The 123,921-nt window shown below is 33.6% G+C and overlaps 3 protein-coding genes across 4 annotated transcripts; 1 reads left to right on the forward strand and 2 right to left on the reverse strand.

The window, feature by feature from the left end:
- Positions 1 to 749: 749 nt before the first annotated feature.
- On the reverse strand, positions 750 to 36,752 carry NUDT1 (Nudix (Nucleoside diphosphate linked moiety X)-type motif 1; the record flags this gene model as incomplete). The annotated part of the gene is made up of 5 exons (XM_035730832.2): positions 31,222 to 36,752; positions 30,157 to 30,297; positions 20,159 to 20,395; positions 4,047 to 4,436; positions 750 to 908 (listed from the first exon to the last, which is right to left on the reverse strand). The coding sequence occupies exons 2-5, from the start codon at positions 30,295 to 30,297 to the stop codon at positions 750 to 752; spliced, it is 927 nt and encodes a 308-aa protein (XP_035585505.1). The 5' UTR covers positions 31,222 to 36,752.
- An 11,219-nt stretch (positions 36,753 to 47,971) lies between these two features.
- Positions 47,972 to 51,617, forward strand: MS3_00006552 (uncharacterized protein). Its single transcript, XM_051214714.1, has 7 exons — positions 47,972 to 48,160; positions 48,252 to 48,473; positions 49,968 to 50,028; positions 50,061 to 50,086; positions 50,127 to 50,198; positions 50,238 to 50,498; positions 50,548 to 51,617. The coding sequence occupies exons 3-6, from the start codon at positions 49,987 to 49,989 to the stop codon at positions 50,398 to 50,400; spliced, it is 303 nt and encodes a 100-aa protein (XP_051067900.1). The 5' UTR covers positions 47,972 to 48,160; positions 48,252 to 48,473; positions 49,968 to 49,986; the 3' UTR covers positions 50,401 to 50,498; positions 50,548 to 51,617.
- A 1,517-nt stretch (positions 51,618 to 53,134) lies between these two features.
- On the reverse strand, positions 53,135 to 119,837 carry MS3_00010795 (uncharacterized protein). Of its 2 annotated transcripts, none has more exons than XM_051219195.1 (8): positions 119,306 to 119,837; positions 92,951 to 93,030; positions 67,948 to 68,685; positions 66,007 to 66,351; positions 60,113 to 60,279; positions 58,579 to 59,240; positions 55,901 to 56,139; positions 53,135 to 54,012 (listed from the first exon to the last, which is right to left on the reverse strand). In XM_051219195.1, exons 1-8 carry the CDS (start codon positions 119,703 to 119,705, stop codon positions 53,602 to 53,604), a joined length of 3,042 nt encoding a protein of 1,013 aa, XP_051067902.1. In that variant the 5' UTR covers positions 119,706 to 119,837; the 3' UTR covers positions 53,135 to 53,601. The 2 variants fall into 2 exon arrangements, with proteins under 2 accessions (XP_051067902.1, XP_051067901.1); XM_051219196.1 differs by lacking the exon at positions 119,306 to 119,837 and adding an exon at positions 100,937 to 101,128.
- Positions 119,838 to 123,921: the final 4,084 nt, after the last annotated feature.

Here is a 123,921-nt window from a genome sequence, read left to right on the forward strand (position 1 = left end):
CACTAAACACTTTAGTTTAATACCACTTCATTTTCTTACTTAATTTCTTTCTTTAGAACTAAATTTCAATTCTTTCGGTAATCGATTTATGGAGCAGATATGGTGTAGTAACTTGAATCAATCTGCGTTGGTGTAAGACTCCATCAGGTTTATGGTTGATTAAATGTATGTCTAATAAATTCTAGTCAATTATTTTCGTATCATACGTTTATAATCAATTGATTGGAAGACGTGCCGAAGATGATATCAGTTAGTAATGTTATGTCTAAGCACAATCGAGTTGAAAGTAAAACATGTACCAATAAAATTTGATGCAGTTTTATTGATATTTTGATCAGGAGCCTATGCTTCACTAAGGACGATAGTCTTAAGAGCTCTATACAACACAAGTTTATTTTACTAAATGGATTTAAAATCAATTCGACCATAAATATACATCACTGTAAGTTTGATAATCAGAAAAACTGATTGATAAATTTACAATGAAAATTTGACAAGAAATATATCTGATTTCGCACACACAAAAGGTAAAATTAATCAATCAATGATAATATTGTTTTTCACAATCAATCAATTTAACAATCCATTTTTTTCTCACTAATACTACTATTACTACCACAAACATTGCAAATAACACTATACTATTACTATGACTACTACAGCTATTTATTTCAATGAAGTCAGGCAAAAAAAAAGAATAATATATTTTTTTAAAATTTATTCTAATTTAAAATATCAAATTGTTTTAATTAGATGGGATAATGTAAAATTTTCTGAAGTATCAAAGGAGATACAACAAATTCATTATCATATAATGATGAACTCATCCATAATCTTAAATTATTATCATTCTTGTCTAAATCCAATCGATCAATAATTCGTTGAACACTGGATAATTTACAATCGTTCTGAAGAAAAAACAAACAAACAAAGAGAAAAGATTTCATAGGAAAATCAAAAAAAAGAAAAAAACTTTCAATATAACAACATGAAAAAAGTAGAAAAATAAACCAGTGAAACAAAGAAATAGACGAAACACATTCAAATCTATAAACATAAAAAATGAATTTGATTTAAAATGATAAAACAATTCTTTGCTCATTTTTGTTCATGTTAATATATTACTGTATCTAATGTTTAGAGATGTTGTATATCTGAATTACATTTTTATTTTTCAAAAGTTGTCAATGTACAAGTTTTTTGTTGCCAATTTTCAATAAAGATCAGAAAAAAATAATTTAGATAAATGTCAAATTTTTAGGTGGATTTAATTTTGAGCAAATATAAAAAAGAATGAATAATAATTGGAAAGAATTGCTAAGGAAAGAGTTGGATGGGGAATTTTGGTGGTTGACATATACTCACTCCTACATGAGGGATAATAGGAGTAAGTAAGTAAATTCAACTTATTGATTATTTGTGTCTCAAAGATTAAAAAAAAGTGGCGATAATTGATAATTTAACATAGAAAGATAATAGTACATTTGAATGAAATACTTTCATATGAACTAGTATATCATTATATAATTGTGTACATATATTATATAAACACATCAATATTTTCTAGTTAAAGAAATGTATTGATTATGAAAATGGTTATTCCTTGAAGTTCATAAACCGCTGAAAGGGTTGCAATACGACTAAACGTATGACGTTTTTCGCACCCAAAAAGCGAGTTTATATTACGTTACCATTCAGAGGTGACACAGTTAGTCTCATGTTGAAACAGAGACTTAAATTAGCTATAAACCGGACATTTTATGCAGCCCAACTTATCATTATCGAAAAGACAAGGTCTATGTTTCACCAAAAGCCCAAACAGCACGAAGGCGATTGTGACACTTAACCTACCCTGGTAATACTGATTTATTATCCAGAGTGGTAATCACATTTGTTTTTGTGTACTTTATTATTTTTCCTTTGTTATGACTTACCCTAAACCTGTCTAGTTGACCTTTTAATTTTCATATACAAAATGTTCTTAACAAGTATATGTGTGATCAAATTGTTCGAAATGTATTGCGCAAATATATCACATAATTCTGATAAATTTCGTCTTCTCATTGCATTATCGAAAAATTATTATGAAAATAAATTTTGATTAAATTGATAGATTTTCTATTATCTAATAGAATAATTTCATACAGTCAGTTATATTAACTACATTGTTGAGTTTCATATTATGAAGAAACAATTGTTCAGTACTTTTGAATTTTCAATAATTCTCTAACTAATTACACTAAAAATTCTAATAACAAAATCTACAATCATTCACATATAAATCAATGTTCGTGAGACAAAACAAACTTAGACAGACAATTACATTTTATCAATTAAAAGTTTAATATCATTTGTCAATGTTTACTGAATGACAAATGACCTCATGATTTTTAAAATAAAAGAACATAATCACAATTATGCTGAATTACAGTTGTAACAAATGATCATTTATATGTAAAGATATACATTCACGAAGACATATTGATTATTTCAATAGAGTAGTGTTATTCAATGATAGAAATTGCTATGGTCAAACTTATAGTACCTGAAATCTAGAGTCTTTTAAAAATTACGAATATGGATCTAGCAATATTCATATGAAAATCTATAATGTTAGTCATTACAAAGATAAAAAGGAATGACTATCGACTACTCAGAACGAATAAAATTAGAAGATGCCAACTATGCAAATTACAATTAATAACTCAATGGTTGAAACAAAATTCCTAAAGTTGTTTTGATTTACTTTAACAAAAAAGTCAAATGACTAATCAGAATGTTATTTTCATTTTTGTTCCATACGTAAATCGACTTCGACCTTTAACAGAAAACATCATTCAACTTAAATCTAGTTAAGAGAGCAAAGCTAATAAATTCAAGTAAAAAATGTAATATTCATGATAAATAGCACTGTGACAAAACAAACGAAACTTATCCTGACTATGAATTATGGTTGAGACAAATACAAAGAATTGATATACACGTAATTATTCACGGAACATATGAAATCCCCTCGGAATGGTACAAAATTATATGGAACTCCTCAGCAGTGTGAATCAACCCCTCAATGGTGGTTTAACATTGATCAGTTCACGATCTCAATTACAACTCAACAAACTCTACAACCGTATACACACAATTATACATGATTCAGAGGGAATAGATCAAATTTTATATTTTTGTCAAAAATTGAAAAAATCACTTTATTTTAGCGTTAATTAGTATTCTCATCAATTACTGATATTTATATAATAATGCTAATAAGTCTAATGCTAATAATAATAATAATAATAATAATAATAATAACTGAAAAAGTTACAAGTAAAATCCTATAAGGATTGTCTAATAAACACTAATTACATTGAATAAATACTTAAACAAACATAATTGGTTTGTGGAAATAAAACTTAATGAGAGGAAGTTAAATGATGAAAATATCTTTCCTTAATTTGAATTAGTAATAATAGTACAGAATATTTTTTATTCTCTTATTTGCAGATTGATAATAATCAGTTTACAATAATTTATAAAAATTTTGTTTCCATGTTTTCAATGGTGGTCTAACATCAATCGGTCCATGATCTCAATCAAAAACGTTGTAATCTCCACAACCTCATACTGAAAATAAGAATGTTTTAATTAAGTGAAATTAGACAGTGGCTAATAGTGAAATCCAAAACTTTTTCTCCTATTTAGATCTCGTCAGCGGGGTGTACTTGCATCCGTGTTGATATTCACACTGAGACTCGAATCCAGTACCTTTCCCTTAAAAAAATCGAATATATTTCTAACTAACGGTATTTAGATAAGACAGAAATAAATTAAGGTGAACGATCTTGTTTTATAGTGATAGGTGAGCTGGTGATACTACTGTTCGACTGTTTGAACAAAAATAGATAAAACGGAGTTTGAGCTGTTAAGTTCATTGTCAGAATTCGAGTCGCTGAATCAAAAAGTTATCTTTAAAAAATCCTTAATAACATAGCTACCGAATAATACTTTTAGTCATAATAAAATACCAAGGTAGGTGACCAAACACAACTTACATCTTTATCAGCAGACAATAACTCATTTTCATCAGTAGTAAATGATTCCAAATGATAAGCTGGTATTTCATATAAGTCAATAGAGATCCCATTAGTTTCCGTTGAACGATCAATTAAATTTTGACTATTTGTAATCGATAGATTAGAAAGTCGAAGATAATGAAACCAAGCTAGAATAAGATTTCCTTGAAGTATATCAGGAACCCATAACAAATCATCAGGCCACATATGTTCCCATGGTAAAGATGATGCATTTATTGTATTATCTTTATTCATTATAAGTGGAAACCAAGCTGGATGCATTTCTTCTGTATAACAAGGCCATTTAACCGTATGACCATTAAATGTAGGTGTCCATGTTCGGCAGATAAACACATGTACTTCCATACACTAGAAAATAATTTATTTAAAAATTGTTAAATTATAAATAAATTCATAAAAGAAATCATTTGATATCTCGTGAGTAGACTTCTTAAAATCATTTTATTCTGTGTAGCATTGTAAAATATCAAGGATGGTATATCAGTCGTTATGATAACAATCACCTCAAAGATGACATATTTAAGACACAAACAGACAGTAAATAGTTCAGAGTGAATACCATGATCAAATACAGTGAAAGTTAGACTAATTCTAATAAATAAACATTGAAAACTTCTATTACAAAAAAACCCAATAATGAAACATCTTTGATCAGTTATCAAAACTCAGATCAATAAATAATCATTCGTGTATTAAGTATTGTAGTGAAGGAGAACACGGGTGAGGACAACCAAACTGTATTTAGGACAAATTACAGAATTACTTGGTAAAATAGAAAAACCATATAGTAAATCGTTAATTTGCAAAATATTATTCTATCATATCAAACCGGATTGTTGCTTTTGCAAACATCAATCCATTGTCTCGCATTTCATTGTTCATGCGATTTCTTACAAATTCCATTGTTTTCTCGCTCTTCTTTTCCTGATCTTCTCCATCTTCTGCTGCCAGACGTTACGTTCTTTTGACTCACGTTATATACTACTTATATCAATATAAGTAGCACGCACCACACTCGTCCCCCCTTTAAACAAGTTGCTGTCGTAGTCTTTCTGATCTCCGTACCGCTGTGTTCTTTGGTGCTTTTCGTGATTCACACCCATGATGATCTTGAAACCATCTCTGTAGTTGACTAGCATTTACGCGCTTCTGCTTGTCTTCTCTCCGGATCGTGTAGACAGAGCCGCGTCTCTCCGTGATAACATACGATCCTTCCCATTTTGGGGCCAGCTTCCCCGACCCTGCTATGTTACTTTTTCGTTCTCTACACTTTACTAGGTCCCCCACTGCAAAGGGTTTCCACGTTCTCCTTTGTTGTTCTGCCTTCTTTGTGTCTGATATTTGTTTCTTTTCCACGTTCCTTATTGCCTCTCTCCTCTCTTTTCTTAACCTTGTTGTCGTCCACTTCTGTTGTTGTGGCCAGGTCTTATTATGCATTGGAAGTCGTGGTTGTCTGCCATACATGAGCAAGAAAGGTGACTTCTTGGTTGTTCCTTGTGTGGAGGAACGATGTGCCAGCAAAATCAATGGTAACTCTTTCTCCCAATTTCCTCCTTTTGATGCTAACCATTCCTTTAACGTTCGATTGTTTCTCTCTGTAAGCCCGTTTGTCTGAGGATGATACGGTGTAGTTCGTATTCTCTTGATACCAAACTGCTTTAAACGGGCTTTAAACTCGTCACTTTCAAAACAGGGACCCTGGTCAGTTAATATCATCTTCGGTATTCCGTGACACGCTACAATATGCCGGATTACCACCTCGGTCACTGTCCTTGCCCGCTGGTCTGCAATGGGTACGGCATCTACCCAACGTGTAGCATGTTCCGTCATCACTAACAGGTACTGGTAACCGCTCGCCGTCTGTGGAAACGGTCCCATCACATCCACCGACCATAGATCACCGACTGCGGTTACTGGGATTGACTGTAATGGCGGTTGTCTGTATCGATCGCTTTTCATTAGCTGACACTGCTGGCAGGTTAACACGTATTCAGCCACATCGTCTCTCATGCTCGGCCAGTATGCACTTTGTCGTAGTAAGTCCGTCGTTCTTGCGATGCCTGTATGTGCTACCTGGTGACACTCGTGTATCACTTTACGCCGCCAGTCTTTCGGGATCACCGCCACCCAATTCTCATCATCGTCCTGCCAGGTCAGCACTCCATATGAGTTCACTCTCAGTCGTTCCTTTTGCCGAAGCAGCGTTATTACCTTCTTGTCCATTGTTCGTTTATCTACGTCTGCTCCCTCTTTTATCACTCTGATTACCTCTCGAAGGTTAGGGTCAGCTTTCTGCTGCCGGACGAGTTCTAATGGGTCTCCCTCTAAACTATTCACCGCGTATGCCGTTAGTGGCAGGTCGGCTTCCATGTCTGGTCTTGACAAGCAATCCGCCATTACGTTTTCTTTTCCTGGAACATGGCTGATACCGAAATCGTATTCTTGCAGGCGTATCATCCATCGCGCCAACTTCCCTCGGGGGTCTCTTGCTGTTTTCAACCACTGCAGGGGTTTATGGTCGGTCTCAATGTGAAATCGTCTACCTAAGAGGTATGGTCTCCATTTTTCCACTGCCCACACGATCGCTAAACACTCCTTTTCGATGGTTGAATACTTCTGTTCAGCGGGTGTGAGGACGCGACTCGCGTATTCCACCACTATCAGCCTGACTCAACACAGCACCTATACCATGATCACTCGCGTCTGTGGCCACTGTAAACAGTCTTCCCGGTTCAGGCAGTCTGAGCGTCATCTGGCGATCGTCTAGCATGTTTTTGATTCGGTTGAACGTTTGTTCGGCAGTCTCAGTCCACGTAAACTTGGTGCTGCTCAATAACTTATATAAGAGTGCCGCTATTTCGTTGAAATTCTTGACAAACCGACTGTAGAACGCCGCTCTTCCCAGGAACTGTCTCAACTTCCTTTTCGAATTAGGTACTGCAATATTTTTTATGGTAAGAATTCTCTCCGGCAATGGTTTTATTTCTCCATTTCCCACTTTATGTCCCAACAATGTGACGCTACTTTTCGCTATCTGCGACTTGTCCTTATTAATCCGAAGTCCAAATTCGTCAATTCGCTTTAAGACCGCTTCCACATGCTTGATGTGATCTGCTTCTGTTTGACTGTACACAACTACATCGTCGCCATATACCTCGACATTATCTAGATTCTTGAGCAGTAGTGTCATTAATCTTCTGAACGTGAACGGTGCACCCGCCAACCCGGACGGCATTCGTTTAAATTGATACTGTTTATCACGTACAGTAAACGCTGTCTTGCTTCGATCACTCTGTTTTATAGGCAGTTGCCAATAACCTGACCGTAAATCCAGCACTGTAAACACCGTGGCATTCTGTAGCCGATCTAATGTTTCCACCACTGTTGGCATTGCACAAGGCTTCAAGTCTGTTATATTATTCAATTCTCTGAAGTCGACACAAAATCTATACTTTCCATTTGGTTTCTTTACCAAGAGTACCGGCGAGCTATATGGGCTGTCCGCTTCCTCAATTATACCTTCTTTTAACATTTCCTGGACCTGACGATTTACCTCGGCCTCTAAATGCACCGGGACACGACGTGTTGCAAATATATTTACTCGACTGTTCTTTATCGGTATTTCGTGCTTTACTGTCACAAAATCCATACGGCTCCCCATCTCCCGTGAATAGTTTCGCATACTTTTTGCATAACTCGTGAATGTTTGGTTTCTTTGACGAGACATCCGCTGCAACTCTTATTTCAGCCACTTCGCTACTTTCGTGTATTGTCAATGAACCATATTTCGTGACCACCTTACCGCTTCTTAAGTCAACTATCGCTTTTACTTCTCTTAGGAAATCTGCTCCTAATATCGGTCTCGATAAGCTTGTGGTTACGACGAACGGAAAATTTATCTCAGCATCCCCCAATTTTACGATACTGTTAGATACGCCAAACACCTCTAACATATGGCCCCCTATCGTGTGGACAGCTAATGTACACGGCTTGATTCTCTTACATTGCTCTTTGCCTATTAACGATACTGCTGCACCTGTATCGATCAGACAAACTAAATCTCGCTCATTTATGTTCACTCTCGTATATACTGCCCCTCTGTCTACTAACGCAACAATCCCCAGATTCCTAGGATAGAAAGAACACTCGTTGTAACGTCTAACATATCTGCGTCTTCGTCTTGTTGGACAGTTTATCTTCCAATGTCCTGTCCCTCCACAAGCGTAACATTTATCGTTCCTTTTATTGTTCACTCGTATTGCTGCAATCTCACGCTCCAGCTCCTCAATCTTCTTCTCGACATTACTCATCTCCTGCTTTTCGCACCCGACCGGAGCTACTGTTCGCGTCATCAGCTGACGAGTCACCTTCGCCAGTTCACTGATATCCATCGGTTGCGCTGCGTTCACCAGTTTCAGTTGTTGGTAGACGGTGGCAGGCACACTCTCGATAAACTGTGACGCCAACAACTGTACCTCCGACTCCTCATCCAGACTCAGCAGCGCACGGCGTAACAACCTGGTAAGCTCCACAGCCAGCACCAGTGGATCACCATCGACCGGCAACCTCGCCAGCCGCAACTTCTGCAGCGCGTCCTCCCTGTCCACTGGGCTGTCAAACTCCGCCGCCAACCGCTCCGTGACTGTCTCCCATGTCGTCTTCCCGCCAGCACCGTCCAAGCTGTTATACAGAGCCTTCGCCCTGCCTCTCAGAAGCGTCCCCAGCACCACCAGCTTCGCCTTCGGCTCCTTCACTCCCACCAGCTCCGCCACGGCCTCAAACTCCTTCAGGAAGCTCAGCACATCTCCGTCCTCAAACTCCTTCGGCCATGGAATCTTCATCCTTAGTGGAGGCAGCGACACCAAATGTAGTGAAGGAGAACACGGGTGAGGACAACCAAACTGTATTTAGGACAAATTACAGAATTACTTGGTAAAATAGAAAAACCATATAGTAAATCGTTAATTTGCAAAATATTATTCTATCATATCAAACCGGATTGTTGCTTTTGCAAACATCAATCCATTGTCTCGCATTTCATTGTTCATGCGATTTCTTACAAATTCCATTGTTTTCTCGCTCTTCTTTTCCTGATCTTCTCCATCTTCTGCTGCCAGACGTTACGTTCTTTTGACTCACGTTATATACTACTTATATCAATATAAGTAGCACGCACCACAGTATCACTACAGTCATCGGAGAATATAACAAGCCACTGGTCGAATTTCAGTCGGATGAAATCAACCACCACTAGATAATTTTCAATCACTATTCAATTTTCCATATTTTAAATTATCTAACATGAATTGCAACAACCACTAACGATATACACATAGTAATATGAAATTCAAGTTATTGGTGTTCTATAAATTAAAAAGATCAAGTTATAAATAAAATCAAAAAAATTCATTTATTAATAAATTTGTGAAAAATGTTCATCAAAAAAAGTAGAACATTCATTAATTTGGATTTCGAAGTTCTATCACTGATTGATCTTAGTTACAGAATGATCGTAATAATCCAGGAAGCACTAGAATAGTTGCTTAACTAAGATAAATCAGTTTTGAAAAAATATGAAATTCAACAATCTCCACAAATCTTTTGATTACAGTATGAATGTCTAGTAATAAGTGGTCAGGAGCATATACAATATGACTTCAAAACACATTCGAAATATTGTTTATTTTTAATACTGTAGTCAAACATTTTGCGGTTAATGATCTCGTTATTAAATTTTTTACTTCGATTTAACCAGATAATTACGTATGTTAACTAATCTATACAAGTATATGTGACATATCTACAGTGCGGGATTTATCGGTTAGATTACTTAACATCTAGCATAAAGATGTTGAAGGTTCATCCTTTTGTACCAGCTTAAGCAGTCACTAACTTTCATATAAAACGAAATCAGCCTTAAACTTCAGTATGTTAATCTGTACTTGGTAAATAGATTACATTTTAAAAATATCCAATACAACTGTAGATATACAAATAGATAGAAGGAAATTTCCTTTGAATTATAACTAGGTTTAAATTTGACTTGAATGTTCTTTTAAGAGATGTATATCCGTCTTTATGGCTTATTTTATCTTTATAAATAAAAATAGAAAGAATGAGTTTTGTGGAGATTTTAGTAAATTTCACAGGTTGAAATCATGAGTCAGTTGAAGCTAGACCACCATTGAAAACCTGGAAGCACTGGACGGCCGTTTCGTCCTAGTATGGGACTCCTCAGCAGTGCGCATCCACGAACCCCCCTTCTGCGGTATTCGAACCCAGGACCTACTGGCTTCGCGCGCGAGCACTTAACCATTAGACCACTCATGATTTCAACCTGTGAAAAATAGAAAGACTGAGATAAAAATAAAGTTATCACTGTGAAATCACTAGATTATTGGCCGAATATGTCAGAGACTACACTACAAAACACATCTGTCAGTTATTCTATATTAATTTTATTGTTGTGTGTTGCATTCAGCTGTCATACGAAGGAATGGACATTAGTTAGAAATTTATTAATTCAGGTGTTTGAGTTCCCATGCAAAACAGTGGACGAGAATGACTGATTACTGATATCTAATATATACATTAAGAGAAGTATGATTCATTTATAAAGTGATAATTAAGTTTTAGAAAATCTTTGATTCAGAAGCTAGGTGATATTTCATTTTCATTCAGTTGTGATCTATGATTTCTTTCGACTTTTACTAACATTCATAATTGAGCGCATATATATAACACGCTAGTTTGTAATTAATGCTACGTTTGACGAAATTACGATATCATCTAAAACCGGCAGACAAAACAAAAGTCAGTAAAACAACAACTGGACAAGCTAAGCAATTCCATTGAGCTCCAGCTCTGACAACTAGAGGGAAAAGATCATATCCAGTCGAGGGAAATGTTACAAAAGCAGTGAGAAGCATGAACGAACAAGCACTCAACTCATACATACATATACAGTACAAAAATGTTCTTGATAAACTTCACAAAATAGCTTACTAAAAGAGCAAAACAACCAATGACATTTAAGGTGCTTCCGAGTGAGAAATATAAACTGAATGTGAATGTGGTCATTTGCGGATTTTGGCATGAAAATGAGAAGTTCGAATTTCTATGTTGAAAATGCGAAAGTGATACGTTTACGAAGTGATTTCTACGGATCTAGCATCCACATCAAACAAAGAAAACTCTACGGATAAATTATCCACCCTATAGAGAGCGATTTCACGTATGTGGAATGCGAATAGTGCTTGATTTCAACTGAGGCTTACAAATTGTAAGTTGAAATAATGGATTGATAATGAAGTAATTTCTTATTTGAACACTAAACAGTATCTATTAGCATCCCCAGCACTTTAGTAAATGTAACCAAATATATTTTTGTCAAATACCTGAAATTTTTTCATCATATAAAATGAAAGCGCTTCACCACCAAAAAACAAATAAATGCATTGAACAGTAGGTTTATGTGCACACTAATTCCTTTAAAACTACTGATGATAATTATTTCGATAAATTTATTTTGAAAATAAACAAAGATCATGACAACAATAACAATGTCTTCAAACTATTACACATATTAATGCAGTGTATGTTAGAGGAGATTAAAACAATAAAGTAGAATATCGTTAAGGCCATTGTGCAAACAAATACATATATCTATCTATCTTATAATATTTTAACCTCAATTCAGGATTTCAATTTACTTTAGAACTAGTAGAACAATATATAAATGCCGATCGACTGGAAGGGGAAATTATATGTGGACACACTGTGCAGACACAAAGATATACTATTTGAAAAAAAGGATTTTTATAAATACTTATATATTCATAACATCATAAATGGGTATTTGATCCTATTTAAAACTAGACATAGTTGAATGTAACCCCATTCCAGTGTTGGTCTCCACATAGAGGTTCAAAACCTATATGTACTACAAACAAATAAATAATACGATTAAGTGGTTATTTTATTTTTCAAGAAATGTATTACTTAAATAAATATGACAGTGGGCATAAAGGATGAGTAGGTTCGCAAATACGTAGTAGTTTTTCACTGCATAAAGAAAAAAGAAAATATATAGTTATCATTTCAATTTAGTTGTGCGTCATTAGCATCAAGAAAACACTTCATTCAGGATTACTAGTTATGAACACTGATGGGACCATTTTATATAGAAAAACGTAGATCTATGACCTCAGTAAAACCGCGATACTAACTGTTTATTGAATAAAAAGTGGCACTGAGATCTCAAGGCCATATCATTATCGTTTAAGGACAGATTTAATGGTCATTCAATAAGCACGATCACTTAAATATTCTATCACATTGTGTAGAACAAGATTTGCAGAAAATCAATTAATTTTATCCTGATAATAATAATAATAATAATACAAAACAATTTTAATCATGGATTAACATAATCCGGACAACCATTAAAGAGCCCTAACTCATTGGACAAGTGTTTTGTCTTACTTGGAAATCGCAGTGAGATTATACTACACTGACAAATCAATCAGATCTCAGATAGATTTCAGGATTATTGTGTATGTTAGAAACAAGAATGATAAATTTACATACCCTTACTACTAATTTTACTGATATGATAATTCAACATTTACAAGATGTCAGAATGGTTAGCAAGATTACTAAATGTGATTTCGGACATAAAATTTTATGATAGAAAAGGCACAAAATCAGAAGATGAATTTAAAAAAAGTAAGGAATGTCAAAACAGAAGCAGTAAGTAGTATCTTTTTTAATCAAACTGGTAGATTTTCGGTATACTATGCGCTGGGAAAAAATGTTCTATAATTACAAAATATCTGCAACCCAAGGACTACTTTTTGGACAGATAATTGGAAAGTAGATATAGGTCCTCCAAAGTAAAAATCATAATATTTGGGACATTAGTTCATCACTCTAAACCCACTCTTGAACTTTGAAATTTTCTTCTATATACTCGATTAAGTGATGACTTTCTTGATTGGCAAACAGATATCTAGAAAATGAAGACAAGATTATTTGTAAAAATTCACCAGACTAATATGAAGTTTTTGTAATTTGATTCAGTCTTAATCTACGTAATAATTGTACTGAAAGCGAATAAATGACCTAGTTTGTGTACAACTGTTATCCCTTTTACACAAACCTTCCCATAAATATGAACACAATACGAACTCTCATTACTTTATAACAAAAGTCTAGTCAAAGTGACTTCAAAATGTTAGATGAATATATATATATATATATATATATATATATATATATATATATTTTTTCTTCCATTAATCACAAAATGTAAGAAAACACAAAACTGAACAACACATACATACGCAATAAACAAAACCATACCCCTCTAAAGATTATCTGATAATCCCATTTATTAGAGAAAAGTAAGTTCGTCTGGCAACAATCTAATTATTCCTTTTTTTTCTACACAACTAAACTTTTTTTCAATAAACTAATAGAACAGTGAATATGGATCACTTAGTCATCTCTTCAAATCTTATTTAGTTCTAGTTTCCAAGGTTGGAGCGGAGATAATGATTTAACTCTGTGATTCATCTTAACAATTAATGTAATATAGATGTACTAAATTATAGAGAAACATGTGATGTATGCGAAATTCATTGAAACCTTATGAAATTAATTGCAATCATTATGAAAATGTGTTTTTTTTATAATAGAATTCACATAAAATAGAATTTGATTGAGGTTATTCAGAACGTTTTCAATTTCAAATAAATATGTTGTATATAGCACTTTGGGCCATTTTTTCTGTTCAGTTAGTTAGTGAATGGTGTATTTTGAAGTTGGATTTCACAGCTTCGGTAGTTATACACAACTATCTTAAAGATTTGTTCGGCATAGTACAGTTCAACGTGACGGAAGAAAAACACAAAAATTGTAAAAATAAGAGCTTAAAATGAAATTTCTAGTGAAAACTACACTCAGATAAGTATCACTGAATCAATAAATAGATGATAAAATAGACTATAGTGCTAAATGCACTACACTTATTGAACAATGAAAACTTTGCCGTAATTTTGACAGTCACTATGCAACTATGGAAATACTTAATCCACCCATATTTAATTGATTGTATTATAAAAAGAACATACATTACATACGGATGTGATTTAATTCATACAAATTAACTGTGTTATCAGTGGTGTCTTTAAACACTGAAACTATGAAAAATCATAAAGGTTTTGCAACTTAAGGATTATCGTACACAACTTAATACTCATGATTAAGCGGATTGCTAACTCTTCTACCGGGAAATGCATCACAACTGAATACACAAACATTGTTATCCATTCTATTTAGTTGTGCCTATTTACTAATACTATTGTGAAGATATTTCTATACATACCTGGAGCAGATTGTGTTACATCTCTGAATGATATATATTTAACAGTTTCATTTCTTTTGTACAAAAATTAATCAAAGAAAAATTTATACGAAGTAATCATTTGTGGAAATATAAAAATACAGTTCTTTTTGAAAAAAAGAAAGTTGAAAGTATCTCTTTACTAATCAACATACAAATCAGTTCATTAGTACTGGTCTAGTTATATACATTGATAAATGTTTACATAATAATCTCAACAAGCTAAGAAATTTGAAATTATGATGAACTATAATATCTGATGTCAAATATATGAGAAAAACCACCGAGAAAAAATGAGCTTCACTTAAATAAAACCCTAGTGGTTTAGAGACTGACCATCAGTTTTTTTGCATTGACATAAGTTAAAATTAAGGCTAAATAAATTTCGATATTACTTCATAAAACATTTCCATCCTATACTTTGGCACAAAATTTCGATTGAAATCACATTTCATTTTCTGTTAGGTGTAATGTTACTATTCGGTTGTCTAACTATAAAAGGAGGAGGGTTGTGATTCGATCTTGTCACTAAATGGCTATAATTTACATACATATATTACTAAAAAGCTACATCTATTTAGTTATAAATATATTGACCATAAAATTCCACTGTTCCTACAAAAAACAACTTCACACAGATAGTTAATTTCAGACTATTGTATTTCAATATTAAACATATTAAACAGTACACTTACTAAAATCATAATTAACACACAGAATCAATCATTTTAGACTACAATATAACACAACTAATTAAAATTTATATAATTAAAACAGACAATAAATCATAATTATAATGTATTAATAGGGAAGAAAAAAAGAAGGAAAATGAGATAGTAAAAATAATAATGCAAATATAGGTAAATGACATACACAAAATGTGGATGACGATGATAAATGAAAAAAAACCGGTGGAAAACACGGATTCTTTCCAATTATTGATTGAATTGGAAAATATATTTATATACGGTAAAAAAAATAATCATATGACTCACTTGTTTATAAGGTGAAGGATCGTATGATAATAATAAACAAATAAATAAATGACTATATACTCTATGAATATACAAGTATATTTTTTTATAAATTTGAAGAAAATAAATGTAACCAGTATGATCAATAGGTACAACAAATACTTTGTGACGACGGACCACCGGTGAACTCGAGGAAGCTGTAAGAGGCTCAGAATGAGCCGAAGACGTTCCATCCAATCACCTTTCGGAAGAATATTTTAGAATTCTTACGTGTAGCTTCCCGATTGGATAATGCTAATAACCCCCTTTATGCGGATTGGAGGACTGTTATGATGATTTCGTCCTCACTAAAAACTATAAATACCCGACAATTTTGTACTATGATTGACAATTTTGGGAATAATATTCCTTTCATTAACCTTCTTATTGCGACTTGGAAGGGTTTTGGTGTTCTAGTGCTCGGTTATACGCGGTATATCAAGAAATAAACTTTCAAGATATAGCATACTTCTTTATTATTTAAAGTGAATAAAGTGGTTACTTCATCAGTAGAAGTAAATGGATATGATTGGTTATTGTGAAAATCCCGTTTTCTAAATTGGATAACTTCGAATGGATGGCTCGCTCATGAACAAGTAAAACACCAATATGAAATTCGGAAATCAATTCTATGGGATTATGCAATCCTATTGATCAATATGAATAGTTTTTAAATGCTCATAATGAACACAAATATGTTATGACATAATTAATTAATTATTTATTTATTTTAACACAGATATTGGTACAAGGAGGCACCAAATACATATGCGCCACACAAATCTCATTCGATATGTGTGAGGGCTGTGATACTGCCCGGGTGCCCAAACCGAAGCTATGACATAATTAAGTCTATATTTCATGGCAAATCGAGTAGATAAATTTATCGAACCATTAGAGAAAAAAGAAAGCAGGAGAACAATGCAAAACACTACCAGGATTATTAAACATGATCAAACATAATATTAAGGTATTCGAATAGAGAGTTCATATGATAACGTAACGAAAAACCTAGATCCTATAAATCAAAAAAGCTTGAAAAATATCCAGCTACATAAGTGGAGGTTATCGTGCTCAGTTGTATATTGTTGTAGGAAGAAATGGGTGCGCGGTTTGATAGTGAATAGGACAATGTACAGTACCTGAAATATTAATTCATATCCAAATAACAAGTCTTGTATAAGAGGAGAAGTAATTCAAGAAAGTCACTTTAAAGGACCACTAGATATGAACAAATAGAATTAATTTATGAAGAGTTAACTGCAAATAAAAATCTCGAATTAGTTCCGCTTACAATGTCAATTTTAGGAATAAAATAAAGGGATGTTTGATGATGTGGATAAAAAACGGTAGACCAAATCTAATATGTGAATGATAGTATTAAAGATCCAACTTCAATTCACCGACGGATAGTAGAGAAATACTAATAGCTAATGTTTGGTGTTCAAATAAGAAATTATTTCATCATTAATCCATTATTTCAACTTACAATTTGTAAGCCTCAGTTGAAATCAAGCACTATTCGCATTCCACATACGTGAAATCGCTCTCTATAGGGTGGATAATTTATCCGTAGAGTTTTCTTTGTTTGATGTGGATGCTAGATCCGTAGAAATCACTTCGTAAACGTATCACTTTCGCATTTTCAACATAGAAATTCGAACTTCTCATTTTCATGCCAAAATCCGCAAATGACCACATTCACATTCAGTTTATATTTCTCACTCGGAAGCACCTTAAATGTCATTGGTTGTTTTGCTCTTTTAGTAAGCTATTTTGTGAAGTTTATCAAGAACATTTTTGTACTGTATATGTATGTATGAGTTGAGTGCTTGTTCGTTCATGCTTCTCACTGCTTTTGTAACATTTCCCTCGACTGGATATGATCTTTTCCCTCTAGTTGTCAGAGCTGGAGCTCAATGGAATTGCTTAGCTTGTCCAGTTGTTGTTTTACTGACTTTTGTTTTGTCTGCCGGTTTTAGATGATATCGTAATTTCGTCAAACGTAGCATTGCTTTTCTAACCACCGTCATGAAGACAAGCTTAAAAGCGAAGCCAGCTATTTGTATTTCTCTACGATCTGTTGATCATTTTTAATTGGATCTTTTACTTCGAGAAATTTTGTATTTAAATTGAAAAGACGAAACCTATTTGTTGATTAGTATATTTGAATGAAATATTCTACTGAACGATTTGATCACATTAAAACACTTCAACTTGAGAACAACCAAATGCCAAATCGAATGTTGACAACCATTTTGAATTAGCTAGTGCGTGTAATATACCCTTACGTGACAATGAGAAAGAGTCATCTTTTGTGATTTTATTAAACTTTCAAAATTCGGTGTACGATCATATTATTAGGAGTTCCTTTGGACTAGACACATACAAAGCAAAGGGGTCAGATATAGGGTTTAGCAGTTCCAGTGTCGATCCAATGGAATACAGATCCGATGGGATGCGGATCGGTTTTATGCTTGATGAAAGTTCAACTGGCAGTAAACTCTCAACCATACGTACAGAACCAACCGATAAATAACTCTCAAACTAAAAATAGACTATAGTTTACTGTTACACACGTTACACTGCTCTCTCTCCTTGTCTTTCTTAAAACACCTTAAAATTTCAATAACAAGAGGTGAAATAAGAAATCTAACTGTCAAATATGAGTCTCATACGAAATTGAAAGACTAATCGCATAGAGCAAATATTATATAAACTAATACATGCAATGAAGGATAAACAGCTAGCTAAACTGTACGTTCAGTCGGCGGAAAAGTATTGTCCGGGCGAACCATTCTCTTTGTGTTAACCATAATCATGCAGCACCTAATAAACTTTGCAAACCAACGACATACTTCCGTGCTGGACTCTCTTTTTTCTAGAGGAGGACCATGAGGATTAGTACACTCATACATCGAAGTTCTATCGAGCAAATATGTAAACAGCCGTTTTGCTTGTATAAGAGCGCTATTCAGATATTCGAAACACCCAGCTGGTTAAGAAAAGAAATTCATCATCTTAAATAAAATGTTTATGAAGATTCTTCACCATTTACCCAGAGTTTTTAAGAATTATCAAATGCAACTCCCATGAATCATTTCCAAACAGTTTGAGAAATTTGTGTTAGATCAATTTATCTGAGGCATGAATTTATAACTACTTTAGAAAAAATTTATGAAACATACTGCAGAAATCTTACAAAATGCTAGTGAAGAAACTGACCTCAAGGAACAATTGTGAGTAATCACAAACTTTCAGTACTTAAGTTGTTAAGTTACCTTGTCGGGTAGACTATTCCAGAAGTTCTCGAATATTAGGTCTTTGATCTAAAGGTATTCGCACTCTATCCTGAAAGTTTTGCATTAGTCGCACAAGGTGGTGTAAAAAGAACTTATCTGTAGGTCTGTTAAATATATTGTTGGTTTAATTGAGTGACCGCGACGATTTTCCAACAACTTTAAGAACAGGACTTTTGTTGAAAACAGCAGTGACGTCCTCGTAATAAGACAAAACAGATGTTCAATGTTCTCTGGTTTCTATTGGTTCCCCACTTGATTCCAATCCGTTACTAAGGCCGACTTCAACGTAAACAATAATTTAGATCCGCCTAGGTCTTTTATAAACCTCTAATTTAGATTATCCCTAACTAATTTTATCTTAATACACCACAAAACTCCTAGTTGACGATCTGTCACTTTGGCTGATATTTTCAGTTAATGTGGACGAAATCCGATATTACGAATATATGTGTGATATTCAAGTTTTCGAAGGTATTATGTTAGGTCTGTTGTACCGTTCTTTCAATGTTTAAGAATGTTAAAGTCAAAGGCTTGATAAACTATTAATAAAATCAAAAATGTATTGGTCCTTTACGCATAAAATACAACGCCAGATGGATAGATTTTTACACTTTGTTTTTATCACTAATTGACATTTCACAAATACTGTGTTGTTTGTAATTTATGGTGATATAAGTAATCTCCTATCATGAATAGTCCTCATTCGTGGTTACTGTAAAATCGTTATCTTTTATTTCTACTAAACCGTGCAAGAATTATATTACGTTGATTTGAGGATATTTTTATCGTAAACCCATATAGTATGATATACCGATTCAAATTTAGCAGATAACAATGTATTTACTATCGATAAAATATGAGCAAAAGCTATCTGCGAATATTATCCTCAGTAATAAATGTGATTTAATTAAATACCTTGATATTCTTGCTAATGTTTATTAATTTAGTAAGTATATTTCTGTCTAAACAATAAAGCAATGGTGTCAACCGTTGTTTAGCCACCAGAAGTAATAAACTAGTTAATGCTTATCAAACTGACGTTAATTTTCCCATCGTTATGTAAGACGACTCAGTAATACGTCTCCAGAAGCCTATATGACATTGGACGAAGAACCTTCAAGTTTTACAGCTAATACAGTGACTTTAAACAATTGAGCTGGGTTTTAGTGGTTTACGTTTCGCACGCTAGTCGATTTTTAACGTAATTCAAACCTCATCCAATATCATCAACAGTGAAGTTACTATTTCCTCCTCAACTCGATCAAAAAATGAAAATGCATGATGCTTAATTCAATCAATAAACGAATAAATCATGTAATTTACGAGAATATTTCAAAATAACATACATACCTCCAGTGTCTCAGCGAAAGTAAACCATAGACGACCAACTTCGTCAACGGAAGACTCATCAAGCGTTAAACCAGACTCCTCATTCAGTTCTCGAAGTGCAGCAGCTTTTGGGTTCGCATCACTTAATTCGACTTTACCACCAAATCCGTTCCATCGTCCTTGTCCGAAACCACTCTGTTTTAAACCCAAAAGTAACCATGATTTATTGCAATCTGTGATCGATTCCTGTACTTTAATCTAGAAGGACAATTTTTAAAATGAAAATAATTCGTCGTTTACTTTTTTTGAAAAACTTTATCAAGCTCCTATCTTATTGTTTCGTTTCAAACTACTAAGCATTAATCAACAAACTGTAAAGAAATTTCGGTGGTTACTACAAACTTATGTAATCAAATAAGTATGGGTCCGGATTGATTCTTGTCAATTTATACAGAGAAAGATCTTTAAATTCGAAAGCAAGATATGGTATCAGTCCATAAAGTTACTGACTGTTGTTCAGAGCCATAGTGGTAGGTGAAGACTATCTGACTGAAGTCCATATGATTATTTAAAGACATTGGATGACACGACTCAGGATCGGTTGCAATGACACAAATGCATTATGACCAAGAAGTAACTCCATCTAGTTAGTAATTATTTATTCAATCACAAGTGCCAATAATTTGTTTCACATAGACTACTTTTAACAGTTTAGAACTGACTTCTTTCTTAAACTGGAGTTAGTATTTATTTCATACTCTCCCATAAATTTTGTGGTTAGAAAAAAGGGTGTAAAACCTTTCTTGTCAAACGGCTACAGGAATGCAGATACCATATCGAATTCGTTGCACATACAACATGCGAAAATATTTTTAAGAAACCGGCATTCACCAATTAGCAAGCAAAATAACAATTAATTACCCAATCATCAGTCTTAATGATGTCACCTAACCAATGAGATAAATATGTAAGTGTACAGTTTTCCACTAACGAGTTGTAGTCAATAAGCACTTTGTTTTTTGTCGTGCCTAACACTGACTGTCGACTTGTGTCCAAGAGTTCACTTATCTCAGTTCATAAACCAAAACGCCTATTTGCAAGTGTAATTTGGTCCATAAAGCGAACACTACATGTACAATTATTTAGGTTGCGAAACTTATCTTGCTTACAAGATGAATAGAATTCAGCCAATGTTATTTGTTTGAAGAATCAATTAAGGTCTCTGCTTGCTCTCAACTTTATCAATTCCATTTGAAGATAATGATTAGCGCCCCCTAGTTACAAAAAAACTGCAGCATTTATCACATTAGACTGTTGTCCAAATGCTTTGAAACCTTCAGATCGTCACAAAACAATTACTAGAAAGAATAATACTTAACGAGTGAGAATTAACGTAAACCGCCATCCCATGCATACGATGAAACACACCCCAACGGTCTTAATACCAAGCTCAATGTTTACCTAGAATAATATCAAATTATCTCACATCCGGCTGCTTTCACATACGCTTCTAATTGGTCTTGGAGGTCACAAGCGGTCCGCAGACAGTGGTTTAACAACTTCTGATCTAGGTTTACCTATGATGATAGCCCAATCAAATCTGACAACGCAAAACCAATACTATATAATTCAATATATATTGTTAAAACCAGAGTAAAAAAGGCATTGTGGGACATTTATTATTCATAAAGGAGAATGATAACAATTGAGTAGTAATTTACTTGACAGTTTGAAGAAAGGTTCTTTTCAGCTAGGAATTAAATGCATCAAAGATTTTAAAAAAGGTTTAAAGAGGAGACAAAATAAAATAGTTTGGTATTTCATTGATGTGGAGTCTGTGAACTAATTCAATTATTCACAAATGTGACATATCTATCAAAATATTTCCTTCATATTTATTATTTCATTTAAGTTGGTACAGAATGGTCGAAAAAATATTCTGCATCAAATACCATAACATTATCCGAAATGAAAGTAATAAATGCATTGAGGAGAGCAGAATAACCCAGAAAAAAACAACAACTTCAGACAGTTTTTCGCCTGTTTATACGTAAAATTCATCAGAAAAAGGAAAATAACATTCTGTATTTGAAACATATATGCACAAAAACAAGAGAATCTAACATGAAATTTCAATGAAAATGACAGTTTCTTTTCCCAATCAGTAAAAAAGGATTTTTAAGTCGGATAACTGAAATAACCGATTGGTAAATAATTGGAAAAAATAGATTAACTGCCTTTATATGTCAGCTTCATTTTTATTATTATTGGCATACATGTTATAGTTGTTCTTATACACATCATCAGATAGATAAAACACAGTAAACAGAATAAAACATGAAATAACAAAAAATAAGTATTATTTAAAATAAAGCTAGAAAGTATAAGGGAATATCAACGAACTATTAAGTAACTTGGTTAAACTAATAATGCTGAGATTACTTATGGTTTGTTTCGAAATAAATACTGCAAAGTTTCAGGGAGAAGTATTAATTTCAAACTCAACCGGTCCGGAGGTTTCGGGATGGATATCCATCAACATTGTAGGATGATGGGTATGCTAAACCAGAGATTGAAACAAAGTGAAAATTTACATGATTGACTTCCGACTTGTTAATACCAGGCTCGCCGTAGAACCTAAGTATCGCGTTATTAATTGATAAATATATAGGATTGCGTATATCATGTAATGTCGAACTACAAGGAAAAAACGCCATCACTGCTTTCAGTTCTTAATATAAACCTACCTTTATACTAATCAAGTGCCTGGAATTCACTTATTTAAACAATCCTTATTTTTTCTGATATTCATTAGCCAATTTTAACATTTTAATACCCCAACGAACTCAAGGATGACGACGTCACTCATCAAGCCAATAGTTTATATAAGTGGATATTTTAAGTAGATGTACCAAAGTAAACGGGTGAGTAGAGCACTTTGAGGAACTCGTGAATAGCCAGCTCCATTAAATCCACCGGACATCGAAGCAACACCTACAGACCTTCCTATAGCTGTCACTCCACCAACGATCGAAAAAATCAGCATGGCCATCAGACAATTCAAGAGTGGGAAAGCAGCAGGATCTGATAACATGACATCTGAGCACTGAAATAAAAAATAAAAGTAATTTCAAACGTGCTCCACATTCTATTCAGGAAGATTTGGGAGGAAGAACAAGTGCCGACAGACAGGAGAGAAGGATATCTCATTAAGATACCAAAGAAAGGAGATCTGGGCAAGTGTGAAAACTATAGAGGCATCACACTACTATCAATACCAGGAAAATGTTCGTGTTGTTGAACCGGATGAAAGATTCTGTAGGCGCCCAGCTTCCAGATCAACAGGCCAGATTCTATAAGGATCGGTCGTGTACAGATCAAATCGCGACAGTACGCATCATCACTGAACAATCAATTGAACGGAACTTATCACTATACATAAACTTCCTTGAAATTGAGAAAGCATTTGACAGCGTGGATAGGAAAAACTTTTTTGACACCATAGTGTAACTGAGAAAATCGTCAAAAACATACGGAATTCATACGACGGATTACATTGCAAAGCGGTGCACGGAGGACAGCTAACAGACGCATTTCAAGTAAGGACTGGAGTCAGACAAGGCTACCTACTCTACCCTTTTCTTTTTCTTCCGGTGGTTGACTGGATTATGAAGACCTCCAAATCTGAGGGAAGCACGGAATACAATGTACAGCTTCGATACAACTAGACGATTCGGACTTCGTAGATGACCTAGACCTTCCATCCCATACACAATAACAAATGCAGGTCAAAACAACCAGTGTAGTAGCAGCCTCTGCATCAGTACGCCTCAACATTCACAATGGAAAAAACAAGATCCTCAAATACAGCAGAGATCACTAATCCAATCACACTTGATCGAGAAGCTCTGGAAGATGTGAAAACTTTCACCTACATGAGCAGCTTCATCGATGAACAAGGAGGATCGAATGCTGACATGAAGGCGAGGATTGACAAAGCAAGGGCAGAATTCCTACAATTGAAGAACATATGCAACTCGAAACAAACTCAAACCAAGTCAGAATCTCCAATGCGAACGTCAACACAGTTCTACTATACGGAGCTGAAACTTGCAGAACTACCACAACCATCATCAAGAAGGTACAAGTATTTATAAATGGTTGTCTACGTGAGATACTCAATGTCCGTCGGCCGGATACCATCAGCAACAGCCTACAGTGGGAGAGAACAAACCAGCTTCCAGACCAAGAGGAAATTAAGAAAAGACGCTGCAAGTGGATAAGACATATATTGAGGAAATAACCAAACTACATCATGAGGCAATCTCTAACGTGGAATTCCGAAGGGAAACGGAAAAGAGAAAGACCAAAGAACACAGTGAGACACCAACTGGAGGCAGACATTAAGAGAATGGATAGCAACTGGAAACATCTGGAAACTATTGACCACAACAGAGTTGGATGGAGAATGATGGTGGGCGGACTATACTCCTCCATGAGGGTTAACAGGTGAAAGTAAGTAGGTAAATAAGAAGGTGAATACAACACTGGTAATAGTACTCTCTGAAGGTCAAGTTCACACATTAGATTTAATTAAGTTTGAAAAGTAACTTGGTTAACATTTATACAACTTTAATAAACAACAATTTTCAGGAGACTCTTAATACTTCACAAATATTCAAATCACCTACAAACGTCAGGAAAACAATAACTGAACAAGTAGAAACATATGACTGTCATGGAGAACCAACGAGACAAATTATGTAAATGTTTATTACACATTCGAAAATTTGTTGTTTTACACTACTCATAACACATTTACATGATAGACACCATCTTATCTTAACACAGTGCACGCAATGTCGAGTCACCTAGACTAGTGGCCACATCGCAACTTCGTCGATAGCATTCGATCTGCACTAAGAAGGACCTGGTAAAAATGACACTGATCACCACCCAGTGATCAATCAATTGTGAATACATCTCAGTCCTACAGGAGGTCAGTCGCAGCCCAGATAGCCCAGTAGTAACGTCTTTGAATGTGAAGCTGGATCACACGGGATGGAATTCGTCAGGGAGCACCAGTTCCCTCAAGATTACAGGTATACCTTGCTGACGAGTGCCAAATAGTAAGAAACCCAGATCCAGAGTTTCCTGGTGACCACCACCAACCACCATCTTATCCTAACACAATTAAGAAAAGAAGCTGGAAGTGGATAGGACATATGTTGTGGAAATAACCAAACTATATCATGGGGCAAGCGCTAACTTGGAATCCTGAAGTGAAACGATAAAGAGAAAGACCAAATAACATATTGAGACACGAACTGGAGGCAGACATTAAAAGAATGGACAGTATTGCCCACGACAGAGTTGGATGGAGAATGATGGTGAGCGGTCTATGCTCCTCCACGAGGGGCGACAGGCGTAAGCAAATAAGTAAGATGACATGATAATAACAACTCACGGTGAACTACAATTCGTAATTTCTTAAGATATGTTCTAAAACAGGTTCGTAGAAAATAAACCCCACAATTTTTCTATTCACTGATTTACTACTAAAAAGAAGTGAGTAGGTAGTAATATATATATATATATCGATGTCCGGTGGATTTAATGGAGCTGGCTATTCATGGGTTTCTCAAAGTTTTCTGCCCATCTTTTCATCTGTTCATGTATCTCAGCGATTGGCTTACCTTCTTTCTCCTTGAGCGGTCTCTGGTTTACTATAATACCCTGCCAGTTTCTTTGTTGTGTCATATATCTGTTCTATGTTTCCTTCTCTTGCAACGTTTTCCGCTGTCATTGCCAGGTCTTCCGCGTATTTCTGCTTGTCGGCTTTAATGCTCTTCTTCATTTGCTTGTTTGCTTTTGTTTATTCAGCCTGTATTGTGACTTTCGCTGTTGTTAACTGCCATCCTCTTGTTGTTCCTTTCCTGAATCTTGTCTACGGGTTTTGATAGAGATCCATTGCTCAGTTTTAAACTTGCTCAATTGACATTTTTATTCTTACTTAACTAGACTATGTAATTTTGCTTTGTTTTTTATTTTATATCCGTTAACTTACAAATCGATCGTCATATTTAAAGAAAATATTGCAATACATAATCAGGTTGGTCCACCATAATTTGTTTGGCATTGATTTCATTCTAAATTGTAAAACATAAATTGTTCTAGAACCAACGAGGAACTGATTGAGGGTAAGTACTTTTTCGCCCAACTTATGTGAGATCATATGATTTATATTAACACTGGATGGACGGAATAATGAATAATGTACGGTGTGCATGACCGACATTCACTTAGAATAATTACAAGTTGATTTAAATAGAGGCTAGTGTGATACACTCCACGACATTAACCGGTTTATATACACTTCATAGATAAACATTGTGTTATTTTTAAGCACAACAAGGATTATTAATATTACGATGACTTGAATGTTATGCAGGTTATAGTCCATTCGCATTACTACACGGTAGGTTATGAGAATATCAATTAACTCGCAAAATAAAATGCTAAAATGTACCCCCCCATGCACAATAATATGCTAGTTGCGCACCTGGTTGTTATTGCAACCAGTGATTCATATCAATAATTGTAGAAACCGATAAGAATATTCTTTTCCCATCTGTTATTATATTTATTTATTTATTTAAACACAAATATTGGTACAAAGTGGCACCGAATACATATACGTCACACAGGCCACTTGATTTTTGTGTAGGCTGTGATACTACTTGGGTGCCCAGACCGAAACAGGTGGTTTTCTTAGGGGGCCACACTCGGAGAATCGAACCTAAAAGTTTAATCCGCAAGACAGTGGAGCAACATCAGGAGATGCAGACCCACGGTAGCCGGTGACCAACAATTAGTTAATACCCCATTTGTCCCCACAGGATCCTGAAGCTCATGTGCATCACTAGTTTGGAATTAGGGTTTTCCAACTGACCTAGGTGGATCCTCCATATCTGCCAACCCGGTTAAAGCTTCGGAAACTCACTGTTCGTCCTCTCAATTTCGTAAACAGCACTCGTGCCGCGGAACGGCAGTGAGTAGGACTTCCCTGGCAATGGTTGTATGCACGTGGCCATGTGAGAGCATTTCGAGAGGAAGAGCTGACTCTCTCTACTATCGACCGTAGAGAGCATTTAGGAGCTTTTCCATTTGTGCCGTGTTATATGTACATAGTATCAAATATTTAACCAATAGTAGCTTGTTTAATGCTGATAAGAGGATGCAACATCGAAGGAAGGTAAATTTCACACCCACTAAAAAAAGAAATGCTTATACTGCGAGAAACATTGTTAAAAACATCGAAAATTCCCTCTGTTTACCCATCCACGAACATCGTTTTAAAGTTTAGCAACGCAATATATTTATTTTATTTACTTGAACACATAAATATTGGTACAAGAGGGCACCAAATATATATGCGCCACACAAAATAATGAGAATGGGGCGGGAGAAGAAAAAAAGAGGTAAAGAGCGTAAAAGAAAAAAAAGAACAATAACGACCAGATTAGTGTAAGGTAGTGTAATAATAATAATAATAATAATAACAATAATAATAATGGGAGGAATGGAAAGGTACAAGCAGAAGAAATCTTTCAGTTAAGGAAGATACAACCACTTTTCATGAAGAAAGTAAAAGAAAGTTACAGAAGGATTGCCACTGGTTTCTATTCGGAGCCATGTCTGATACCACCTCAAGCCACTGTGTTGCACCACCTCTAGAACTCCAACCCCGGAATCGCGAAGGACCAACAGAAACCAGCCCTCTGCAGCTTTCTTTTATACCACAACACCATGTCATACATTGAGCACCTCTCCGCTTTTTTCAACCAGTCCCAGCATCGGCAAATAATGCATAACATGGATTTTCTGGGACGACATTCGTAGAACATGTCCAAGCCACCGAAGGCAATGTTTCAAGATGGTGACACCAATTGGATTATCGTCTCTGTGCCCGAACACACGATGCCAAACCTCTGCATTAATAACATGGTGTTGCCACTGGATGTCAGCAATCCTTCGGAGACATGATGATCAAACACAGAGAGTCGTCTAACATCCTCAACCCGGAGAGGCCAGGTTCCACAAGCATAGAGCAGAACTGTTCTCACCGACGCGTTGTAGATCCGACCTTTCACAGCCAGACTGACATCAAGAAGGCGCCAAAGATGACCTAGATCGACATAAACCGCTCTACCTTTCACTATACGTGCATTGATCTCATCACTCATGCCAATAACAGCACTTATGTAGCTACCTAGATACACGAACTTCTCGACTACTTCTATCTGCTCACCATCCAGGGTGAGTACAGGATTAGAACCCTGTTATATCCGAGCGAAGATTAAATCACGAGTAACTCCTGAGACATATTAATTGACTAATATTATCTACATATTCTTATGGTGTAACTATTCAATAATTAGATTATGTCTATTTATATTCCTCTTATTATAAGCTTTATTTTGACCTATAATTTATTATTGTACGAATTACGGTTCTTAAGCTATGTTCAGTTTATTGACTATTGCCTCCCACGTTCACAGCCACACATGGCCAAATATTGTACAAATGTTATTTTCTATTTTATGGTACGTTGTGGTCTGTCTGGTTGATATATAAACCGAGTATGTCTGAAATAAATGATTCATATATGCAGAAGCTGGTATTGTGTTCCGGACTCAAGTGGACGGGCTAGACGGACATAGGACTAATAAGGACGCTAGACTGCTCATACCGATCGAGCGTCATTGGTTTGACACAATGCGAAGATTGTATAAGTCGTGTTTTGATTGGTGGATAAATCACGTGACAAAAGCTGGACTTAAAGTCATAACAATAACGATGTTGTAAAATTACAAAAATTCAGATTCATCCATTACAAAAAAGTACGTTGATGGAGAGTTAACCTCTCAACCAGAAATGTAATGGTTAGTCAATTATAATGCAAATTTAATTAAACTGTCAAGTGAAACAGTCGGATATGTGAACAATAACAAAATGCAATCAAAGTCATCAAAACATTGATTTGGTAGCATGAAGATGAATTACATCGATAGGCCTTGTCTATATATATTTTGTCTACTTGTAGAGAAATATATAATTTATGTTACGCAAAAACTGTACTTGAAGAAGCTGGCAATAAGTTAGATTAAAATGATAAATAATACCTGAGTTCTCAATACCCAGTTTATTTCTCGTGGATGACCATCGTCGGCCGTTAAATAAAAATTAACAGAACGGATAATTTGTTTAGTACATTTGCTAGTCAGTTTAAACTTTAGAAACAAAGTGCTCACAAATGCTCAGACATGATCACTGTCAATCATTAATCAGGCCATACGTAAACATGTATTTGGAGGTGAGAATTGATTAATCTGTGAGACAACTGTAGTTTTATCCCACTGACTACGAAATCACTTTTCAACGAAAACAAGAATCATAAACAGCTTCAAAATGTACAATTTGCAATGCGTAGTAGTACTCAAATTTTATTAGGACACATTTAGCAATGATTATCATTAGGACGATCCATAGGGTACGGCCTATCGACTTGCCAGACAAACATTTAAATAATAATCGTCTTCCAAGCGAGACTTAAATACAACAAGCAACTCTCCAAACGACATATTCAAAGCGAAAATTAGGAGCGATGAACTAATTGTATTTCTAAACAAAAATTGAAGGAAAGACGAATAAAGCAAAGAAATATTGTATCTGAACGATAAGGCTAAAATGTTTTAAATGTGCAGGAATGTACGGGATGTTCTTAATTTTGATTAATACGACAAGAATTGTATACTTAGGGGTCCACGCACAGCTAATGACAGTACACCGAGGATAACTCCAACCATATAAGTGGAATGAACGAACTTGTACATTTTACCATATAGGGAGTAAAATTTGAGCCAATTCAAATCATAAAGCGAAACATGTTGAAAAGCAGATCAACAAAAGTAAAAGTAAAGACAAGAGTAGAATCGTAAAACATCTGGATCGCTTACTTCAGATCCCGAATCGTCAATGACCAATGGAGAACCTGTGTTCAATTCTCTGGGTGTATATATGACTAACATGAGCGTATATAATTTCCGGTTGACCCATTGAGGGGAGAACGGACTATGTTCGCCTTTTGAAACGGACATCTACAAATAAATGTCATAAAAAATTGTAGCACGGAGCTAGCAAAACAATAGCGATTTAAAGCTACTTTCCTTATGGGGAATAGTCCAAGGTAAGGAATAACAATACACATCTAAACGCTATCATCCTTCAAATGACAAATGCCGTTCTGAAGATTACTGATATCTAACTTGCTTTAAGTGGTCTTTTCAGAGCTAACGTGTTTATTATCGATCCAGGTCCTATTAGGTAATTAATCTGGTAGATTTATTCATTTTACACTATAAATAATGTTCGGTAGGAAAACTGCATAGAATGCATAAAATAAATGTTTGACTGACAAGTTATACTAAAATATTAAGAACCCACACAACTGTTGGCATTGAAGTAATCAGTACATCATTAACTAATCATGTAGAAATGATGAAGTGTTCTAAGTAAGGAAAATTCGTTAATACTAAGGATGAATGTACATGTGAAGGTAAACGTAGAGATGACTCAGATAGTTATCGATAAACACGATATTTGAAAATAAAGTTTAACACACATTCCTAGTACGGATGACAATGACCAGAAGGAAACAATATGATCTTACTAACTAGTAACAATATTACGATTGGCATAAATTCACATAAACATTTACCAGGAAATTCCATATGTCGTGGGAAAATATGTTAGCTATTTAGTCTCTTTACTATTGCTTCCCATTCAGATGAATGACATTGTTTATTATTTAGGCATTAGTGATAGCAAGTCTTGGATTTCGGCGCGAAATTCATTTATCCCTACGACTAAATAGCATTTCGGCATAATAGCTTGGGTTAGTTCGTAATGCCAAAGCGACCAAAAAAGGCGAAATAAAGGATTCTCCCCTTCATGTCGCTCTGTTTTCAAAGTCGCTGAATTGTCTACTTTTCGCCTAAATACATGGTAAATAGTCTACTCACATAAATACACGCCGAACTGTCTACTTTTCGCTTTAGTACACACCGATTTATCTAATTTTGCTTCAACTTTTGACACACATTTGGTCTAACCCCAAACGTCTGTGCTCGCCATTATTTTTATATAACACACCACACGACAAGTGCAATCGACGTTAAAAGTGGTACGTGTTCAAAGAAATTTATTGAAAAGATAAAAACGTTATATTGTATAAGTAGTTGACAGATGCCAGGGCACCGATCGTTATGCATTGTAATTGCCAAGTCATATTGTAATTTGAAAAGATCTACAAAAGAAAGGACAGGTTATGTATTATTAATGTTTAGTAAAAACGAAGTCAAACATGAAAAATATTCCACTGTTTATGCATTTTCGTAACGCCTGTACGACTATTGAGAATCACAAAAATCTTGTGAATCCTGAAATTTAAGCACAATCATAAGCTGTTTCTTTCTTGGTGTCTACTATGACGTATTGTTACCTCTAAAGAGGTAAGGAAATGGTTAATGGTCATACCTCAGCACAAATTAAACAAAAGACATTCACATAACTGTAAGTAGCAATAGGAACAGTAACTAAATAATTGACTAGACCAGGTTTTCCATGTACTAATATCACATTATCCGACTGAAATGAAGTTATTTTAGTATTCTTAAGCATAATTGCTTGTTTGCGTGAAACAACACAACCGGTTATTCGTGTACTACCCAAGCAACCAATAAAAGGGGAATAAAGCGAACAAAAGCGTAAATAAAGAGGAAGTGTCGATTTTTCCTCCTTACATCGTGTATTTGGTGGGAATTTGTAGACAAATATACGGCCTGCTATTAAACGTAACTCAATTTCGTAAACGTGACAGTCGGCTTAGCGACAATTATTATGTCCACCATCTTGGTATGCAATGGTGCCCGGATTTCTTCGTTCTGTGCTTTTTCCGTTATTTGTTTTGTGTAGCTACAGAATTTAGTGTTTCAGTGTGCTAAAATGTAGAAGTTAATGTAATACTCTAAATGTTGGAGCAAAATTTTTCCTGATTTTGCTTTGTTTTCTGGGTTTTTGCTGCTGCTACTGAAGTCAATGTATTTCTTCAGTCAAGCTGGCTAGTCTTATGTTTTAAAATGGTAATCGGTTTTGTTTTGAACAGAGCAAGAACAAACATTGATGCAGAATAGTATGAATTCATAATATCTCGAGGTTTCTCGTCAGCTGCTTACAACCAAAAATGTGATAGAATTTTTACATTGAGATAGTGTGAAACAATTGACATAAATGAGTGTAAATAACTGGATTACAATAATAACTATATATATATATATATATATATATATATATATATATATGCTAGAACAGGTCAGAGGTTAAAAAAGGGAATTAATTTAGGGTGGGTGGTGTAATAGTTTAGTGAAGTTCATAAATTGTGTGATAATTTTAGCGATTTCCACCAGGTGGTGGAAATATGTGAATAAAATTTTGGTTTAAGAATTAGGTAATAGGGGAGGAGTATAAACATTTTAAAACAAATGAATGAATAAAATAACCCAAATAGCCAAAACACAAAAAACAGATTACCAGGGTAATGATAAGTTTATTAAAGTATCTTTGAATGCATAAGTCCGATTTAAGTTTTTTGATCGCAATGGCTTCAGCAAAACGGAGAGTGGTCGTACTTCTTTGTCTATTGATAATTTTAAAAGCATGCAGAATGTCGACAGTATGCCCAGTGTCAAGTAGATGCCGAGCTATTGCACTGTTGAAAGCCTTAGTCCCTCGCAGCCTCAAGTTCTTCGAAACATGCTCAGAAATGCGAATATGTACTCTTCTCTCAGTTCTTCCAATGTATGTGACATGGCACGTACATGTGAAGTGGTAAGTGCAGTTGGAGCTACTGAGGAAAGAGGACTTGTCGATTTTAGTTGGTTTCAGTGAGCAGTTCGTTTCCCATAACGTCGTCAGTTTGGCTGCCGTGTAGGCTACTTTCAAAGCGGAATTTATTCCGTGATTGATAATTCCGGTGACTTCATCTCCTTTGAAGCGCAAGTATAGGAAACAGGTTTTCTTTTCCACTGTAACATGCTTAATCGGAGGGTTGGTATTAGCATATTTGTGGATGAATTTCTCCGGATATGCAATTTCACGTAGGCAATTTCTTCTTCAAGGTACTCCTTTGAGCAGATTTTGCGTGCGCGGTCAAAAAGGTTTCGTACAACACCCTTTTTATAACTCATAGGACAGAAGTTGTTATAATTGAAATAAACTTCACCCCAGGTATTTTTACGATGGATGTGTCTCTGTTTTGACTTGTTTTCTAGATATCCAAAGCCGAAGTTCGTTTTTCGAGCTAAAATAATTGTTGCTGCCGCCTGTGACTAACTGTCCGCATGTTCGTTTCTAACTGTCCTTTATGATGTTATCGGCAAAATGAAAGGAAACAATCTCCGGTTCTTAATTTTCTTCAGTATTATGAACAACAGTATCCCATCAACGAGTCAAACTAATACTGAGTGCCCAACAGTAGAGAATATCAGTAGTTTTCGAAAGGAATCAGACTTCCGACAACCATAGATGAAGTCACAGATGCTACCAATCTATTGCAGAGGGTTTGCTATATAAAATATGCCACGTAGCAGTAATAAAAGGGTTGTACTCATTACGTAGTGCGTTAAAGCAAGTGTGTGTATGTTTGCTGTTTTGGCCATAAAATGAAGCCAAAGGGTCATGATCAGGGAGTAAAAAGGTAATTAACTGTTAAGCTCACTTTTTTATAGATCATACTTCACCACTCACAAATTTGTGTCTTTTTACGGTATAATGTCAACCGGTACCTAATATGTTCACCTTTACGATGAAAAGTACCTGCAAATTTTCACCTTCATATTCGAATTATTTTTGGACAACCGTCTTCCAGTTTGAGCGCTTCGTACGCGCTGGGGGACTAGATTCCTACATTATTCGTAGTTCCAGCATAACTTTCTCACGCAGTAAGTTCAAAGTAGACACTAGTCTTTCTAAATAAGCCTGTTAAGCTAATATCCGTATTCTCTATTTCAGTTAATCGATGAAGACATGCACCACGTGCATCTGCTGTATACTGTCATTTTGCTCAAATTCTAACTGTTATATCTTCTTAAAAATAAAATCCCTATATGCAGCAAATACAGACTTATTTGTTTTGATGGAGATAGGGGGGTTCATGGGATTTTTAGCAGGATTGTAGTAATATTCTCACTAAAGAGCTAAGCGGGTGCGTAGACCAATGTAAGGCACTATACAGGGTGCCTTTGAGTTAATAGTGTTCCATTAGTGTAGGTGTTTTATTATTACTATTACTAGCTTATCATATGGCATTTGAATAAGAAGCTATGAGATTAGACGCAGGAACGGTTAGGATGTGTAACGCGTGCCCATCCATCAGCTGCCGTGACAACTCATGGTGGCTAGAATAAGTTGTGAGAGGACCCGAGTCTGTAGGTTTACCAAGAAAATGACGAAGATATGTACCAAATCACTTAAATTTACTACACATGAACTAGGTGCTGAGAAGCTCGTGTATCACAAGTTTCTTGCAACGATTAAGTAGATAAAACAAAGTAGCATTAGATTTGAAAATTTATTCAAGAACTTTCATCAAGAATCGAATATCAAACAAAGGTTTGAACGAAGTTCCCGTTTAAAAGTTGCATTGGTAATGTTAAGCTGCAGTTTTTGTTTTTTTCCAAACGAAAGGGTAAAAGAAGTAACTCAATAAGTACTGGAAGTGGTTGTGAGACTAAAATGGACATCCAGCATCCTTTTGATAATTTGCTGTTAGTTGGGTCTCTCGTAAACAGTTCCATAGGGCCATAGTTTTAAGGGCGAAACAGTTTTTAGGATCAGTGAAGGCTCACTCCTGTTGCGTTGGAATAAATAAATAACCAAATTGTATGTTTTTTAGCAGAATTTGTGCAGTTGTGATTTACCTTGAGTTCATGAATATTAGATCAGGTCATCTACTATTACTTGTGCAAAGCATAACATGGGCTTAATACCGTATCGCAATGCTTTTATTATTTTGCTTCAATTTAAGTATTCCCATGCATCTGCGTCTAGTTTAACAGGAAGACATACAAGCAGAGTTAGTGTCTGATAAACTAAAAGTCCCAGTTGTCAAAAACACTCTTAACATTTGTCCACAGCCAGTTGACACAGAACACTCAACTTCTAAAACTGTATACTGCTGTTTTGCGGGAAAATAAAAGCTCAGACGCTTAGCTATCCTGCTACCGATGTTATTGCTGGGGAAACTTTAATGACAGTGATCATGAAATATGATCAGTGATAGATGTACAGTCTAGAAATAAACACTAAACATACTTATCGCTATCTTATAATGTATGACAGCAACAGCATAAAAAGCACGTTTTTTCTTATTTTTATTCAGACTGATTTGAATCAGTACGCTCATTAGAAACAGGCAGCGCTACTTACTACACTGATCTGTTTAGTTACAGGCTTAACCCTGTGCATAGTTTAAAGCACATTGTAGAGGACGTTATAGAACATGGTAGTTTAGAGTCGTTCTCTGCCTTTCCTTTTGAATCATACATGAGGAAAATTAGGCGTTCAGTACACTGCGGATTTGCTGCGGCCAAACAAGCCGCACAGCGACATGCCGAAGAAGTTTACTTTCACAGTGTATTGGATCAAGATATGGCTGACAATGTCACTGAGCCTGAGGTAACTCATGATTCTTTCAAGAAAATCGTCAGTTACAGGAACTCAAAGCTATCAACCACAAGGCCGGACAATGTAGTTATCGCCAATGGTCGGCCAGGGTTCGTCACACAAATAGCTGATGGAGGCCGAATTAGGTTCCGGGCATTCCATAACCCTTCCGATCTATGTACCGACCCTTTTCCCTCCAGTAATATTAGTATGCTCAAGTGTTTTACCTTAAGCCACGAATGAACGTGGATAACACTGACAGATATACTTTGTAAGTGCATGTGTATGCGGACACAACACTATGAGGTTGGTGGTGATGATACGTCAGGTATCGATGAACTACTATATGAGTATTGATGAGGTAGGTACAACATGAAATGACAAATTCTATGATTACTTGAACGCAAAAATGACCGTCATTACACTGGGCGATACATTAGACTTACATGGTTACGTTGCGGATAAAATCACCCAATTTACGTACGTAGCACACTTGAAAATGCCGCTTCCTTTATTTACATTTTCATGAACCTCTACAAAATAACGTACGGTTTAATAAAAATGGAAGACAATCATCGTTAACACAAGTAAGAGGATGCAGACACATGGATTTTCCCTAGATGCTTATATCCTTACTTCGTTGGTCGTCTACTTAAATGTACCGAAATGCTAGGCGGCCATCACAAATAGCTTGATGATGTCACAGGTATTCAGTGTTTGACAACGCTTCTACCAGTAACACCTTCTAATATATTTCGTTCCCACCAAGAGAAATCAAAAGACAGAGTCGAGGAGATCGGAAGAGTATATTTGGCGATGACCAATATATCGGAATTCTCTGATCTAATCTGGCTAGCGATTGCGGTTGATGTTGAGCACGGCGTTACCACACGTGATCTGGTGCGGATGCCTGACCGAGCGCCTTCAGCTAGATGAGTCCACTAAAACATATGGTCAGCATCCAATGTCGAAAACTTAATGCTATTTATTTTGGGGATTTATTTACCGCTACAGATCACTCCCCCTAGTGGGGCAGTGACGACCCTAAGACGTGGCCAGCCAGAAGTTTAAACCCAACGAGTTTGTCGTTGGTAAACACTCTTCTGATAGCTTACTAAATTTAGCAGCGTCTGGTCGTCTTTCCTTACTATATGGGACGGAGGTACAACATAGTAAAAAAAGAAAATGTACAATGAAAATTTCGGATCCTCATAAACGTCATCGTTCTTTTCCAGCCGTCCTGGAAAAGAAAAAGAAAATGTAAGTGCATGTCGAAATACACTCGTATGTGCGTAAAAACACAATGTCGGCGGAAAAAATGGAAAATAAACTCATGAACACGTAATAGCATTAAAAAATTGTTTTTTTGTTTTGTTTTTTTTAAATAGAAATAAAAATATATAAGCATATTAAAATTGTTTTTTTTTAAAAATAATATAAAATGTCGAGAAGTGCCTTACGTGCAATAGTCGTTTAAATGTTCTGGAAATCTCACCCTTCTTCCAGAACGCGTCGTTTTAAGTTTATTTTCGGATACTGTCGAAGTATCATCGTGTGTGTTGGTTGTCGGATGAGGTATTGTAAGTGTCGGAGTCGTGTCGTTCGATTGTACCGAAGGAAAATCGACGTGGATAGGATTTCCTTCTAAATACGCTGCTTTTAAGCGATCGATGCTGATGCTATCGTTTGTTCCGTTCTTATCGACTATATAGTACTTAGATTCACGTTGAAGAACTTTGAAGGGTCCTTCGTATGCTGATTCGAATGGTCGTCGATGCGAGTCTCGACGAATGAAAACGTGTGTACTATATCGTAAGTCAGGTTGAACGAAAACATCAGTTGATTGAGGTCGAGTGAAAGCAGGTTTAACTGAACGCATTGCGTTTGTAAGCCTGTTCGTGTAGGAGGTTAGATCCATGTTCATTGAAGAGGATGAAGGATCCACGAATTCTCCTGGAAGTCGAAGTGTCGTTCCATAAACGAGTTGAGACGCAGTGTATCCAATGTCAGCTTTCACTGCATTGCGGATACCTAGTAAGACGAGTGGAAGAGCGTCGGTCCACTGTGAAACGTTTGCAGCTGATAGCGAAGCTTTCAGTTGTCGGTGAAAACGTTCTACCAACCCGTTTGCTTGTGGATGGTAGGCGGTCGTTCGGAAGCGAGTGATTCCTAAAAGTGTGGTCAGACGACGGAAAAGATCAGATTCAAACTGACGTCCGCGGTCTGTAGTGATGGTTGAAGGGCAACCGAAGTTTGCTACCCATCGTTCGACGAAGGTGCGGGCCACTGTTTCAGCAGTGATGTCCTTAATAGGTACTGCTTCTGGCCATCGAGTGAAACGGTCAACGCAGGTTAAGAGATAAGAGTATCCATTTGAATCTGGTAAAGGTCCTACCGAATCCAGATGAACATGGTCGAAACGGGCATCGGGAGTTTTAAACGAGCCTAATGGACATTTATTGTGTCTGATAACCTTAGATTTTTGGCAGCTTACACAGGAGCGTGCCCACTCCCTCACGTCTTTATTCATTCCAGGCCAGCAAAACCTTTCTGCTATAAGCTTGATGGTTGCACGAACACCTGGATGCGAAAGTTTGTGCAATGTGTTGAAGACATTGCGTCGATAATGTTTCGGCACGATTGGGCGATCCCTACCTGTAGATGTGTCACAAAGTAAGGTTTCTTTACCTGTTCCCATCTGTTTGATGCGTAGTTTAAGGGTTGTGGACGATAACTCGTGCTGAAGATCACTGTCTTCTTTTTAAAGCTCGGCGAGTTTAAGAAGGTCGATTCCTTGGAAACTGTTCAAGGAAGTTATACGAGATAAAGCGTCTGCAACTACATTGTTTGCTCCAGAGATGTGTTGAATATCTGAAGTAAACTGCGAAATGTAGTCCAGTTGTCGAGACTCACGAGGAGAGTACTTGTCAGAAGGAGAGCTTAACGAGAAAGTGAGCGGTTTATGGTCCGTGAAAAGAGTGAATTCACGACCTTCGATGTAGTGTTGGAAATGCCGTACAGCACAATACATAGCTAGGAGGTCCCTACCGAATGTGCTGTACCTCGATTCGGTGTCTAGCAACCTTCTAGAGAAAAATGCCAAGGGTTGCCAGGAGTTGTTAACCCATTGTTGTAAGACTCCTCCGATTGCTGAGTCGGATGCGTCTACTGCGATGCTAATGGGTGCTCGGGTGTCCTGATGTGCGAGCATTGTTGCTTTAGCGATCAGTTCCTTAACTGTGGAGAATGCTTTTCGTGCGGTGTCGTCCAAATTAATGGATTTCGCATTTCCACGAAGTTGGTCGGTCAGAGGTTTCATAAGTAATGCGCATTTGGGTATGAAACGTCTATAGAAACTTACCAGGCCGTTGAACGTGCGTAATTGCTTGACGGTGGTCGGTTCTGGGTAATCCAGAATGGCCGCCACTTTGGTCCTAAGAGGTCGAATGCCTTGAGCATCGATAGTGTGTCCCAGAAAGTCTAACGAGTCGGTTCCGAATTGGCATTTCTGAACGTTTACAGTAATGCCATGTTTTTGAAGTCGTTCGAAAACAAGATCCAGATGCTTGAGATGTGTTTCTCTGTCCGGACTTGCGATTAGACAGTCATCAACATACGCGTGTACGAAGTTGAGACCTCGAAAACGTCGTCTATGAATCTTTGGAATGTTTGAGCAGCATTCCTTAGACCGAAAGGCATTCGCAAAAATTCATAGAGTCCGAAAGGAGTTATGATAGCTGTTTTCGGTATGTCGTCAGTAGCCATAGGGATTTGGTTATACGCTTTAACCAAGTCGATTTTCGAAAAGACAGTTGTACCTTTCAAGGTAGCTGTCAAATCGTGAATGTGAGGCAACGGGTAACGATCGGGAATGGTTTTCGCGTTCAATCGCCGATAGTCACCAGTTGGACGCCAATCGTTGCTGTCCTTTTTAGGGACCATGTGCAACGGAGATGCATATGGGCTACTTGACGGTCGTATGATTCCTAAGTCCATCATGTGATCGAATTCGTTTTTCGCTAACCTTAGCTTTTCAGGAGCTAGTCGTCGTGCTTTAGAGAATACAGGTGGTCCTGTAGTCGTGATGTGATGTGTAACGTTGCTGGTTACACACGGTAGTTTCGGTTGAGTTTGTTGTATCCCAGGGTACTTATCGAGTAGTGGTTGATAGAGTGGGTCTATCATATGTTTAACTGTGACTGGGGATACTCTACAACCAGTAAAAGAAGTTACGCAAACGGACAAATTAGTGTTCCCGTCTACTAGCCTCCGTTTGCGCGTATCGATGATCAGATTGTGGTGTTGTAGAAGGTCCATACCAATGATTGGCATAGAAACATCTGCAACAACGAAAATCCAGTGAATGGGTTTGCGTAAACCCACGTTAAGGTAAACGTACCTTTTGCCATACGTAGCGATCGGTTTTCCGTTTGCCGCCTGTAAGTTTAGGGTCGATTCGTGAAGCCGGTCGTTAGGATTTGCTGGGAGAACGCTAACTTCTGCGCCAGTGTCGACGAGGTAGCGAACTCTCGTTGTCACATCTGTGACGAATAACAGACGGCTTTGTTCGCCGGCTACGGTTGCCGTTAACGCGTGCCGGCCTGGAAGTTTCCCGAATTGTTTTTCGAATCAGTCGGTTTCGTGTTGGGAAAATTGCAGGGTTTTCTGCAATTTCTGGAAAGCTTTCCATACTGGTTATGATACCAGCACCAGTCGGGGTTATCTGTCTCTCGTGGTCTAGGGACAGATCGCTTACGAGAAATGCTTCTACGTGGTGTGCGCGATCTCTTACGGTCGGTACGAAGACTAAGATAACGCGTGAGTGTGTGACATAAGTCGGTTATATCATTCTGAGTCGTGTGAGGCTTTTCTTTGACTGAAAATACCTCGGTAGTAGGTTTCGTAATTTCTAGAATGCGGTCGGCAGATGCAGCTAGCTCGTCTAAGCCGTTGTTCTGGAACGAGACCAGAACTGCTTGCACCTGTTGGGGAAGTTTTGACAAGAAGAGTTGTTTGAATAGACCTTCGTCGAAAGTTCTTAGGCCTATAACCTCTCTCATCCGTTGCAACATGTCCGTCGCAGAACCGTGTTGCAGGTCGATGTTATTGAAGAGTTGATCTAACCTTTGTCGATCGGTTAGATCTCCTCGTTTAAGAATCGAGCGTTTTAAGATTTCGTAAGGATCGGAAACATCACTAGTAAACATACTAGGTGTTACGTACCTGTTGAATTCGCGCGGTAGTGCCTTGACTACTGCGAGGAATTGTGCACGTGTGTCGATCACGCCGTGCTCGGAGAAGTCGGCTTCTGCGTAGCAAAACCAGGCTTCGATGTTGTCGGGCCAGAAAGGCATCAGTTGAAACGAAGGTGGGGACAAAGTCTTGAGCTTGAGTACTTTAGGTGTCTGTTCAGTCATGATGAAGTATGAAGTACGATAATGAACGAGGGGAAATATATATATATCCAAGAAAAAACACGAAAAAAAATCACAATGTTTAAAAAAAGTAAAAAATAAGGCAATGATATATAAAAATCCCAAAAAGGAACAGACTCACAGTTGCAATTAGGTGTACCAGATCACGTCGGGTTCACCAATGATGATGTCACAGGTATTCAGTGTTTGACAACGCTTCTACCAGTAACACCTTCTAATATATTTCGTTCCCACCAAGAGAAATCAAAAGACAGAGTCGAGGAGATCGGAAGAGTATATTTGGCGATGACCAATATATCGGAATTCTCTGATCTAATCTGGCTAGCGATTGCGGTTGATGTTGAGCACGGCGTTACCACACGTGATCTGGTGCGGATGCCTGACCGAGCGCCTTCAGCTAGATGAGTCCACTAAAACATATGGTCAGCATCCAATGTCGAAAACTTAATGCTATTTATTTTGGGGATTTATTTACCGCTACAAGCTTACATGATACAGTTAGAGGTCATAGACGTAGGGCAACTGTGGACTTGTCAAGCGTACTTGGCTGTCATAGATCAACCTATAACAGACCATGGAATAAAATACGAACAGCTTTCATGAAAAAACATAACTTGCTTTCGTTTAGTCAGTTTGTCAATAAAAGCACGATCAAATGTGGTTGAATTTAACAGTGACATTTTGAATTGATAGCAGTCAACACAGAAACTAATTGTAATGAGTTTCCATCAACTGTAACAGCATCTAGTAGCTACAACAATGAAAGGTTTTTGGATGACAATGTTACGTGCAATTGAAGATATAAATAAGTTAACATCTAGTTGCGTGGCAAGTACTCCCTCCGACTTTCTGTGTAAATGCCGTACATTAGACTTCCTACCAATATGGAAAACTAGGGAGTGTTGACAGTTTTTTCAATATTTAGGCCCCATAATTCTGCAACAAACTTTACCTCAACGTTTTTAATTTAATCTCAGGCGTTTAGCGTTATCGATTCATTTGCCAGCACATCCAAAATTACATAATAGCTCTGCAGAATCCGTCAGAATGGATTCACAGAATTTTCTTAAGGAATATTAATGGTGTTATGGGTCTAAAAACTTAGCATAATATGCATTTGCTGCAGCGCTTTCCTGACGATTTTCGTGTACATTGACCTTAAGATGGTTTCTCAGCATTCCCATTCGAGTCTTATGTGAGACAAATTAGGAAATCAGTGTAGCGGCAATGGTGCTGCTAGGAAAGCAGCTCAATGTCATGGGGAAAAATGTATTTCTGTGATAGGCTTCAAGCTAGCGTTCTAACTGATGTAAACACCTTGCCACTAAACACTGAAAACTCGAAGAGGTCAGTACAATAATCCTACTAACATTTTGTAGAGCTTCACTGAAATAAAAAGAAAGATTTCCTTACGTCTAATATCCTACATTTCGATTGATTGACAGTGTTATCTCGCCGATTACCAAGTAGGCGTGTTTACTTTTCAGATGTTATCTAACTAGTCCAACACAATTGGATATGTCGCCATCGAAGTCCGGATCTAGGCGTGTATGCAGCGCGTTGGCGTGTCCAACTGAGTTAAGTTTTTGAGATTTGAGACTGTATGCTGTACTGCAGAGCATATCGTCGGGGTATTTCAAACTTCGATGCCAACATGGTGCGGCTACTTTCGAAGTCTGGTGAAGAAAAATCGACATTGCCTCTTTGTTTACGCTTTCGTCGCCTTATTTCCTCTTTGCTCCGTTTGTCTGACTTCTATGGGGATAGTTTTCAGTACATCTGTAACCAAACTGATGTTTTTTCCGATTTATTAATCCTTATTTGGGGCATCGGATGTTTTAAAAAAACCTGTATGTAACACTGAAGGTTATAGTAATTGGACCACCAACAGTGCTGTTTACCGTAGTCGTTGCTGTTTAAACTACTTGAAAACAAGTCTGGCTTTTCCAGAAAACCCTATTTCATTGCTAAGTGAATCTTCCAAGAAATTACTTTTTAGTCATGATGCAACAAAATGATCAGAAAGTTAAAGACATCATACTTGAACTACTGAAACGTGAAATGCGATTTTCAAGACAATTCGGAAATTCAGCTTCGTGATCGCTTAGTTACTAAGATAAATATTGCAAATTTAGAGAGACCTATAGGTACATTATAGGAACAGAAGCATGTGTCAACTACGAGGCATTGGACAAGCCTGATTTCCAGTTAGTGAAAATTGCTAATGTTTTGTTTAGCCGTCGTGATGAACTATATCACTAATGTCGCTCAAGCTTGCGTTTGGTTAGTGGTGGTTCCCATTTTCAGTTATGAGGATTACTGGACACGAACTTCCTATACGAGGACTCTATCAATTGTTAATTAGAGATGATAATTCTTCACGCACGTTTTGTGAGTGGAAGAAAATTCTCATGTTTTACTTAAATATTTGTTAGCTGCGTGTGCTGAGTGCAGTGGATGTATGAAAATTCACCCTATAAAACTCTAAGTAGAGGGTGGTCCAGTCTTTCTTAAAAGACGAACAATTCCTCATGGTGTTCGTGAAGCAAGCATAGGACATTGAATGGTTTGCGTGCGAAAGGCATAATTAAACCGGTCCAGTCTTCAGCATGGGGTACTCCTTTTGTTTTTCCCTTGAAATCATAGAACGACCCCTAGAATCTGTGGTGACTACGGATAAACATTGAACACCCATTTGTTGGAGAAAACGTGCACGATGATGGGAGGTGAAGATATTGTTAATTGACTTCATGGTTCGAATGTTACGGTGAATCCAAATAAATGTTCGTTTTGTGCATCTAGTTTTGAATATCAGTGATGTCTTAATGACGGTAACGGTTTTAAACCGTATAAGAAACGACTAGCTTCACTGACAAATGCACCATCTCCGAAAAATTTAAAAGAATTATCTTCACTAGAGGGTGCTCTTCAATACTATTCTCATCCTATTCCTAATTCTTGTTGTCATGCTAAATATTTCTTTTAGCTCTTGACATCTGATTCATTAAAATGTTGTAAGGGACAACATCCAACCTTACGAAGTTGACTAAAGTTTCTTCAAAATGGTCGTTCTTCGAACTTACTATCCTATAATATATATTTTACTTATTACCGGTGGATCACCCGGGGGCATTGGTGCAGTTTAGAGACAGAAAGCTAGGTCAGTGATCTGTGTCTCACGCACGCTTACTGTTGCTGGACAAGTTTACTAGGAAATCCAGAGAGAGGAACTAGCTGTGTTTCTGGTCGCCAAATGACTTCATAAATATTGGTTTGGAGGAAAATTCTTCATTGTGAAGCTCGCGAGTTTATTTATCACACTAGAAAATCCTAAGCACATTCCTCAGCTGCCATGGTTCAATAGTGTGGTATTGCTCTGAGTGCTTATGAGCACACGACTTAGTGCAAAAGTGCCATACAGATACTACTTTTTGACAATATATCTTGTCAGTCGTTACAAGATAAAACCGTTAATACTGCAAACTACTTATTAGTGCAATTCTTACTGGTGAGCCGTGCAAATCTGATTAAGGGAACTCGTAGATACTTTGGATGTATACTCAGTGCTATATGAAAAGGATAGAACCTAATACTTAGAACTTCCGTCTATTTCCAAAGCGGTCTTATCAATGAGCTCAAAAGATTAGGTATCGAATAATCTTTAATTGATTGGCTAACTTCACATCTAAAAAGACAGACATTTAAGGTCGGGGTTATGGAATACCCTAGTGGGGCCCCCAGGGTCCAGTACTGGGACTTCTTCTTTTCTTGATTTATACAAACCATCTTCCACAACAGGTATCGTCAGACGTATTACATTTCGTTGATTACGTGAAACTTTGGAGAAAGAGACACGTAACAAAGAGGATATGCTGGCATATCAGGAGTATCTAACTCTACTTCATGTTTGAGCAGATGATAACAGACTTACCTTTGGCACTTCAAAGTGTAAAGCAGTCCATCTGAGACATGTTGCAGACTACAGGTATAACTTAGGCGACTGCCCTTTAGAAGTATCCCATGTTGAAAAAGACTTAGGAGTGCTGGTACCTTACGATTTATTGTCTTACGCTAACTGTTACAAAAATGCCTTTTGAGCAAACCTTGCACTGACAACATAGATGCGCAGTTTTAGCCAGTTTGACGGAGGAACTTCCTACATAATCCTCAACAGTTTCTTTCGTCCCTATTTAGAATACTGGAACATACTATTGCCTCCCACACTCCAGAAAAATAAGGACACTGTAATGTATCCAACGGCGGGTCACGAAATCAGTTCGGGGATTCAAGTTCGAGTCACATAAAGAGCGCCTCCAATCACTAAACCTTTATCCGTAAGAGTATAGGTGTCTTAGAAGTGAACTTACAACATCATTAACACTTCTGGACATCCCCTTATAAATCTAATTAAAACAATAAGTCCCTTTGATAAATTTCTACAATGTAATTAGAAGACCAAGATTATCATAACTATGTGATATATCAGCGCAATACATTTCGAAAAACCTGGTCACCCATATACTTGTTAAGAGCATTTATATATAAAAATAAAAGTTCAACTAGACTGGAAACGGGGTAAGAGGAGATAAGGATAATGATGAGAGTAATAGTAATAATGTGAACACAACTCGAAACCTAATCACTCTGGATAATAAGTCAATATTACCAGGGTAGGTTTAAGGTAAGAACGAACTGTTTTTGAACACACAAAGGGGGTTTGAATTTTCGTATAGCTAAGGCTTCAATAAACCTTAGTATAGGCCCTCTTACACTTTTATACAATACCACAAAAGCTGAGTTTAGATCAATCTTGTGACCTGTTTCAATTATGTGTTTAGCAATAGAGGATGATAGATGTTTATCCTCTGCTCTTATTGGGTCACCTGATTGTATTTTTTTTTGTAGCCATTTGGGTACATGTTCACATCCTAATGTTGAGATCACGATTGCTCCTCTCTATGTATGTGTGACCACACACACATTTAAATCGGTAAACACAGTGGGATGTGACGCAATCGTTTCCATGTCTTTTAGGCTTTAAATGAAGTATGCACCTTGTTCTTTCTTTGATGATGACCTTTGCTGCGCAATACGTTTTACTGATGACCGGTTAAAGTCATTGTTTCAATAAAAGGCTATTTGAATCACCTCTGAAGGGTAAAGTGATGTAGACAGGCTTTTTCTCTACCGAGGCTACAGTAGATCTCGCTGTACCATGGACTTTCCATCTACTTATGAATTTCAGAGGATAGCCATTTTCTATTAACGTTTTGTTTAACAACTTAACATCATCATCAATTGCGTCGTTTGTACAAATACGGTCGAGTCTGTTGAAAAGACATCTTATCAAACCACGTTTGTATTGCACAAGGCAATAACTATAATAACTAAGATATTGACCTGTCCACGTTGGTTTCCTAAAAATAAATCGCTTGACTGAGCCATCTTCTCGTCTACTCAGAAGTATATTTAGGAAGGGAAGCTGATCGTTCTACTCCTCTTCACATGAGAGACTAATATGGTTTTGGAGAGTGTTAAGTTTATTTAATAAACAGTACATATCCTCTTTTCTCTCACAAACAACTAAGATATCGTCCACATATCCCTTATAAAGTGAAATGTTTCCGATTAAGTCATCAGTCTGATTTTCAACATGTACCATGAACACATCTGCTAATAATGGTCCTAGTGGACTACCCATAGCAACTCCATCAATCTGACGAAAGTAATCACCTTCAAAAGTGAACTGAACTTTGTTAGTAAATAATAGGAGTAAATCTTCAGGAAGTTTTACAGGTACACGTGATTGAAGATTGTTTACAGATATGTAATCACATAATATATCAATGGTTTTTTTCAAAGGTACATTTGTATGACCATTTGTGTGACCAGATTGTTCGAAATGTATTGCGCTAATATATCACATAGTTCTGATAATCTTCGTCTTCTAATTACATTATTGAAATCTAATTAAGTTTATCTCCAACACAAACTTGAGGGGTAACACACAGAAACTGGAGATACAACACATCAGAACGGATTGTAGGCATACCTCTTACTCCTTAAGAGTTATCAAGTGTCAGAATTCGCTGCCGGCTGAGCTAGTTCAAGCGACTTCTCAGGAGTCCTTCAAGAGAAAACCTGACATATTCTTAAGGGCTAAGGATAGTTTCTTACTATTTAAGATGCCACAGGTATTCGGAGTTTGGCAACGCTTTAACTGGTAAAACCCTCTTTTATAAATCGTACCCACCAAGTGAAATCGAAAGACAGAAGCGAGGAGGCTCGAATATATATTTGATAGGCTATCAACTTATCGAGGATCGATTGATCTTGTAGCGTAGCGTCGAGTTGAGATTAACTGTGAACACCGCTACCAAGAAACACGTGCCAGATAAATCAGAAGGCGAGGATCGAACGTAACCAGATTTATTTCGTTGGCGATCTCGTGGTATTGAACGAATACGGAGATCGTGCCAAGGAATGGTACAAGCGAAAGCAGAAGAAAAGAGTACGTGCGAACAGTACCAAAAACCGCGGAACAATGATGGAAGGTAATGGAAGCACAAAATGGCTATAATTAGCACAGTTAAACAAAAGCACATTAAAACACACACCGGTACAGTTGGTTATAATAATAATTGTTTTTATTAAACCAGTCGTGTTCTCGTGATAAACGTGAGTCACTACAATCTAATCTAGCTAGCGGTTGCAGGGGATGTTGAGCACGGTGTTCCCACTCGTGATCTTGTACGGATGCATGACCGAGCGCCTTCATCTGGGTGAGCCCAATAAAACTAACGTGGTCAGCACCCATTGTCAAAAACTTACAGAGCTATTTATTTTGTGATTTATTTAACGCTACACTATGATTTTCCCGTTTCTTTTTTCTCTAGTATCGTTAATATACCTAGGTTACTGCCTGGAGGTACTTGTGATCCACAGCTGTTACACACAGAAGCCCGTAAAGCATAAGCTTCTTCTATTCCGTCCACAATCACTTGAACCATGTGAACCATTTATCATTAGGTCGCTCAAGGTCGTGGAAAGCGGTATGGTTGCCTCGATTTTGGTATTGCTTTTGTGCTGAGTGTTGTCTTTATCTTCCTTTGGTAAATGTAAGTACACTTCCTGCGCTTCATGTTTGGTCGTCTCGTCTTTTGAGTTTTTTTTCCAATCATCATGCTATTGTGCACGTTTCTATAGTACACAAAGTACCTTCTATCTAGACGCGAGCCGTTACGTGTAGTTTTTGCTCCTTCATTTTCCGTAGTCCAACTAGATTTGGGGTTGTAATGAAATTTGACTGTAGCTAGGTGAGTTTTTAATTTGGTATAGTCTCGCTCTGCAATTAACTCGTCAGTGAAGCTAAAAGCTAATTAACTGAGTTTTCAGTGATATTTGGTTAATATGAAGTATACACTCAGAATTCCAGGAGATGTTGGTTGTTCCGGAATATCATGAGACGTCAAAGTCAGACTAGTGACGTGATTTGTCAGGGATTAAGACTGTACCATGATTCTAGTATTCTTCAGTATAGTCCATCTCAGTTCGTCATGGAAACACCTAACCCTAACACCTATTCCCAATCCCTTCCTAGCATTTGTATTGACGTTTCTTGTCTAACATTGGTCCTGCTGAAAACTTAAGTTTACCTGACAATCCATGAAATAGCCAACAGAATAATGATGAAATAACACTAGTTTCGGATTGGTTATGAGTGTAGTAAATTGAATTATTGTCATTATTTTAAGATTCTAATTCATCTTTTTCTTTATCAAAGTATACCTCCCGTATGTAGTGCATATTTTTCCTTCCATGGATACTACGACTCATTTGATTTTCATTTCGTTAATTCCCGTTTTTGGTGCTGATGTGAACATAGCGTTTTAGATCGACCAAAATTTTTGCTATGCCCGACGTTGACCGAATGTAGGTGTAAAAAATCTTTTATATCATACACATTTTGTGCCTTATCTGCCCCCAAATACCCTGGTACGGCTGAGAGTGGGGAGAGTCCGCTCTCCCTCTCGAAATGCTCTCACATGGCCACGCGTATATAGCCTTTGCCAGAGAAGTCCTACTCATTGTCTTCTCGTGGCGGGGGTGTTGGTTACGAAAATGAGAGGACGAAAAGAGAATGTCCGGCGCTTTAACCGGGCCGGTGGACACGGTACGTTTATCTAGGGGAGTTGGAAAACCGTGATTCCCAACCAATGGTGCACATGGGCTCCAGTATCCTGAAGGAACAAATGGAGTATGAACCAACCGTTGGTCACCGGCTACCATGGGACTGCATCTCCTTAAGATGCTCCACTGCCTTGTGGATCAGACTTTCAGGTCGAAGGCTCCGGGTGTGGCCCCCTAAGAAAACCGTCTGCTTCGGTTTGGGCACCTAGGCAGTATCACAGCCCTCACACATATCAAATGAGATTTGTGTGGCTCATATGTATTTGGTGTTTCCTTGTACCAATATCTTTGTGTTAAAATAAATAAACAATAAAAACCTTATCTGATGTTCGCTAAGATTATTTCATTTCGTCTCTCTAAAGTAAGGAATTTACCCCTGAGTTACGTAATCTGATTTTTATGACATTTCCTTTTTAAATTAGGTACTTAACATTTTAGACTATGCCGTATCTAATGGATGAAGAAGTTTCTAGCGATGAATCCGTAAGTTATCAAATCGTGTGTAACCATTTTAGATCGAATGTAAAGATGTAGAGATTGAGTATGTTTGATTAACTTTAATGACAACGGGTAATCACTAGTTACGAAAATTTGTCCAAAAATACTACAGGACCACCGAGTTATGCATCTCTAGCTCAGAAAGATTCAGCAAAGTATGATACTATTTTACTGCCATAGTGTTACGATTTCAGGAAACCGAAAAATCCAGGTGATTTACATACGAGTAAAGGAAAGGTGTTGAATTATCTCCGGATACCGAAAGCTGTTGATTTCATGTCTCCAGATCTAACTGAATATGTTACAGAAACCCAAAGGGCAGGCCTAATTGCACAACTTAAAGCTAATAAAGACTAATCCTACGAAATTTCTTAATTTTTTCTCACAACACATGCTTAGCCTAAACAATAGATGTCTTAAAGTATATGTTAAAAAATAGTACATGTTGAATATAAGTATGTTTACCTTGCCGCGTTTTAACTGAACACATCCAAAATTCTGTAGATCTGTCAAACCATGTTTTTGTATGTTCACGAATATTCGATTAGATGATTCAGTATTAAACAATGATGTTCCCTGTTTTTTCACCACCTATGCGAATTATAAATTCCCGAATTTCTAGTTCTCGACTGGGTCCTTTTGGCACAAAAGTTTTCTTTAGAATTGGGAGGCTGATTTATCCATGCGTTCAGCTTTTTTTGTCAAAATATAAGATATCAGGACATACCCTTTGCCAATTTATACCATATGGCCATTGCTTTTCCTTGTCGTCTATATTCTAGTTGAATTATAAATAGCTATATAATACTGAACTCTTGTGACTTACAATTTACGTTTCAGAGACTTTGATGTAAAATATTGGTAGGTTTTTATCACACGGCAAAAAAACTGAAAAATCTCTTTACATCTATTCATATATATCCATCCACGATATAATGTTTCGTATAATATGTCACCGGTAAATGTCATATCAAATAAGTTAATGATATTATTTTGAAGTAACCATGAAAAACGTGATGATCATTAGAAGACATGAGGTTGAACGGTATGAAAGGTAGCCTATGCTCAGTGTGTTTCCAGCTAAAAATCCATAAAGTCACACACACTAGCAGATGGTAAGGTTCAAGGGTTGATTAGGATCAAAGTCATGAACTTAGCTTAATTTTATATCTCTTTTATGGAATTCAGTTCATTTTCTAGTTTTCAAAGTGTGTAAAATGCAGCTTTGTTTAAACGTGCCCAGTTTTTTACAGCGAAATTTGTATCTTACTTGTCGAAAACAAGTTTAGGAATTATCCTCTTTTGGCACGAACCTGGCAGTTAATTACACCCGGGCAGTATCACAATCCTCATTCAAATCAATGATAACTACGACTGGAAAATTCCTCTTACCCCCAAATGCCTTGGTACGGTCGAGGGTGGGGAGAGTCTGTCTCCTTTGCGAAATGCTCTCACATGGCCACGTGCATACAATCACTGCCAGGGAAGTCCTACTCACTGCCTTTTCGCGGTGGGCTGTTGTTTACGAAATTGAGAGGACGAACAGCGAATGCCCGGAGCTTTAGCCACCGGCTACCATGGGGCTGCATCTCCTTACGTTGCTCCACTGTCTTGTGGATCAGACCTTTAGGTCAAAGGCTCCAGGATGGACCCTGAGAAAGCCACTTGTTTCGGTTTGAGCGCACGGGCATTATCCCAGCCCTCACACAAATCAAATGACGACATGTGGCACATATCTACATGGAGCTTCTTTGTACCTATGTTTATGTTTTCAAATAAGAAGAAAAAAATAAAATAACTCGCTTCAACTCTCATTCAGTCCTACTATCCCCATTAACAGTAGGTAGTGTGCTGTTCGATTAGAAAGTTCTATCAAAAAGCGAATAAATCGGTGTGAGAAATGGTGTCTTTTCGTCATCTCTGCCTATGCTCCGACAGATTGCATCCAGAATGCGATCGAGGATGATTTTTACCACCAATTAACTGTTCTTCTACAGGAAGTGCATTCAACAGATTTTAATACTAGCCGGAGGCTTAAACTCTCAGGTCGGGTGTCTAGGAACAGAAGAAAGTCGTTTAGGTGACCGATGGGGATTTGTTGGTCCCAGGTTAGACAACGGGGACCGTTTACTGCAACTGTGCACAGACTACAACCTGTTCCTGGCTAGCATCAACTACCTATCTGGACTCGGATTATGCCCTTGTTTGCGCTAATCTTGCCTTTTTAGTGGCCAACAAATTCATCCTCCTAAACGGATTGTTGTCAGCAGATTGGTTGCAGCTTCTGTTGCAACTAAATATCAAACCGAGCTAGGTTTAAGGCTAGCTACCATTCCACCGAAAAGTATAGATGAGCAGTGGTTGCAATTGCACGATGCCACGAAAATGGTGAGTAAAGTCGCTTGCAGATTAGCGAAACGTCCCGCTCATGAGCATTGGGTTTCTTCAGACTCCTTACAACTCATCGAAGCCCATCGGTCTACTTCATGTGACCGCGAGTTTGATCATAAGCGAGGACTTACGTAATGGAATTGGGAAAAGCTTGCGTGAGGACTGAGAAGGTTTGTAGTCGGAGCATGCCAATGATTTGGATGCAGCGGCTTCATCTGTTAACTACCGGAGGCTCTTTCAACTTATCTGAGCCACTGGCAGCAAGAAGTCTCGTGTGAATGGAACATTCTGTGAAGATGACGGGATGTCAATCACTAACATCTATCGATCTAATAATTTCAAATGAATGTTATTGCAATGTCTATTTTTTTCAAGTCTTTGACCGACTTCTTATCATGAAGCATTAATTCGGGCCTTTATTATTCCCTACACAATTGGCACACTCGTCATCACACCTGTGCTGTTTACTTATTATGTTTGTTTTTGTAGTGTTTCGTTCTTGTCACTGACTCATAAACTGCCTTGGTCAGTTTAGTGTTTTCATATATTCCCATAAATCTCACTGTTTATCAAAGTAAAACCTGGTACTGTAATTGAATACAATACCGTCTGTCTATATGTTGTAATTTATAATGTGCGAGTTTTTAATACTATCATCTTGTTATAAACTAATAATGATAAACAAATAAAAACGCTAACATTTTTGAATCTAAATACTTGGTCATTGAGTAGATCAGCTGTATTAAAACATTTACTAGGAATACCAGATCTGTTATACAATCGTATATAGAATCAAAATAATGATTTATTCTGTTTATTTAATTATGTCTGGAAGACGAAAGATGCATTAAAAGATTTGACGTTATACCTAAAAAAATATGAAGTCAAATCTTCACGGGGATGAGATAATCATTTGTTGTTCATTTCAAGGAAACGACAATTTTCTTCGTTATAGTAAGATATAAAGTAGTAATAGTAGTTTCCATTCAGCTGATTCCTCTTTTTCTGCTTGTATAGTCATCATCTGTAATAATGGATATAAGACGATTTAGTTGCATTGTCAGCGAGCATAATAATTTGCTAATATGATTATATTATTAACATAAATATACAGGGAAAGAATCATTTTGTAAATGCAACATTAATAGCTTGTAGTTTCTTTTGTAATTAAGGCTGTGGTACATATTCATACTTATTGTCCGGTGTAATAATTAACAAATAGCCTTGTTTTGGACCTGTTAAAATAGTTGGTTGTGCATTTGTGAGAGATGAATACTGACAATTTTGTTGTGATGTGGATTGTTGAGTTAACTGTTGATCTGTTGTTAATGACGGCAATACAATAACAGCATTTGTGGGCGAGGCTGTCATAACCCGTGGATTCACCCCTGAGGTTGCTGGAAGGCCTATAAAAACCGAATTAGAATGTGGTATTTGAAAAACAAGTGGTGCTTTTCTACTGTTTTTATTATCCGTCGTTTGTTGATTCTCCGAGAAATTCAACATTTGTGAAGTAGGCATGATAACGATGGGATATTGAGGATTAGTATGAAGACAATTTGATATTTCTTGTAAAATCTATTTTTAAAATAAGAAAAAGGGAAAAAAGTTTTAAAATCTTATAGTGTCATTCACTAAGTAATATGATAGTTAAAATAAATCATTCGATAGTTAATTGCTTTAGTAACCTTAAAGCTAATTTCGAAGGAGTAATTCCTCATTATTTACTCATCTCTATTTGATTCTTACGGTTCCTAATTTTCTTAATGTTAGTTTATGAAAAGTTTTCAAAATTAATCCAACATACTTGGATACATTTTCGCAATAACAATGGAAATTTATTTGTTCAGCTTTAACTGAAGACTTATGTAGTAAAGATGTACCTACCATTATTTATTCTACAAATTTCTTTAGTACTTATAGCACTGATTATCATGGTGAGCTTAATATAAGGCTATTGTATTCCTATCAAGTATATTACCATGTTAATACCACAGGAAATATAAATGGTCCTACGACTCTAGTGAAACAACACTGGATCTTAGTCATATTCTCATACTGAACTTATATCTACTACTGGAAACGGGTACCGGAGGTTAATTCGTTCATCAGGATCAACAATGACCATCAGTGTTAATTCAGTAATTGAATTTAGAAACCGACGTGTAACAGTATGGTTGGATGTTATCCTGATTGTTTTTTATTTTCTTATGTCTACTAGATATGCATTACCTTAATTAACCATCAGTTTATTATTCAGACTGTTAAGAAAAAAAGCGAATATTACTACAAGGTCAGTTTGGGAAAGGATAGGAGTTGAAAATACTGTGGTTTGATGTTAAACAGCTACGCAGCTCCATCTGTCTGGTTGGAGCCAGCAAATGAATGATATCTGCGTATTCTAAGTTGAGTGCATGATAGCCATATGGTATGCCCAACTAAGAATCCCAGCTCCTAACTTTTATTCATCTCGGCTGTCCGTTTCCAACTTATTTTTACATTCGATCTATTACATCTCAGTTGAGATTAATGTATATCTTTACAGATACTGGCATAGGTAATAATCAGGCTGGATGTAGATTGGAATACTGAGTTGCTGGGAGCGAATTAAATTAACAGTTATCTTCAGGACTGCAAAAACTGTTATACCATCATAGACGAACCAGTTAAAACTAGTAGGATAGCTATAGATTTGGTGAGCAACTGCAATATAGTTATGAATGAAAACTGTTGTTCTTTTAAGTACACAGCCTGTCAAATAAATGTCCAACAATGTCCTATACATTCAGGAGTTATTGCTTGTTGGTTCCTGTCTCGTAATTCTATTATCTCGTTTTGTCACTCATCATGTTTGGGTGTTAATAATTTCTCTTTGCTTTCGATGTGGAAAATGGTCTTACAGAGACAATAAAGTAGCTGAAGACTTTGGATGTTGGGAATTATTGGGGATCTTTTAATCAACAGAAACGGAGAAGGATTACGATCAACGTGCCCTAAATTTCATAACGTTAGTATATTTATTAGACAAGCTACGTAAAATTGATGACCGCAGAATACAGTTATTGAGTTTGGTCATACAGTATTAGACTGTCGAAAGAAATCAACATTAGCAATCAGTTAGTCAACTGCCTAACATGAAACCAGTACCCCGGTACTTATATATAAGTTAATAGTTTGTCTTTGAGAACTCTAACAAACGTATCACCGTCAGTTCTTAATACACTCCAAAGACATATGGGATGAGATTTTATAATCTGTTAATGTGAAATAAAGTAGAAAACTCAAGTTAAGATTTCATTTTAACAATAAAAGTACAGTTTATTAATATAGAAATATGAACTTCACAGACTATACACGAAATTTACAAATTAAAGATAAATTAATCGGCTAGGCTTGATGGTAAAAATCTTGCTACCATTAGTTCTGTTCATTTACGATAAACATTGCTTGTTATATCAGGGCTTACCTTACTTAAGTAATCTCGTTTTTGTTCTGAGTTTGTAGTACTTTGAAGATACTCAGGGGTGGGAATTTTAGGTTTTTCTAATTTTCCCACCAGCTCTGTTGATGCTGATGCTTGGAGATTACTTGCTTCATAATCATTTGACTGATTCTGATTAGTAGATTCACGTAGAATAAATTGTGTTGGACTAACCGGAGTTGAATATGGAGCACCCAACGATCTGAGAAGTTTGTTTGGGGTATCTGTAAAAAGATGACAGTGGGAATATATTCATAAGTTAGTGTTACTTTGTCGTTTAGATCTTTTCTGAGTAAAGCTAGGAAATCGTTTGATGATAAATATTTGCAGTTCGACTCTTGGTAGTAAATTTCCAATCAGTAAGCCTGTCGTTGTCAAGCCAGGCATTATCATTTGTGTTAAGTTATGAAAACATAATATGATATGCTATCACATGGTCGTTTATAATGGACAATACTATCAGCTCAGTAAGTTGCGTTAATCGGGACAGAAAGGATCCCTATTTGGACTGTCAATATTAGATTGGAGATTAACAGTGGTCAATTAATTTACAAGCTAGAGTTTCGTTTTTCATTGCATAAAGATAAATGGAATTCAAAGAAGGAAATTTTGTTTTAGACGAAATCATCCATTTAACCTGTACATGAGTATAAAGTGCTCCAAGATTTCAAACATCAAAAGGACGTTGTCTAATGATCAAGGGGTTAAGGAAGTATTAAACTGTCAGTTAATTGAACTAATAAGGAAACTTCAATATGATTTACTGGCTTATTCAAAATGCATGTGGTTTTGGGGAAATGATTAATCTAGATTTCCAAATCAATATTTTTATTTACAGATTAAACAACCTATGTCTCCTGAATTAATATTGGAATTTTACTAAATTCTTCGGATGGGTAGCCAAATGTTTCTTTTAAAATATCATAGTTTTCTGGCTCTGTAGCTTGTTGACTCAAATTAATGTACTGACTTTTTTTTACTGTGTATCGTTTTTCGAAGTCGCTTTGTATACAGAATCTGGTAAATAATTAAATTCATTATTAAGCCATTATTCACCACTTAATATTCATAGAAAACGATTTTGTGTCGTGTTCTAGAGTTTAGATTATAGTCAAGTTTGCAAATTACTTATGCGTGAACTTACGAATTAAGGAAGTATTTGTTTTCAGTAATTCGAAATTTTTTTAGACTAGGACCTTACTCACTGACAGTATAGACCAGTTCATAGATACAACGAGAAGACAGATTAGAGAAAAAAATCTAGTGTTACTCAGTATTCATGCTTGGCTGTGAAACCTACACATTTCTAATTTACAAATGAAACTATTTAAGAGTATTTTGTTCAATTACTTACAAGTAGTTTAATCATTTGTAGCTCACCTCTTTTGCTTGCCAAGCCAAGTAAGTTCCTCTTCGTACAGTTTTTCCAATTTTATAGTCTGAGCTACATGTTTGGGAATAGTAAGGCAGTGTTCCGTTCCAATGAATGTCGTTAAGCCTAAATGTTATTCACTGTTTAAACAAGCCATTTATACTAAAGACAAATTACTTATATATGTATGTTTTCTTTCATGATCAATCATTTTAAGTTTCTGTATCTTAGATCTATCTTTTGAGTCCAAAGAGAATGAACCTAATGTTCTGTATGCTAACTTTGACAATAGTGTTTATCATAACATGGAAGATCAAACTACTGGGCTGTCAATACAGCGAAAAAGAATATTTTCTTAAAATTGGTCTCCAAGATGTATGTCTTCAAACGGAAATTAACTTTATTTCCAATGAGCTGTCAGAAATCAGTTTCCATTGAAGTATTTATTGGTTCGTGCTCCCATCTTCTGATATCGAATCAGCTTCAGCTCTCAGCAAATTATGGGTATCATAACAACAAATTTACCTTTAGCCAGACCTTTTACATAATATATTTCTCACGGACTTTGGTAATTTTGAATCACTTGATCAGCTTCATCTTGTCGTAATCTTTTGTTTTAAAAGAGCAGACATACTACTGTCATCAGTCCAATATCTTAGATTTATGCTTGACTAAGATGGAAAACACTGAGATAAAAAATACATGTATCATACAGAATTTGTCTCCACAAGGGTATATTTTATAACTAACGTTTTATGACCAATTTTAGACTATTTTTCTTACTTTATTATGTGATTATATTGCAACACAATAAATTTTAATTTCAATGGTTAAGATCATGAGTCAATTGAAGCTAGACCACCATGGAAAACCTGGATGCACTGGATGGCTGTTTCATCCTATTGTGGGACTCCTCAGCAGTGCGCATCTATGACCCCGCCCCCCCTGCGAGATTCAAACCCAGGACCTACTGGTTTCGCGCTCGAGCACTTAACCACTAGACCACTGAGCCGGCCGTCATCTAACGGTGTTAATGTCTAACTTCAACTAATCCACGTAATTGAGCGACACATCCACCATTGTCTTCAGTGAGTTACTACCTCACAACAGACCTGGTTGAACTCCACTGATGACTGCTTCTCACTAGAACTCCAGGATATACCTCGTGAATTGTCTTTAAGAGTAAAATAAACGTTTTACCAAAATATTTTTAGTTTTGCTTTTATAATATAATAAAATGATGAAGTTTAAAATGGAAATAAAAATAACCAAAAAAAGAAAACAAACTAACTTATACTTTTATTAAGCCAACAACGTTCATCTATCATAGTGTATGGAGAATAATTCATTTGTACATTTGGATTAATTGCTATTTGTGAAGTGGATAAAAATGAATTATGCCCAGGTTTATGATATAAAGAATATTGTGTTGGATTTGAAGTACACCAACATGTATTTTGTATTGGTTGATTTGATGATATACCAATTGTACTTGAACTCATTGGGTAACAGATATCATTACTATTATTGTCATTATTATCATCAATATTAATATGTTTATCAATAGAATGATAATGATCATTTTCCACCATGTCAGTAATCTCATTTATTCTATAATCTGAATTATTTTTTGTCAATATTATTGATGGTGATGTACTTAAAGAATTTTGTCCAGGTGATTGATACCATGTTCGTGGCCTATTTCTTGGTATACTTAGACTATTTGTATTGAATACAGTATCAGTGTTACTATCTTCAGATTCACTCATCACTTCTGACCAAATTGATTGTTCTGGTTTTTCAGTATAATTTAAACTTTCACTTAGTTTTGTATTGAAACTGTGATTTTTTGGTTCATTTTTAATTTCATGTCTTATTCGTTCAAGACCCATTACTCTTGGCAAAGAACTATCTGATGATGAACTCAGTGGTCTACGTCTCACGTAAATTGGTCTTTGAATGTGATAAAAAGAAAATTTATGGTGAAATATATATATATATATATATATATATATATATATATATATATATAGTAAGAAATTATTAATTGAATTTCATTATTATCACTGACTGAGGTTATCAATTGAACTACTTAAAAGAAGGGAGCAACATACTGAGATTTCATAGTATTTTGAAATTCCTTATCATTTATTCATACAGTTTAAGAAAGATCCTTTTTAGGTTAAACATGTATGTGTTTTTAAAAATCTATGTATCAAAGAATACGTACATTTATGTAATGCTTATTTCATGGTCCACGATTAGCAGAAGTAAAAGTCTAACTGAAAGAGCTCTATAAAGGTTTACTGTTATATCTAGAGCTTATATTCTGATATGACGCGTATAACTTGAGCACTTGAACGTTAGAACCTTTGCAAGTCACAATGAGAAGATAGAAGACTGTCAGGTATTTATAGTTTTTAGTAAAGACGAAATCATCATTATAGCTATCCAATCCGCACACTGGGGGTTATTAGCATTGTCCAATCGAGAAGCTACACCCAGAGGTTCTAGAATATTCTTCCAAAAATGGTTGGATGAAATATCCTCGGCTCTTTCTGAGCTTCTTAAGGCTTCCTCGAGTTTACCCGTGGACCGTCCTCATATATAATAATTTGTGACTATAGCGATCTCTAATTAGATGAGGTTGCAGATTGATGTAAGTATCACTAGAAAGAAATAACTGAATAAATCTTCTTTCTCCTCATTATCAGTTATTTTTTGCTAATTTTATTTTTCAGTGAAAACATTTCAGAATCAGTCATATCTTCACAAAATAAATATTCGAAAATAAGCTGATACATGTTTAAGCAATCCGTACTTACTGAAGATCAGCTGCTGGTGGAAAGAACACATAATCTGTATCGAGTTTTATTGCACTAAATCCCTTTGTTCTAATTAATTCGAGCATTTGACGAACTGTATGTTGTAGCGCTGTCAATATTTGTACACGAAAACCTGGACGATTACCAGCTTGTTCCCATGAATCAAACTGAAAATGAGATGTATGTAAAAGATTTAATATAAATTAGTCTATTGTACATGATGGCTGTATATTATTTTTTTGCAACATATTTGGAATAATTATCTTTTCATTGATCCATTGTTGTGGCATATTAAATTACTTAACGTAATCCTAATCATACGATTGAGTTATTGGTATCGAACGACTAAATTGGAAAGAAAAAAGAGTCCTAATCATTAACGCTTTAAAAATTCATTATTGTTATACTCGTTAGATTGCAAAATGTTATTCTTTGAGAGGTTTGAATTATAATCATTTTTCTTTATTTATACTTCATTTCAGAAACATTTATGTCATCCATTTGCACATGAAGCTACTCAGTGCATTATTATATTGGAGTATATACATGGTTGATTCTTTTATATTATTCGGCTTTTACATAGCTGATAGCTTATCTGTTAGTATTTTCTTGGACTTGAAGTAAGCTGTATAATATGTATACCTTTGCACGATACTTTTGACATGAAGATCATCAAGATTCCATAGATTGTTATCCTTAAAATAATACAATGAACATTTGCATCGTTGATCTTAAGTTTAATTCGAGAAGAAATAACACTCTGTACTGCCCGTGAGCTCAAACTGAAACAGGTGGTTTTCTTAGGGTTCACTCCTCGAGCCTTCGACCTGAAGGTCCAGTCCACAACGCAGTGCAGCAACGTTAAGAGATGCAGTCTCATGGTAGCCGGTTACCAATAATTGGTACCTACACCATTTGTTCCTTCAAGATCTTGGAGCCCACGTGCACCAGTAGTTTGGAATCAGGGTTTTCCAACTTCCATAGGTGTGTCCTCCGGCGAGACTATAATTTATGGACGAACCAATCAAGTTTAAGATAACAGGTCTCGGATTTTGGCGCGAAACTCACCCATCTATTTGGCTAAATAGAGTTTTGGCATTATAGTTGATGTCAGTTCGTGATGAAACCTTTAAGTGTAATTCCTAACCCTAACCATCAACTGTAAATCATAATTCTAATTCCTCACGCTGGTTTATAACCCTCGTTTGGTCTTAGTTATTGGGTGAACGCTCTCAAGGTTACTTCAGCGTCGCTAATGGCCGTACATACACACTAACCCTGTTAAAGCTCGGAACGTTCGCTGTTCGTCCTCTCAATTTCGTGAACAACAGCCCGCCGCGAGAAGGCAGTGAGTAGAACTTCCCTGGCGATGGTTATATACAAGTGGCTATGTGAGAGCATTTCGTGAATGAGAGTGGACTCTCCTCACCCTCGACCGTACTAGGAAATTTGGAGGGCAACACTCTGTATATAATTCAAAACCTTCGAAATAGCAATACATGAAAATGTATATTGTTATGTATATGTGTTACTAAGTATATAAGTATATGAAAACAGTTATCTGTTGTCCAACCAATCAAAATAGAATCACAGAAACTTTGTTTAGCTCAGGATAATGAGATCGTATTTCTTTCTAAGTTGAAAGTCGCTTCAACAAAGCACAAATGAACTATAGTCTTTTTTCCATCTTTTTATCACTTCTTTATAGGTTTACCAAAGAGCTACTTTAGGTCTTCAGAAATACACGTACGAAGTTAGTTTTTATTTGGAGGCTTATATTTAATTGAAATATTTTAACTTATATTTCTTAATAGAAATTCACTTGATTGCAAATTCCAACTATAGAATGATTTTTAAAATTTCAATTATAATAAGTCAAAAGTAATACAGTTACCTACTTACAACGCTGGTTCCTAGTGTTAGGTTATTGTAGAATGAAAAACGTTCACTACCAACACGATAGTTGAATATAAAATGTTAGGTCTTTTGTATGCTGGTAAGTGCATATTTTCATGAGTATGTTTTATGGTTTATTAGTTCATTTAGCAATTAAAACCTTAAAACTGAACTATTCTCCAAAAGCTGTCTAACTAACTAATTACAACTTCTGTCTTAAACCTTATATTTTTATCCAGCTAGTGTAAAAGAAAAGTGTTAGTGTAAAAACCAACAAGTTTCATACTATTCTTATAGTCTAGCTAACTCGATATAATCAAAAGTGAAATGCTGATTACGTTTAATGAATTCAGAAGCTATATACAGAATTAATCTCAAATGTTTAATGGAATGTATCTGGCTTTATAGATAAAATTAAAACAAAGGTAGGAAAAAATATTATGAAAAACATTAGTTATATCTCGTTTTCTTTTTTTGTTTTCTGCTCTATATTATAATTTAGTATTTGTAATGAAGGCTGTTTAAGCTAAACAACATTCATTATCTTTCAGTTATCATTTTGACAAGAAATGATTTTAATTAAAGATACTTCAGTAGACGATCTTATATATATTTTTTCTTGAATATAATACAGAAAAACAGAGAGATGATCATATTCATTATTATTACGTAATCAATAGGTAGTTGTTTAAATTAAAATGTTTCACCAGTTGAGATCATGAGTCAATTGAAGCTAGACCACCATGGAAAACCTGGAAGCACTGGATGGCTGTTTCATCCTATTGTGCGACTCCTCAGCAGTGCGCATCCATGACCCTGTCCCCTTGCGAGACTCGAACCCAGGACCTCTCAGTCTCGCCCCAGGCGCTTAACCAACTAGACCACTGAGCCGGCCGTCATCTAACGATGTTAATGTCTAACTTCGACTAATCCACGCAATTGAGCGACACATCCACCATTGTCTTCAGTGAGTTACTACCTCACAACAGACCTGGTTGAACTCCACTGATGACTGATTCTCACTAGAATTCCAGGATATATCTCTTGAAGCCAGTCCCACAATAGAACGAAACGGCCGTCCAGTGCTTCCAGGTTTTCCATGGTGGTCTAACTTCAATTGACTCATGATTTCAGTCAGGGTAAATTAAAATGTGACTGAAGTTTTCAAGTGTTTATTCTTTAAAGAGTGCAAAAACATCTTTGTATATTATCTAACAATAATAAGTAATTTTGATTCAGTTCCATTGTTTAGGTAACGAGATCATAATCATATTTACATTTATATTTTTATAAGGTAATAATAGATGAACTTTGGAAAGTATTCATTCAACTGAATAAAAATTTATTCTAACTAAAATTTCTACATAATGTAATCAATGTTCTTGAAAGTTCTCTATAACATTCCTAGAAAGATATTGATTAAATTTGGTAAATGTAATCATAAGCAAAAGGAATAAATAAATTTTTAAGAAAATTAAAGATATATCTTATTAGATTTTTAAGTTGATATAATTTAATACTCCAGTAGAACATAAAAGACTTTTGGATGTTACTAACTAAGAAGAAATTGATCGGTATATTTTAAATCACTTAAGTTTAAAAGTCATATGTACGCTGATTTGAATCTATGTATCTACCATTCGAGTTGTTCTGATTGTCGGTTGGGATAACTTTAATAGCCCGGGGTCTGACTCCAAGTAGATCGTATGAATGATTACTGTCATAATGTATATGTCGCCTATCCTCGTATATAATCATCGAATTAAATCGCGTTAGTCAGTAACGGAATTAGATAAGTCAAATAACGAGAATGGACTTTTGAATACATATATTTTGTATATGAAGTGAATGGAATAGAGCGAAGCGAAACGACGAGCAGTGGAAATGGCGGATAATTCAAATTCATTTAATCAAGCGTTGAACAATATTTATAGTCACACAAATTTAAGTTACAGGCATGTGATGAATAGGATAAGAAATGTGCACACATATGCGCTCATATAAAAACAGTCAAGATTGATAAGCGAATAATTAACAAGGTCAAAATATGACTAGAGTAGAATGAGTAGATTGGCCTGTCCGAAAGCCAGAATAAGATATATAAGTTTAACGTAATAACCAACACTACATGACAATATTTAACTCACTAACGTATTATACCACTAATTAAACTACATGCACAATGTGTTTAAAATACTTTCTGCTGTTTATGAAGAATTTTGAATGTAGCCTTAGAGTATGTACTAAAATGTAGGTGGATTTATCTTTGTGTCAAGTATGTGATTACAATAAGCTCAAGAAGACTATTCACAATGATATGTTTACGTTGAGTAATGTTATTTCATGCTATATTAGTTTACAGGAGAATTAGGTCTTGTGCAAGTTTATTATAACCCAGATAACACAAATGCTTCTTTTGATGCGTGTATTAGAACATGCAAGACACTAGTGGACAATTCCTATCATAACAATAAATTACTTTCGACAATTAGATCACTTGTAACCTATCCTGGTTACACGAACTAATTTTATGGACAACAGTAATATACAAGTATCATTACTAACGTTTGACCGCATAATTTCAAATAAACTAACCATTGGGTAGATTGTTAATGATAAAAATATCAATAATTTTATTGTTAATAGCAAAATACTCAACATTTAGTTCACTGTTTTTTCTTGAGAGATTTAAGTAAAAGAAATGGGACACTGATTTTCACTCACGCTTAAAACTTAGTTTCATGTTGAAATACCATTAGTATATTGCCATGTCCAATTTTATCACATTTACAAAATTTCCCTCTTTTTGAATTACAGTTAGTATCCAGGGTCAGTGTACGCAGTTTTTACTTGAAAATCCAGATTTTGTTATTTATTCAAATGATGTATGTGATGTAAAAAACCAAAGTATTAGAACATCTTTGCCGACTGAAAATTCATGGGTTTGAAAATGTACGGCGAATTGTTAATTTTTTATGAATAATATCTTAGATAAACACATATGTATTTACGATTTCAACTGAAATTATCCATAAATGCCTTAAGTGTATCTTAACTATGGAAGTTTATTGAGACTACTCTCATATAACCAATGAAAACTAGGAAGCATTGGAAAGCTTTCTCATTGTGGCATACTCTCTGGTGACTAAACTTGAAAGCTAATTCTCAGAGTTCTCTTTAGAAATTGTGATTAGTGAAGTTCAGCGATGTTAGATATTAGGTAGGTACCCGTCAAATCTATTGGTAGGTGATTGCGTAATTTCTCGGATTAATTACAATTAAACATGTTAATCACTGGGTGCTATTTCAGTTGTACGAGTGTTAAGCACTCCTTGCCAGACCTGAAGGTCCCCGGTTATATCCTCGGTGGGGTTGTGGATATTAAATGACGAAGATTCCCATATTAGGATGAAACAGCTGTTCAGTGCTTCCTAGTTTTCAATGACTGTATGAGATTCCTACATAGTATAAGTTCACTTATAGGTTAATTATTTTTTCGATTTCAGAATGAAGAATGAATACAAAAGTTAGTACATACATATTGGTTTTGATTTTAAAAACTACATAAAACTCCATCAAGATTTAAATGTGGCACATATATATATAATTATTATGAATCTTAGATAGATTTTACTTAACGTAATTATGGATGTATGATATGGAACAGTGAAACATAAAAACATTGATTTTAATCCTATTTAGATCTCTATAATATAACGCTAGAAGTTTACAACAGAATGAAAAATTTCAAGTCATCATCAAAACACTACCCTGGTTTCATTTCAGAATGATCTCAAATCTATTGATTTGATTCATGTACTTTAATTAAAATACTTGATTGTGGATTTTACTACTTAAATCAGTTAAATGCTCGTTCGCTTTAAAATCCACCAACTACATTTATTCATCTCATGTATGATTTAAATTTAAATCAAGCCTATTACAAAAAAAGAATATTAAGTTAACTTCATTCTATTTTTTATTGAGTATAAACTTACTCTTTCAGCTACTTTTGGTGTTTCGAAATCACTCATAGGTGGTCCTTGACTAGTTAATGGACAGCTAAATCCCAATCTAAGCCCAGTTAATGGTATATGGTGTGAATGTCTTCCATGCTTTCTAGCATTGTCAGGTGGACTTAAACTTGGTAATTGAGTTTGGAATGTGACATAAATACGTGGTTCACTGAGTTTACATTCTTTGCCTTGACATTGATTAGATTTTGAATCTGTCGTACGATTATGGTTTGGAGTATTTGATCGACATGAACAGCGATGAGTTACTGATGTGATTCGTACAACAAATCTATCTCTGTGATGACTTCGCATCCAAGGACGCTCTTGCTAATAATATAATAAATAAAAACATAAAATTAGTATATAACTAGTAAAATTAGATATAATATTACCATCGTTTCTGTTTTGCTGTTTGGCTTAATTACTGACTGGATTTTAGCTATAAAGATTGAATAAATGATCTAAAATGTCGCCCTGGTAACTATTAATATTCATTATGAATGACAGACTGTAATTCTAACTTGATTTTATTAATATCCGTTGACAGAATGTCTCTCTGAATTTTCATTTGGTTTTAGAGAACGCACTGTAACTGTTAAAGCGTAATGCCTTGAATAGATTAAAAGATACAGACTACTTCAGCTTTCCTAATGAGTTTTTGCTGCTGAAATATACTGTTTAGAATTCGCAAACTTATTAGCTAAACCATAGTAGCATAGACAGAAATATTCTGTTGCATTAGTTGAGAGAAATCTGATCTAGGTAATAAAAAGTATGTAGGTTTTAGCAATTTCTAGTCAGCCATGGTTTGTAGTATGTTTTGTTATTACATGGAACTCGTATCTGAGTTCTAACGTTAACAGCCACCTATGTTTTCGAGCTAAACGTTCGCTAAAATTTCATTTTCCTTCATGCAGAATGAATGTTGAATACTCAACTCATAATTTCACAACATTTTATAATATTTTCCTTTAACTTTAGTAAGTTTTGATTAAGTCATTTAATCAAATTGTTATTAGGAAAACTAATATCTATTGAGTTTTTTTGTCTACCCTGAACTAAGATTCATAACATGTTTATCGCCGATTGTTTTATTACAGTTTTAAAAGTATTATAGATTGTCATATTTTGTGCTTTATTGATCTCTGAATACGATTATATTTACTCACTAACTAAAGTGTCAAGATAAGTGATCAAGGAGTCAAGTCTAATGAATAACGCGTTAAGTGTTTGAGGCAAAAGGTACTAGGTGTAGGCATCAACTCTGAAATGTGTGTACATCCATCTTAAGAGTCTCAAATGAGATGAAACGCACCAACTCTATCCCACTGCTAGCCATAAACCATCTATACTATTCTTAACAAACGTGTTACTTAACATACATTTTACTTCACTATTTCGTTAACTTAGAACGATGGTATCTGAAAAGCTGTGAGGAAACTTACAGTTAATAGAAAGCAAGTACCTGTACTTATCGAAATTGATCTCTGAAGATATGATTTTATTTATAATCATTAAAGGCCTCAAAATAGGACAATAAATTTGGTCATTCCAACAAGTTTTTGGTGTTTTTATAACTGATGTTATCCTATTTTTTTTAACAGCAACCATGTTTATTCTTTATTATTTACTTGGTTTACTAACTGATAAATATGAGACCGAATTGATATTAAAAAGAAATCCAGTTTATACGCCACATACTACTGGGTACCATGAATATTTTAAACTCACTAAAACATTACCGTCAGTGATGACTAACCGAATCTAAGTTATCTCAATAACGGATACTGGATTTAAACTTAGTCTTTTGACTGTATTTTCGAGTCGATCTGAATCACATGAAAGTATTGTTTTATTCAACATCCCTCTTTCGATTGTTATCATCTATCTTCTAATGAATCTTTATTTTTTAAAAAAACTTACATTTAATAATCTTGATACATTAGTCACTTGTCTTGAATATCCTATATTGGCATTAACAGCTTGATTTACATTATTATATGAACCAGGATTTGACCATAGGTTATGGTTAGTTTTAACAGTCTCATGTGTTGGTTCCATTTCATACGAATTTAATTTTCCAACTTCCATTTTTGAATTTTGATTTACATTTTCTACATTTCCTGTCATTGTATTATCTTGAATTTTTACTATAGGTGTATTCGTTGGTCTGTTAGTCGACTGTATATATGACATTGAGTTACTTGGCAGTTTAATATTTTGTTGTGTGTTTGTATCATCTGTCCATACAGACTCTGTTTTTATTTCTGGGACTGTATTCTCTGGAATGAAATTGCTACTACTATTTATACTAGGTATGTGTTCATTATTATTATTACTATTATTATTATTATTATTATTATTATTATGTTGTTGTTGTTGTTGATAGGACTGATGTAATTGTTTAGTTAATTGTTGAATAACTGAACTCCAAACATTGTTTGATCCATCCGGTTTAATTGGTAATTGTAGAAGTTGAGTTAGTAAACTTAAATTATGTAAATTTGCATTTTGAGAATTACCGTTTTGAATAATCGACTGTAATAATTGAATAATTTCTTGATTATTTTGACTTATCCCTGTTATCGATTGTGTTTGATGTGACATAGGGAGAGAAGTGTCCGAGTATTTAGGGAATGATATATTTGAACCACAAGGAGACTGTTGAAAATATAAGGAGAACGGTAATAATGGTATGATTATAACCAACTAATTCGAGGATTTTATTCAGAATTACTTAATCATGATTAGGACTCAATTCTTACGTGACCATTTAAAAAGTTGACAGGTATCTTTACAAAGTACGTGTACAATTATTATTGGTCATGCGGTATATTTAACTCATAGTAATATCTATGGGGATTTGTGGAGATTGTAGTATTATCACAGTTGAAATCACGAGTCGATCTAAGCTAGGCGACCATTGAAATCCTGAAAGCACTGGCCGACCGTCTTGTCTTAGTAAGGAACTCCTTAGCAGTACGTATCCACGATCCCACAAGAGGGACTTGAACCCAGGACCTTCGGTTTTACGCACAAATGCTTAACCTCTAGACCACCAGATCGGCATCCAGAGGTATTAATATTTAACTTCAATCAAACCATGATCTTGTGCAACCATTCATTCATTGCCTGAAGTGGACAACTGTCTCACACCCGATACGGACTGAACTCTACTAGTAATGAATTTTCACTTGAACTCCAGTTGTTACATATTGAAGCTAGTAACTGGTGAGCAGATGATCGTTATCAGCCCAAGGATTTGTGAAAATCGTGGCATTTTTACACTTGAAATCATGAGTTTTTATTATTGTTAACTAACAATAAATAAAAAATAAAAACGATATTGAGTACATTAAAGATAATAGTTTGCAAAACTCTTTTCTCTGTCATATTTATCTTAAAATGGATATTATCCATGTTATTTCATTTTCTATAGACCAGTGTTGCTTGTTTTATATTTCCATAGTTTAAATTACGAACTGATATTAGCTAGGAGGCACTGAACGACCGTTGCGTCTCAAAGTGAGACTTCCAAGCAGTGTATATCTACGATCCCGCATCCAGGAACCGAACCAAGAACCTTTAGTCTTGCTCACGAACACTTTACCTCCAAATCACCTAGATATCAGAATAGATAATTTTAGATTTTACTTATGTTACTATGTATAATACCGTATGTCTGTTATTGGAAAAAGTACGAAATCTGATGAAACAAAACTTAGTTTGTGTTGTAAGCATTTTGAAATCTCTGAAATAACCAATTGTGTTTGTGAGATGTTTTGAAAAGATTTCTTTACAAATACTAAACGATGAACATTCATTCTCTATGAATTTCTAACTGATATAATTTAGATCTAAGCAAGTTTAACTGAAATAGAACAATAAATTAATAAAATAATGATAATATCAAGTAGAAACGAAGTAGATATGATACTGTTTATGATAACTTTACATTTAAAACTCTAACAACTAAGTGTTTATTTAGAGAATGATTAATGATAGATAGTTCAATACGAAGTTATTTTCCTTATTGGCTATTAAGAAAATAAGTATTGACAACAAAGACAATAATTTGATTAGTAGAATGATTAAAAATCCTCAATGAAAAAATGTGAATGTGTACAATTAAAGTACATGCATATGTTCATTCACAAAATAACATAATTCTACTTTTAATTCAATACTATACACTGAACACTTTTAATTATTAGGTAGCAGTGGAATCCAGGACGCGAGTTTCGTCCTGTTTGGGACTCGTCAGCTGGATGTACCTCCGAGTTGATGTTCACTCTGGGACTCGAACCTAAGACCATTCGCGTCAAACGCCATTGCATTATCCACTCAGCTACTGAGTTCTGATAGCCACTTGCTTGTGGAATGGGGTGAATTTAAATTCATTTGGTATTGTTTGGCTTGTATCTTCCCATTGAGGTTTAAGACTGCAATTGATCAGTCTGCTATCGGCATATGTGTCCTGGATTCCACTGCCAGACACTATCCATCATTGCTTACAAAAAGCTTGTGAATTAAGGCAATATCGAGGCATACTCACAGTATTCACAATGCCAATAACAGACTGATCAATTGCAGTCTTAAACCTCAATGGGAAGATACAAGCCAAATAATACCAAGTGAACTTTTAATTATTATTACTGAACTATTACAATTGTTTATTCTTTTTAACCGTTATACTTTAATATCTGTTCAATTAATTAAACAATGAATTTAATCGTTAATTGAACATTTTTCTAATTATTTCAATGTTACCTTTATGCCGAATTGCTAGTGATTTAATGATCATGTCTATATGTATCTTGAATTATGACTAAGCTATAGCATTAGCCTACTGAAACTAAACTAAATTGGAATAGATTTTTTTAATTATGTATATGTAGAAAATTGTATACACAGTTTAACATTTATCATTAACATCTTTAGACTAAGACGTTTCTAGTGAATAAATAGTATATTACAATATTCAATTGAACAAATATACTTTTGAAGATGTTTCGTAGAAAATTAAAGAAAAAAACACTAGTCATACTAAATTCACCAGGTGTTGTTTGCTTGTATCTTCCCATTGTTGTTTAGGATTGCAATCTATCAATCTCTTGTTGGTTAATGTGCATCCTGTGCGGATTGTCTTGATATTACCTTAAGTTACAAGCTTTATAAGCAAAGATGGATAGTGGTTAACAGTGGAATCCAGGACTCATGTTTTGTCTTATTTAGGACTAATCAGCTGGATGTATCCGCATCTCAAAATTGATGTTCACTCTAGGACTCGAACCCAATACCGTTCGTTTCAAACACCAACGAGTCCTGGAGTGAATTTCAACTCTGAGATGCGAACACATCCATCTGACGAATCCCAAATAGGACGAGACGCGCGTCCTGGATTAAACTGCTAGCCACTATCCATCTTTGCTTATAAAACTAATCATACTAGTTGGTTAAAGAATCGCTTTTAAATGGATACTTGTAACATGAAGTAACTCTATTTTTACGGTGACTGTTTAAACATATAGTTTAGTTAAAACTCTGGTTTACAAAATATGATCAGTTTACATATTGCAATGTTTAATATGTACCTGGTAATCCTATAAAATGGAAAATATTAATACAATAGATTTCATAATTTATGCAAGTGTTTAGATGTGTTCAACTAATTAGGTGCCACTATTTTGAATGAATACCAAGTTATCTGCTATATATTTATATGACAACTCTCATATATCGTTTAATAAAAAATATCTCAGATTTAGCCATTTTTTGTTACTCACACTTACATTATGCATAGTTCATGATAGGTACCCATAAAATAAGTATTTTAGTGTATATTTTAAATGTAAAATGGTTCCAAAGGAAATAAATGGTAAAAAACCCTAATCCCAGTACTGCTGATTAGTAATAATAATAGTATTGGTGTTGTGAACGAGAACTCAAGTGGGGACAACCAACTGTATTTTGATACAAAATTATAGGGTTCTTTCGTCAAACGTGGAAACCATACGTTCAATACTTCACTTGCAAATCCTACATCATTTATCTTAAAGTTACTCTTTGTTCCCGTTCTCTTCGATTCAATTATCCCAACATTCTGCTGCCAGGTTTTCCATTTCCGATTCGTGTTACATACTACTTATAACGACATAAGTAGCAAACATCAAATTCGCCCCTCTTTAAACGGTCGCTCTTGAGGTTGCTCTGCTCTCAATGCCACTTTCTTCTTTGCTGCAGTCTGTGACACGCTCCCGTCAAAATGTCAATTTCTCCGGTGCTGACCTTCGTAGCTCGGTCGACCTACCGAGTTATCGAAATTCTTTTCCAACCAGCAGCCACACTTCCCTGTAGTAGTAGCGATAGTAATAGTTTTATTATTATGAACAGTGAAGGATGGAATAATAGATGAATTAGATTATAGGGAAGACCATAAAAAGGAAGGAGATAAGTAGGTCGTAGAAAAATCTAAAGATTTCCGTTTTCCTTGATGTTTTAGTTTATATGCTTGTTTGATCTGTTATGTACATATGTATATATGCATATGAATAGGCAACAATTCTAATAATATTTAACTTAAAACAATTATGATTATATTTGTGTAGTTGTGTATTTTTAGAAAAATAAAACAACTAAAGTAACCAAATGTTTTATCAGATGAAAATGTGATGGAATATATTAACACTAGATAGACCAATGTACCATCTATGAATAGATTAAAGTAAATGTTTATTCAGTAAACTTAAAAACGGCTTAAATTGACAAGATGAACTTGAATTTAAAGACAATAGATAGGAAAGATATGATAAAAGCAAGTACTTAAGATCTGATGAATTTATATTTATATTCAGGGTTTAACTAATCAAAGCAGTTCCTGTAATTTACAGACATGAATTATGAGATACTACTATGTATATTCACACATATTAAGGATCATAATGACAAACAGGGTTAGGAGTTCCGTCAGACATGAAAATAAAAGGTTTGGTATTAGTTACTGTTTAATGATCAGGCAATATGGCCCAGTCTTAAGTAGGAGATCAGTTTATTGACTATGATTCGAATGAGTATTCTTTTGTTCGAGGTTGAGTCTATGGATTTATGCCTACTATTATTAAATATAGGAGCTATATAGAAATTCTTTTTCTTCAGTGTTACAGTTCTTAAATATTTTATAGGATTCCACATCAATTAGGATTCTGAAAACACAACTAAGAAAGAGATTAGTTACTTTTAATTTAAAGTAGAAGGTACGTGATTGACAAGTAAGTAAGAGAACTTTCCTTAGTTGATATACTGATGCGGATATATTATTGGACGACAAGTCATTAGTTTTCAAATTGCTGTAGCGACATTGTTTTGAAACAAAGTGTATGGATTATTCATGATATTTTAGTCAAAGTCTTGTACTTTTACATCAGAAACTGTTATATTCTTTATAGTAATGAAACTCCTTGTTTATTACCATTATCTAACATTCATTGAGTGAATAAAAACAAGGGAAAATTGAGTCATTCATTTGTATAAATTTGATAGAGTTATATTTTATTTTGTGTTTTAACAAAAAATTCATTTAAACTATCCAAGCTTACTTGTTACAACTTGTACACTGTTTCTGGCTAAGTATAGATAGGTGGTGAAAACGTTTTCTCTTGTTTCACTGAATTTTGGGAATAGATGATGCAATTTAAATAAAATTATTTTACAGTTGAATTAACAAGTCGATTGAAGTTATACCACTATTGAATGGAATTCATAACTTTACATTAACTTCATTGACTACAAGAAAGCATTTGATAGCGTGAACAGGACAACACTATGAAGGCTTCTTCGACACTATGGCATGCCTGAGAAGATACGAAATTCCTGTGATGGATTAAACTGCAAAATCGTGCATGGAGGACAGTTGACAAAGTCGTTCTAAGTAAAGACCGGTGTCAGGCAAGGTTGCTTACTCTCACCCTTTCTCTTTATGTGTGGGGAGAAGCACGAGATACAGTGGACAGCTAGCATGCAGCTGGACGATCTAGACTTCGCAGATGATCTGGCCCTTCTATCCCAAACGTAACAACAAATGCAGGAGAAGACGAACAGTGTAGCAGCAGCCTCAGCAGCAGTAGGTCTCAACATACACAAAGGAAAAAGCAAGATTTTCCGATACAACACAGCGTACACCAATCCAATCACACTTGACGAAGGGCCTTTGAAGACATAAAAACCTTTAAATATTTGGGCAGCATCATTGATGAACATGGTGGATCTGATGAAGCTGTGAAGGCGCGGCTCGACAAAGCAAGAGCAGCATATTTACAACTGAAGAACATCTGGAACTCAAAACAACTGTCAACCAACGTCAAGGTCAGGATTTTTAATACAAATGTCAAGACAGTTCTACTGTATGGGACGGAAATTTGGAGAACTATGAAAGCCATCATCCAGAAGATACAGGTGTTTATTAACAGTTCTCTACACAAAATACTTTGGATTCATAGGCCAGATACTATTAGCAGCAACCTACTTTGGGAGAGAACAAATCAGCTTCCAGCGAAGGAAGAAGTCAGGAAGAAGCGATGGAACTGGATAGAACATACATTGAGGAATGCACCGAACTGCGTCACAAGGCAAGCCCTCACATGAAATCCTCAAGGCCAAAGGAGAAGAAGAAGTACAACGAACACAATACACCGAGAAATGGAGACAAACATGAAAAGAATAAACAACAATTGTACAGAAGTAGAAATGAAGGCCCATGACAGAGTGAGTTGGAGAATGCTGGTCGGCGGCCTATGCTCCACTGGGAGTAACAGGCGTAAGTACGTAAGTAATTAACTATTTAAAACCTGAAAACACTGGATGACCGTTTCGTCCTGGTATGGGACTCCTTAGCTGTACTTATCCACGATCCTACACGCGGCACACAACTCAGGACCTTGAGTCTCTAGTGAACGCTTAACCTCCAAATTACTGAGCCGACATTCAACTGTGTTATCGTCTAACTTCAATTAATCTATGTTCTTGTACAACCGTTAATCCATTTTCTGAGGTGGATAACTATCACCCGACACTCATTGAACTCTACTACATGAGTATTTATGTAAACAACAGTTCAATCTCAAAGTAGCAAAAAATAAATATGTACGTTACTTTTATATTTTATAAATCAAGTGTTATGCTTGGTTTTCTTGCAAACATCAGTCTGTTTTATTTCCAATTTTATTCCACTTGTATTTTTAATATTCACTGTCATTAGAAATTAATATTTCAATATCGAATTAATGATTAAGCTTAGATAATCCAAAAATTGATTTCATTGACATCCATTCATCATTCAACAAAAGTTGTCTGAAATTTTCAGAACTTAATATAGTCTTTTTTCCCAACAAAGTTACTCTTTATTCGCCAATAATTTACTTGATAACTTCCATGATAAGTTGGAATTTCGGTAAACAACTGTATTGTTTATATACATTGAAAATTAGTTGTAATATTCAAAGTATTTAATTGTATATAAATAAATTTACTGTTTGGATAGTGTGAATTATAAACAGTACATACTATTGGGATTTATATCTTTTCAAAAAATGATACAGCTCATAATTATGTACTCAGTGTAATAGACGCTTATAATCAAATTTATCAATATTGATGAACAAGTCTTTTTGTAGGCATAAATTTAGTTCAAATCTATCTCTATAATAACTGCTTTAAAAATGCGTAATAACCTCGACATTCTTTATTCATTAATTGTCTTGAATGAATATGAGATGTCAAGATGGCATCAGTTATCAAACAAATAACGAATAATCACACTGCTAGAAACATACTATCATATTTACTTCAATTTCTGTTAAATATACTGAAAGATGAATACCGTAACCACTTTTTTCCTGTTATTCCAATATCTATGCATTGAATAGTACACAGAATATTTATATGTTCAATCTAGAAGGAGACAACTTTCTAAAATTTTCAATTTACAGAATAATGAATAAAAACTTTCGTCTAAATTTTATCGAATAGTTTCATAGTATTTTGGCGCCAAGTTGATGTGAGACATTAAAGAGGAAGAATTTATTTGTAAAATCTCAGTGAAAGGATTTGAAGTAAAATCCAATGTTTCGCCTGGCAACCTGGTCCAAGCTTTTTCAAGGAAACATGATAGTCTATAGATAATTTTAATCTATATGTTAAACCCAATTTTGATCAAGATTTCTTCATCATAAAGTATGTATATACTTTTATCATTTAAATAATTAATACTATTGCTTTTCATGTTGTAAATAGTTGAAGAGAATTCGCAAATTAGATGAATTAATCTTATTCTCCTAAGATCGTTATTTCTACTTTATTCAAATAAAATGGCAGTTGGACTTGATTTATTCAATAATTGAAAGCATAATATCTCAGCTCTTTTGTTTAATACAATGTATGTTAAATTGATCTATGTAAAGCACTTAGTTTCAAGAAGTAGGAACATTGAAATAGCTCAATACAGTATATATAATTCCTCAAAAAAACATTCTGAACGCCCCTTTAGGCTATTTTTACAATAAAACTTGAACAAAATATGCCAGCATACATGAGAAACCATACACACCAATCCTAGTTTATTAAAAATTTATTAATGTAAACTATTGTAAGTTGAAATTTCGTTTATCAAGTAATCTTGTCCTTAAAATAAACAGTCTAGATTTGAGAATATCCAATTCATATTGCGCGAAGTGATTTATTTTGAATGACTGACGTGAATATGGTTAAACTATTCATAATTGCTTTTGATAGTGAACGGATTTTTAAAATATTCATTAGTTAACTACATGAGAGTCTAATTATGTCTAGTTAATGGTTGATAAGTAAATGAATAAATGGATAAAAAATTTGTATAGATGTCTAGTGTATTATACTTCAGCTAAACAATGATTGAGAAACATATATTAGTGAACAGCTGTTTTGTGTTGGTTTAGGATATTGCAACAATACGCATCCACATTCTTATCATGGATTGGGACAAATACCTCTAGGCATTGCCGCAAGGCAATTACATTTAAATCATGAAGTCCCTTACTCATTGGTTAAAATTTTTGATTTCACTTCATTCATCATATAATACAAACATTATCCTTCAACATCAATTATATTTGCTTCACATCCAATTTGAATGAACTGAATGTTCATGATTTCTCTCTAATACTTCTGAAATTTCGGAATCTAATTATGGTCCTGTGTTTCAAATTAGATTCTTGGCATTATCATGGAGATGTATTGGTGACCAGTCTCAGGCTAGAATGAAATAGATAGTCAGTACTTTCTGGCTTCCAAGGACTTTTCTAGTTAAGGCCAGTCGATAAGGTAAACTATTTTCCAGTAAATTAACCTTTGTTACGGCTTACCTTTAATCTGTCTTGTTGACCTTTTAATTTTCATATAAAAATGTCTTAACAAGTATATATGTGATCAAATTAATCGAAATATATTGCGCAAATATATCACATAATTCTGATACAAACTTTGTCTTCTCATAGCATTATCGAGATTAACCTTTCGTTAGTTAAATAATTTACCACACTATAGTTTAAAATAATCACTGAGTATCTACAATCTAGTTCGTCAAAGTACTCTTTGTATCTAAACCATTAATGTGAACAATAATGAAATAGTAGAATGATAATTCGTGTTCTGCTTACACATTAGTTATAATCTTATGAAATTTAGAAACAGTCGTTAGATTGCCAGTATTATTAGGTAAGTTATAAAAGCACTTTATAATTATTTTGAAATGTCCTTCTAACCTAAATTATCTTACTAATAACCTTGATATTTCTATAGACTAACTGGTACATTCTACTGAGTTCTTTCAATACCTTTGTTTTTATTAATGAAATAAAATGTTAATCTTAACTAACTTCCCTGTTCAATGTATAATGCATTGATACTTTATTAGTTCTACGCCCCTTTTTAATAACTTAAGGTAAATAGATGTCACGCAGCCTTAATGGATAATTCTTATTGATGTTCTTTCAAGACTATTCATTGTTTAGATTTCCTAAATCTGTTGTGGTCTCAATTAAATTGATCATCAATTCATTTAAAAGAGATCACTGAATTTTTGTTGTTGTTGTTTAACCAGGAATTTTAAATTGACCCCGAATTGTGAAAAGAAAATTTAGTAAAATATTTAACATTACTCTACAGTGATTAATTGACTTTTAAAGAGAAAAGAGAAATGGATATAAGCTTCACAATACTGATGAGATTTTTTATGAATTAAGTAGAAAACGTTTTCAGCATTCATATTTTCTTCCGAGTAATTAACATCAAAAAATCAATTAATTAAAGGGATATAATTATTTTAAACTATAAGTAAAGATAAGGTAATAAATGACATTTTAACCTTGAACATTAGGTAATATATAATTTCGGCTCAAGGTCACTGTATTTAAACTTCTTAAAAATGTTCTCGACTATTCCCAGTTCATTGATTAAAATTTTAAATTTGATATTTTCAATAGACAATGAAACTTATAAAGAATACAGTGGTATTGAGTGCTGTTAGAGGTATGAGGGCGGTTATCACTTCCCGGTTGCCCACACCGTGGAAGGGTTCTTCTGGAGGTACCTGAAAAGGAAATTGGACTAGAGGTGGTCTTAGTGACCTGAGAGCGTGACCACAGTGCCCAATGGACAACTGCTTGAGGTCGGTCACACACGACCTTTTTATGAGTAATCTTTGTGTTAGCTCCGTACTTGTTGAGACCTTAACACCGGAGACAGACATCCGTGGGTTATGGCGAGGTGTGCATTCTTAAAGTCGACTGTTTCTAACTCCACCCCTCCTTGTGGGAAGGCAGCGTCGCTGTCATGCTGGTTGTCTGAAGGAAACACCTTACTGCTGCCACACCTCTGTACAGTCAGCAGTACGACTTCGCCTTCGGACCTTGGGTTTGTTGCTTTTAGTCTTACCGCTCTTCAAGTGACCTGTCTGATATGGTAGGACTTTGAGGAACGGTTGTTCCAGCCAGTATAGCTCAGTTGCTTCATCACGATAGGTAAGCCCGACCACCACGTCAAGGTAGCAACAACGGTCGGGAACTTAAAAAGAAATTATTAACAAACTACAATAAATGAAAAATATTATCTCAAGACTAATTGATTTTAGATTCATCGATGGGGGTCCTATATATATATATATATATATATATATATATATATAACATGCTAACCATAAACATTTTCTCAATAACCAAGATATAGTTGGTTAGCAACACTTTGTATAGCTACCAGTCATGTTATTTCACCTTCCAAACTAAAATAGGTATCGAAAAGCTTGAATCATATTTTGATGATTTAAAAATACTAGGTGTTTGTTTAATTCCCTATAGACAAAATTATTCAATAATGCTCATCAACAAAATAATTATTAATTGTCACTAACTGTTTAACAACGAATATAGTATTTTTGTTTTATTTTAGTTACTAAGCTTACTCAATGTTAAATAATGATGAGAAAAATATTAATAATTTGTTGTTTGAATAATAGAAACATATCGAAATGTTAAAATTTCATAGAATTATTCACTTGGTATTGTTTGGCTTGTATATTCCCGTTGAGGTTTAAGACTGCAATTGATCAGTCTGTTCATAGAATTATGTATAGACGTTTCATATTAGATTTTAATTTGACTTTCAAGAAATTATTAATTTTAAAATGAAAAGAGGTAGGTATAAATCTCCCTTATACAAACATGTATATGCTAAGATTATTATTATTATGAACGTAGCAACTATTTGAAATGGGTGCACCATTTAGAAACTTGTTAAATAATCAATAACATACAGATATTTTTTAGTGGACATGTTACACGATTTATACTGATTTATTTACTTAATTGATTTAGTTGTTATGTTTAATGCTTCATAGTTATGATAGTTGTTTATTAGATAGTTTATTTTTCAAAGTAAACATAATTAATTTACTGGTGTATATAAGAAAAAGTGAATTTATATATAGTTGAAATATCCTACTCAAAATATATCAGTAGTAGAAAAGATAAGCTTTGTTAAAATTATTAAAGCAGATTTTCTAAACTTTACTTAGTGAGGAAAATTTATATAAGAAATTTATTTTATGTAGATGGTAATTAAAAAAACCTGTATGTTTTATTGGAAAATAGCTTACTGACTTAGTTACACCCGTTGCTCCTCGTGCAGGAGCATAGGCCGCCTACCAGCACTCTCTATTCAACTCTGTCCTTTCCAGTTGTTATTCATCCTTTTCATATCTGCTTCTGTTTCCCAACGTAATGTGTTCTTTGCCCTTTCTCTTTTCCGCTTGCCTCGAGGATTCCAATTCAGGGCTTGCCCCGTGATGCAGTTTGATGATTTCCTCAATATATGTCCTATCCAATTCCAGCGTCTTTTCTTAGTTCCCCATTCACCTGAAAGTCGGTTTGTTCTCTCCCACAGTATGTTTTTGCTGATGGTATTCAGTCAACGGATATTGAGTATCTTTCGTAGATAACTACTAATAAATACTAGTACCTTCTTGATGATGGTTGTAGTAGTTCTCTAAGTTTCATCTCTGTACAGTAAAAATGTCTTGACGTTTGTATTGAAAATTATGACTTTGATATCGGTTGATAGCTGTTTGGAGTTTCAAATGTTTTCCAATGGTAGGAATGCTCTCTATGCTTTACCAGTCCTCGCCTTTACGTCTGCATCTGATCCTCTTTGTTCACCGATGATGCCTGTCAAGTACTTGAAAATAGACTCTAATTATATTTAACGTTCTACAGATTTTAATTGTAGTTCATGAGTTAAGTCTGTCTAGCAATGTCAAATGTCTTCATCTAAGAAAATCACAATTATTCAATGTGAGCATTTAATAGTAGTGATTTTAATAATTCCAGTTAACCTTAGGTTTTCATTTTCATCTAAACCATGTCATTAGTTGATAATTACCTAACTTTCGAAGTAAATAACTTCATTGGTTAAAAGTTATTGGAAAAAATTGAGGAAAAATCAACTCTTAAGATTATGGTTATTATTTAGGCTGGTAACGAGAGAGGTATAATCAATAAATTGTCGGCAACGTCAGTCATTTGAACATGGCATATACTGATAAATACTGTTTTAATGAGCTTACTTATAAAAACGACTCAGTAAATTGGCGGCCTGTTTGAATATCTGGGCTATCTGTTCCTTCCATTTAGATATTTCAATTTTTGTTAGTTTTAACACATCATTATATCTATTAGTTGTGTAACCTAGTCAAGCACGTTTATGAAAAGCTTACGACCTAACGCTGTGCAAGTTCCAAAAATGTACATTGTGGAAGCTGGTTATATGCATTAAAAAAAAGAATGAACATTATTCAAATGTTGAGTTTTGAACTACTAATATCTAACTGTCAATCAATCAATATTTATCATCCCGATCAATCAAGAAATAAGAAAAGGAAACTTGTTGAAATACTTTATTCTGAGAATTCATTATTGTACCATAAATATAATATTGAATAAAGCCGGTAATAATAATACTACTACTAATCATAATATTAGTAATATATTTTTCGGAATAATAGTTGGACATTGAGTCGTTTGTACACCTGGATGTGTTCTCCCAAATTCTAATCTTCTGAATTCTTCATGTCCATTATTTTCTTTCCAAATATATTTCACTGTATTATACTCCTTGAATAACATTTTCAAATACTAATGTTTCCGATTACTGCTTATACTCTTACTACCTCTACCACTACGGAATTTTAGTCGACAACTGCATCGCTGTGATAATGTGGTATGTCAACTCGAACTGATGTAAGTACGTACGAAGTTCTACGTTGTTACTGACTGACGGATACCTGAATGACCAGATCATTATTTTCATTTCACTGAAGTGAAAGTAACAAGTTCATTTACTCAATTATGATAATTATGTTTAATATTCAGAATGAGTTTTGTGGAGATTTTTATTAAATTTCACAGGTTGAAATCATGAGTCAGTTGAAGCTAGACCACCATTGAAAACCTGAAAACCTGCTCACTAGTGACTGACTTCAGGAGAACCTTCTGGAGTTCTAGTGAGAAGCCGTCACCAGTGGAGTTCAACCAGGTCTGTTGTGAGATATCAGCTCACTGAAGACATTGGTGTTCGATGGCGCAACTTCGTGGATTGGTTGAAGTTAGACATTAACACCGTTGGATGCCGGCCCGCTCAGTGGTCTAATGGTTAAGTGCTCGCGCGCGAAGCCAGTAGGTCCTGGGTTCGAATCCCGCAGGGAGCGGGTTCGTGGATGCGCACTGCTGGGGAGTCCCATACTAGGACGAAACGGCCATCCAGTGCTTCCAGGTTTTCAATGGTGGTCTAGCTTCAACTGACTCATGATTTCAACCTGTGAAGTTTAATATTCAATTTCATTTAATGTTATATCAATAATTTTTCTTTGGCTATAAATATAATAAACATTTGGTTTATACTGTTATATTTTTTGTTAGATATTTGATATCATTGAAACTATAGAAACAAATTATATCACAGAAATTTTATTCAAATACTCGATCTTTACTTTTCATATTTATGAATATGAATGTTTGGTTATTTTATACATGGTTAATAGTAACTGACACATAGACCTTGACCTAAAACTAGTAAATATTTTATAGACTTCATGAAATTCAATAACTTCACAGAAGTATCATTTCTAATAACTGTCAAAAAAGTCAATATTGAACTATTCCATGTTTGGTTGTTTTAATTTTTCTTGAATATCTCAACCAAATCATTTTAAAAGAACAATATTGAGGCAATCGAATCTCGCGGGGTGCGGAATCGTGGATGCGCACTGCTGAGGAGTCCCATACTAGGACGAAACGGTTGTTCAGTGCTTCCAGCTTTTTCATAGTGGCCTAGCTTCAATTCATTCATGATTTCAATCTGTGAAATTTTTAAAATTTCCACAAACCCACTCTGACAATTGAATGCTATTAAACAGGTTGTACCTGACAACGAATTGTTATTTCGCCGCTATTTGTCTTATTATTTAAGGATATAACATTTATTTTGTTTTGTGTATTTCTGTGTCAATTACTTTAGGCTATTTATGGTAAACTAGGCTTTAGTTACTTATTGATATTTCTAACCTATAGATTACATTGAGTCTTTTGTAGTTAAGTCAAACAATATGAGAAAAAAAATTATAAAAGGAAGTTAGAAGAGAAAATTGATTAATAAGCAGCTTAGCCGTTTGTTCTAACCAATAATAGTGAATGATTATTTATTTGTAGCAGCGCTTTGTTTTGAGTGACTATTGTTACTGTTATGTTTGATTTCTTGTTCATTAGGTAGTAAAAAGAATGTACAACAATCATTTTTCAAATCCACCACGTCTAAACTTATGTTGGTGATGATCGTGTTAGTGTTTGCTTAAATAAATACAAATAAGGTAAACTGTACATATTAGCCATTAAGTACCTGAGGGGATGAAAAGAAGACCAAGTTTCTCGAAATATGTAATGGAATTTCCTTCATGATCAGTATTCAGACTGTCATTTTTATATCAAATGATATTTTGCTGTAAAGTTTTGTAAATTAAAAATGCTATGGAACTTCTAAAATTTTCAATATTCTGTTATGTAATGTGAAGTTATATTCACGTGAAGTAGTTTACTCATAGTGATAATAAAATTGCTGATATTTAAAAATCTGACTTAGATACAAGGTGATCAAAATTCATTTACTAAGCAATCATTTCACTTTTCAGTAATGTGGGACAAGGGTTCTGATTTCAGCTTTTTTTAAAAAAATTATGTTTTGTTTATTTTTTATGTATTAGATGTGTTCAATTTTAGTGACCCAGTATCTGACTCCAGTTACATCATACGTTTGATTCTTATTGAAATATACATATGTAAAATTATCGACTTGACTCGACTTGGTGAATAACGGAATTAAATAAGCCAAATATGAAGATGGATTTTTGAATGCGTATATTTTGTACACTCATTGATTTGAGCAGACAATCAGAGGAATGAAACGAAGAGAGCGAAACGAAATGACGCGCAGTGGAAAATGGCATATGAGCCATCTCCATTTAATCAAGCGTTAATCGATATTTATAGTCAAACAAAAATAAGTTACAGGCATGCGATGAATAGGATAACAAGGACACACATACGCTCACATAACGATAGGTAAGATTGATAGGTGAATAGTTAACAAGGTCGAAATATGACTCAAGATGAATGAATAAACTGACCCGTACCGAAGCTAGTATAAGTTATATGGGCTTAACCGAAGCTATACATTCTTTATCCGAATTGAACACTTTTTAGTGACGTTTCGTTTCAATAATTTTGAAGAATATATGTTGAATATTTTACCTCAAAAAATATCTTTAAATACTTAAAAGATTTCTCAGGTTATATGGAAAGAATAGGTTAATTCCTATTGTCAAGAATCTAAATCAAAAATATTTAAGATGATGGATTAAAGAATTTTATTATTAAAAGATCATTTTTGTGGAGATTGTAGTAACTTAATAGTTGAGTTCACGAGTCCATTAAAGCTAGACCACCATGGAAAACCTGGAAGCATTGCTGGTTTAGCTTTAACTGATTTATGAACTCAACGATTAAGGATTTTAACCTAAACATAGTTTATACCACTAATTGAATTTACTCTAACAGAATAACAATTAGGTAAGCAAAAAACAGTTTCTTGAAAAAGCAGTCAGAAATTGATCAATAAATATAGCTTATTTTGATATACTGCTTTGCAACGTCATTCAATTATTCAGTGATTCTAGATCATGATGTTTAATCTGTAACTGCGTGGAATTGGGCTGCTTCAAAAGATTAAAGAAACAATAAACGATAACGGCTTGCTAAATACAATAAATATGATATATTAGCTGTTGCGGTAAATGGAAGAAAATCCAGTATAATTTTCATTGTAATATACGATTATATATTAAGTATAATTTTTTATCCTAATTCATACGTAATTGAATTACATTTCAAATATAATGTAAATCTGAATGAAAATTTCTTAAGACGAATTCAGACATTAGGTACTTATGTATAAGCTACGCTCGAAGTGCAGAAGCTAGTGATGTTATTCGTATGCCCAAGCCGAGTAAGTGAGGCAGAGTTTGAACCTGCAATTTAATCATTAACCCACCGATCTATAGACCGAATATTCCTAAAACTCTTTGTCTTAAATGGGTAAACCATATCATTAGTTTGATCGCTTATCATCTTTTGAATACAAAATAAGTATAAGACTGTGATACTACAACATTTGAGGTTCATTTCCTAGACAGTGTACGAATTACGTGAAGCTGAATAACCTGTACTTCAATTATTTCCTCTCTTTCTGCTTTTGAGTGTTTGCAGTATTTTAAAGCAATTGACTGACAAATCAATGAGTAAAAATGTTAATTTACGCCTATACCTCTAGCAAACTTTTTAAACTAGTCTGTAATAGTTGTAAATACTGTTGTTATCGATAATACCAATGATTATGTAGATTTCTAATTTATTCAAAGTGGTATCCAGAATAGTATACATTTGAAAGTGTTTAAAGTTATCTATGGAGTGTTAGATAATATTGTGTGAAATGGAAAAAGGCTTTATATTTTAAAAGGTTGAACGGTACATTCAAATAAGTTTAGAATATATTTCAAACAAATCCATATTATAATTTTACATACAAATGGAATTTGTCATTTATGTTGTATATCTTATATACACACTGTCATTCACGTACACAAAATAAAAGTACATCACATATCGTCAAATATAACCTAAGTGACATAACATTAACATGTTATATTTTGTTCAAATATATTCACTGATAATATTATTTTCAAGGGTATTAGCTATTAAATGATACATCTACTACCTGTAAATGGTGATTATACAACCCAAATAACTTTTGAGTATTCATTCTTTTAGATTTAGATTTTATAGACTTATACCTTTTCATTACAACCATCAGTCAATGTCTAGAACTCTGAAATCTATTCCAAAAATCGAAGGATATAGTTTTATGTTAATAGATAGTCTATTTCTTCTAATAAAATTGGTGAATACATAGTGTGTAATGTGTAAATCGCTAACAAGTTACTAATTTTCGAGGATTTAGTAAACCCATGACGTATTCAGTCAATCAGACTAAAAAACCTGACTTATAACTAGGGGCTAATTAATCTTTATTCTCCATACGTTTTATCCCAATGTCTTGTAAAGATCAGATAAGGAATTGTTTTTTACGCTAAAATTCTGAATCTTCAGTTATTATTTTTAATCAGAGTTGAAATCAAATCAAGTTAGATATGTTGAAGAGCGTATTGATTCTCTGTAAGAATATTTGTAGTCATCCATAAATTTCAATAAATTTACTTGTTTAAACTCCGTGTATAATCAATAATGTGGTATTCGTTGAGATTATCTACTGAGAAACCACTGAGAAGCAAAAGAGGTTAGTCAATTGTTTTCACTTTGTTCTCAGAAGTGACTAAACTTCATCACACAGGGAAGCAAACTTAATGCCCTTGAATTAAATTATAAATGGTCATAATATCTGTTTAGTTCTCCTTGATTTTCAATAGAACTCCAGCTTATAGCACTGTGTGTTTAACTAATAATACTTTCAAATTAAGCAAATATCTATATATACATAACCAAAACATGAGTGATAAAACATTAGAAATTGTTATTGCTAAACTATGAGCTGATCAATATATTGAATCCCTTCAAGAATACAACTTACTACATAACTGAGACGACAATGATTTTCAGTTATATTGCGGTTTTCAATTGTATTAGCCTATTGTCTTGTATAATAACAACAAATCAAGGGATATAAATACTTAGACAAAGTCAATTTCTTTTTGATCAATAATTCGTTTAATGTTTATTGTAATATTAATTAGGAAAACAAAATTATTCATTTGATATATGCATTACTTTGTATCCCTTTTCCTTATTTCGTCTCTATAGTTCCCTTGATTTTCATAGTATTGATCATTTACTTTTATATAAATTTTGAGAAAAGTAATTTTTTTGTTTGTTTTACATTCTTATTTCTGATTGGTTGTTTCATTCAGATTGATTTCGTTTTATCAATTTTTAATTTGTGAAAATGTTTTTTTCCCCTGAATATTCATTTTTGTAACATTCACTTTTAACTAAGCATCGCATTATATTTTACTGGGTATATTGGGGTGTTTATTCTTTAATAAACAAAAATGAAGTAATAATATCTATCTATTGCTTATGTTTAAAGGGAACATGAAATGAGTTTGATTTATCAAGAAGAAAATAAAAACTATTACTATTAGGTAGTTACTACTTATTGTATTTCAGTCAATATCATATTCCTTCATATTTGTGGATTATGGTTGAATAAAAAAACATGAATTAGACTTCCAAGAATGAATGAATATATATATTCTAATGATTATAAGTTGTATAGAACTGATGTTTTACAGAATGATTAATTCTTAGGTAGGGTATAAATAATGTACAAATCCTATTCACTTAATTCCTTGACTTTTAAGTGATTTTTTAATCAGTCGTATGTTTATACTTTATGTTTTATGCATAAATGTATCATTCATACATGAATAAATATGGTTTGTTGGTTCAATTCAATTCAACATTGATATATTTTGAAAGGAGAGGCTTTCATGAGAAATTTGCTTGCTTGAGAATGTAATGGCTTTGCTTCATTAATTGATCACTTCGATAACCGTCATAATATAAATTTTCAATGGTGTTTGAAATCAGAAGGCGAATAAAAGTGGCAAGTACAGTTTATTAGCTGATAGCGCAGATCATAAAGCTACAAGCACATCGAGCATACTTGAAGCAGAGAGGCGAATAAGTATATACGGACAATTCCATAAGTAAATTTATAGTCAAATTGCATAAGAGCACAGCAAGACAAAGCAAGAACTAAAAATAGGATTTGAGTACATATAAACATGTGGAGGGGGATGGATCATCGAGTGATATTTAAACAATCAACATTTTAGCTAGAGGCTGTCATGTGATCTAGTATTCATAATAGTGCAAAGAAATATGTGAATTGTTACTGTTCTAATAACATGGTCTGTTAAGTAAGTTAATAAAAGGGCTTAATCGAAATCGGTTGTGGGATAGTTACTATAAAAAGTTGTCGATAGACCACGTAGAATTATTGTAGATTGTCTAATTGTCAAAATTGTATTCATTATATGGCAAACCAAAAAGAGAATCATATTAAATCTACAACCTTCCATAACAGGATCCTGGTATATAAAATAATATTTTTCCGAACAGTTAAAAGAATAGTATGATCTGTTTTAGTCTTAACAATCAGTAGAAGATCTAATGAATATTTAAAATTCTGACAGCAAAAAAATGTTAAATTGACATAAAATAGAGTAGAGTTGTTAATAAACCAATAATCAATTGTTAAGTCTTTGATGAATTGAAAGCAATTGAAATATGAGATGGAAATCAAAACAATATGTGTGGTGTGTGCTACTTATATTGACATAAGTAGTAGATGATGTTATTCGTGAATAGAATGTCTGGCAGCAGAGAGACAAGAGGATCGAACAATAACAAGTCCTGTAATTTTGTATCGAACACATTCAATTGTCCACACTTGTGTTCTGTTCACTTCATATGTTTTATGAGTGTCATACTTTGAGAATAATCGTTCGTTCAAAAACATAGAATATTTTAAAATCTTTATTTAAATGCTTCATATTATAGTTTAAATAACTGGTCATTATTTCATAAATCAAGGATTAGAACAAAAAGAGTAAGACTTTTTTGTATCTGCATGTAAATTCTACTATAATCTCAATGAAAATGACATTTCATAAACATTCAGATATGCTTAGAAACATGCCAAATCCCTATTATACGGTTGTTTCATTTGAAAGTGAAATTTCAAATGAACATATTTGTTAACAGTTAAAAGTTAAATTAAATATTTGTGTTTTACCATATATTAGTCGTAAAGATGAATACTATTTTCTATTCAACATTTATATGATAACAGAGTGTTTCACGAATAAAAAGCTTAGTGTTTAAAGGCAGTCAAAGTAACATAGAATATAATCTAGAAGTTAAACGTTTGAAGAAAAACAACTAAACATCCTGTCATAAATAGTGTGCCATATGAATTATTTATTAATCTCTTATTCATTATAACGTTATATTGTCCTACTATCTTCTTTTCTTATCAAATAATCTTTGAATAATGACAATGGTATGTTTAGTACTTAAAACAATTCATAATTCGTAAGATGAACTGCTTGTTTCAATCTATAGTGAAATTTAAATCAAAGAAAAGTATCTTAGTCAAATTAACTGTTGAATGTGATCAAGACTTTGATAATATTGATAATGTTATATAAAGTTTGATTCTGAAATAAGATTGTTTATTCGAATAAAGCATAATGAGTTCTAAGCATTCTCATATTTTTACATAAAAAAACTAGGTTCTTAATAGTTGAATTCATGAGTCAATTAAAGTTAGACTACCATGGAAAACCTGGGAGTACTAGACGGCCATTTCATCCTAGTATGGATCTCTTCAGCAGTGCGCATCCACGATCCCGCCTCGCAAGATTCGAGCTTAGGACCTATCAGTCTTCCGTGCAAACGCTTAGACTTTAAATCACTGAGCCGACATCCAATGGTGTTAATATCTAAGTTTAAACAATCCACGATTTTGTTTTACAATTATTTAAATTTTATGATATCAATTATACAGTTCAATTAATGAATATCATATTAAAGAAGTTAAGTACCAAATAGATGCCTGTGAAAAGAATTATCTTATTGAAAAAATGTTAACCTCTCAAAGTAGTTTTTTAATAAGATTTATGAAATCCCTAACAACAAAAAAATGCCATTAGCTTATTTGAACATCATATTCAGATGAAGTGATTTGTTTAACAGTGAACAACAATCTAACTTAATCGATTCTTGAATTCAAATTATATTGTTTTGATGTTCGATTGAAACGCTTAAATTAAGATGACTGTATTACTGTCAACATTTACAATAAACTGGATTATTCAAAAAAACATTGGTCACTTTTTAAAATTTGTTTATAGAAAGTATTTTACTAGTATAGGGGTTGTGGAGATTATTAATTTTTTGATTGAGATCCTGAACCGATTGATGTTAGACCACCTTTGGAAACCTGGAAGCACTGGACGGCCGTTTCGTCCTATTGTGAGACTACTCAGCAGTGCGCATCGACGATCTCGCCCACGTGATTCGAACCCAGTGCCTTCAGTCTAGCGCGCGAACGCTTAAACTACTTGACCACTGGGCCGGTATCCAATGGTGATAGTGTATTTTTATTTTATTAAAAAAGGTAAAAAACAAACTTAAATTCCTACATTGGTTGAGAATACTTCATTGGCTTTTTTAACATTGCTGACCTACAATATTTATCAATGATAATCAATAAATGTTTCATATAAACTAAAGAAAGAAAAGAGAGGTGATGAGGGTAAACAAATTCTGAACTCAGGAATAATAATTAAATTAATAGGCTAATTATGAAAATTACTCTATTTTATATACCTATTGAATGGGTGTATTTGAAATGTAACACAGATAGAATATTGTTGTCAATACAATTGTAAGAAATGTGATTATATACATAAGGACATATCACAACTAATCAGTTAAATACCCGTTAGAAACTAATAATACGGTTAAAAATCTATGTCTATAATACAATCTAACCAAAAATGTAAAATTTATGAAAACTTCAAAATTTCTAAAGTCATCTAGATTAAGCATGTTAGTGAGGACATTAAAGTATGATTTAATTGACAAATTTATATGTAACTTTTGAAGTACATTGATTACAATTAAAGTAAATCAGAATATGTATAATATTCATGGTTGATTGATCACTAATTGGTGATCCTTTTTATTCTTTTCTGATTCTTTAAATATTGATCGTGATCTATTTTAGTCAAGTCGAAATACAGCCATCAGTTTAGGTGACTCAACTGTGTTAATATGTTCAGTGGTTGATGATAGTCAACAGAAAATCTTCGATGCTAATTGGAATTTATCAAAAATAATTATCTGTTATATTAATTCACACACAGCTATTTTTTGAAATTCAGTCCTGAATGTCCCTGTTCACAGTGTTTTATTGTAAACTAGTCAATGAACATCATCATGTATTTAAGTGATCTCTTTGTTTTGATATATATCCAGCTGAAACAATACATGATGGCTATCAAATAAAGTAATCAAATCTATGGAGTTGCGTTAGACTTAATCCATAAGAACTTCTCTGCTCAACTTTAATAGAATTTAGAGTCGTTCCTAAAGAATGTCAAACATTACATTTAAAGTTTATTCGTATATAAATTCTAGGAATAGTGATCAAGATTTTTAAGAAAAATTTACTTAGTTTTTTTAGTAGTGTCGTATAAAAACTTCAGTGTAATCTTGATGTTTGTCATTAAGCCTCAAAACATTCAAATTAACGACAACAGTATACCCCTTGGAGGCTCGGAAATAACCTACATTAATTGATTGTGTTTCGTGTGTAATAACCACATTTGATGGACAGCAAATTAGAGTAAATTCATGGCACAAACATGGACTGTGATTTTAACAAAAACCCATAATGACAAGAATGTGAAGGCTTATACACAAACGCTCTGCTTACTTAGTTGAGGCATACAGGGTTCAGTCTTCAAGTATATCATGATCTACACTTTTCAACACTCACAAGTGATCTAGAAAATCACATTCACCATAGGATTATTTCACTATAATAAATAATAAATATCAGTATTCAACTATTAAGTAAGATATCTTGATTACTAACTGTAAATTTATTGAGGTAACCAAATATTTATTTTTTAAGCTCTCACAAATAAACAAAATCAAGAATTCTCTTGTTTCGGTTTGATGAAATCGATTACGCAGTGAGTTATTAGACGACCTACTGTGGAACTGATATCATAACATTAACTAAATAGTGTTTGGTAAACATTCAGGAAGTTTTATTGAAATCAGTGAATAATAATGTCTCTCCGCCTCATTGCCTTATGCTAATCTGCTATGATATGGTTTCAAGAAAAAAGCTCAGATTTTACACCGTTATTCCAAGACAGTTCTAGTTAATTACTGTGAATGTTCATAATTTGTGAGCTACGCATATGAGTGAATTGTTTAGTAATGACTTAGTACATTTTTATTGATTTTGTAAATAAATAACCTGAAAAGTAATGTAACTATGGTCAAAATAGTGATTAGTTCACGTCTCTTTAGTTGTTTCAGCAAAATATTTCATTTTTGTTCCACTAAAAAACATCAACATTATTTCTCGAATAAATAATCACAAGGGATTGATCATTTTATCATACTCTTCATTATTCAAAGTAATCGCCAAAGATGTTTATTGCCATGATGAAGAGTATTACCATAAAACATGAACAGACTTTCTGAAGGTTAAAATGATTGAACTGAATGTTCTTTCATATACTTTACAAGTTTATTTACATTGTAATCAGTAATAAAGTTAGCTAGAAAATCCCTAATTCTATTTAGACTTTCTACTCCAGCTTTCATTTAAGTAGACGAAAGCCATAGATAGTACCACAGAATGATGATTCATGCGTCATTTGTCTAATTGATAATGTGACGATATAAAACAAAATTATCGTAAATACATTAAATATTTGAACGAAATGTTATTTTTAAAAGGCTATTCGGGACCATAATCCTGATGTTCAAAAATATTGACAACTATTATATGACTTTTTAACGTTGACTAGAGCTTGTTGTTTGATAGAGTAAGAATTACTCTTTAAACAATTAGTAATTTAGTTCGAGTAGGAAAAACATCCATTTAATTTTTTTATTTTAGAAGCATTTACCTGAGAACCGGAAAGATGTTTACCTTCGTTAATGCTCACACTTCTACCAGTGTATCCAATTGTCCGACGGTCAGATGAACCTAAAGGAGTATAAAAAACAAAGAATTTAACGTTATGAAAACACGCTTTGTTATTCAATGAGGTTACTGGAAAACAATGTGAAATTATGACAAAATTAGTGAATTGATTTTGAATTTGAGACTACTCAGGAGTACGTGCACAAGACTAAGTACTCGATCATATTTGAGACTTTCAGATATTTGTTTCAGTTGTGCTGTAGTAAAACTTTGACTATTTACACCAGTTAATCAAGTTGTACTTACATAAATGCGTACATAAAAATCCTTTCTCAAAATATTTGAGGTACTCAGGAAAATTAACTAATGAATCTTACAAATTAAAGCATAATCATTTCCAGGGTAGGTTTATAGTCATACTGTGTAAATCGGTTTGATATATCCATCTAATGAGTCTAAAATAGAATGAAACTAATGTCACATATTCGTTTACTAGCTATAATCCAAATAATATACAAACAATTGAAAAAGAAAAGAAAAACTTCAGTTCATCTTATAGATGGTTTTATTAAATTAATAACATAATATCACAGATTGAAATCATGAGTCAATTGAAGCTAGACTACCATGGAAAACCTGGAAGCACTGGATGGCCGTTTCGTCCTAGTATGAGACTCCTCATCAGTGCGCATCCACGATCCCGCACCCCGCGAAACTCGAACCCAGGACTTATTAGTCGCGCGCGCGGACGCTTAATCACTGAGCGGGCCGGCATCCAACGGTGTTAATGTCCAACTTCAACCAATCCACGAAATCGCGCCACCGTATACGATTGTCTTCAGTGAGCTGATATCTCACAACAGACCTGGTTGAACTCCAGTAGTCACGGCTTCTCACTAGAACACCAGGAACTGCCCCTTGAAGTCAGTCATCAGTGAACAGATGAGTATTGTCGGAAGGGGTTTGTGGAGATTTTAGAAATTTCACTCATGATTTCAATCCGTGAAATTTCTAATATCTCCACTAACCCCTTCTGATAATAATAACGTAATTGTTTATAATAACACGAAATAAGTAGTATATTGTCGTATATCTAATATCACAATTATTTCTTATTTATTTACTTTTATCACTGTTTATCTCATTCTTCAATTTATTTATAATTGACTTTCATTGTAACCATTCAAATAATAAACCATCATTTCTTAGAAACAAATAAATAAATAATTCAAAAATGTTTACTCAATAATTCTCTATAAAACCTTTCTCTCATTTTTCTAATTTATTGATGCTTTTAAATGATTTACAATGAAAAAAAGAATATCATACAATGTATATATATATGTAATAAGTTGGTAACATTGATCTATTTTTTTGTAATGTTTCCGATATAGGTAAAAGATATTCTCATATAAACCAATTCTTGTTTTAACTGTAATATTTTCTTTCTTATAAACAATGTTTTCTTTTTAAACAATAATATGATATATGAATTATGATAAATTGATGTGAGTTTGTTTATCAATCGACTTACTTTTGTAGTGTCGGTTATATTATGTTAAGCCCTATATACCTTATTCTAGCTTTCGGACAGCCCATTCTATATTCATTCTACTTGAGTCACATTCTGACCTTGTTATTTATTCGCTTATCAATCTTGACCGTTTTTTTATATAAGCGCGTAAGTGTATGTACATTTCTTATCCCATTACTCACCACATATCTGTAACGTACTTTTGTGTAACTATAAATATTGATTAACGCTTGGTTAAATGGGAGTTGGCTTACCAGCCATCTCCACTCTGCGTTCTTTTCTCTTCTTTCTATTCCATTCGCTTTATATACAATATATATGTATTCACAAGTCCATTCTCGTTATTCGATTTATTCAATTCCGTTATTGACTAACGCTATTAAAGTCGATGATTATATACGAGGATAGGCGATAACAAACATTCATTATGATCTACTTGGAGTCAGAACTCGGGCCACTAAACTTTCATTCAACTATAAAGTTTTTTTTGTAAATTTGTTTATATTGTTTATAGTATCTAAGAGTTAATGTAGTTTGTTTTAATGAAACTAATCTAACAAGATTTATTAGATAAATGTTTAAAAATAAAGTGATGTAAAAAAACGAATAGTTAGTGATTGTTAAGATATGAATTATGGATTCGAACAAGTGAAGTAACACTTTAATGTAATGCTAAGAGATGTTAAAGTTATGATAAAAAGTATCATGTTCTCAATAACTACTAAGTAGTTGGTGTTGGTTGATAGGAAACCCATAAATGTAGGTTTCATGCTAATTGAATTTTGTTAACAAGATATGCCCATAATTGTGAGAGAACTGATATTCTTTTGTAGAATTCAAACCCATTTCATAATAACATTTGAAAACTTCGATAAACTCATTCTACTTTTTCGTTTTCTTTTTTGTCTATCACTGTATACATGATGATTCAAAATAGTTCAAATGAAGATAAACAAATATGCATTACATGTTAGTTTTAACAGAGTATACCAATTTTCATACAAGTTTTAAAACAGGTACATTCAAATGACAAAAAATGCTTATGCATTTTATAAAAAGTTAACATTTTGAAAGATCAAACAATCTAGAAAGATCACTTTCAAACTAGTTTCTTAATGTAGGAATTACAATGAATATATTCAGTGTATTCAGATTAAACACTAAACAAATGAAAATTAAAGTCTATTCTTTGAAATTTTAATCGCAAACAAGAATCAGTAATTAATTTTAAGTTGTTTAGAAATTGAGCTGAATGATGAATATCTTAACATTTTTTCTTTGTAAAGTTCATTACAATACGGTAGATTTAATGTCAACTTATGGATCCTTTTTTTGTATTTTTCTGAAACATTCGCTGTCATAACATCGTATTCTTCAATATTTTAGGAAACATCACTTCGCTAGATTTAGAGAGAAAAAAAAACATCGAAATTATTTTATTTTAACTAAGGAATCATTAGTTGTTTTACTAAATCTATAATCATCCCTATAGAGTTTTGAAGATTGTTGAGTCTTGACTGAGATTATACTAGAACGAAACTTCCGTCCAGTACTTTCGGATTTGAGATGGTGGAGATTTGTAGCTCAGGTGGATGATTTTGGTGGAGTTTTGTTCTCTGAGCTGGATGGTTTGGTCGTGAAGCTTTCATCGTTCTTCTGAACGACATCATCAGCACAAACTTCAGATAGAAGTGAAGTGTTTGAATTTCTCCATATGTGTCTCAAAGCTTGTTCTGTGCACCTCGACGTTGATTGGTTCTTATTGACCTTAAATTTGTCGTTGTTTACTTCTTTGTTTTGGTTGTGTCTCCCATTGTTTTGATTGTTGTTCTTATGTTTGTGCATGATTTTTCTGATTGGTTGATAAATTGGATTGAGTTCAATATGCTTGTTGATTGCTGATTGACCTGAGTGCCACGCTTCTAAAAATTCTCTGGTGTTTTTGGAGTTTCCTCTGTCTAAGATTTCCACATTTTTCCAATCGAATGAGTGTCCGCAGTTGTCCATGTGTATTGATATAAGTGAAGAGATATCATGCCGTTTGACTGCTAATTGATGTTCATGTAGGCGAAGGTGAAGGGGGCATCCGCTTTGTCCGATGTAGTGTTTTTCGCAGTCGGATTTTCAATGATAGTCTAACATTGATCCATTCATAATTTCAATCAAATTCATAATTATAGTCTTCTTTTCAAACTAATTAAATTTTAAATCATAATATAAGCTGTCAACTACAATGACTTCACGGTGACATTCCTTTGCAAAAATCATTCTTCCTACTTTATTTATCTTTTTTTAAATTTATTTTCCCTTTTGTCTCTTTTCTTTTATGCTAATGTGTTATGTTCAGTGTGTTACTGTTATGTTTTCAAATATCATTATTGATTTTGTGTTTATTTCTCAGCTCTAGCATTTACTTTATCATTACTTAGAGATACTTAATGATTTTAGTGAGAATTCTGTAAATTTAATTTTAAAAAGTTTTAAATAATGGTGTTTGGGCTATAATGTCATTTTAATAGTTGAGATCATGAGTCAATTGAAGCTACATCACCTTGGAAAACCAGTGCTTCCAGGTTTTCCATGGTGGTCTAGCTTCAATTAATTCATGATCTCAACTACTGAAGTTACTATAATATCCACAAAAACCACTTCTGACACTAAAATGTAATTACTTATAAAAAATAATCATAGAATAGAATATATCTGTTTGATTTTTCAGTGGTTCGTGTTTTATCTCTTCATTTCAATCTACTTCAAACCGATCGAACATGTTAATTGTTGTGAATTAGATGAATATACAAACAATGTTTTTCCTTGAAGTAATGATAAATATTTTATATCTAGCAGTTATTTGATGATACAACAACAACTACTACAAATACTAATAATACTACTACTACTACAAGTTATATAGCTAAACATAGTGGTATAGTTTTTCTAATGTCAAACTTATTATAGCACATGAAATATCAAATAATTTCTTTCAACTGTCAGTAACATGAACTTAAAACAATTTTCACATGCTACCAAACGAATTGAATACCTTTAACCCCTATTTATCACAAAATAGGGTTGATAGTTACATTTTGTGTTTAAATATAATCATTCTAACAAAATATAAGACAGGATGTACTAAACGAAGTTACGGAGTTCTTTCATAATATATGAAAATCATATATTAAATATTTCATTCGTAAATCTTTCATCAATTGTTCTTCACTTTCTGTATGATTCTTCCAGTTTACAAGTTTTTTCCCTATTTTCCTTTCTACTTTCTTCAACTCGATTCTCTAAGCTTTCTGCTGCCATGCATTCTACTTATGATTTGTGCTGCATACTACTTAGGTCGAAAGTCATAAGTAGCATACATCATAAGAATAGCGTATATATACATCCATCATATTCTTATATTTCTATTTGATTATTTATTTAAAGCACAGTTTGGTCTAACACTTCACTATGTTATTATATTTTAGGAATTGAATTACCATTTGAAATTTCATTTTTCTGGAAATTGTTTAAATGAGTAATAAATACATAACATTATTATCAGAAGGGGTTTTATGGAGATTGTAGTAATTTTAATGGGTCAGATCATGAGTCAATTGAAGTTGAACCACCATGGGAAACCTGGAATCACTGGACAGCCGTTTCGTCTTATTGCGGGACTCCTCAGAAGTGCGCATCCACGATCCCGCCTCGTGGGATTCGAACCTAGGGTCTATCGGTCTCGCGCGCGAGCGCTTAAACATTAGATCACCGAACCGGTGTTCAATGGTGATAATGTCTAAATTCAACCGATAAACGAAATCGAGAGACATATCCACCATTGTCCTCAGTGAGTTAATATCTCACAACTGACCCGGTTGAACTCTACTGGTCACTACTTCTCACTAGAACTCCAGGAAATATCTTTCAAAGCCAGTCACTAGTGAGCATATGTTGAAGAGTCCTACAGTAGAACGAAACGGCCGTCCAATGTTTCCAGGTTTTTCATGGTGGTTTAGCTTCAATTAATTCATGATTTCAACTATTGAAATTACATGACATTATATAAGGAAATATTTAATGAAACTATATTTAGTTCACTAAATAAAACAAACAATTTATTTCTTTGTAAATTGGAATACTCGAGTTTAGAAATGATCGATGATTGTTTGATTCTGTAGTGAAACTAATACCATATATATAACCCAGTGAGTACAAAAAATAGATGAATAGTCGACATTCTTCAACCTTGTGTCTATTTAGATTTTTTAAAAAAGAAATAGCGTTTCATCAGATGGACATATTTCAATAACAGAATGAATAAATTAAATTGTATACCTAATAAATATGAACGTGTTTTTATATGACAATTGATTTTATATCAGTGTACGCTCATATGTTGATGAAGAAACGATAGCGATATATAGTAGGTTACTCGATAGATTACAACAAATATTTCGATAATCTAATATATAAGAGAGCTGGCTATGATCGTAAATCACAAACAGTATTTCACAAATATTCGATAATAAACACTTAATAATTTTACACTTTGAAAACTCGATTCGTATACGCATGAATTTTCGAGGATCACTGTAGACATTTATTGCTTCTTGAACAAGTTACATATACGAATTCACGAAATGCAAGAAAATTCATCCAGTTTTTAATTAAATGTAAGACTATGAAATATATTGCTTGGATTTTAATAACCGAACACATGGTAACATTATCTTGCATAATCAAATCGTGTTATTGATATAATTATAATAATTATCACATGCAAACACTACATGAGTGAAATTTAAGTGTGACACTGTTAATCAAATGACTTGAATGCTATTTATATTAGAAAAGCTTGAACTAGATTGTTAGGGGGAACGTTGAATTTACTTCAAATTCATTGGCTGAGATTTTACAAATACATTCTTCCTCTTTAATGTCTCATATCAAGTCGACGCTTAAATACTATGAAACTATTCGATTAAATTTAGACAAAAGTTCTTATATAAAACTGCCTTCAGTCTCGCGCGCGAACGCTTAATCTACTGGACCACTGAGCCAGCATCTAATGGTGTTAATGTCTAACCTCAACCAACCCACGAAATTGTACGATCATCTTCCACTGTACTGAGGTAGACACCTGTTTCAACCAGACAGGGATTAGCTTCACTGGTCACGGCTTCTCACCAGAACTCCGAGAATTTTCTCACAAAGCTAGACACTAGTGAGCACATGGTAATTATCAGTTTAGGGGTTTTGGAGATTGTTAAGTTTTTGATTGAGATCATGAACCGATTGATGTTAGACCACCGTTGGAAAACTGGAAGCACTGGACGGCCGTTTCGTCCCATTGTGGGACTACTCAGCAGAGCGCATCCACGATCTCGCAAGCGGGATTTGAACCAAGGCCCTTCAGTCTCGCAAGCGAACGCTTAACCTACTGGACCACTGAGCCTCTGAGGAGTCCTACAACAGGACGAAACGGCCGTCCAGTGCTTCCGGGTTTTCAGTGGTGGGCTAACATCAATCGGTTCATGATCTCAATCAAAAACTTAACAATCTCCAAAACCCCTAAACTGATATATACTTCTGTGTCTGTTTATCGAAAATACATCTGAAACAGTTTATCTTTTGTTTGATGAGAATAATAGTTACTACGTTCATGAGATATTATCAAATATCAGAATAATAATGACATCATGATTCGGCTTTTTAGATACTTTATAACGTTTGACTGTATATTTAGTATAAAAGGTATTTAGACCAATAATAATATTTGTTGAGAGAGATAAACAATTCAATTAAACTACGTATATACCCAGTTATATAATAATTTTTGTGTGTATACTTAGGAAGGATTATACTTTTAAATACAATTTATACAATTTTTTCCTCAAAAATAGACTGAACGAAAAATATACAATTAACTGTTTATGAGGTGTCAGAAATAAATTTAAACTAAACACTAGGAAACATCCTATATGAAGCAATCCTTTTGGATGCTTATTTAAAAATACTAGTAAAAGATAACAAACCTTAGGATACTCAAACTTTGGCAATCTATCATTTAATTTTAATTACAAAAAGAATGATTCGTATTATGGTGTTAATTGTTTAGGATATAAAAATGTCACGGATATTCAGGGTATAACAAGGATTTTCCCCGTAATACCTTTATAATCGAATGATCTCAAACATAATCAAATCAAATGTCAGAAATGTGAGAGTTCAAAAATGTATTCGGCAGATAGTTGATGTATTGAGAAGTATATAATCTAAGCTGATTAGTTGTTGCAAGGAATGTGTAGTACAGAGTACCCAATGATGATTTGATGCAGATGCATGACTGAGCTCTTTCAGCTAGGGTGTGTTCAGTAATACACTAATTAGATCAACATCAATATCGGAGACTTACAAAATTATTTATTTTGAGAATTTACTTACTTTATACTCATAAATTGCAGTTATTGAGGTTAAATCTTTCCATCGAAAACAACAAGAGTATTTACCTAATGAATGTCAATACCGAAGTGCCCGCTGAATATTTCTTGATGGGTTGTTGAGTTATATTCTGGTGTAACGTCAAGCCTAAATTATAAGATAATTAAATCTTAATTCCTTATCTGCTATCTGATCAAGTTGTTTTACACTAATGTATATATATTTATATTTGTGCAAACCATTTTTTACGAAATTTATTATTTATATATTTTGTTTATATTATATTACATTTATCATTTTCATAAATAGGAAATACGGTGTTTACATTGAGAATGTAATAAATCCTATCCATCTGATATGTATATACTAACTATACTTGAAAAATATGTATTTACTCTTTGAATATTATAAATAAGCAATCATTATGTTTATCATGTATAAATTTAATCAGAAATATATAAACCATTGGTTTTGTTTACCGATAAATGATATAAACTCAAACTACATTAAATAATCTATATTTTCTATGATCAGTCATTTCTAGACAGTAGGCTATCTTTCTGATGCTTTCCCCTTCATTGACTTTTCAACATATGACATAATTGTATTTATTGACTTGTGAATAAATGTATCATCTGACAGACACTTAATTGGTTCTGGGATAATATTCTATGATAGTATCTCATATAAATGCTAACAAATTAGATGTTGTATTGTTTCAGTTCTTTTATCGATTTTAGTTGCAGACAACTTAACCAATGGATAACTGAACATCTTCCCATGTGGTTTTATAAGTGTCAGACTAAAAAAATACGTAGCTCTATTTTGTCACAGCTAGTAGACAGGAGTAATATAATATGTAAAACTAGGTCATTTCAAGTTTTCTATGGTATAGCTTTATCGTTCCCTAAAAGAATTTGATCCTATTTACATATAGCAGATAGTATAGCGGAGCATATAATCCCAGTTATAACTTGATACAAAAAAAACAAATAAACATAGTACACATAAAAAATAAATGCACTTTATACACATAAGTAATTCTAAAGTAGTATGGTAAATTATTTTGATTCATTAAATTTTGAAAGTTCAGTCATTATGAGATTACAATTTGTGACCTGAATTAAATTGTCTAAAACGAATCGTTTCAAACAATTATTGAATTAAATTTATCATTGAAAAATGAAAACAACTAATCAAATGTTTATGAACTTCTATAATATTTTAATGATATAAGCATTCTAAGATGAAAAAAACATACATTAATTAAACTAAATTAGACAAATAAGTGAGTTGTAAAACGAAAAAAAATGTTTTTCCATTATTTGCTAAAACCATTTCAAAACTATGAATAGCTATTAGGTGTATGCACGTTGCTGAGGAGTCTCACAATAGGACGAAACAGCAGTCCAGTGCTTCCAGGTTTTCCATGATGGTCTAGCTTCAACTGACTCATGATTTCAACTATTGAAACTACTAGGTAATTTTCTAAAATGTGTTTACATTTCTAACGAAATAAAATGGATAATTACTTGAGTATATGTAGAATAATATAGTCACAGTTGATTATAATACAAAATAAGAAAAGGAATGTCACATATAATAAAAAAACAGTAATACTAAAAGTGGTTTTTGGAGATGGTTATATTTCGTAGACAGAAACACAAGGTTATAAAGCTAAAAAACTGAGATGAATTAGGCATCCATCACATCCAAGAAAATAATTCCTCAGAAGAACGCGTTCATAGATTCACTTCTGGGGTGGCAAAAACTCTTCATATATTGAGGCTGGAAACTAACATACTGACCACTGAGTGGTGTACATAAGTTTACGTGTTTAAATAAAATACAAGCTAGGATTATGATTGAAAACCAGATTATATTCAAACATTTATTATTACATCAATCAACTCACGCACACAATACACTATACTCATTTATTTATTACCATATCAATAAACCTAGTCATCTCCACATTTGTACAAACACATATTCATCTCATCCACCTAACACACACTTATCTAACTCACTCTGTCTCTCACTGTCAAACTCATTCACTCACTCACTCACTCTCAAACCCATTCTCCACAAACTCAGATCAACGTCTCATCAACAAACACAGAAACACCAGTACACATTAACAATCCTGAGAATAACACACAATAAACAAATGTGATGCATTGATCAACATGATAATAGCTATTCTAATCAATTCAAATTTATATCACTCTTCGGTTAATAAGCAATATAGTTTGACTGTAAACAGATAAAACTGTAGAGTCTGTGTGAATTCCAGTTAACGTTCATTGAATACAAATTACATTCAATTAGACTAGATTTCACTCAATGTATCTTCATCCTCTCTTCATCCTTCATGCTACTTCCTGTTTCAATCAAGTGACTATGGATAGTTGATTATGTCCATCATGAATATGTGTGTTTGTTAGAGCGTGATTGTGAGTGGGAGTGCGAGTGGGTCAGAGATCTCATCATCTGTATAATTTGTATGAATAAATGTGGTTGACAGTATTTGACTGAACGAATTTCCATCTTGTATGGTTGAGAAACCATTTGTAAATTCATTTAATAACTTATTGTGTTGCATTTTGAGTGGGAAAATGATATTTAGTTCTTTATTCTCACAGAAAGTATTATTCATATGCAGTATAGACTTTTATGTGAAGAATTTAATCGATCAATTGTGTTTCAGTACACACTCTTTTTGTCACAAATTTATTATCTTGTTTATATCCTAACCCTTCCTAATAGACTGTTCAACGTTATAAATCAAAAGGAGGGGAATAATTTCTTTCCAACTAAACAACAATTGATTTTAAGTTTTCAATAATGAATTGCTTTCCTTTGATTTTTATTAGTGCATATGTAATTTACGAAATATTAATCATAATCTATTTAATGTATTTTAATTGATTTAATAAGCATTTCATATAGACTTTAGCACTCCAGTTTGCCAAATAAATAAATGTATCTTATTTATCAGAAGGGGTTTTGTGGAGATTTTAGAAATTTCAATAGAACCTGGAATCACTGGACAGCCGTTTCGTTCTATTGTGGAACTCCTCAGAAGTGCGCATCCACGACTGCACCTCGCGGGATTCGAACCCAGGATCTATCAGTCTTGCGTGCGAGCGCTTAACCAATCCAATCTAACATCGAACAATAATCATCTGCTCACTAGTGACTGACTTCAGGAGGCATTTCCTGGAGTTCTAGTGAGAAGTAATGACCAATGGAGTTCAACCAGGTCTGTTGTGAGATTCCAACTCACTGAAGACAATGGTATACGGTGGCGCGATTTCGTGGATTGGTTGAACTTAGACATTAATACCGTTGGATGCCGGCCAGCTCAGTGGTCTGGTGGTTAGGCGTTCGCGCGCGAGACTGTTAGCTCCTGTGTTCAAGTCCCGCGGGGGGCGGGATCGTGGGTGTACACTGCTGAGTTCCACAATAGAACGAAACGGCCGTCCAGTGCTTCCAGGTTTTTCATGGTGGTCTAGCTTCAATTGACTCATGATTTTAACTAATATTATTTTATTTACTTCATCTTTAGACGTTTATTGAAATCTATTTCTATTTTGTATAACGTTACTAAGATAATGATTCCTAATTCATAGTTCTATCAAGTTTCAATATATATATATATGTATAGGTCAAATGAAATATTCTTTGTACTTTGAATCATATATTGACCAAAGCTTTCATGAACAATAAGAATGACTTATTTTAATAAAGAATGATACATTAAAATTCGATGAAAGATTCCAATACATGTAATTTAGCTAAGTCAATATCAAATGATTGATTCAAAACACCGATAACAATTTTATTAAACATTAATAAAACAATACTGAACTAGTACATTTCAATTTTCATTACAACTAAATTTTATAATAATTAAAAGGTTACTAATCATTTTCTAGGAAATTATATAAAGTGCAGAACTAGTGATTCAATTGTAAATGTTCATACGTTCATGAATTGTTCTAATAAATGAAACATTCATGTGACCTATTCCATATTACAATCTAGAGTCACTTGAATAATATTAACTACAGAACTGATAAGTTTATTCTCATGATCTAGTCAAGTTATATAATTTGTAAACTAATCATGCCAATAAATTTAAACAAATTATGTAAACTTTTAATATCCGAGTGTGTAATATATGCGTCTTTAGCCATGTGATTGATTTTACCGGGTGTAAAGTTAAATTTGCAAAAAGAACTGTTTAGTTATTCCAAATTTCTTTGTCAAAACATCAATGAACAGTTTTTTTTAAAAAAAGAAAGGAAATGGAAACACATTTTCGTGCATAATAAAAGTCACTTTGAAGTGTTACTTTTATTTTTAGAATAAATTGAGTCTTTATAAACATTCAGAGTGTGATAGTCGGCGTTTAGACATAAGGTAATTTCTAAAATATGGACATAAACTAGACCCTTTTTTCCTGTTTCATTTGCTTTTTAAAGTATGAAACCGAAACAGGTAAATAATAGACATGTAAGTGGTTTTAAACATTTAACTTTGGAGTGATAATAAAATTTCCTGATGTTTCATCACTTATTTTAAGCCGCTTCTTCAATGAATAAATACATAAACAAATTTAGTTAATCCAAGTTTAAATAGTTTAAAAGAATAAAGTAGAAAAAATGTTTAGTACAATTAAGAAAAGACAAGTTTGAATAAGTCAATGTCATGTTACTCCCGTCAAGGTGATTTTTATCAGACATAATAGTTCATTTTTGCATAGTTTAATGATTGTGAAAAATGGGATTGTTGTAGTGTGAAAATGTAGAGTTAAATTTGAACATATTACAATAGTAAAAAATATGAACAGAATTGAGCATGCTATCTTGAATAAACGGTTAAATTTTGGATGGATGTGAGGGCTTCTTTTCTATTGAAACGATTAGTATTTAACAATATTCGGAAAGCTTCAGCTATTCGCCTTACTTTGTAGCTTCATTAAATTATGTCACTATTTTAAAAATTAACAATCTAATTTTTATTTTAATTTGTAATCATAAAGTCAAACCTTGGTAATAATATCTATCGAGTAGTTTCATAAATGTTTGTCAAGCTCTTACGCAACATTTTCTTTTCGCTTATCTAAAAATATAACTGATCATTTAAGCTGATTACTACATCGATCCTCCTTTATCGTTCGGAATCCTTTTGTGTTACGATATCCATGATAGTGTTATGATCTGTATTGTAGATCGGTTGTAAGACAATTTGTTATGCTGCCTACCAGTCAAACACTGGTTTCACAACAATTCGGAGACAGTTAACAAAAGGTGTAGTTATGAAAAGGAAAACGTTCTTTGAAGAGATTCTTTATTTATGTTGCAAACGTTTATCAAACAGCGAAAAATTTGATAGTTCTGTATCTCTATGACATTGAGATTCTGATCACTTAGGTTGGTACAATTGGTTGACTACAGATTAATGACCAATTCTATGTTTATATAACCTCTTTTAGAGCTGGTAGAATCCTATAGATCAAGTTGTAATGTAACCATTAGTTTGAACAACTCGATATTCTACACACTGTGTTGTGGTGTTAAGTAGTTAGAGAAAGTCACTACTCAATGGTCATTCAGCAGTAAATATCTTAGTCCTATAGAAGGTTAGTTGGCATACTGATATCTTTAGCAATGAAGCTAGGTGACACAGAATCGAATCAATCAGGGAACATAGGTTCCCTCAAGATTGCAAGCACTCCGTGCTAACAAGTGCCTAAGCGTTCTTGCTGAATAACTTTAATGACTTAATCTCTCAACCAGGTTATATCAAGAGACCTTTTCCTAGGTAACTAATGAGAAAAAGGTTTTCAGTCATGGAGATATTAGATGTGAAGTCTTAATAAACTGAATAAAAACTATGGTTATTACTTCAAAGATCTTGAGGAAATTTAAAATAAAGTGAATACCACTTAACTTTTTCATTTAGTACACGTTCATTCCACAGGGGGCTTTTTGAGGGCAAAACTCTTTCATATATCAAAGGAAAAGTGGGACCATCTGTATTAGTCACAAAATTTTTAATAGAAATACTGGTTATAAGTGACAATATGGAATCCAATCCTAACTTGTTCAAACCACCGTCAAAGGTGATTTGAATCTAATTGATCATCTTAAATATCATGTGTATTTGAGTTTACAGAAATAATTTCTATTACGTACTTACTGTTTGATGTTTGTGATTTAAATAATTTAAATCCTTAATTGCTATTTTATTTCTTGCATTTCGACGAAACTAAAGTTAATACTAGTTTCACAAGATTTTCAACTCGTTAATTCATATTATCCAGTATGTTTGTAGTAAAATCTGAATTAGAAAATCATTTCTTATTACCAGATTTTCTAAAATTCTGTATGCTTGACTGACTAGTTCATTTCCTGAACAAAACAATTTTGAACTTGTCATAATTACTATTTACAAATATTATTACATATCTGATATATGATTTCAACAGTGAGACTATCCTGGATATGTCATTTTATTATATACAGTAAGCTGTAAGTCTACGCAAAATACTTCGGATCGATTGGCCAGACACTATCAGCAACAACCTATTGTGGGAGAGAACAAAACAGATTTCAGCAGGAGAAAAAATCAGGAAGAAGTGGTGGAACTGGATAGGACACATATTGAGGAATGCACCGAACTGTGTCACAAGGCAAGTTCTCACCTGAAACCCTCGAAGCAAAAGGAGAGAAGGGAAACCAAAGAACATATTACGTCGAGAAATGGAAACAGACATGAGAAAAATGAACAAAAATTGTATAGCAGTAGAAAGGAAGGCCCAGGACAGTGTTCGTTGGAGAATGCTGACCGGTGACCTATGCTCCATTGGTAGTAACAGGCGTTAGTACATAAGTAAGTATGTAATAAGTCGTACACTATGTTCTGGCGTCTAAAAAAATACATGACACCTAGTTAAAACAAGAATTATAACAATTGTTTTAACTTCCTTAGAATAAAAGTAGAAATAAGTAAGAAACAATCAAATATTTTTTACTAAGTGAAATATTTAGTTTTTCTCTGTTAAAAAATAAAAAAACCAAAAATATTCTTTTGTTTTAAATTTCACACCATAAAACCTATTAGAAAATATATTATCAGTTTAGGGGTTGTGGAGATTGTTAAGTTTTTGATTGAGATCATGAACCGATTAATGTTAGACCACCATTGAAAACCTGGAAGCACTGGACGGCCGTTTCATCCTATTGTGGAACTCCTCAGTAGTGCGCATCCACGATCCCGCTCGCATGATTCGAACCCAGGTTCGTCAGTCTCGCGCGCGAACGCTTAACCCAGTGCAACACTGGCTCAGTGTCTGCCTCAGTACAATGGGAGATGGTCGCGCAACTTCGTGGATTGGTTGGGGTTCTCGCACGTGAGAACGAAGATCCTAGGTTCGAATTTCGCCATCGGGATCGTGAATGCGCACTACTAAGGAGTCCCACGATAGGATGAAACAGCCGTTCAGTGCTTCCAGGTTTTCAATGCTGGTCTAACATCAATCGGTTCCTGATCTCAATAAAAAAAAAGTATTGATCATATTTTAAAATGAATCCTATAAAATTCATTTTAGATTAGATGGAATTAGTTAATTGTTTTTGTTTTTAAACTAATCGGCTTAAGTAACCATGTATGTTTTATTTAATTTCACCTCATTTTAATATGTATGTTTTTCTTAAGAAAGTAAACATAAAATATTGATCTGTTCTATTCAAATAAGAGTAAAACCCATGAACACATATAGATAATGTATAAACGAATAAAACATTGTCTAAGTTAGATTCAATAATGTATTTATGTAAATATAAGATAAAACATTCTGTGTAATAAACGTATCCAATTTATTGTAATATGTTTCTTACGAAGAAAAACGCTTTTTTTAATTTTACCGCATATATGACGTAATAAAATAAATAGGGTTTCCTAAATGATAAAGAAATGTCTAGTTATGTACCAACCGACTGAATGATAAAAAATAACAGTCTTTAAGATAAGACAGTTAATAAGATAAACAATATTAGTAAACATTCAGTAATCTTACGAAATATCAGTCGGTTATCATTTATGACTAGAATTTTAATTGTTTTTCTATAGTCTTGTAGTTAAATGGAGTTAGGATTTAAATGAAATGACACAAAGAATGAGAACTGAAACACAAGTGATTGATTGAATTCTTCACATAAAATCTATACTGAATAGCTCGTAAACTGCTCATAAACTATATGTCTTGAAATGCTTTCTGTAAGAATATTGATTTGAATATCGTTTTCTCACTAGAAATTCAACATAGTTAACTAATTATCAAATGAATTTACAAATGATTTCTCAACCATACAAGATGGAAATTCGTTCAGTCAAATACTGTCAACCACATTTATTCATACAAATTATACAGATGATGAGATCTCTGACCCACTCGCACTCCCACTCACAATCACGCTCCAACAAACACACATATTCATGATGGACATAATCAACTATCCATAGTCACTTGATTGAAACAGGAAGTAGCATGAAGGATGAAGAGAGGATGAAGATACATTGAGTGAAATCTAGTCTAATTGAATGTAATTTGTATTCAATGAACGTTAACTGGAATTCACACAGACTCTACAGTTTTATCTGTTTACAGTCAAACTATATTGCTTATTAACCGAAGAGTGATATAAATTTGAATTGATTAGAATAGCTATTATCATGTTGATCAATGCATCACATTTGTTTATTGTGTGTTATTCTCAGGATTGTTAATGTGTACTGGTGTTTCTGTGTTTGTTGATGAGACGTTGATCTGAGTTTGTGGAGAATGGGTTTGAGAGTGAGTGAGTGAGTGAGAGAGAGAGAGAGAGAGAGAGGAGTGAGTGAGTGAGTGAGTGAGTGAGTGAGTGAGTGAGTGAGTGAGTGAGTGAGTGAGTGAGTGAGTGAGTGAGTGAGTGAGTGAGTGAGTGAGTGAGTGAGTGAGTGAGTGAGTGAGTGAGTGAGTGAGTGAGTGAGTGAGTGAGTGAGGGTGATTGAGAGAGATAGAGAGAGTGAGTTAGATAAGTGTGTGTTAGGGAGACGAGATGAATAGATCCGGATAGAAATGTGTAGATGACTAGGTTTATTGATATGGTATTAAATAAGTGAGCATAGTGTATTGTGTGTGTGAGTTAACTGATTTAATAATGAATGTTTAAATGTAATCCGATTTTCCTCTTCTTTAATCAATAACCTAAGCTTTATGCGTATGTATTGGAAACATCATCAAATATGTTTGTTTTTTTTTAGTTTGGAACGTGTGAATATATATACAATTTAATTCATAATGGAACATTTTCATTGTATAAAACAGAGACAAATGAACATAGTTGAAACTTATCATTTGTTATAGGACGTTTTATCTAGTTTCATATGCCAGTGTATAAATCACATTAGATGTTTTACAATGTTTACAATGTTTAATATTTTTCACTAATGAGGGTTTATAACACCAACCATCCAAGTAATTAATTAACACACTATTCATGTAGTCTACATAAAAGTGTATGCCTATTGATACACCTTTTCATACTTTTTATCTTAAACATTTAGGCAAAAGTCATTTTCTCCGTATATAAATGAAACAATTTGTGTTCCATTTTGAAAGTTCTTATACTGATTCATACCTATGAATAAATAATTTCATTGTAATTTATGGTATGTCATCGCATAGTCACTGCATGAATAATAAATCATTCTGAATCAGGCCATTTTCTGTCTGATTGTCTATTTGACCAATAACACTTCATTGAAAATCTAACGATCAAAAGATAACTCAATTATTGTTAGATTGATAGACTGTTTACCATTACACACTAAATATTTTTTAAAATATGTATTCAAGTGGATAAGGTCAAGTAGATCTACTTTCAGTTGAGACTTATTTATAATTATGTAAATATTTATTTAATATTAATGTCCATTTGTTAGTTGACCGATATAATCCTCAAAAATATGTTTATATGACAAACTCAATATATCCATGAATTATTATTATTTAATATAAACATTAATATAAACATCTACTGGGATCACCGGGTAAGTAATATTGAGGTTAGATGCAGAGTATCTGGGAATGATGATAAATTAGTTGGTGAGGCTGTAAATCTTCATCAACTGAAATAGTTGGGCCATGTGTTACGTGTGCCTGAATACCGATTACCATGACGCGCAATGATGATTAGTGTTGGGGATGGTTGGAAGAAAGTTAGGTGCGACCAGATCAAAACGTGGCATCAGTCCCTGAAGTCGCTAACTTCTAGTCTGGTAGATGTAGACTACTTGGTTGGGGTTTGCGTGACTATCGTAACCAATGGTTGGAGACCCTGTGTGACATGGCTCAGGATCGACCACAATGGCGTCGGTGTATACACTCGTTGTCTTCCTTTAAACTGTGAGGTTAAAATTTCTTTATATCTTTTTTTCTACCAACTAGTTCTTTCTTCTTGTTCTATATCCTTATGCACAATATATATTACTACCATTGAATTAGCTACTTCTATGAATTCGATGTTCATCTTGTTGTGCTAATGGGGTATGGCAACTTGGACGGATGCACATATGTGCCTGGTCCTACGTTGTAGCTGACTAACCGGGTATAAACATTTTAAATTCACTGAAAACTGTCTTAATAAATTTCACTATCACAATAAATTGTCAACTCATATAGGCCATTAGATTTCGTTTTGATCTCATTTAAGTGTTCATAATAAATATTGAGGTTCCTAATTTTTACATGACTGAACCAGATCTTCAGATGTGTGATAATTTGTTTTATTTATTTGTACGATATGCGTGGTCTTAACGATGAGTTCTATATTAACAAGACTTATTAGTAGTGTGTTTACTCAGTCCAAGTTAATTTCATTTGACTAAGCCCTAAGAAACTTTTTCGTATTTGGAATAATAAACGTTTCGATCGATATTTCCTCCATAAAAAAAAATATCGAAAATTATCGAATATTTTTACTCTTTTAAAACTGTCCATATATATCAGTGAAATGTTCGCATTTCTCACTTTAACGTGAAGGTATATTTCATTAGAAAGTGAATAATATAGACATTTATAACATGGAAAATATTTCTGCTTATCCGTCTGGAGCCCCTCTGGGGCTACTGCCGGTCCCAAGCCCTGATAAAGAATGAGGGTTGAGCATGGAGTTAGCGACCTCATCCCGTAGACAACTAACTCTCTAAAAAACGCTAACCAGAAACAATTATCACAGGTATATGTTTACTAGCTTGTGAAAATTGTCTAACTTGTAGCCAATATCATTCTGACAGTAAATAAAAATCAGACAGCACTTTACAACTATTTTCTTAGCGCAGTACTCTCTGAAGTTCAACCTTGTTAAACGTTGAACTCAGGATATTTAGGGATTTTATTGAATGCATTAAATCTAAACCAATGAATTGGTATTCACTAGTTAATATTATCGGCTGTAAATAATTTTGCTATAAACGCTAACTACAATTCATTAGTATCAATGAAACTAGTCTCTATTGTATGATCAAGAGAAAAATTATCAGAGAAATTATGACAATTAGAGTTCAACCATTTCGATTGCGAGATGAATATCATAGAATGTAATAAGAATAATGACACTATATTTATTCATACATATCCACTTAATACTAAGTATACGGAATAATAATTCTATTATGTAATAGAATCAATAAATAACATTTGACAAACATAATGATCCATTATTGTCTATTCATTTTGGCTTCATACATCAATTTGATGCATGATATTTACTCATTATTCATTATAGTTCACTAATCATTCTAACGCACACATAGTTAAAATTGTGTCAAGTTTTTAATCATATTTTTTGTTTTATTAAGTAACAACAACGACAACAACAACAAAAATGCAAATCTCATAGTATGAATTGTACAATTTGATTTCATTGATTACACTTTTTTTATATTCAATATAGATCATTCAATGTAAACAACAGGGATTATTTAAATAATACAATCATTCGATAACATTTTCTCAATACAATGAACTTCATGTGATTTATAAAGTACATAATAACCCTATTTAAAGCATAGAACTCATTGTATAAATAAGTGAATACATGTAAAATATCTTAATACATTTGTTGAAAGTCAATAGCTGTCATGTTTAATAGTTGTAGAAAAAAACGAAAAAAAATCACAACAAACCCACTTCTTTTGAACATCATGTGTATAAACTTTTCACTTCCATGAAATTAGTAACATTCAATTTAGATTCGTTAAATTATTCAATCTGTACTACTGAATATCAGTAGTTTGTTTTCTTATACTAAAATTTTTGATTAAATGTAAATAATAATTTTGTTCTTAAATATTTTGATACGATTATGGTGTTTTTAAATTTTTGTAGTTTTATTTTTTGTTACTTTAAATTTCTTCTGCTTAATTTAAAAGCTAACTAGTTACTGATTGAATTAGTTACTTATAAAAGACCGTAGTTGTTCATCGTTTTTCATTGTCCAATAAATTAGCGGTCTTCAACACTTTACAGAAATTTTGCGTTCACCTAATGGTTGACCGCTTTTTAATGTCATAAAATAAACATGGGAGATTTTATTTCATACCATGGTTTTTGATTCGGTGTTTTGGGGTTGGTTACAATGATGTAATCAATGCATACAGCTGCAGACAACTGGAGGTGTTGGAACTAAGATCGAAAAAGTACATTTACCCTTCAATGTCACAATTTATTGATGATGACCATATTCGTAAAGCGATCATTTATGCATATGTATGCACGTCTTTATTTCCTATCCTACATCAAATTGAACAGGTTATTAATACTAAGTAGTTTTCAAAGTGCCCAAAAATGTTCGTTTGTCATGGTCATGTTAATCAATATGTATTATCTATGATCTCCTCATTAGTTGCCAAGTTAAAAGTTTTAGTTTAAAACCATAAACCTGTCTCACTCTTTATGTTTGATTTTCACAATCATCACTGGCTGAACAATGAAGATTATATCTGGTGTTCTAAATGTTAGTAAATTCAAATACTTTGGTGATATTCATACTTTAGAAAATTATGTCACTCGAATTAACACTAGTTTTTCGCTGATTTTTAACACACTACACAGTTTACATGAGAATGTTAAAGTTCACAGTTACCAATGAAAAATCAGTAATCAGGTTGGGTTTTCTACAGTTTAATGTTTAGTGAAACATCAGTTAACATTCTCATACTCTACCATTTCACCACACTTGATATCTTATTAATAAAAATGATTAATTTGCTCATGCAGCACTGTGTAATTAGAAAAAATCCAATATTACAGTTGGAATCCGTAAACTAAGTTTCGTCTTCCTTATTTAGTTATTCATAAACTTAATATTACAACTTATAAAAAGTGTCAGGAGGTTTTTGAGGATATCATAGTAATCTCAATGGTTGAGATCATGAGTCGATTGAAGCTAGACCACCATGAACCACCGTCCAGTACTTCCAGGTTTTTTATAGTGGTCTAGCTTCAATTGACTCATGATCACAACTATTGAAATTATAAAATGTGCATGAGCTCATTTAAGATCATCTATGAGCACTTCATGAATTCTAGCTTCGATTGATTAAATTTAAAATGTGATAAACAATACATGAAGTAATGCTACATTATATCATTCAAATAATCAACGAAGTCGTCTAAGTTAAGTAATGCATTTTTTTCAGTAGATTACATTATTTACCTACTTAAAAATATCTCAAATGTTTAGTTTTGATAAAGTTTTATTCTTATTCTTCTGGTATTTCATACTGTACACAATAATATTTTACCAAAAATATGACGAATATGTAACTGAGATAAGTCAATATTTTTTAGTAAACTTAGATATTTTGATAGTTGAATTCATGAAATTAGACATTAACATCGTTAAATGCTAGCCCAGTGGTCTAGAGGTTAAGCATTCACACGTAAGACCGAAGGCCTTGTGTTTGATTCCCACATGTGGAATCGCGGATGCTCACTGTTGAGAAGTATCACACTAGGACGAAACGATAGTCCAGTGCTTTCAGCTTTTCTAGCTTAAATTGATTCATCAACTTAACTATTAAGATTACTATAATTTCTACAAACCCCCATACTAATAATAAACTTATATATTGTTATATTCCAGTTGTCTGATTGATAAAACATTACTTGTATAACAATCTTTATTATTTTACAAGTATTTTAGAAATTTCTCAAATGATAAATCCTGTTACATTAACCTACATTTACTTACTTCTACAGGAATTTAACTAGTCTTAGTACTTTTCTGTTTGAATAAATGATTTTTGACATGATTCAATGAATCAAATTAGTTAAAATAAAATAAATGTTCATACGGATATTGGTCAATATTAAACAAGATTGTTGAACAGAACGTCAGAATTATTTAAATTTCAGTTACTGGAAGACTTTCATATATAAATGTCCTATATAAATTATGTGTTAGTCTAAATTTCTATTTTTTTTGCATAAGTTATATTGAAAGTAATCACAATGCAAAGAAACCCTATAACTTTAAACCAACATAGAATATATAAACAAAATATCTTAACTGAATCTTTAAACTAAGTTCTGTTCACGGCAACTAATCAAAATATTTGTTTCCGAAAAGAGTTAATTTTGATGAAATGAATAATTTATAGATTATTCGAAAAGATAAAGGAAATCACATGATTCTAGTAACCAATTATTTTTTAATCAAAACATTTTGCTTAGTAACATAACTTTGTATCTAATTAATTAATTAATTTAAATCATGTAAATGACCCTATATATTATAAACAAACCACTTGGTTTAATGACTTATTGAACGATTTATGTGATATGCTCATGTTTTCCCCAAAAAAATTCAGTTGTCTATAGTTTTTCTTTTAACGGTATTTCTTTTATTATTATTTTGAAGATATAAATTTAGATTTTCGTTTGCCTTGAAACATGTAAATTAGTTCCATCCTGGTTATTCATTTTCTAGGGACATTTTAATTTATACCAATTTATGAAATAGGGTTATTTGTTGTCATGCTTTAGATTTACAAAAATGCAAATGAATGTACATAATAGTTTATATACTTTGTAGGCTTGATTGTTTAGCTTTGGTAAACTATGGTAACATGGAAAAAATCTATCCTTGTTTCACTTGAAAGACTGCATGATTAGAAAGCTAAATTTGGATGTTATATAATCGAAATTGTTTAAGAAATTATGATGTTAGACTGATTCTACGAACAAGTGTTGTATTTACACGAGTTTAGGCTTTAATAAATAAAATAATAATACCGTGGTAAACAGCATAGTAAGAAATGACAAGTGTGATTATAACTCCTACGAAAACTGTGATAGTATACCTTTACAAAACACAATGATTTTATCTTGATATTTTTGCTAATAATATTTACTGGTTTTAGTGGAACTGAATTCTGATTGTTGTTACCTGAGAATATAATTATGTGGTAAGAAAAAATGTTTTTGTAATAATATTTTGGGTACCGAACGACTCCACTCAGTTAAATAATACAAATGATCTAGTTACTAGAATGTTAACTTGGTATTATTAAGATCCAAAATTCTTATTTTTCATGTCTAAACTTAGGTATCCATTATATTAGCTCATTAATATTGGTTGTTTGAATCTTCCGATTGATGTTTAGGACTATAATTAATCAGTTTATTTTGGCATATGTTCATTGAACAGCTTACATAAGTGAATTAAAATTCATCTGGTTATAAAAGCCAGTAACTAACTGAACTCAATAGCTAAATGGAGGACACGATGGCGTTTGAAGCTAATGATACTGAGTTTTGAGTCCCAAAATGAACGTCATCTCTGGGATGCAGTAAAAGTCTTCTGTGGAATCTCAAATAGGACAAACTGCTCACTCTGGATCTTACTACTATCCGCTGTCCATCTCTGCTTATCATCCATAAAATTATCTCACATAGACCGTTAATTCGTGAGGACGGCCCACGAGTGAACTCGAGAAAGCTCTAAGAAGCTCAGAATGATCAAAGATATTCCATTTAATCATCCTTTGGAAGAATGTTCCAGAATCTCTACATGTAGCTTCCTTTTTGGACAAATGCCCAAAACTCCTGTATGTGGATCGGATGACTATAATCATGATTTTGTTTTTACTAAAAACTATAAATATCTGAGTGTTTTGTACCGAACTTGATACTATTTAGAATAGCATTTCTTTCACTTATCTTCTATCTTATCATATGCAACTTAGAGGGTTCTATCGTTCCAGTGAACAAATTGTACCCGATTTATTAAAAATCTAAGCTCTAGATATAAAATAATTTTAATTAAAAATATAATCCTTTATTCCATAGTTTAATGGTTAAGAATGAAAGATAACATATAGGAAGTACATTTTTAGTTGATAATCAATATTCAATCAATAAAAGTTCCCATAACATAAAACTTTTTTTCCAAAAAAGAAATAAATTTTAATTTAATTTCATAATTTAAAAAAAAGACGAAGTGAAAATAATTTAATTAATAATAATTTGATATTTTAGGGACATTAGCCTATATATATATATATACGGATATATACGAATATATACGGATATATATGGATATAAATGGATATATATGGATATATATGGATAATAATCAAGTTGGTATTCTATTATGTTCTGAAAAATTACACACAAAACTAATTAACTATGACATTTTGATTAGATTATGTAAAACACTTAAATATACTAAGTCAAAAATAGATTATGGATAGATATGCAAAAAGATAAAATGATCTTAAGAGTTTTATACTGATAATTTAGAAACAGTGAACTATGTATAGAAAGATTAAATGTTGTTTTCTTTTTGAATGTAGGATCTAGTGCAATTAGGTAGTAAAAGCAAAATTCATTAAATTCATATCGTCACAATTACATGAACATGAAAGGATGTACAATGAGATTTATTAGTTTTTATTGTAGTTTATGAGATATTTATGAAATTTCTATGATCTCCATGTGCACAATTAATAAGAATAAAAAAACATGGTGATTATTAAATCTTTCAAATTACACTTAGATGTATAGTAACTATTTCTTTTTGTTTTGTACACTTGACAATTTGTTCAATCATGTTTTATAATGATTTGAATCTTCTATTGATATTAAGGACTAGAATGGACGGTTTCCTTTTAGGTATACCTATTTGGGAGTCATCAACTGGACGTGTTTACATCTTAGTGCTTATGAACAACTCAAGACATAATACAGATACCTTTCTTCTAAAACATCCAGAGAGTTATTTGTCGAGATACTGAATCCAGATAGACATCAACTTGTGTATTCAATCATATCAATGATAAACATTATTTTCAAATTTTAATTTTATCTTTTATTCTTCAATGATCACTAATAGTGATTTATACAGATTATTGGCAAAGCTTTATTCTACATTGTATAGACGTAGTACCTGTTTATGTACACATAATCAATATATTTAAAGATAAGCTGTAAAGAGTACATTAATATATGTATAATTTCATTATTTTTACTACCCTTTCACTCATTCCTAATTTTTCACACTTGAAGCTAATACTAAATTCAAATACTTCTACTTTTAATTCTAATCATTTGGGTAAAATCTGGTGCATGGATTTTTTTTATATTTTACCTCAGTTTTGAGATGAACATATGGACTGATTGATCAGTTGGTGACATTGTTATATTTTGTAACCTAGTTTTTAAAGAAGACCTTTGAATCAACATTTGTAATTCCTAAACTTAGTGTAATTTCTTTGATTTTATAGATTCAGTTAACTGTAAAGTACAAATTTATCTTATTAATTGAATTCATGAGTAAATCTGGGCCAGACCACCATTGAAAACTCAGAAACACTGAACGTCCGTTTCGTTGTACTATGGGACTCCCCAACAGTGATCATTCACAATCCTGTACTGGGGACTTGAACCCAGGATGAAACGGCGTCCAGTGCTTTCAGGTTTTCAATGGTGGTCTATCTTATATCGACTCATCAATTCAACTACTAAAATTACTTCAATCTCTGCAAACCCCCATTCTGATAATAAATTTATTTGATTGAAGCTAGTACCGATACAGTGATGACTGTTGTATAAATAAAGTTAGCCAAAAAATGTAACTCTATTTACTTATTACACATTATGACCTTACAAGTGTACATAAGACGACCGCAATCACCATTACCATAATTTTTTGATGAAACTTTACAAAACATGAAATGTGAAAACGAAATACTTTTTTGAACAGATATGTTTGATTTTAAGTAAAACGGTAAGTTAAAATAATGCTTTCTTACCACTCCTAGAAGTTGTTGTTCCACTAAAGTTTTCATCTGCCTGACTTGGAGATTTATGCATAATTTGTGAATTCAACAGAATAGTTTCCATTAAATTTTTTATAGTGTTATTACTTGTGCTATTCTGAACTTGTGATTGTTTTTGTTTTTCAAGCAGTAAATTTTGAATTTTAGGATCTTGAAGTTGTAACTGCATAAAATTACGATATAATGTATCATGAGTAGATAATGAACCTTGTGTTTCATTGTTATTTGTTGCATTTTCTAAAACAGGCGATTTCATATGTAATGCAATCTGAGCTAAACTTTTGGCAATCTCGCCCAGTTCAGGATGTTGAGATTCAAGAAGTTGTAAGTCTGTTTCCATTTGATTGGAAGTGTTATCCGGATTCTTGTTCATGAGTTAATGTATGAATAATAAGTTTTATTAAGATATCAATATATATATGCAATATTTAATCTCCAAAAGTATATGGCTGGTAATAAGTAAATAAACAACTTAATCCGACCTTTGTTTTCGTTGAGGACATTAAGTGAATAAATTAAAATTAGCCAGTTACATGTAAGGTAATATAGCAACCTTGATTCTGTATTTTGATTGGCTTTTAACAACGGAGTGATAGCAATTGGTTTATATGTAACATATTTTAATAAATAATAAACATCACGCATTTCATGAGGAATAATAATAATAAGGAGATTTTGGTTATATATTGTGTAAAGTAATTGTTAGTGGGAATTATTTTAATGTAGTATGAATCAGTACCTAATAAAGTAACGGCGAATCTGAGGAAAATAGAGCCAACATTATAAATATTCTTTTACTGAATAATAAAATAGAAAGTCATTTTACTAATTCAGTTACTTTCACATTATAGTTAGTTGTTAATCATATTTCAAACTGATAGAATGGCTGAATGACATGGTTTTGTAATGACATGATACGGTAGTTAACAACTCAACTCAACTCTAAATATCATAAAGTTTCAAATTTCAACTTATCATCTTTGTTTCAATGTATATAAAAAGAAATGAACAAAGTTAAATCTCTCAAATTATCGTTCTTTGTTCGTTCTATTAGTATTTATAGTGTATTATTAGAAGACATTCAGAGTGGGAATTGTACACTGATGATGACATGATATTGTTATAGTTTTGTACTTCGTATTTGCTATTCAAAAATTATTTTTCCATATACTGCTTTATCAGAAACAAAGCCTATTATTTATCCGAATTTATAAAGAGTAATTACTTTTCTGTTTTTATTAATTTCTATCAGAATGACTTAACCATCTTCAACTGATTAAGATGAGTTGGTGATAGCAAAGGGTATCTCTTAAGGAATAAAATAGACGTTAACAAAATTCGTAATGATCATATCATTTCTTCTCAATTTCACCACTTTTATAGAAAATTAGTTGTACAATATATTCTGTGAATAATATTCGTCTATTTTTAAAGTTTAATAATAAGTTGGCTGGATGTGCTCTATTTTACTTATCATTGAATTACGTGAATAAAATTTAAGTACATTGATGTGGTCTAATATCACTTCATTTATACCACTTTGCATTATTCACTGAGGTAAGTCGTCCTAGGGGAGTTTCGAGTGTGGTTGGTTATCTTAAATCAATATATGTCACAGTTTTTTGGATTCGTGTCTAAATACATTAATAAGTTGTTGGGTTTTTTTTTCCTGAAAAGGAAAACAATTGATTTTCTAAGAATTCTTTATAATACTATTTACAAAAGCTAATCACTTGTTGATGTTTGAAGATAATGAATCATAGAGAATCGTAAGGTTTTCGTCAACGGCTAAAGGGGTTAATTAAATAAAAATGCATTTTGTTAATTAATTTCATTTCTGCTTGCATTAATAGCTGTTATTATTTCATTAGTTAAACCCGTGAATTATAGAGGTCAAAAATTAAAATTATGGTCGTCTCCATGATAGTCTATGAAAATTTTGAGTGACGACATACATCCATTTAATTTTGAAGTGAAAGTTAAGTTCAAGTTACGAACAAAAACGTTACATGTATTTCCATGTGCCATTTCTGTTTAAAGTATGGATTACCGGCTGAACGTTAGTGGATGAGAACTGCTGACGAATCTAAGACAAAACAGACGTCTAGTGTTTCCAAGTTTTCGATGGTGGCTTGGATTTAGTTGATTAAATGTTTAAATTATGAAAGAATGTTTCAGAATTGCTACCATTGTATAAACTAATAAAGAAGTATGTAAGAAGACTACTGTATTAAATCCTAAAACAATTCCCAGCTAAGTTGACATAGTAACATGATTTTCACTGTTATTACACTTGTCAGTCCATAAACTCGATAACCCCAATACATATTATATGCTAGCTGGTAGTTTAAGATATATCTACTAAGAGTATTATGAGATTTACCACTAAGTTGATAGAGCTAAAAAAAGTGAATTGATAAATTCAGACATATTGCACTTTAGGAAGATGGTTAACGAATGGGATGCGGAATTAAACATATTAAGTAATCTGAATTTCAGTGTGAAGTAGTTTCTCAGTAAGGACATTATGTATTTTCATAAAACTGTCTAAATTTGAAGTGATTATATTTTACAAGGCAACTGAGAAATTCGATAATTTTGTTGTTTGATTATATTTTCCTTGAAAAAGCTTGGACCAGATTGCCAGGCGAAACGTTGGATTTACTTAAAATTCATTCGCTGAGATTTTGCAAATATATTCTTCTTTTTAATGTCTCAAATGAACTCGGCGCCCAAATATTGTGAAACTATTCGTTTAAATTTAGACGAAAGTTCTTATTAATTCAGTGGTATGTTTCTTGAAAAACCCATGTAACATTAATTCATTGATGTTTTTCCTAGTTGTGTAAACACAATTCTGAACAGTTCACAATTAGAATAAAACAGCTATTTAGTAAATTCAGGCTTTTAAGCATTTTCAAGATAATATCAATCTCCAACGTTAAACAAATTAACTAGTCTCAAACGTTTAACTTTATAATAAAATCAGTTATTTACAGGGTTGATAAGCTTTTTTTTCAATAAGAGTTAAGTTTAGGTAACAAATGAAACTATGTTGTAGATCTACAAAACATCACATTTGAACTTTTATCCTTATCATTGTTTCTACAAATCAAATTAAGTTAATATCAAGAAAAACTATTTTTCTTTTTAAAAAAATTGTAATTAGCTACAAATAACATCTACATATTTCCAAAGGTGTTATATCATGTTACAACTTGTCTGTTGAATGCTACTTGTTATATTTGGTCGTCGCTGATTATTGCGTCGGAAACGCTTATCACTTATACTCGAAACGAGGGACCTTGGCAATTCCTATGACACGAAAGTAAAAACACAAAGACTGATATAAGTGATGATTTATTAACCCCAAAACACGACGACGACGACTCGAGTAGAAAATACACTCATTTATATATTGATTGTACACACAATTAGATTAATAATTAAGATGAAATCACATATATGAAAAATACTCAGTTATAACAAATCACATATTGAGCATAGTTCATGTCAATGGAATACACGAATATCGCATATTATACAGAGTAGAATATCATACGAGAAAAGGAAACAAATACTACATTGAGTAATCATTACATTGAATCAAAGCGGAAGTAATGTTGAATAAAAATCATAATGAGTAAATCAGTCAAATTTTGAATTATCTTCCCATCATCTCACCTCACCTTCTTTTTTTGAAGACTCAAAATTTAGATCCTGACTTCATATTTTTCTGACTTTATCCCCCTTCCCCCACAAAATAATGTCGAGTTTTCATATTCCCAAGTTACAGTTAGTGTGACTCTTTTAAAAACATATTTCGCGCATTGAATAGAGTCCACTAGAATTGACTAGATGGTGAGAATCAACGACGTTTGATATGAGACCACTAAGGTTTGATTCTTTTGAAACATTTTAGTCAAATTTCTTGAAAATCATACGGCGAAACAAAACCGAATACTACACCGAATGATCATTACAGTGAATCAAAACGTAAGTAATACTGAGCAAAACTCATATGGAGTAAATCAATCGGATTTTGACTTTTCTTTCCATCATAGCATATCATAACAATAAATTAAAGTTCATTATGTAACCAATGATGGATCGTCCTGTGCGTAACGAAACGCGCTTCCTGGATTCCACTGCTAGCCACTATCCATGATTGTTTACAAAAAGCTTGTGAATTAAGGCAATATTGAGGCATACGCACAGTATGCACATATGCTAATAACAGACTGATCAAGTGCAGTCTTAAACCTCATTGGGAAGATACAAGCCAAACACAATACCAAGTGAATTTAAAGTTCATTATATACATAATAGTTCTAGAAAGAAAATGATGTAATTTCTTGTTTTTAGTGTTTTATCAGTTTACTTTCTAACTTGAATAACAAATTTTTTTTTCTTTTTTTACATTCATTACTGAATGATGTAAAAATGTTTTTTTCTTTTTTCTTTTTGATCGTGGAATTTTATTCTACCGTAATTTTTTCTCTTTTTTAATGTTTCAATTCAATTCTTAATCACAATTGAACTGAATAGTGATTGTGTTGGTTTTTTTTGTGGCTAATTAAAACAAGAAT

Source organism: Schistosoma haematobium, chromosome 2, assembly GCF_000699445.3.
Source record: "Schistosoma haematobium chromosome 2, whole genome shotgun sequence".
Lineage (NCBI taxonomy): Eukaryota > Metazoa > Platyhelminthes > Trematoda > Strigeidida > Schistosomatidae > Schistosoma > Schistosoma haematobium.

Bases quoted from the DNA above. Each gene is read 5' to 3' on its own strand.
- MS3_00006552 (XM_051214714.1), top strand. From the start codon at position 49,987: ATGCCGTATCTAATGGATGAAGAAGTTTCTAGCGATGAATCC. The intron at 50,029-50,060 runs GTAAGTTATCAA...TAACCATTTTAG, and splicing joins AAGTTTCTAGCGATGAATCC to ATCGAATGTAAAGATGTAGA. The intron at 50,199-50,237 runs GTATGATACTAT...TTACGATTTCAG, and splicing joins GCTCAGAAAGATTCAGCAAA to GAAACCGAAAAATCCAGGTG.
- MS3_00010795 (XM_051219195.1), bottom strand. From the start codon at position 119,705: ATGAACAAGAATCCGGATAACACTTCCAATCAAATGGAAACAGACTTA. The intron at 59,241-60,112 runs GTAAGTACGGAT...TCACATTCAAAG, and splicing joins CCACCAGCAGCTGATCTTCA to ACCAATTTACGTGAGACGTA. The intron at 54,013-55,900 runs GTAAGCCCTGAT...TTTTAAAAATAG, and splicing joins AACGAGATTACTTAAGTAAG to ATTTTACAAGAAATATCAAA.